Raw genomic sequence first — 101,176 nt, forward strand, 5'->3', positions numbered from 1 at the left:
GGCCAGTTCAGCACCTGGACTCTTATACTACGAAGCCATGCTGTTGTAATGCAGTATGCGGTTTAGCATTGTCTTGCTGAAATATGCAAGCCCTTCCCTGAAAAAGACATAATCTGGATGGAAGCATATGTGGAAGCATACCTTTCAGCATTTATGGTGCCTTGCCAGATGTGCAAGCTGCCCAATCCATAGGCACTAATGCACCCCCATACAATCAGAGATGCAGGCTTTTAAACTCAGTGCTGATATCAATCCGGATGGTCCCTCTCCTCTTTAGTCCATGGCATCCATGGTTTCCAAAAATAATTTAAAATTTCGATTCGTCTGATCACAGAACAGTTTTCTACTTTGCCTCAGTCCATTTTAAATGAGTTTTGGCCCAGAGAAGATTTCTGGACCATGTTCACATATGGCTTTGCATGATAGAGCTTTAACCTGCATTGGTGAATGGCACAGCGAACTGTGTTCACAGACAATGAGTTATGGAGGTGTTTCTGAGTCCATGCAGTGATTTCCATTACAGAATCATGCCTAATTTTAATGCAGTGCCGTCTGAGGGCCCGAAGATCCGGGCATCCAATATTGATTTTTGCCTTTGTCCATTGCGCACAGAGATTTCTACAGATTCTCTGAATCTTTTGATGATATTACTGTAGATGATGAGATATTCAAAGTATTCACAATTTTACGTTGAGGAACATTATTCTGAAATTGTCCCACAATTTGTAGATGCAGTTTTTCACAGATTGGTGAACATCTGCCCATCTTTACTTCTGAGAGACTCTGACTCTCTAAGATACTCTTTTTATACCCAATCATGTTACTGACCTGTTGCCAATTAACATAGTTGTAAAATGTTCCTCCAGCTGTTTCATTTTAGTAACACTTACTTTTCCAGCCTTTTGTTGCCCCCGTCCCAACTTTTTTGAGACACGTTGAGGCCATCAAATTCAAAATTACCTTATTTTTTTCTTAAAATGATAATATTCCTCAGTTTAAACATTTGATATGTTTTCTAAGTTCTATTGTGAATAAAATATGGGTTTATGAGATTTGCAAATCATTGCATTCTGTTTTTATTTACATTTTACATAGCATCCCAACTTTTTTGGAATTGGGGTTGTAATATGGAATTGAGTACACTTGTTTGTGCTGGTCTTCATAAAATTACTTCATTTTACATTTGTTCATGAAAAAGTTTACTTCCTTTCTGGGTTGAGCCTCGTCACATTTGGAGGGTGGCAGGTGCAATTTCACATATAAAATTGCGCATATAAAAAATAAACAACGTTTGTAAAATCACTAGTAGAAAATGCTCTTAACCGCTAAGATTAATAGTTATTAGGAAAAGAGGCCCAGAAATCTATGAATGTGCGTGTCTTGGAGAAGCGATTTCATTGTACACATATCAAATCAGATGTGCAGCAGCAGCATTTCTTTCATCTGTTCTTCAAAATAGAATCACACATATTTCATCATACATGCGTCTTTGTGTCTAATTTCTTGTCATATCATTTCGAGAAGTCAAACAGGTCACCCTCCACAGTGGCTGGTACATCATAAAAATGATGTGCCACTCTGCATGAAAAATTTCAAACCTTGTTCACCAGGAGTAGGCTGTATGACAAATTAGGGAGAAAGGAAATCAAAATGGTCATTGACTTCAAGCTTTGCAATCACATCCACACTTATTTTCTGCAGTAAAATAATCACTAGAAAGTTTTAAACAATCATGTGTTGGTGATGAATTGTGAGACACCCTGCGAGCCCTTGATTTTTTTTATCAAAGAGCCAATTGTGGCTCACGAGTCATAGGATCCCAACCACTGTACTAGGGCATTGAGGTGCGAAGTATCTATTATAATGGCACATATATACGGTAATGCTTTATGATAACATTTTTGACTCCCCTTGTTTGAGTCTGGTCAGATACATGACATCAGATACCCTCTACTCAAAATCTAATCACAAAAGAGACACACACAATTCCAGGTAGTGATGCACCATTTTTTCCTCTTCCGTCCGATATCAGAAATCTCATTGTCGGCCAATACTGATCCCAAGCCGATACCAGTGTTGTTTTTTGCATAATCAGTTTAGAATATCTTTACATTATTTTGTGCAACTAATTGGGTGTGCTGTTTAATATGTAAATAAACACAAACCTCTAACTTTACACATTATCTTCAGTAGAAAAGAAAACAGTGTTTTATTTTTGCCTTTTCTTTTTTCTTTTTAACCAACATTTTTTTAACTTGCTCCTGGACATATCTTTTTTGTTCAATTTAGTTAGAAGAATTCAGTCCACTTTTCATTCACACAGTATATTTTTTGGAACCAATTCAACTTAAATATTGTTATATAAACAAATACTAATGATGACAATAATAATAATAAATTGTTATTAATATTATTATTATTGACTTTTAATTTTAAATACAACAGTAATATATTTAAATCGTGCACTTTTTAAACCCTCACGCTTTTATTTTGACATTCTAAACTCTCCAGGAAGTCCTGTAAGTGTGTCTGTTTGTAGGCAAGTTCACAGTAGTTTAATTCGCCTCTTATTGAAATTCTGGTAAAATGCACCTCCGGTGCCGTTCTAAATGCATATTTTGAGAGAACCGAATTATTGATCATCTACATCTGAGATGTTGTTTGTGAGTAGTGCTCAAATATTGCGCACTGCTGTGAAGGCTAAAAATAGTTGAGAGTGCATCACCAGCCTGTGCATAAGTTTGTGTCGACAGAGCAGCACTATTCACTAACGCGTCGGTGCTGCGTATACTATATATTTACTTATTAAACACAGCCTTTTGTGATTCACAGAGCGATCGCACATCTTCAAGTGGCTTTTAATAAGTCATATTAACTGCTTTAATTGTGTTTTTATTGTTGTTTTGTCATTTTTGGAGCTTGACAGTAACAAACATGACTAACACACAGTATAGGATTTGGACAGGGCTCGTCACGCCAATAACCGATCCATCTTAAAGCTTCAGTATCGGAGCCGATAGCGATCCAGGCATCGGATCGGTGCATCCCTAATACCAGATGTAAATGATGATAGTGCCAGTTAATACACATCTAATATGCATATATACCAGGGAATAAACGGGTCAGTTGCACCAGCTATACTTACATTACAACTTAGCCTAGTTGTGACGTAAATGGACACTAAGTCACAATTTGCTCACTACTAAATATGTGAGCGTTGCACTATTAAATTTAGGTAGGACGTAACCCTACGTATAAACTAAATATTTATGGAAGCCTCCGACCAGGAGTAACAGATGGAATAAAAAACAAAGTAATTTAATGACATCAATGAGCTCATATTTTGGTTGACATGCTTCAGTCCTTTTGACATACATGATGATGTTGGCATTTACAGTCGTTTACATTTACGGGAGAGAAAAACTTACATTTAAGCAGCTCTTCAACATGAAACCGATCTAACGATGAAGTTTTCAAGATGCTTCACCCGGTGTCAAGTTTCAACATAAAATAACTCTATTTTTCCAGCCTGTTGTATTTATTTATCACACCTTATTTATTTTAGATAGAGTTACTGAATATTGTTATTTAAGCTAAATATATCATTAATGAAATCTTGCTTTATTACGTATCGTATTTCAATGGGGATATCATTTATAACAGCTGACAGTTAAATGAGCAAACAAGGTTTGAACATCAACCGTAACAAGATAAAACTGAAATCCACTGCTTTTTAACACTTCTGTGTACAAATTTGAAGGCTGCTTATTGGATCAATTAATGACTCATATTATGCGACTACGCATTACGGAGAGCTTACAACCTATTAGTTAAGTCTTGCCTTAAGAGCAGGTGGTGCAACCAAATTAAGCACTGACATAGTAACAAACTAACTAGTAGTTACTAAGCCCTTAGTATGAACTTTACGTCCTAACTTACGTGAGAACTTATGCACAGCTGGTGCAACCCTACTCAGGACACATGCACAGTGGGAATGCGAGGGACAAAGAGTGGTCAAAACTGATGCACTAGGTTAAAATGTTTTTCTTGTTTCTTTTTTATCTGTCAAAATGACAGAGTTGTCAATTATTCGTTAATGATCAGTAAAATAATTGATTGTTAAGTGATTGTGCCCCACACTAAATAATGACCCTGAGACGCCACTGACTTCTCTCATAATGAACACAAAATAAGGCATAAAGAATGTCTTTATTTTTATGTCAATCAAGTGAGAAACTTGTTGTTTTTCTGAACAGCGCAGATGTGTGCTGCAAACGCATCTTCTCTTCCCCAGGGTAGGATTGCATCAGCTGTGCGTAAGGTCTCACTTAAATTGAGATGTCAAGTTCACACAAAGGGCTTAGTAACTAGTTAGTTTGTAACTAAGTCAGGGTTTCATTTGGTTTGCACCACCTGTTCTTAATGCAAGAATTAACTAGTAGGTCATAAGCTCTCCGTAAAGTGACGCGTAGTCGCATAATATGACGTTTACTGGTAACACATTGTAATAATGTTCTGTCATTAATAGGTAATTATGCAGTAATTAATGCAGGATTAATTAGTAATACTACATTAACACTTTATTCACTACTATTATGGAAACACGATTAACCAATCAGTAAGTAATAGCGAACTGATGACTGAGGTTGTTCACTGTTAGGTAATCAATAATTACTGAATTTGATCTTCCTCATTGAGAACTATTAACTTACTATGGCTAATTTAATATAACTACTAATTAATTACTAATCAAAACATTAAAATATGTCTAAAATGTAAATTCAGTAATTATTGATTACACAACAGTGAACTCAGTCATCATTTCACTATTACTTACTGATTGGTTAATCATGTTTCCATATTAGTTAATAGTAGTGACTAAAGTGTTAATGTAGTCCTACTCATATGTCCTGCATTAATTCCTGCATAATTACCTAATGATGGACCATTGATATAAAGTGTAGCTGTATTTATTCAATAAGCTGCCTTGAAATTTGTACACAGAAGTGTTAAACAGCCATGAATTTCAGTTTTATCTAGTTCAAACCTTGTTTGCTCACGTAACTGTCCAATGTAATAAATTATATCCCCACAAAATAAAAAAAGATTTAATTAATGGTAGGCTATATTTAGCCTACGTAAATAACAATATTGGTAGTGATATTTACACCTAATGCATTATTTAGAAGTGTTTTCATAAAGAATATTTGTATAGTGCTTTTCACGATACAGTTTCAAAGCAACTTCATCAGTGTTTAGAGATGTGTGAATAATGGATCTTTGTGCTGTAAACCACATCAGTTATTGAGAGTAAAAACTCCCCTACCCAACTCTTTCTCATCAGAAACTACTGTGCATTTGTTGTGGAGAAGACTGTTTCATTCACTGTTCAGGGTGGAGCAACGCCCTTTGTGAAGGGAGAGTACAACAAGTGTGCCTGGGGTCAGAAATGCCCAGTTCTAAAGTAAGACATTAGCAATTAATAATTGTTTACTCTTAACTCACAATGTTTGTTTAATAGATTTGTACAGTTACACACACTTTTTGATTGAGTTTATTTTGACACCCTGTTTGTTCTCACAGGTATCGCATGTTCTATAAGCCCACGTACAAAGTGGCATATAAGACTCTGACTGAGCTGGAGTGGAAATGTTGTCCTGGGTATGCAGGTGTTGGTTGTACTGCAGTCTATGGAATGAAAGCAAGGCCTACTTTAAAAGGACCAATGCCTGCACAGAAGGGTCCTATGTCATCTTTTAAAGGGTTAATGCCTGCGCAGAAGGGTCCTATGCCATCTTTTAAAGGGTTAATGCCTGCGCAGAAGGGTCCTATGCCTCCTTTCAAAGGACCAATGCCTGTGCAAAAGGGTCCTATGTCTTCTTTTAAAGGGACCATGCCTGTGCATAAGGGTTCTATGCCTCCTTTCAAATGGCCAATGCCTGCACAGAAGGATCCTGTGCCTTCATATAAAGGGCACATACATGCACATAAGGGTCCTAGACCCTCATTTAAAAGTCATAATCCCTCTCAAAAGATTCCAATGCCTTATTTTAAAGGGCAAATTCTCCGACCCAGCTACAGCGGGAACCCCTGGAATGAACCTCAGGCACCATCTAATAGCATGAATGGATACCCAGGCCCCAATGCTGGGCCCACTTTCAGAGACACCTCATTTGAAGCTTATCCGGACCATCAGGGGCCTGAAGTAGATCATCCTGAACCAATGCCAGACCCTGAAGATCCTGGCCATGATCTAATCCCTGAAGAGCCTGAGCCAATCACAGACTACCAGGACCCTCAGCCAGAAAACCATGGCACTATACCAGAACGCAGTAAGACAGAGCCTGTTCCCATGGAAAAGACACCCTCTGGTGGAAGTGAAACAAGCCTAGGTGAGGAAGCTTTAGTTTAAAATGTAGCTAGGTTACAGTTATAAATACACATATTTAAGAAATAAAATACAACTTTTTAGGTATATGATTTTAGTAAAAATAATTAAATAAGTGAGATGTCCAATGAGGATTTTATGATATAAGTAATATAAATAAACGACTATATACCAGTGGCATGCAGTCATCTCCTTCAAACCCTTAAGAGAAGGGGTGACAGAAACGGAGACAGAAACGATTTTCAAATTATAAAATATTTTTTCACCCATTTATGTAACAAAGAATGTGCATTAAATAAATAAATGCATTAAAATACATAAATATACAACCTCAAAAACAACTTAAATGTAATATATACTACCATAATTATTTTTATATTTCCACAACCACGAGGAGGTTACCCCATGTGACTCTACCCTCCCCAGCAAACGGGCCAATTTGGTTGCTTAGGAGACCTGGCTGGAGTCACTCAGCACACCCTGTTAAACTTGTGACTCCAGCGGTGGTAGTCAGCATCAATTCTTGCTGAGCTACCCAGGCCCCCCTATTGCGCTGTATCTTTACATTGCTGTGTCCCTCTTCACAGGAGATTTTGAAGGGTTCCGTAATCAATTTGTGACAGAAAACCTGACCAATCAAATTTATTATTTTCACATTGGGGTTTGGGCATCAGCAGTCTGCACCTTCACAGATCCAAGGAGAAGGAATTACACATTGAACGCAAGTCGGGAAGGTTACCCTTCCTGTAGCCGTGTTTTTGTCTCTACCTGAAGTTACCATGAACAGTGTGACATGTCCAGTGTCAGGCAAAGCAAGCAGTCTTAAATTCATGGATGATTTGCAGGGAAGAATCCAAATTACATTATTTTCTTCAAACAAATGGACTAATTGAAAACTTTCCTGTGCTCAGCACAATTGTAATTTACAAAGTCATGTCAAAGATACTTTGTTCTCGCAATTGCCTCCACTGAGTGTAGCTTCCATGAAAGAAACACAACAGAAAAAGCGTGACTGAAAATAGGGATATTTTGACTAGAACCCTGTCAACACAGGACTGAGTGTTTTGCTCCAAAAGCAAATATTGGAAGCATCTGTTGCGGTGGCGCACTGACAGTAAATGGATGCCCTATTCCATTCTGGCGATTGCGCTACTCCTGCTCACCAGAAAAATAAACAGTTTAGAATGTTCGTTTTGACACGATAATGTAGACAGCCTCAATCCGTCGTGGCACATCGGGGACTGTGAGGTAATATTATGGGGTGTATTTTTGTGTGCGTGGTTGAGGTGGGGGGAGGTTGGGGAGGATTGAAAGGGTTGCCGGTTTGTACTCTGTATGCCACTGCTATATACTGTACATTTACATTTAAATTCTGTATTTAACTTTTTAAATTGCCAAAGCAGACACAGGAGAGATAATAACATTATTTCACTGTCATCCTTTACACTGTATTTTAAAAAGCTCAGTAACTTTTCATAACAACAGTGTATTTATAAATATAAAGAATGAATCTTGATTTGTAATGGCAGCTGTGTAGTTCTGTTTTAGAATCAGCATTTGTTCCCCACAAACTGCTTCTTTAAATAAGCTCAGAGTAACAAAATAAATATTTATTCACAGATCATGATGACAACAGAATTGAAGATGAACGGCTGGGTAGGCTAGAGGAGGATGTGCAGAGACTCTCACTTGGTCTTGAGACTCTTCATAGTACAGTGACAGGCCTGGAGGACAGCTTACGTGCTTCCCTCCGTGAAGATGCCAATTGGATGTTGACTGCACTCATTTCTGCTGCTCCCAGCCCTATTGCTGCTCCATCTCTTTCCAGAGACAATTCCGTAGGTTTCGGAGATCTGCCTGGAGGTGCACCGGATATTGAAAGTTCAGATGTGGTGGGGCAGTTCCCAAACCTGGCTGATTTCGCTGAAAAGTTATCAGAGCTGCGTGCAGATCTAGTTGCGAAGACATATGAGCTGGCAGAGTTGAGAGGAGTTGTCTTGGTTCACAATAACACCCTTAAAAGTCTGTCTGATGGGTCAGTGAACCTGACTCAAGCTGACTTTCAAAAAGTCCTGGAGACACTGGTGGCGTCCAAAATGAGTGAGTCTCGGGTAGCCATCCTAGACGGGTTTGAAAAGAGAGTGGAGAGTGCTGAGAAGCGATGTGAAGGTCGGATGACAGAGGTGCGACTCCAGTGCAAGGACGAACTTTTGAATGGATGGGATCAGATTGAACAAGTCCAAGACATAAGGGCAACACAATTGAGGACAGAACTTAAAAAACTCCAAGCTCAGCTTCAGGGCTTGGAGTCTGAAGAGAGTTGCTGCATTGCAGTGTCTGGTCTTACTGAAAGGTTAGTTTATCTGGAGCAATCAGTGGGTGGCTTGAATGAATCCCAAATACACCTTTGTGCTGAACTTGGTGGACACAAGGACCATATAGAGGATATGTTGGAGGGCCGGCTAAGATATTTCGAAGACAAGCTGAAGATTACACCGAACCAAGACAAAGTGAACATCAGCAAAAGAGTATCTAGTAACCTGGCGGCACAACTTGAGGGAAAGCTTCAGGCTCTTGAAAATCGTCTCTTGGCTGCAGTGGAGGAGCTAGGTAATATCACTGCACCAACTTTGCTGGAGGGTCAGGCTGTGCCTATGCTGGAATCTGAAGTAGAATCACTCAGAAAAAAAGTGGAGGACAGTTTGGAGCGTGTTCAGGAGCAGCTCAAATTCATAGAGGTCCACTGTATGTCATTGTGTATTCCACAACCTATTCTTACAGGATATGCAGCTCCTTTGGCAACTGAAGAGAAAAGAAGTGAGGAGATCCACAAGAAACTGGATGGAAAACTTGATTTACAAGCAGAGAGATTGAACCGCCTCAACACCACACTATCCAATCTTCTCATCCAATTAGCGGAGAAACAGGAGGAGGCTAGTCTTCAGGGTGAGGTGACCCTCCTGAAAGTCACTGTAAACTCTGTTAACAGATCTCTCAGTGGATTGCAAGAGTCACTTGGTTCTGTGATCAAAGAAGTGGGCCACACCAACCTCACCTGGCAAGAGAGAGAGAGAGGCTTGCACAGCAGGTAAAGGGTGTGGTACAGCTAGTGGGATGGCAGGCATCTATGTTGGGCACTGGGGAACGAAGGTTGACCCGTCTGAAAGGGGAATTCCAGGATCTACGACGCAGAGTGGCCGGAGAACTCCACGGTTGCCACTCCACTGCCTTGGGTGTCCAGAAGGAGGTGACTGAAGTCGGGGGACGTGTAACCCGTGTGGAGGGTCAATGTGGAGGCCTGGCACACCTGGCTGAAGACCTGGAAAGAATTCGAGGACAGCTCGAGAGACATCCTGATGGGCATCTGTCTCATGTAAATAGCACACTTGTTAACCATTCTGACCAGTTGTCCAAGCTCAGACACAGCCTCCAAAACTGCACTGGACAATCTGGGTTGACCAGGATAGCAGGGGACAATTTGTTAGCTACAACACAACAAAGGGCAGAACACCTCACAACAGAGCCAACCCATCCAAGAGGTGACCAGTTTGCATTCCCCACACAGAACAGAGGTGACTAGAAAATGTTATAATATAAAGACTGTTCTCTAACACATAGTACCACCAACACATAGTAAACAGTCTATACTCATATAAAACATACTGTTTCATAGTATTAGTCACTCAGGAGACACTTCTCTTTTACCAACAACTGTCATGATCAATGTTGTTGAATTTCAGTCCATAGTGCTGCTGTTGTTTTGTATTTTTCTTTGTGTTAAATTGTTTGTTTTTATGTTTCATGTAACTTTTTTTATGGTTGATTGAGACACAATCACAAGGTCAAAACTTGAATTAATTTCTGACTTTTTGTTACCTCTTTTTACATTGTGTTTGTAGCTTTAACAGGAATTTTCTGTAAAATTGTTAAATATATGTATATTTTTGGTTTGCAAAAGCTGGTTCTTAATAAAATGTTACAAAATCTCACTTTATTTTTCAGTTTTTGAGCTGGTCAGACTCATTAATGTGTATATACTGTATGAATCATTCAAATGGAATATGTTGTACAATACACTGATCAGCCACAACATTAAAACCACCTGCCTAATATTGTGTAGGTCCCCCTCATGCTGCCAAAACAGCGACAACCCCCATCTCAGATTAGCATTCTGAAATGCTATTCTTCTCACCACAGAGTTACCATAGACTTTGCCAGTTCTAACCAGTCTGGCCATTCTCTGTTGACCTCTCTCATCAACAAGGCATTTCCGTCCACAGAACGGAGACTGTTGTGAGATTAGGAGATCAGCAGTTACAGAAATACTCAAACCAGCCTGTCTGGCACCAACAATCATCCATGCAATTATTTAATCAGCTAATCGTGTGACAGCAGTGCAGTGCATAACATCATGCAGATATGGGTCAGGAGCATCAGTTAATGTTCACATCATCCATCAGAATTGGGAAAAAATCTGATCTCAGTGATTTGGATGGTGGCTGGTTTGAGTATTTCTATAACTACTGATCTCCTGGGATTTTCACAACAGTGTATAGAATTTACTCCGAATGGTGCCAAAAACAAAAAGCATCCAGTGAGCGGCAGTTCGTTGGATGGAAATGCTTTGATGATGAGAGAGGTCAACAGAGAATGGCCAGACTGGTTTGGACTGTATGCGGTAACTCCGATAACCGCTCTGTACAATTGTGGTGAGAAGAATAGCATCTCAAAATGCTATTCTGAGATGCGGGTTGGTGCTGTTTTGTCGGCACGAGGGGGACTTACACAATATTAGGCAGGTGGTTTTAATGTTGTGGCTGGTCAGTTTTCTTCAGTTTGGCTTCAAGCTCTCCCCTTTACCCCTTACATAATGTAAAGAGGGCTTTACATTATCACCACTAGATCCCCTGGGAAGGAAAACAAGAGATGTGTCACAATCTTTCAGCTTATTTCCTAATATTTTATTTATTTATTTTGTAAAGGGCATTTACTTTTAACAGCTCTTACATATGACTTTGAAGGTGAATAATTAGGTATAGTTGTGCTGATGAATTTTACTTACCGACAGTTTCCTCCTGCTTCAGTGTCTTGATGATTGACATCTGAGGACCTCATCTCCCGGTTTTATTCAATAAATATATTTGTTTGACAGGGAAGCTGTGCACAAACAGGAATATATATATATATATATATATATATATATATATATATATATATATATATATATATATATATAGGCCTATATTTTTTTTTCTTTTTACATATTTGATGTCTATGTGTGCACGTACCTGTTATCTATTAGGCAATATCAAACTCATGTTTCACAAGAGATCTCCCGTTATCTTACAAATGTGTGTGAACGTCATATGGGTCATTCTACGAAAATGTCCATTTTTCTGTCCCTAGCCTTTACAGAAATATTACACTTGAAAAACACTTTAGGGTTACAATTTCTTTATATTTTAAAATGAAACAATATGTTATTTGAACAATTACACCTTCTTGAGGCATCAATGTGGCAATATTTGATTTATATTATTAGAATATTAGAATTCCAACCACCACAGAAGTGCTCGTCCCCTCAGTCACATACAGAGGGAAAATGCTTTATTTTGAGGTCAAATACAGTGTTTTCTTCCATTTAAAATACAATAATGTGTCCATAACTATCAAATATATGATGTAAATTACATAAAAAACAAAATGCTAAATAAATATTATAAAATATATAATGAAAGTAATGGTCCCCTGGAGTTGTGTCACTGGTGTTACCGTTTAACAAAAAAGCTCTTATTTTGGAATTAAAATCACACTGATGACATCATTTGACTTCCTTCTTCCAATTTCCTGGAGATCTATGAAGAGAAGCCCATGGTAAGTCCACTGTCTCTTTTCAGTTATCAGAAATCTTCTCATTTATCTCATGATTTCATATGAAGCTTTTAGTTGAATTCAATGACCTCCTTTATTGTTTGGGGATTGTAAAAACTAGAATACAAATGGATTAAACTAATTCATTTAGTGAGTATACCATGATTGACAACATGTGGTTTGATACCTTGCAGCAGCCATTTTGTAAAATGCAGTTTTCATGAAAATTGTCACTGGTGTCACCATCAGTAACACCAGTGACTCCCTTTTATAGATAAACTTTGTTCTAAGCTATTAATTTAGTTATTTTGCATAAAATAACACTAAAATTGTGTGATTCTAACTTTTCTTTATCATTGTTAATCCTCCTTTGATCAGGTATTTCTAAATTGAGGGTATGGCTAAACTAAGTGCAGCTGAGAAACAGCGACTATACCGAAAGCGTAGGGATGCTGATCCTGAACGCAGAGCAGAGTATTTGCAGAAAAGGAAACAGAGCTATATCAGTGACATTGACACACAAAAAGAAAGAGAATAAGTGATTTGAGTGAAAGGGAGAAAAGATATGAGCGAAAGGCATGGAGGGTCCGTCAGCAAAGATGCAGGCAAAGAGACAGAGCAGGAGCATTGACCCCCCCATCATCACCAGATAGATCACCTAGCGTTTGAAGGTTCTAACTGAACTGCACTGGAGTGCTTTATCTGGCAAACCAGGCCCCCTTGCCCTTCTGCACTATCTCCCCCAGTAGAAGGCATGACCCACCAGCTATATGGGCTCATTTGGATCCTATTCTTAATTTCCTGAAATAGGACCACACTGATGTCCAAAGCCTTCACTTTTTTAGTGATGGCCCTTCCACCCAATACAAAAAACGCTTAAACTTTTACATCATATCCACGGAGCCCCACCAGAGGGGTTTCTCGACTGTGACATGGAACTTCTTTGAGGCAAGTCACGGTAAGGGTTCACGAGATGGAGTGGGGGCTGCACTGAAGAGAACAGCAGACGCATTAGTTTGTCAATGGAAAGATATTCCTGATGCACAGAGCTTTTTCCAGCTGCTGAAGGACACAAGCAAGGTGAAACTCTACTATGTGAGTGAGAAAGAAGCTGAGAAGAAGGATGAAGGTTTAAAGCAAGTACCCCTATTCACCATTAAAGGCACCATGAAAATGCATGAGGTCCTTCACGTTTCTCCTGGCATTCTCAAATACAGGGACATAAGCTGTTTCTGCCAGGCTGCTGAGGGGGTGTTTGAGTGTCCATGCCACAGCCTAGAGGAGGTTACTTTTGTAGCTATGGATGCAATCAATCAAACAGGCAAAGATTTCAGACCCAATGTCATAGAAGTGCATCACACTGGGCAGTGGTGTGTTGTGGGATATGATGATGATGATGATCCCTACACTGGCATCATCCTGCAGGTGGAGGAAAACAATGTGCAAGTCAAATGCATGCACCGCAACGGAGTCAATAAGTTTTTCTGGCCAAGCCCCAGAGATGATGTTAACTGGTACGGTGATGACCAGATCATATGCCTGATTCCAGAGCCCATGGCACTAAATAAGCGTTCAGTTCAGATTGATCAGCGGTTCTGGGAGTTCATTATGGGGCAGTTGGGCAAGTAAAAAAAAAAGCAAAAAGGCACCATGAAATGGAAAATGGGGACAGTTCAAAGTTTTCCCCTCTAAGTCATTGTCTAAACTGCAATTGTCAAATTGTGACTATTTTATGTCATGCTATTGTACTTACTTACTAGATAATGTACTTTGTTGTACATTTTAGTTGTTTTCTAATTAAGTTAAAATGTTGTCTATGATATTTTACTAACTGATTTCAGTTCTTATGAAATGAGGCATGTGTATATGTTATGTATGTCACTGGTGATTTGTTGTGTCACTGGTGTTACTGTGTTTTTTTTTATTTCACATTAAATAAAATCTGTCACATGTGAAATGATGATAATTTTAAATTCTTTGAATTCTGCTACACTTAATAGTTAAGCTTTAAAGGATTGTATCATTGCTTGTTTATAACTGTTTTTCAAATATTTTCATTATTATAGCAAATACATGGTTGCGCAAATGAACTAACATCATTCAGTCACACTTTTAACAAACCTGATTAAAATAAATAAAACATAATCTCCTTATTAGTTAGATTATCATTAATTTTCTGTACCTCTGACTGCATGTACTGAACAAAATTTGAAATAATATTTCATAAACACCTTTAATATTGCTAAAGAAGTAAGGTAACACCAGTGACAAAAAAATGGTGTATGCGGTCTTTAAATACATGCACAAAAAAAATTCAAAATCATTAAGCTGTCATTTATAAGTATTCATAAAGTCAAAGAGTAATCTAATAATGTGGTCTAAGTTTAAATGTTAGAAAATTAAATACATTTTAAGACATCTTGCCATACCAAAAGTGGACGTTTCTGTAGAATGACCCATATAGTGAGAGGAACGATGTGATGATGACCTGACACCATGGTGTGTGTGTCGCAGTAATCTACTAAAACTGAATCTTTCTTTGTTTCAGATTTTATTTTATGGAAATTGAAAATTGAACATGATTTATACAGTTGGGATCACAAAGCCAAAAAAGAGCCAATACTATTTTTGTGGTATTATGTATTGTTGTTATTAAAAACTATTTCTGCATTTCTTAAAAACTATATTTTTAACCACCCGGCAATAAAAAAAGATGGAAACTGCAAGGATGGAATTTATATTTATTACCAACTGCATTCAAATAGCATTCAAGAAAAATATGTATAACAAAACAATTGTCCCACACTCCCACCTCATCAGACAATTTGTAATCAATATTAGTATTAATGATTTTAAGAAACTTAAAAATAAATGTTTCATAAATAGTAGCCAACATTACACAACCCAGTTAAATCTGCAGCATAGTGGCTCTCAGGTGCAACATTTCATCCCTAATGCAGCTTTGTACACAACAAAAACATAAACCACATAACATACTATTACATAGACTCATCTGCATTTGAACCACAATTGCTGACAACACTACATACCATACACAGTAAATGAAAGCAAGTACTCCACAATTCAAACACATTACATTACACAAACATTACAAATTCAGTTTAATTAGCCTGCCATATCCCATTTGTGTATGTACAGTGTAACAATATGCAGTTATCTTTGTATTTTGATTCAAAAGAAAATAACCCACATAGTCTATGTAATGTAGTTCACAATTTATTCACGCTAGCACAATCTTTGATTTTAATGGGAATGACAATGAGACTGTGAGGGATAGACTCACCATTTCTTCACTGGCACATATGGTATAAAGCTTTTTAAAGCTCCTAGAACTCATGTTGTAAGGAGTTTTTGTATACAGAATGTTATCGGACAGATGTTGTGCAGAACAATCCAAAAACACTTTATACAGCCAATTGAAGAGACTGTAAACCTATTCCTCACAGCCTCGTTTTTTTCCCATTAAAAATTAAAGGTGGCACTAGCGTGAATAAGATCTATTGGGTTGGGGAGAATTTTGTCAGCGTTATTTTCTGCCTAGATTTCTGTGTTCCAGAAAGCATTTGAGTCTTGTCAAAAGAAATAACAGGTGTGTTGGGGGGATTGACTAGATTAAAATGATCTAAAACACTATAGATGTTTCAAGGACTATTCGTCAGTTTAAGAACGTGGCGTCTTTTTTCCCTGAACATTTTCTACTAGGGGTGCTTTTTATTTCTGAAATTGTGCATCCTCATTTCCTTTCCTTGCTTGCTTTCCTTGTTTCCTTGTTCCACCTTAATAAGAAACAAGGAAAGGATGAAAGGAAAGGAAACAATACAGAGGAATTGAGGACAAGATGGATTTGTAAAATGCCTGCTTACTCAAGTGTGACTTCGGAGTGCATTAAATGAATGAATTAAAACTGTTCTGTCAGATCTAATCTTTCTAGTAAGTCAGTCCACTGTCGGCCGTCTTTGGCACGCTCTCTGTAGGCTATTTCCAGTCATTCCAGTGCAGCTCCTATCTACTTGAATGGGGAAAGATTGAAATCTCCAAAACGGTTGTTCAAGATTATGATCAAAGAACATATTTCAAATCAGCAATAAAATGTGATAATACTGGAATCATAAATTGTGCTTCTTTACCCCATATTATGCTAAAACATGCAAATTTCCCAGCTTATATAGCTAATACACATTAGTGAGTTGATTGACAGGCAATGTCTGTATCTAAAAGGTGATTGGCTCTTTTATCTGTAAGGCGGGACTTCCTTTCTACATCCGTTGACCGTTGCGGGACTTCCTTTCTACATCCGTTGACCGTTGGGCACTCTTCTTGGTTGGTCGTTCTAATTCCTCCCATTCATTTAAATAGAAGTGTACCAGCTCTGCTACATAGTCTCTGGTGAGATGTGAAGGAGGAGGAGAATTTATTCATGGGTCAGGTGTTCAGCCAAAAAGTCTTCCGCATAGGATGTGTCTGTGCTTCCTCACTCAAGCATCCTCGGTAACACGATGGAAGAAAGATTCCTCAGGTTGTTATTACTGGCAGGGTACTCAGTCTCACAGGCTCCATTTGGTTAGGATTAGGGTGGGGTAGGGTTAGGGCATCTGCTGCCTACCAGGAACAAACAGTTGTACAATGGGCCACTGGTAAGCTTCCTCTGTCCTTGCCTCCTTGTGGTGCATTTAGAGAATTAATTTGTTCTTTGTAATTGCAGACTTTGTTCGGTTTCCATGACATGGGATCGGGGACGGAGGAGAGAAGAATGCAAAATTTTAGAAATGAGAAGTACCCTAGCTGTCAAACTCATTCAAAACAACATCGAGACATGCTTCATTCATAGTGAATTTAACCTGATTACTTGAATGTAATGTATATGTATATTACATAAAATGGCATTATTAAAATGTGGAATTGTTGTTTGGTGGCTGGATGCTCCCTGCATGCCTGGAACTAACAGAAATTAAAGTGTTTAGATCTCTGAAAAAGCAACCACATATAGACGCACGAATGAACTGCTACAGTGAAGCGAGACGGCTGGTTACGTGGAGTACAAACATATGTAGCACACATCTTAACTTTGGTTAGGTGAACAAAATTCATGCCAATTAATTGTACGTTTGAGAGGTAGAGCTCTAAAAGTGACTATAGATCGCTCTATAATGAATGAAGCTGTGCAAGTAATTTACTATTACACAGAGGCGGCGGCAGCCGATTTTGCCGGGGCTTCAGCCCAGAATGTTTTGAGTGTAGCACCGAATGAATTTTGAAAAGTTGACTGACAAATATGAAACCGGACAAAAGCCTATGTAAACCCCCGAAATCATAAGTTGCCTTATTTCATTGTGTTTTGGCTTTGCACATACTGCATACAGCCTGTAAAAACAGACATAGGCATAATCTAGCCTATAGAATAAGTTTCTTTGCTGTCGGTAGCTAGCAGGAAAGACAGCAAAAATTAAGCAAATGAGGCTTCTAAAATTTCCGAAAGAAGTCAGTGGGTAAGAATTCACATTTGTTTTTGTCCTTAAAGTCTAATGATCATCATCTGGCTGGCTTTCACCCACAGTAGGCTAAACCTCAAGACGTCTGCAACCGACTGATATCACATGTTGTAACCTCTTGCCTCGTGGTTAGCGCAACTGCCTCTCACGCTGGAGACCGTGCTTCGAGTCCAGTTTGGAGCATAATTTTCTTGTTTATCAGGTGTTGTTTTCTCTAAGGATAACCAATAAGCATTAGCATAAAATGTATGTGTGACTTGTTTTGTGATATTAGTTTGTAGTAAATATACACTTTGAGGGTAGCAAAGATGTGCCAGAATCAGGCATGGAAACTGGTAACAATTAATCAGTCACTTTACTTTAGAGAAAGTTAAAAGTGAAACATTGTTTATCCCAATGATCCTAATGAAAGGATTTTGACAGACGAACATGGAGAATTATATACAGTTCGATGCCATTGTGTGTCAATGAACTTAGACTAAAGTCATTCATGTATTGCTTTAACTTGGGATCTTATACATCATTTTGACTATTTATGTCAAAAAAATATAAATTATTTATATTAAAAAAAATGTTTTACTTCACTTTACTCACTATAATATAACATGAAAATTCAAGAATCATGATAGATATTAGGGCAATCCCACTGATCTGCTCTTCCCAATACATTTTCTTCAATGGTATTGTCTACAATTTGAAATATGTAGCACTTGATGAATTAGTTGTTTGAAGCTGATTTGCAATAAGTTATGTGCTGTATCTGTTTTTTTGCATCACAGATGATTCAGGGAGGAGAGAGGATGAGTTAGTCGAGGATAGTACTAGAGTGGAAGATTTAGGAACTGTAGAAACAGGCCCAGCCAGAGCAAAACTCAAAGACTACCCTCTCACCAGCTTTGGACTACAGAGAAGTGGTTGCTAGTGTGAAAATAAAATTGTCTGGGCTAAGCCCCGGATGTCCTTCAATGCTGGAAACGCCTCTGCTATTACATTTAGACATTTAGCAGTCACTTTTGTCCAAATCTACTAACAAAGTAGGAACACACAGAAAATAAATCCTTACCTTGTCCATAGGTCTCGCAGACAGCTTCATTGATCGGCTTCATTGATTATAATAGGAGTGATCCATTATTCCCATTCAATCTGTGGAAATAATTATGAGCATCTAAACTATGCTACAATCATTGCCTATCTTGCGTAAACACTCATTATCAACCACACGTCTGGATAATTCACTTCATGTTAAGGTTTGATTTTCTTATTTGTTAACTCAGACACTTTAGTAGAGACGAACACCCAAAGGTCAACAGACGTGGAAATTAAGTCCCGCCTAAATGTTAAAGAGCCAATCACCTTTTAGATACAGACATCGCCTGTCAATCAACTCCAGAATGCGCATGCGCATTAGCTACACATACCAGGACAATTTTGTTTTTTAGCGTGATCTGAGGTAAAGAAGCATTAATTATGATACCAGTGTTGTCAGATTTTACTGCTGATTTGAAATATGTTCTTTGATCGTAATCTTGACCAATCATTTTGGAGATTTCGGTCTTTCCCCATTGGAGCTGCACTGACTTGCTAAAAAGACTGTGGCTAACTCCACCGATATATATTTATAGAACAGGATTGCTGATGCAGCTGTAAACTGCCAGCAGGAAGTGCAGCTACCGGAAGTGTTCAAGCGGCCATCTTGGTGTTCCCCAACTGCCTTCTGCTGCATCTGAATATGGTCAATGGTCTGCACTTATATAGCAACTTTTTTAACCTTAGAGTTTACCAAAACACTTTACAACGTGTCCCATTCACCCATTCACACTCATACACCAAGGTGCTAGACTGCCACTGGGAGCAATTTGGGGTTCAGTGTCTTGCCTAAGGACACTTTGGCATGTGGAGTCATGTGGGCCGGGAATCAAACCGCCAACCCTGCAATTAGCAGCCGACACACTCTACCACCCGAGCCACAGGTGGTAGAGTGTGTCCATCCCATGAACTACTTCTCTACTGTATAGTATGCCAAAAACAGTATGCCAATGGAGTTTTATGTACGAAATCCACAGTTTTCATGAAGCAGTAAATGAAAAGTACCCGGATGACATACTATTTTCAGTGAGATTCTCAAATGTGGATCGACTGTACACTTGACAATTCCATAATCCCTCTGGAGCTGGGGCAATGTCACCTTTAACACACTGGAATTAAAAGAACGGTGGTGAACTGCAAGTCAGACTGCTCTTCCCAACTGTAAGTGATACATATACAAAGATTATTGTTCCTTGTGCTTAAATGGTGCTTGTTTAATATAACAATTCCTACTTAATTGAAAGATGAATATGAGTAATGATGCTGTGATTTATTCAAACTAACTTAAACCCTAGAATGCATATACTACTTTAAAATTCATTTGTAAGTCGAAAAAGACCCTGGTGAAACCTAGATGCTTATTCTTTGTGAAAATAATTATTGCTTTCAAAGAAAAGTAACTGTAATGATGATTTTCATAATAATTAATAATGTTAATGGTTCATATATTCATTCATTATTCAATTCTGCAGAGATTCACACACATTGAAAATGGAGGTGTTGTAGGTGACAGTATAAAAAAGGCTGTATAACAATAATATGGGCAATTTCCATGTTTGGTGGTTACAAATTAAATGTTTGAAATGTCACAAACACATACATAAGTACAATGGACTAGGATTTATTGTTTATATTTTTTTATGAATAGATTTAGATATAACCTAGATATTTAAACAGATGGACAAAGCATCGGCTACATGACAACCTGCTATACTTGCATACAACACATAAATATGAAAATGGTATTTAATGTGTATTACGTAACAAATGAAAAATGAAAACAATCAAAGCATTAGAAATGTAATACCAATTTTAAGCACATTAAATACTATAGTAAACACATACGGGCCAAATATGACCCATTATAGGGTTAGTGGTGTAAACTTAAAAAAGAAATGACACAATATATATATATATATATAATATTATTATTATTATTATTTCAACTAAATGTTAAATTAGTCAGTTGCAGTTCACATGATCAAATATCACATAAAACTTATGTTTTTAGATTTAGATGGCTGGGTGGCATTTGGTTCCACATTTGCATTTTAGGGTTAACGTGTCTTACTTGCACAAGCTTAAGTTGCTACAAAGTGTGTTTATATGTATTAAATAGATTCCTGAGTACTGATGATGAAGATCAAATCTAAGCAACAGAAAACATCCTAAACTTTTATTCCTTTTTTTTTCTTCAACAGGATAACATATTCTTTATTGACTTTTCCTTCACTGATTCCATAGAACAATACAACAGAATTTCTGTATAATTTTGGTGAATGAGTTTTCAGCATAGTCATAATAATTTTCATCAATATCTTCATAAATGCTAAGAATATATTGTACACATTAAATACAGCACAACCCAAAGTCATCGAGAGTTTCACAAGACATATCAAACAACACTAACAATGGAGAAGTTGAGTAGCATATTCAATTGGAAGAGAAGAGTGGACCAGAGCAAAGAGTGGAAGATAAGAGGGAGAGAAAGAGAGAGAGAGAGAGAGGAGTTAGAAAATGAGGAAGAGAGAGACAAATTTATTTAGCAGGCCGATGATATTCTACCTTCACCGGATTTTCCACAAATTTGCAGGCAAATTAATGAGTCCGAAAAAATATAAGTTATACGTTTTGGTAAGCTTGCATTATGAGCATCTTATCATGCAATAATATAAAGAATCTCTTCATAACAACATCTGCTGCATCAGCTCTAAATAAACCTCTAGAAAATGATGATCAAATCTGGTTATCTTACAAGATTAATAATATATTTACTCAGCATCTTTTTATCTCAGCTCTGCTAGACTTTGATATAGTTCATTGTTTGAATACTTTACAAAACAAGAATGTTAAAGGACTTTATTGCACCAGTTAACCTGTCAGAAAAGCTGTTGGAATGATAAATGTGGATTTCATAGCTAATTTAAACAAACCCCAATCATGGAAACTGTTTGCTATTACAGATTTCATATGAGAGGTCTAGCTATCATGTATACCAGATATTTCTGAAATCTGCCTTGTGATTGATCAATGAAGCAGAAACAAATAATTTATACTGGCATTCAAGCAAAGTTTCGATGCAACCAAATCATATATTTACACAACAGCATTTAATGGTTTCGGTTTAAGAATGTGCCGGCGCGTCTCATATATAATATATATTTATATGTACATCTGAAAATATACTTCAATATCACAGGGTTCAATCCTGTAATAGTGTATATGCTTTTGAGAGAGACAAAGGGGAAATTTTGACGAGATTGAAATTGGTACATACTGTATATCTACACTACTGACATCTCAAAACATAGGACTGATTCTCTCTGTCTCAAGCTCATACAATACTAACAAAACCCAGTTCATATACATTTATATCTACTTTTAGCATCCTCTAACTAAAAAGCACTAGATCAACACAGCACTCAAGAGGAGGCATTGGGTTATGAACAACCATGCTAATTCATAACTGAGAATGCATGTGCTTTTCATAATACAGAGATTTGATAAAGACAATGCGAGAGAGAGAGAGAGAGAGAGAGAGAGAGAGAGAGAGAGAGCAAAACAAAGTCAACACTTTTAGTCATGGAATGAGAAATGCTTTAAGATACCCTTAACCGTTTTGCTTGCTGGTTAAAATAATGTGGTTGCTCAATGTGTTTGGGAATGATTCTGCTCACAGTAGCCTTGGACGTCCCTACTCTTCTCAGTCCCAGCGGTGCTCCATCCCAACCGTGAATAAATAAAACCAACAAAATACAAAAAACAAACACCAGGAGAATGTTTAAAATTGATGGGACTTCCAATCTGCACCACACTACGAACCACGAGAGGTACACATTTCAAGGAGTAATTTCTGTGGGGCTTTGTGAAAAGTTTCACATGATTATTATAGTCATTTGAGGGTCTCTAAATTTTGCTTGACAAAAGTGGAATAATCCCATTCATATCTTTAGGAAATATATTGTTTTATAATGATACAGCACAGACAAATACATTCTCCCAAGTGTAGCATTACTATTGTCAACATCTTCCATTCAAAATTCATATAACAATAAGATTTATATACTTTTGCAAATCTTTTTAATATTTTGGTACAGTATTCAAGTGTTTTGAAGTTTGATCGATCCTAACTTTTTTTTTAAATATTTATTTGACTTTTATACATCACAATATTAAACAGCACATTAAAATCCCTCTGCTCTATCCCACTACCATCTATCTGTGATTTTAAATAAGCCCCTCCCCTCCCTCCCACCCCTCATATCGTTCACAGATGTAAGTACAAACGCACAGACAGGGAGAAGTGTGGGTGTGTGGGTAGGGTAGGGTTCAGGCACCACGCTGCTAGAGTTGCACGATCAACTTCTTTCTGTGGAGAGAGAGTGAGAAAAAACTATTTAAGACTGACATTGGCATAATATCTTCTCAATATATTGAGAAAAGAAGAACAGGTCCAAGAAAGTGGTATCAACACCATCATCAATATACATCAATTCACAGATAACCTTGCCTGTGTTTGGAACAGCACTCTACCCAAACTGCTCTTACTATTTCTGTAGAGTAATGTGCATAGTACATAAATGTTGTGTTTGTATGGAATTATTTTTGAAGTATGATGACTTAGTAGTATTTGCCAAAATGTGCAGTATACAACAGAGCACAATACAGCACAATGCTCAGCTTTTATATCCATTAATATCCAGTGTGACAAATAAACCAGAAGTAATTACAACTGCAATATTTAATATCACTATTTTGATGAGACTGCAAAATAATTTTATACAAAACTGATTTAAAACTGCTAAATAATACGATAATAACTGGACATCTATCACATACAATGTGTTAAAGTCATGTATCAACAATGTTGCATACAACTCTTTGAAACTTTTATTGTGTCATGTGTACTATTTAATTTATATATATATATTTCAGGTTTTTTTTATTCAACGTAGTACACTGTATTGTGAAGTGGGCAGTAGTTAGTATTTTGTAAGCTAGCTATGTTTACAATATTTCCTTTCTGAACATAGCATAAACTGAGTTCAGAATGGCATACTACTATACTACTCTTACTATTTCCATTTCTTCTCTTTGTAAGGCAGAGATAGTAAGCATAGTTTGGTAATATGCCATACTGAACTCATCCATACATTTCTAAATATTACCTTCCACTGACCAGTCACCTTCCACTTCCTCTGATTTTACGGCCCTCACATCTGGTTGGAAAAGGAGGTGGGTGCCCCCTGCTGTTCGTAGCCACCCTGGCCATAGTCTCCACCCTGATTGTAGCCTTGCTGGTTGTATTCAGGCTGATAGCCACCCTGAGAGCCGGCGTATGGGTCCTGCTGCCCATAACCTCCCTGCCCGTAGGAATCAGGGGCTGGCTGCTTCTCCTGGGCGGGCTGTTGGCGCATAAATGGTGCAATGATACCAGTCTCCTTGAACACAAACCACAGGTTACCCGTCCACAAGATCAGGTTCAGGAAGCCAAAGACCTGAAGGGAAAAGAAAGAGTGCAGAGGGTTACCAAGACATTGAAAGACATCGAAAGAGCTGCATCTTTTTTTACACCAGGGGTGGTTTTATGGTCAGTTGACATTCAGGGCTTAGCCGAGAACTTTGTGGATACAGAGTTATACCCACCTAGATAAAAAGGACTCATACGTTCGAAAGCTGTTCATAGACTTCAGCTCAGCATTCAACACAATCATTCCTCAGCACCTGATTGGAAACGGGTTTAGAACGGGATTAGAACCTCCCTCTGCAACGGGATCCTGGACTTCCTGACTGGGAGACCTCAGTCAGTCCGGATCGAGAACAGCATATCCACCACCACCACACTGAGCACTGGGGCCCCCCAGGGCTGTGTGCTCAGTCTACTGCTGTTCACTCTGCTGACTCACGATTGTGCAGCAATGCACAGCTCGAACCACATCATCAAGTTCGCCAATGACATGACATGGTCTCATCAGCAAGAACGACGAGTCAGCATACAGAGAGGAGGTGCAGCAGCTAACGGACTGGAGTAGAGCCAACAACCTGTCTCTGAATGTGGACAAAACAAAAGAGATGGTTGTTGACTTCAGGAGAGCACATAGTGAACACTCTCCGCTGAACATCGACGGCTCCTCTGTGGAGATCGTCAAGAGCACCAAATTCCTTGGTGTTCACCTGGCGGAGAACCTCACCTGGTCCCTCAACACCAGCTCTATTACCAAGAAAGCCCTGCAGCATCTCTACTTTCTTCGAAGGCTGAGGAAAGCACATCTCCCACCCCATCCTCACTACATTCTATAGAAGGACTATTGAGAGCATCCCGAGCAGCTGCATCACTGCCTGGTTTGGGACTTGCACCGTTTCAGACCGCAAAGCCCTGCAGAGGATAGTGAGAACAGATGAGAAGATCATAGGGGTCTCTCTTCCCTCCATCAAAGACATTTACATAAAATGCTGCATCCGCAAAGCAACCAGCACCCACACACCCCTCACACAAACTCTTCACCCTCCTGCCGTCCGCAATACCGAAGCATTCGGGCCCTCACGGCCAGACTGTGTAACAACTTCTTCCCCCAAGCCATCAGACACCTCAATACTCAGGGACTGGACTGAGACACACACACACACACACACGCACGCACACACACGCACACACACGCACACACACACACACACACACACACACACACACACGCGCGTGCGCACACACACACACCTGTACACCATCCAACTTTTGCACATGTCCAGAGTTGCACTTTAATTCATTGTCACTTTATACCTGGCTGCTATCTCAATAACTGCGATAGAACACTATCTCATAGTATGTTATGTTTACATTTTGCATTTTAGAAAGTGTCATCTTTTTGCACTACTCGATTACAAATGTGTCACTGTGCCTATTGTCCTGTTCCTTTTAGTAAATGATTGTACTGTCTCATACTTTTTGCACACGTTTGCATGTGCACTATATGTACAAATGTTATTTAGTCTGTGTAGTCTCATGTGGTCCTGTGTTTGTCCTATGTTGTTTTATGTAGCACCATGGTCCTAGAGGAACGTTGTCTCGTTTCGCTGTGTACTGTACTAACTGTATATGGTTGAACGACAATAAAAACCACTTGACTTGACTTGACAAGACTACATATCTCATCCTTTGATGAAATATTTAAAAATAATATTTATATATATATATATATATATATATATATATTAATCAGCCACTTATTGACCAAATGAAAACCATCTCAAGTTGGTTAAGCATGTAAATGCAAATATGAAAAAACAATCATTTATTTATAATTAATTAGAAACTAACTTTGTAAAACTCTGTGAATTCAAATGCACATTCCAGAATGAATAACAGCCACAAAAGGGTTGGCCCTTCTAAGAGCTTTGAAACCAGCAGACTTCTGAGCCATCAGCAATACCCATTAATGCAGCATGACTGACTGAATTAAGACTGAAATGACAATATGGCCTTGCAAGTTTACTAAACCTTAAAAGACTATATTTCAAAATATTGTCTGCATTCAGCACTTCAGTCAGCGCAGTGTGCAAACGACGCCCACAAGCGGTTTGGACAGCATTATCAGAAGTGCAAATTTTTTTAAACTTTTTTTGTATTTATCATATTTAGTTATTTTTTTGTATCTTTTTAAATATGTTTATCTTCTTTTATCTTTCATTGTTGGGTTTCTTTCAACATATACAATCCACGTTCAATAGAAACTAGAAACTGTTAGAACAGTAAAAAAAAAAAAAAAGTTTTGTACCTCTTTGTAAATTTTTAAAGCATAAATCCTAAAACAGTGATCTGATGACAAAATAATGTGAGTTGCAAAATATTTTGTTTTGGTTCTTGTTTAAATTGGTATTGTTTCGCTAAAATGTTTTCAAGGAGAATTACTACTTTTTAGCTGGTCATGCTGAGAGACAAGCTAACCTAGCAGCTTAAACCAGCCCTATGACCAGGCTGGACAACCAGCTAAAACCAGTTTAAGCTTGTTTTAACTAGTCTTTTCAGAAGAGGTATTGTCCCATTGGGCTTTCCGTAGTTATTTTAGAAGATAACAGGCTGTAAATAGGCTAAAATAGGCGCTTATGAGAAGAAGAAACAAATTGTTGCTAGTTTTGCCAGAGTTTGCGAGGTTCATGGCATATAGTGTCTTAATAAAACAGTTTTGTAAAAGAAATTATGTCCTGGTTTGTGACTTAAGCTTGCAAATTCCCCAAGCACATCAGTATATATTATCTAACTTTTTTTCAGAGTTATATATCTTAATATTTGGTTGTTACTGCATCTGGACGTACCAATTCAACACAGTTCCTAATATTTCACCATGTAAGGTATCTTTACCAGACACACACTTGTAATCTGATGTCACGAGCACTCGTCTTGCATGAGCGCACATACAGGAGTGCTGGAAAGAGTGTGTGTGTGTGTGTGTGTGTGTGTGTGTGTGTGTGTGTGTGTGTGTGTGTGTGTGTGTGTGTGTGTGTGTGTGTGAGAGTGTATTTATCACTTTGTGGGGACCAAATGTCCCATAAGGACAGTAAAACCTGAAATTTTTGACCTTGTGGGGACATTTTGTCGGTCCCCATGAGGAAAACAGCTTATAAATCATACTAAATGATGTTTTTTGAAAATGTAAAAATGCAGAAAGTTTTCTGTGAGGGTTAGGTTTAGGGGTAGGGTTAGGTTTAGGGGATAGAATATAAAGTTTGTACAGTATAAAAACCATTATGTCTATGGAAAGTCCCCATAAAACATGTAAACACAACATGTGTGTGTGTGTGTGTGTGTGTGTGTGTGTGTGTGTGTGTGTGTGTGTGTGTGTGTGTGTGTGTGTGTGTGTGTATTTTGGTGTTATATCGATTATAGTGTTATTTAGTGTTATGGATACTGTAGATAGAAATGTATCATTAAGGTATTAAAATAAAATATGTTTTAGTGTCAACTAGATACAAGCACTAGTACTTTTATACTTAGTAAAGCATTCAAATAAATATAATTTTAAACATTTGCTTAGATCTTTTTTTTTTACCATAAAGTGGTAATTGTAAGATATAAAGTTGCAAAGTTGTGATTGAACACAGTTGTGAAGAACACACCACATGAGTAATGCATTGCAAATAAGATAACAATGTACCTTCACTATACAACTTAAAAGCTGCAATATGGTATTAGTGCTGGGGAGGGTATAGGAACAGGTAACACTTTTCAACTCTTTGCTTATTTCACATTGTGGAAATAGTCACTGGCACACATTCAAGCACTGTTTGTCTTTCTCTATCAAGTTGATATCTTCAGGGGACTGGCCCCCAATGGTCTGATCCATAATCTGTTCTTGCAGATAAAGACAAAATGACAGTCAAGCTAAACAGAATTGACTTACCACAGAAGTATTGAGACCAGACATTACAGGGTCGTAAACTTCACGACAACGGTTATCCTCATGTTTACAGGCAGGGATCAGACCAATGACTTTCTCAGGGTCTGTAGCAGTCTTCACATCTGATAAGCCCTTTGCCCACGCTGATGAGCTCACCAGCCACATGAAGGTGAAAACACACGTCACGCCAAAATCCTGTATTGATGGATATATAAACGTAGGCCATGGGTTGTACAAAATCTCAATCTCTGCTTCAATAATTAAATATTTTTATCTTAGTTTACACGTACTCAAATGCACCTCAGCAACAAAACCATCTGCTGATTTTCTACATTAATGAACTACTATGTTAAATAACCTTTGAAATCAATATTGGAGTTTTGTGGCTTTTAGTCTTTTTAGTTTTTTTTAGCATTGAAGCTAACTATATGCTGGTGTAGTTAGCCTGGCAAAATTAAAAGTTTATTTTTAAATGTACAGTGTTTCTTTACAGGAAAATGGACCAAAAATATTAATACCCATCTTGCACTACACAGAATTTGGTTTTGTAAAATCTCTAGAATGAGACTGTTCCTCGCCCTATACCACCTGCAACCAACAATCAAGTTGAAAATCATGGTTCATGGCACTGGCGTAACTAAAGTAAGCAATTAAAAAAAAAAAAGAACCCTTCAAGTGTCAGACCCAAACTTCCTATTTCAATAGGTAATACCTCAACAGGAGACAAAACTGCTTGTCAAGGGAATTCATGGGATCCTTAACTCTTTAAAGTATCATGAAGGAAAACTCACAATCATTGGTCCTTTATTATTCTCACGGTACTTCTCAAAGGCAAAGACGTAGATACTAAGAGCTGCCATGGAATACAGGAATGCAAAAACGGCAATGGTGACGAAGAACTCTGCTGAGGACGAGTAATCCCCAACCAAGAAGAAATGTTCGGAACCGCTACTCTTGCAGGTGGGGGCATCGAAATACACTTGATGGAGCCTGGAAGAAATACAGTGGAGGAGAATGGTGGATTAGGGCTTTTGAGAGACCAATAACATGTTAATTGAACAAGTGTATGTGGATAAATGTTATGGTTGTAGGAGTACTGAATTTAGAAGACAGTCTTATCTGTGACTTACAAGAGCATTTGTTTCAATACGAATACTACACTGCTTTTGGCTAGAGGAAAGGTATGGTTTAGGTTTAGAAAAGGATGGACCCTTTTCACATTTATGGGTTTGGAACGCAGAAGTAAACCTAAGTGGGTTTTAGTTCTATTGAGACCACAGCTAATATTATTTTTTAGTTCCCATTTGCTCCAATGACTTTCCATAACTTCCAAAAGAGAGAGAGATGCACTACGACAGTCAAAAGAAATTATGAAGAAAGAAAGATGCCAAATTTTCTCACTCACTCAACAGCTGTCAATGGGCTGTGAAACCCCATTGCGGAAGTGTTTTATAAAAGTTTTTTTATTAATACCATAGTAATATAACAAAAAGAATGCTGTTTTAAATGTATACTAAATAATAATAAAGATAAAAATAATATATATATATATATATATATATATATATATATATATATATATATATATATATATATATATATATATATATATATAAAATTGAAAAAGAAAATTACATATCTGTGACTACTTAGGACTGTAGCAGACAAGCAATAAGATTCAGTAAAATTAAATAAAATCACATAAATTTACAAAACAATAAATAGTCATTTTAGATTCAGTGACTTAAAGTAAATAACCACGACAATGCAACACAGCTCTTAAGGTCAGGTGTACCTGAAGGGATATTCAAAATCCACGTCTATTTTCAGGTCACTCTGTGATATGTTCTTGCACTCCACACTCATCCTGAATGAACCTGAGTAACTCCCACATGTGGAGAATGCAAAGATGGCGAACACCTAGAAAAGAGCAGGAACTTTTACATGTAACTTTATTCATAGCAGACAAAACATCCTAAGGAGAAAGAAACATGAGAATACCCAAAGACTGCCAGAGAAATATTCTTTAACCAATTTGAAACATTTCATCATTAATTCCATAAAATGTCTGATACATAAAAACTCACAGTTGTACTTCTAGAAGATGACAACACAACCACACTAGCCACCAAATATGTATCTGCCATTAAAATATAAGAATATAGTTAAGTTATTTTGTGTCTTTTCCCCCTGTATGTAATATTTATTAGTATTTACATGTTTCACTCTTCTTTTTTCCACTATTGTATTACTGCATCTTTTTCAGTATACATTTATATGTATTTATTTATTTAAAATCTATATAGAAACAACTTTGTAATGCTTTGGCAATACTGTTTAAATCTGTCATTCCAATGAAGCTGAATTAAAATGGAAAATGTTTAAATTTAAATATGACAAGTGCCACAATACAATGTTCAAAAGTTGCTCAGAAAAGTATGAGCTAGAACAGAGATGTAGGTAAAACAGGACAATATGAGTCAAAGTAGGTGCACTAACAGTTGAGAATCAAATAGTTTATTGAAGATTTGTGTATAGACAAATGATCGAGATTAAGAGTTAATAGTCTGCTTTTATGGGTGCTGCACAGTGATATACAAAATAGCTTAGAGAACAGGTCTTTTGCATCATGGATGTTACTGCATTGTGTATTTTAGCACGACTGATACACTGTATTGTGTGAACAGCATCAGCCTCAGTGACAGAGCAACATTGTTTGGAAAGAGGAATAACATTTGTTAAAATGCTGAAAGATGTGAAAATGTCATATTTTTGGGAGTGTATTAAATAATGTTACTGTTGAATGTGTGTATCAACCTAAAATACATACAAAATCACCAAAAAAAACAAACCAAAAGAGAAGCATCTTTCTCAATGCGAGTCCAGCATCCTGGTGTGGACATAAACACATTATTTTTCCTTTCAGGATATAAATCTGGGAGATTGAGTCACTGGTAGAGATTATATATGTACTGTGGTAGGAGGAGGGACAGGACAGAGGATGAAGCTATTCAATTTAACTGAGATACTCTGCCATCTGTCATATCGCTGAGCTGGGTTGTAGATTATGTTGTGTATAACACACCACAGAAGACAAAGACAATACACACATATAGCTAAGGTAAATCAAACTAAAAAAAGGAAAACCAGATGAGACTAATCAAGTCAAACAAGGCCAAGAAAACAACAACAACAACAGCAACGCAATATTAACAAAGAAAAAAATAACAATTAGTTAATTCAACCATAAAAGTCCTATTAATGCAGTTATTTTTCAACAAGAACAAAAAAGCCTGAACTAATAAAAAAAAAACACTATTTTAAACTAGATAATAATAATTATAATAATAATAATAATAAAAGAAAGTCTACCAGGTCATAAAAGAACTGACTAGAAAGACACACCAGTAACAACCAGACCAGATACAATCAAATCACATTAAAACCAAAATTACAACAGATGACATAAGATCAATTAAAACAAATGGGCCAAATTTAACAAACTCAAAAAATTATCATATGTGAAAAATTATCATTATATATTTGAGTGGCAATTTACATTTCTATCCCAATTAATGCAAAATTAAGACATTTTAATACACAGACCTATTTTTTCTGGTAGTAGATTCTAAGTAAACTGATATGATCACTTTTCATTCCATATTAAATTTTTCATATTACAATGATAAGGATGCCAAGGATATATTTTCCTTTGCATATGTTGTGTTCTTAAATAATATAGATATTAAACACAGTATAGTCCACAATGTTGTGCCCTGGAATGTATGGACAGGATTCGAATGTGAGATCCTACTGTGCCTGTTATTTCATGTAATTTTCTGCCCCAGTGGAGAGTGAAGGTGCATTGTGTAACCACTAGATGGCACCATTACTCTGAAATTGTTAGAGTTTTTTCCACGTGCACCGTCATAACTGTCACCCTCAGTGTATGAGAGCTTGATGTTCACAATCGGATCCAGACACTGATGAGTATTAAGTCTGACACTCCAGTGGCAGTGAATGCTTGTATATGCATTTGTGGTCAACAAAATACACATCATTCCATGCTGAAAATGACACGGCATTATGATAAAATAATTGAGGGACAGTAATAATTGCCCATTGTACAAAGGTACCACAGTTTGTTCTTGGCAAGCAGCAGATGCCCTAACCCCGCCCCCAGCCTGATACTAACCAACTGCAGCCAGCAAGGCAGAGTAGCCTGCCAGGAACACTGGATGGCACCTTTCTCCCATTGCAGTAATTATCGGTTCTTGACCAAGCTCAAACCTCTGGTTTCAGTTTTTAAAGGTGCATGAAGGCTCCAGTCATATCAGTAAGCTTATCCACCTTTTTGATGAACGTGGAAGTGTTCCACGATTCAACGGTTTTCAATTTCCGGTCTCCAGTGTTATCACTCACATCGGCATATATTCTTAGTGGTAATGTAATGTTTAATGTTTACATTTGTAAAAATGGTCAAAAAATATGTGTATGTATAGTGCCGACAATTTACAGAGTTGAGATGACCAATTTTTATAGACAGTGCCTCACCTCAGTGTGTAGATTTCATGAAGCGGTGGTCCAAGGTTAGTTACGTTGATACCATTATCTACTTTGAGTTGTAATGAAAACCAAAAACAGCACAAATACATTTGTTCTCCAATAAACTTAAAGGTGCACTCAGCGATTTCTAAGAAACATTGTTGATATTCGAACTCAACTGCCAAATCAAACACACCCCTCCCTTCAGTGCTCCTTTGGAAGCTCTGCCCCCCAAAATCATGCACGCAGATTAATTATTTTACCTCTTGGAGGTCTCTAACGCTGAAAAGCCTCTCCAATATTGACGCGGCTCCTAGCCTTCAATATATCATGACACGACCGTGGTGGGTCTCATCAGCAAGAACGACTAGTCAGCATACAGAGAGGAGGTGCAGCGGCTAACGGACTGGTGTAGAGCCAACAACCTGTCTCAGAATGTGGACAAAACAAAAGAGATGGTTGTTGACTTTAGGAGCGCACAAGGTGAACACTCTCCGCTGAACATCGACGGCTCCTCTGTGGAGATCGTCAAGAGCACCAAATTCCTTGGTGTTCACCTGGCGGAGAACCTCACCTGGTCCCACAACACCAGCTCTATTACCAAGAAAGCCCAGCAGCGTCTCTACTTTCTTTGAAGGCTGAGGAAAGCACATCTCCCACCCCCCATCCTCACTACATTCTATAGAGGGACTATTGAGAGCATCCTGAGCAGCTGCATCACTGCCTGGTTTGGGACTTGCACTGTTTCGGACCGCAAAGCCCTGCAGAGGATAGTGAGGACAGCTGAGAAGATCGTCTGGGTCTCTCTTCCCTCCATCAAAGACATTTACATAAAACACTGCATTCGCAAAGCAACCAGCATTGTGGACAACCCCACACACTCCTCACACAAACTCTTTACCCTCCTGCTGTTTGGCAAGAGGTACCGAAGCATTCGGGCCCTCACGGCCAGACTGTGTAACAGCTTCTTCCCCCAAGCCATCAGACTCCTCAATACTCAGAGACTGGTTTGACACACACACACACACACGCACACACACACACACGTGTCCTGAGTTGCACTTTAATTACTGTCACTTTATAACTGTCTGCTACCTCAATAACTGCTATGTGCATAGAACACTATCTCATAGTATGTTATGTTTACATTTTTAGAAACTGTCATCTTTTTGCACTACTGGTTGGCGCTGCACTGTCTCTCACTGTGCCTATTGTCCTGTCCATTGTCAGAAATTTCTTGTACTGTCCCTTACTTTTTGCACATGTTTGCACGTGCACTTTATATAGGTACACATAGGTATTTTATTTAGTTGTATAGTCTCATGTGGTTCTGTGTTTGTCCTATGTTGTTTTTATGTAGCACCATGGTCCTGGAGGAACGTTGTCTCGTTTCGCTGTGTACTGTACTAACTGTTTATGGTTGAAACGACAATAAAAACCACTTGACTTGATATCATAATCCTTCTTTTTTAGTTTAAATTCGTTTGACCTTTTTCTCTTGGTCTGTTTCTGATCCATTTGTCCTCCTTAGAGTTAAGAAAGTTTGCATTAGCCAGATTTGCTGTTGCTCTTTTCATGAATTTCCCTCTCACTCTGCCCTCACCCCCCATCCTGTGCACACACAAGAACCACCCCCTGTTGCTGATTGGCTGGAGTAGTGTTGTGTGGATCGGTCTGATCCATTTAGTTTTTGTCCCATTTACAGAGCCAGGTCTGTGTACAAATTACAGATTTTTTTTCAGCCCACCTCAGAACGGACAGCTAGCAGACTGTGAAGAGATATTTGCAGAATTTGACAAAAAACATTTTGGATTAGAATTACTGAGTGCACCTTTAAATGGTTGTTGCTTTCCATCTGGATCGCTTGTTTTTAAGACCAGAAATGGAAAACAGGCAACTAGAATCATCATGTCACAGCCCAGTGATTGCTCAGGAAAAAGGTGGATAAAAGCTCTTTTTTTCTACAAGGAGAGGGTCCCCTCATGGAGGCTGCCATGTTGGGATCAGATTACCTGTTGAGAACTACACATTTAATCTCAGTAAATGCCCTGTTATTGGACAAGTTCACTTTGAATTACATTAATGAATAGCTGACTGTGAATAGCTAATTTCTACAATGGCATCTGTAATTTAAAATTATTGATTTTGAATGATGCTGCATCCACGCAGCTAGGTGTCACTGTAAGTCCAAGATGACACAAACAAAAAAAGTTACTGGGTGCACATTTAAGGAAAAAAATAAATAAAATAAAAAATAAATGGTTGGAATTAATTTATGAACCAAATATTGCTAACAATCCACCATAGTCTAATAATAAAAAGAGAACTTACCCATTCTAAGGCTTTGATGAAGCCCAATGGGACTTTCAGCACTCTGAATTGCCCATTGGCAACCAACTGTACAAAAAAAAATAAATAAAAAAAATACATGAGAGGAAATGTTAAAGATAGGCTATACAAAAGAAGATTAACATGTATTATTGTTATTAGTATGGCGATGATTTCTCTTCGCCAAGATGACTCATTGTACACACAGGCCTCTACAACTCCAGTTTATTAAGAGAAGGATGCTGTGCGAAACCTGCGCGCGCAGCATCTGCTTCTGTAACGCATCATCCATCGGGAGATGGAGATTTTCATTACAGAAACAAAACCAAAACATATTATTTCATATCATAAATTCTTTATATCACCCACGCACATCTATGTGTATGTCACCAAACGGCTCTGAAAGGCAGACGACGGTGTGTGGGGACTGGGAGGACCTTAAACCGAGGCCATAGTGCGTGTCACGCGCCCGTCACTTGCGTCTCTATCCCAAAGAGAGGTGTTGAACAGCATGCAATAGAGACCAGATTTGTATCTTTTAAGAAATAATTTTAGAAACCCAATTCTATATGAGGTGCTTCTCTCTAGCAATATGGAGAATGAAACATGGCCCTTTGCTGAGTGCCAATTATACAGGTCTGCTTCATACATACATGATAAGATATTTAAAAAAATATTTGCTTAGCAGTCCGGCAGTATTTGATAAGATTTATTCGGGCAGAGTGACGTGCAAAGGTGCGGTTTCACGAGACACCGTTGTTTGCCTGCGCGGACAGTCCTCCTTTACGCACCATCCAAAAAAGAAGAAAAAAAAACAATATCGATTCAGAACTCCTCTTTATGATATTAATTATTCATTGACATATATAATATTTGCTTACACATGAATTCAGCTTGGATCACCTTGCGGATATGTCTGTCCGATGATGCATTATCAATATTATCATCAAAAACTGTTTTACCAATGACTGATTGTGTGCCATATTCAGTGTTGGCACATATTTCACGATCAATGTCTTATATAGCCTAACATACATTTAGAAGTATAAAGACTGGCCTCGGTTCGGAGCTGAAAGTCATACAATCGCAGTGTTGGAATGAAAGTCAGCTGCCATTTTAAAGAGCCTCTCCACATGCGCATCTGCATGTGATAAACGGCCTCTTGCAGTCGCTGTGGATGGATGTTACGCTTTTCCACACAACAAAATATAAGATTACTACAAAACGTCATATTACTTATAGTAAACAGTAGCCTACCCATGAATATGCGTTTAGTCTTTTATTTGTGCGTCAACTGTTTCTCTCAGCCCACCCAAAATGCGTTTAATCTAGCGCTTCGTCAGATTTGCATTAAATACCATTCAGAAATCATAACGTCAGTGATGTCTTAATAATGAAAATGAAGGATGTCACCAACGAAAGGCCCTTTGAAAATAGTATCACTTAACAGACGGACAGCATCAGCGGGACACTTCTCCCCTAAACGAATTTTCCACCACAATTTCAAAGAGCATCATCATCATCGCATACAATGAACCTCTGGCCGAAAGACAAACCATTCACATAATAAACATAACATTGATATCCAAAATAATATCCGTCGATTCAATTGCACCCCAAACGACCTACCTGATTTACAATATCCATGTTAGTCGTCTGCTCGAAATTGGAGAAACAGCTACAATCGGGGGGAGGAGAGCAATAGAAACGGAACAGCCCGCGGAGAGGGGAGGGAAAGATAAACGGAACAGCTTCAGTTGCGTCACGCACCCAGCGAAGGCGTTTTTGGTACCAGAAGGATGAGTAGACCGACGCGGATCACTGTGCGGTGAGATTGCTTACTTGCCACAATTTATATCACTGTGTGAACGTCAGTGATGCTTTGTCTGAAGGAATGCTGTCGAATATTAAATTTTCCCCTCAACAACGAGTTGGCAGCGCGCTGCACGTGCTGCGGAGGCCGTAAATTATGAATGTGGTTTACGCTCGGTTCACACACGATCTGTATATGCAGTGTGTATTTTTTAGTGCCCATGTTAACAAGTTAGAGTATTCAGACACGTTAGAGGATACAGCAGGGCAATGCGTAGCAAGAGCGGTGCTGAAACAGCAGTGCAGCAATGTTTCCTCACCAAATCTATTTTTGCTGTGCTGCACGCTGAATTAAAGTGATAGCGCATTGTTCGTGGTCAAAACGAGTATGGACTGATACGAAAATGTAGCAATTTCACCATAAATGCATATAATTCTAGGCTACTATGTTTCGCAGTCACCATATGACTTTCAGCCCTGGGTAACGCAAAGAAAACCAAAACACAATATTACCAGGAGTTGTAAAAATAACAAATGCGATCGGTATGCTATATCTAAAGTATCAGAAAAATATAATTATAAAAAATATATAATTAATAATTTTCATGTAAAATACACTTCAGTTATTTTTAATAGTTTACATTTTCGTTGAACAACATGCCCATTGAATAGGCCACTGTGCCCTCTTGTTGAATAGGTCACAATTGCTATTGCTGATCTACAGGTATTTTGATTGAGAACAGACCCATTCATTAATAAAAAGACACTGACAAGACTAAGGGTGTCTAGGCATATCAGCAAATACACTCACATCTAAACAGAAAGCGGCAATCATGTGACAGGCTGGTGGTGACCTTACCTGACATTTGGAAAAACAAAACATAATGAATGACACTTGTCTCATTGTGGAGATGGAAAAAACATCAAGTTCTCTGTGACCCACAGGATTTCTTGTATAAAGATTTAAATGCAAAAGAAAAGGCATGGGAGGCAATTTCCTCTGCTGTTTGTGTGGATGGTAAGTTTGAATTTCAAATGTTTGTGAGACTACCTTTTCACATAAGAGAAGTAACATGTTTAAAATACAAATAATGCAAACTACTTACCCATTGTTGTATTTGTGGTATATAGAAGCCACGGATCAGTTGCGCACTGCAAACGCGTCTTATGTGAAAGCACAATCAAGTGCATGCTGCTTCTGCACCGCATACACACCGCATACTGTAATATACATTTTAATACTATATACCAAGTAATGTGTAATCACGATCATACATTAAATCTTAAATGAATATATTCATATACTGTTTTTCTGTGTTCCTCTGTGTGTGTGACTGAATACTCACTGCATTTCTGAGAACAGAGTGGCCTCACACCACCGCCTCCTTCTTATCTAACAAATAACTCATACAGATAGTGTTGTCAAGGTTGAAACTGTCACGAGAGGTAAGGAGGATCTGGAGCAAGGAATTGTCTCTTTGCCACTGGCATGGGCGGCTGACCACAGCTGTGGCTGTCTACTTCAATCCTTATCAGAAATGCAGAGTGAAGGCATCCTATTGCCCATATATGCTAGAGAATTTGAAGGATTCATTGCTCACTACGAATCAGAGTTAATAGTCTCTGTATGGTTTTGAGTCCACCTTCCAAGCGTGTTCATTAAATAATTATTAGAAAGGCACTGTAGTCTTTGAGTCTTTTATTACAGAATTTCCACCACACATATGTACTGCATACGGATCATGTGTGAAACAGGCGTTATTGATCACTCACACCAAAAGAGTCAAGTGGCCTCTCACTACTGAGATTGAATTAGATGGGTGTCAATTTGCACTGGTGCAGTTGAACCCCCAGTTATCATTTGAGGAATGATAGCTATTCCCGAGAGTTATCAACAACAACAACACAATTATGAACAACTATTAATTGAGGTGGCCAAAAGTGTTGGCAGTGACATTTTGTGTTTTGCAAAATGTGCTGCTTCAGTATTCGTAGATAATTGTTTAACATGTTTCTATACTGGAAAATATTGATAAGGTTCATAGGTTTTAAAGGCTTTTATTGGCAAAAACATTAAATTCATGCAGAGTCAATTTTTACAGTGTTTACCCTTGTTCTTCATAACCTCTGCAATTCACTCTGGTATGCTGGATATCAGCGTCTGGGCCAAATCCTGACGGATGCCGATCCATTCTTGAATTATTAGTGCTCTTGATTTGATCACAAATTGTGGGCTTCTGTTTATCCACTCACCTTTTGAGGATTGACCACAGGTTCTCTATGGGATTAAGATCCGGGGAGTTGCATGGCCATGGATCCAAAATTTAAATGTAATGATCACAGAGCCATTTCATTATCACTCTTGCCTTGTGACCTGGTGCTCCATCATGCTGGAAAATGCACAGATCATCACCAAATTGCCCCTGGATCATTGGGAGAAGTTGCTCTTGCAGGACGTTTTGATACTATTCTTTATTCATGGCAGTGTTTTTGGGCAGAATTTTGAGAGAGCCCACTCCCTTGGATGAAAAGCAACCCCACACATGGATGGTCTCAGTATGCTTCACTGTTGGGACGACACAGGACTCATGGTAGAGTTCACCTTTTCTTCTCCGGACTATCGATTTTCTAGATGTCCCAAACTGTCAGAAGGGGGCTTCATCAGAGAAAATAAAATTTGTACCAGTCTTCTGCTGTCCAATCCTTGTACTTACTGCAGAATTTTAGTCTGTCCTTGATGTTTTTCTTGGAGAGAAGTGGCTTCTTTGCTGCCCTTCTTGACACCAGGCCATTGTCCAAAAGTCTTCGCCTCACTGTGCGTGCAGATTTACTCACACCATCCTACTGCCAATATTGAGCAAGCTCTGCACTGGTGGTGATACGATTCTGTAGCTGACTCCTCAGGAGGAGATGGTCATGGCGCTTGCTGGACACTCTGGGACGTCCTGAAGCATTCTTCACTGCAGTTAAACATCTCTCCTTGAAGTTCTTGATGATCCGGTAAATTGTTCTTTTAGGTGCAATTTTCTTTGCAGCAATTTCCTTGCATGTGAGGCCATTTTAATGCAAAGCGATGATAACTGCACATCTTTCTTTAGAGGTAACCATTGCTAACAAGAACATAATGATTGGAAGCACTTCTTCTCTCCTTTTATAGAAATCAGTCAGCTCTTATAATCCAATCAGAATGATAGCGATTTCACCTGACTAGTTCTCTTTCACACTTTCCCAGGTGTTGCTGATATGATTAGTGAAATGATGTTGGCTGGGCATTTTGTGCCAGGACCAAAAAACAGAGGCTGTTATTGTCCATTGTATTTCCAAAAAATATTATTTAAATTCCATAAATAAATCAATGCTGATCTTTCATAGAGCCCAAAGAAGAGGTTGAAAGTGAATGTTCTCATTGTGGGAAGTAACATACAGAGAATGACTGCTAATGATGACTCAAACACTATTTTTAAAGAAAAAAAACACATATTTGATAAAGAGAAATGCTATAAACCATGAAAATATTTCTGAAATGAAGAAATGGCTAAAGGCTTATAATCCCATAATAAGGACAAACAGGACTACAACGGTATTCATAGTCAATGAATGGTTGATCCCCAACAATTTAAAACATTTCATCGATAATGTCACATAGCACAGATATAAATGCATTATTAAAGTAAACTGTTTTTTGTTATGAGAAATAATGGTAAATGTCTTCACTAGTATTTTAGACAGGTACAAAAGAACAAAACTGAATAAAAATGTACATCATTTCACGTTCCCTCTCTTATCCTTCTTCCTCCACTGTTTCCAAGTCATCTTCTCACTGCTAATAAAAACTATAATTAGAGACCCTTTTTGTATTCTATGAGGACATTGCAGTGGCAAAATCTTAAGCACTTTGGCTTATCTTGCTGTTTGTAAGTAAGGTTGAGTAATGCTTTTGCGGGACATTTTTCATAGATGCTATTGTTAGACTTCTAACAGCTGGGCTTTGCTAAGACAATCTGGAGGAAGGGACGGGGCAGTAGGGCTAAAGCAAGTGTCCTCCCCCACAATGCAACACTGTATAATCAAAGCAATTATAAGACTTGACAAGGGGATCAGAGTGTAGACTTCCACCAACACATTGTGATGCATCTGTATAACATACAGTATACTCCACAGAAAGCTCTTAAAGTCACACAGGCTGTCACTCAAGCCATAGCAGTGAATAAAAAGCCTGTTGCTACCCATGTAGAATCTTTACGTAATGTACCTGTATATCTAACATATTTTATTCTTTCTGGTAAGAGTGACATCTGGCTTTCTTGTGCCAGTCTTTCAATTTAAATATCTTTCCAACTGAGAGAAAGCAATGTTGGTAAATTTGGCTCCTTTGCCCAAACAATTTGGGCACATGTCAGGTATGTTCAACAGAGCAACCCAGGTGGGACTTGAACACACACTCACCAGCTCTGGAGGCTGATGCCTTTTCCATTAGGCCACACACAAAATCGGGCCAGTGTCTGATCTGGATTCCCAAGGTTGTCAGAATAAAAGATGGCATATTTTATGTTTAAGGTGATAATTATTGTGTTCTATTCACCTGTACAAATGCCTTTGCTGAAAACAACAACAAAATAATAAAATTACGGCATACCAGCCCATGATTCACAAGACATTAAAAAGAAAGACAAATGGCAGAGTGGAAATATTTAATCCTTATATATTACTTTACAAACAGAATTCTGAATTTAATAAATAAACTCTCATTCAATCTCAATGTATAAATCTGATCTTTAGTTACCATGATATTTCATGAAAAGTCATTTCACTAATAATGTGCTAAATATTTACATGAATGGACCAAAATATATGTTGTAAGGGGCACACAGCAGTGGTTACAAGTTGATGTGATGTAGTACAGTAGTTAGAGATTCAACATCTGCTATGATGTTAAGTATTTTAAGCAAATCATTTTTAATAGTTTACATTTTCGTTGAACAACATGCCCATTGAATAAGCCACTGTGTCCTCTTGTTGAATAGGTCACAATTGCTATTGCTGATCTACAGGTATTTTGATTGAGAACAGACCCATTCATTAATAAAAAGACACTGACAAGACTAAGGGTGACTAGGCATATCAGCAAAATTATAGTCAACCACATCTATGAAAACAAAATGAAAAAAAAAAAAAAAAAAAAGAATTAAATAAAAAATAAATACAAAATTATACAAGTCATTTAAAAAAAGAATAATCTTTTTTCTTTGCTTTTGCTGTTCTAAAAAAACTCTAGCCAGGCTCTGTAAAACCCAACACAAATAGGACTCATTGCTCTGTTCATTGAACAAAAGGATGTCTTCAAAGTGAACACCACAAAACCCTCTTACTGCACACTTAACGCAATAATAGTACACTCGGTCAATATACCAATGAAGATTAATCAATACATAATTATGGAAAACAGTGAAAAATAAAATGCAATACACACAATGCAAGACAAAAAAACAAAAAACATAATGGTTATTTGTTTTGAAATTGATGAATTCAAAGAGATATTTCCATATGAATAATTTAAAATACAGTGTTAGTAAGTCTGAAGACAGGAGTTTTCCTTTGTAAAAGGAGTTTAAAAACAAAAGACAGACATAAACAAGAATGATGGAGTAAAAACACATTTACAGATATAAAACATGTTCAACATGATAACCTGATTATAAAAAGTCCTCTCAGAATTTAAAAGTGTCATATTTACAGAGCAAACTGGTGCTGGGCTCTGTCTTAGACTCTGTATGAACCAGTCACAATGTTTCTGAGCAAATCCACCTCCTGTCATCACAGAATCCTCGCACATGTGTCCTCTTTCCAGAGTCATTCTCTGACTCTGTGGAGCATGAACAATTTGATTCGCCTGTCAGACTTTCTGGTGCCCCTCCCACTCATGTCCCAATTGGCTCTCTTTATCTGTTACTCAAAAAGATGTAACGCATGTCATCTCATCAGCCAGCTCCTCTTCCTCATGGCTCCTGATCGGCTCTTCGTCACTGTATATGGGGCCCATGTCTGTATGGTTCCGGAAACCCTGGCTCTCCCCAGATCCCCCCCGGCTCAGGAGATCGCTTGCAGCACTTTCCATCTCATCTATGGTCATTTGACAGGCATCTGCAATCTCACGCTTGGCAAAGGCTACAAATTTCGGGTCCTTGGCATACAAGCCTAAACCCTCAGAGATCAAGACCTAAGAAGAAGAAAAGGCGAAAGATCTATAGTATTGATGGTACTAGACATATCCAACCAGATGTATATTATATTTCATAGTTTATGTATGTTAAAGGTGCACAGTAATATTTTACACATTGAAGTTTGAAAGAGAAATTAATAGTACTTTTAAAACATGTTTAAAATAATGTACACTCAAAGGAAATGGTTTAATTAATTTTAGTGTTCTAAAGAAAGCCGTTTAATTCTACATGTGCAGGTCATCTCATGGGGACCAACAAATATATCATATCATATGATCAGCCGAATACCACTCATTTTATCTCAGAAACCTCCATGTTATTCAACACTTTCATCATGGTTGACTTTGAATAAGGCATTTCTATCGTATTAATGAAAAGCTTTTGCTTTTATATGTTGCAGCATACAAGCCTATAGGTGTTATTATAAAACTCAAGACTACGTCATAGCCATAGAAACATGAACAAAAAATTGTGCACCTTTACAGTAATATATATTCAGAAAGGTTTATCTGCCTGTTTACTGTGTTTGTAGTTATTTTAATGTAGTTTTAGTTATTATGTTACTGATATGTTGATATATTTAGGGTATAATGTGTCTATAATGTTATTTTAACTCTCTAATGTTTCTGCACTCATACCGCTTCGACCAGACTGTCAGCGCTGCCTCTCTTCTCGTTGTAGTGAGGACTAAGTTGGGTGGGGACTCTGAGGGTGGTGTAGGCTCTGTACGGCTGCCCCCCTCCACCAGCAGAGGGCCCAGTGTACCATCCTTGATGAACTGACCCAGGCATTTCGGCAGTACCTGATGTGCCCTCTTCCTCTACTAGTATGAGTGGAGCATAAAGGAGACGACCCCGTCGAGGGCTGGTGTTTGCCCAAGATGCTGTTGAACCCGTGGACGATCGAACGCTGCTGCGGCGAGAATCATAACTACCGTATGCCTGAGAGGGAGAAAAAGACAACATATAGTAGACTGATGAAATCCAAAGAGATGAAAATTGAAAGAGAGTGGACAGGGGAAGAGAGTGAGACAGTATCATATGCAACATTCTACAGAGGACTGATTATTTTATACAGAATATATTTCATTTATATTATATTTATTAGTAATTATAAGTAATTGATATTTAATTATCCAACTCACTTACCTAGTCATCGTGCAATGATATGTAATACATAACATATGTAATAAATAAAATTACATAATAAATATAATCCATGTTTGCACAAAACAAATTTAAATACACATAATTTTAGAAATGATCTAAATGTAACAGAACAGAAGACATCAATATACAAAGGACATTTTTGGTAGTATTTCAAGGCCTAGTTTCCCCATCCCAGTAAGGAAATCTGTCTGTTTAAAGTATATGGTGGTGTTACCTGTGAACGTGTTCTGCATGGAGGAGAGTTCTGATGGTACGTTCCTGGGATGGGCAGATCATCACTGCTACCTTGCCTTTTTAAACACTGTATATTAAATGAAGCCTTTCTCCCTTAGAGAAGAGAAGGAGAAGAAGGGGTAAAGTGATTTGTTTGTGATCCAGTCATGTTGTTGTTTTAAATAAAATAACCTTTATTTACGGTGATGTGTGTAATTATTCAATGTTAAAGGGATAGTTCACTCAAAAATGAAAATTCTGTCATCATTTACACATGTTGTTTTAAACCTTTATGACTTTCCTTCTTTCGTGGAATACAACATGTGATATTAGGCAGTATGTTTGACACTATTTACATTCATTTAATTTTCTTCCATACAATATAAGTGAATGGTGACTGAGGCTGTCATTCTGCCTTACATCCCCTTTTGTATTTCACAGAAGACAGAAAATCATATGGGTTTGGAACAACATAAGGGCAAGTAAATAATGACAGAATTATCTTTAGTCTGTGAACTAAAGCTACTGGAATGGAAATTACACTTTTAAATCACAATAGAAAATAAGCAAAATAGAGCAGATAGTAATAAGATATACTTTAAGCAATAACAAACAATATTATTGCTGTTTTCTCAGTCATTTTACCTGTAGGTGTTGCTGGCAACAGGCGTCTCCTTGCTGTCCTCCTGCCCTCTCCGTAATTGTTTGCATAGTGATTACCGTAGATTGGGTGTCTTGTAGAATGTCTGTCATACATGTCTCTATGTCCAGGGTATGTTGGACTCTCATCCAGATAACCATGCCTGAGGAGATTGTTTTTTTTTTGTTTGTTTGTTTTTTGTGTGCTAATGCTTAAAGAGAGAATTTACTCTAAAATAAAAATCCTGAAATAATTTTCTCATCCTCATGTTGTTCCAAACCCAAATGTCTAACATGAAACATAAAAGGAGTGTTCTGGCTAGATGTTAGTGATTTAAAGCCTCAGTCATCATTCACTTACATTGTATCTTTTTCCATATAATAAAAGTGAATAGTGACTGAAATGATCAGACTGCCCTACATCTCCTTTTGTGTTCCATCACAAGGGTTTGTAACAATGTGAGGGTGAGTAAATGATGACATAATTTTCATTTTTGGGTGAAATTAATTACTCTGTGATTCACTATTCATAGATTTTTTTCATTTAGTAACAATTTGAGTACCTCTCTCTGGAGATGATACTCTCGCTGTCCTCATCTTTTCCATAGAAGCGCTGCTCTCCAGGGTACTCACCACCTTCCTCTCTTCGTGACAGAGGAGAGGAGAACCTGTCCCTGGAGTCTCTCCTAAGGGATAAACCAGCAGTCAGGTGGTGACAGAGAGAATAGTACACAGGAACAGAAAGGGGAACAGAGAGACCAGTAAACAGAATGAAAAAAAGACCAGCAGGCTGAGTGCTGAGTGCTTACCTTGGATATTTGTTATATGATGGTAAAAAAAAACAGTGTGTAAATAAATTAACGTATGTAATGCAATTAAAACATATCATGAAATCAAACTCATTTATGACATGGACTCTAAAATAACTTGACTGACCTCTTGGGCAGCTGATCAATCACACCGTTCTTGTGTTGGTAATGAAGGGAAGAACGCGTGCTGTCTCTTCTCCTGAAGTTCTCGTGCTCCAGAGTACCATTCCCATTCTGTGTTTTTGCTAGGGAGCTCCTGCGTCCCAATCCGCCATTCAAGATTCCATCTCCTGGGACTGGAACAGGAGCACTGGTGGGAGTGGTGGCCAAAGAGGAGCGGCGGCTTTTGCTTGAGGGCTCGACGTGTCCTGCATAACCATTTTCATTCTAAGAGGTCAACAATATTAAAGAGAAAAGGACCAGAATGTTTCATTAGAACATACAGCATTGGTAATTCATTACATCACAGAAGAGCGGTCTAAAATGCTCCTCTGCATGACATTAACTGCAAGAGAATTAAGGATCAAAATGCCAAAACACAATACTTAAAATTATTATATTAAAATAATAATCATAATTTGGAACCATCTGAATTGGTTCCTGATATCCTTAAAGAAAAATTATGTATTCAGTATATTTAATATAGTTCTATTACATTAAATAGCCAGCCATAAAAAGGCCTAATAGAAAAAGCATCAGCTTCAGGAGCTGTAGATTGTGGGATCAATTCCCATATGGGTCACTCAAATGTTCAATGAGTGATGACAAAAAATAAAAACTAGTAGCTTCTTGTCTTAATAGCTAAGTTTTACAGTAGGATTTTGGTAAAACGTACATTTCCCAGGGCAGTTTATACAAAATGGTTAAGGATTTGGGTTGCAAACATTGTGGGTTTGAGTCCCACCTGGGTCGGCAAATGTTCAGTGAGTGCTGTCAATAATCAAATCTAGTAGTTTCTTCTTGAAAAGTTAAGATGTACAGTGTGATTCTGGTCAAATTAAAATTAACCAGGGCCGTTTAGGCAACATAGTTTTGGATTTGGGCTGCAAACACAGGCATGACACACCAAAAGGAGAGAGTTTCAGAGGAAGAACAAGTAACTTCAGTTTCAAAGAGTTTATCTCTTAAAATCACAGTCATGTGCAGGCCCAGTGGTCTAATGGATAAAACACCAGCCTTCAGTACCCTGTTGCATGAAGCTGGTTTCAGTGGCTACCCAGGCAAGTTTGAGTTTAGTTTGAGCAAACACTGTTTTTTCAGGCTCAAAAAGGTGGGTCGATTTTTACTAGTGTTTGTCACCATAGCAACTTAAACTACATGGCTAACCTGCTCCAGAGCAGGTTTTATTCTGGGTTACAGATCACAAACTGATGCTGAACAAATCAGCTGTGAGTAAAGTGACATCTCTGACACAATGAAGTCACTCCCCCTGTATCTCGATCCAAATGAAACACTTTACAGGGGAATGTATATATTTCATAAATTTATATTTCAATATTAAGATTTTATATATTATTATTTATTTATTTAAATTAATGTATTAAAAGATGGTTTATTTCAATGATTGGGGAACCTTTTTTCTTTTGAGATGCACATGAACAATGTATTATTTAGTTTCTTTACATTTCTTTACTTACTGTACCTGTATGCAGGCGTGATGTTGCGAAACTCGGGAAAAAAAATACTGCTTGCAGAAGTGTTTATGAGGTGATTCCCACACTTTAAAGACAAATTGTGTGACAAGCTTGCACATGAACAAATATACTGGTTAAAATGATATTGTAGACAATCACACAAAGCCTTATTACTTGTACTTAATTAAATTATATTGGGCTTTTAATTTAAATTAATATAAAATCTTTTACATTTTAGATAAAAGAATAGATTTTTATGCTTTAAAAAAAAAAAAAGCCTATATGTTCTTATTGTGAACATTTATACTGCAAATTAATTGCACATTATATTCAGGTTTTTTCATTCCACAGTAGCAGCAGTGTTTCTTCATGCTTTATGCTTTTTTCCATAATGATATCTTCAGCGGAGACGTAAACCATACTAAATTTCTCAAGAGAAGTAAATCATAAATAGTAAAAAAAAACATCTCTCCAAACTTCACCAATTGGATGTTTGTGCTGAGTGAGGTGAACTGTGTTGTTGAGCAAATGCCTCATATAGCCAAAAAATTTAGCAAAAGTTTTTTATACACTTTCTGACTGACAAGTAAATACATTATAAATCTAGATGTAAAGATGAACTCAAGCCACAACACCTACACCAAAAGTTCCAAAACCTCTCAGCCCAAACCCCTATTCATTACCTGACATCTCCTGTAGTTCTGGCTCTCAAAATACCATCTGTCTCAATTCTGCAGGTGCCTCATTACTCTGAATAATGATGCAATCCTTCTGCCTGTGACTATTAGGTTATAACAGATTATTTTCCACTCAGCAAACCTTGAAGATGAATTAATTGTGTTAGACAAATTTAGCTAATTGATTGAAGAATCTGCAGATTACCTGAATGATCTGAAATACCCCAAATCTATCTAAAGGGCATATGACACTAAAAACGAAAAGTAAAAACATTGCTGCCCTTAGTGATGAGCACCTTATAATGGGGGTCATCCTCTTCTTGCTCCTCTTCCAGACTCTCCTCTTCCACTTCTATATCTTCATTCAAGGCCAGTCTCATTTCTGGCCCCAAGTCTTGCAGAGTTCGCAGCCCGGCCTGACACAGATGCACGCGGAAAGAGAGAGAGGTACTACAGTATATATGCAGCTCAAAGTACAGTTACACAATAAACACTATCAGAGCTCAGTCATTCCACCAGAATAAAACCACTCAAGGAATTTAGATGTTTAGAAAGCAAACCCACTCTAAGCTTCTTGGGGGAACAGCACCAGTTCAGGTGACATGCCTAAACAAACTTACCAAAATAGCCAGACCTGTCACTGGGAGTTCAGAATGAGAGGAGTGACAGGAATGGCTTTAGTCAGCTTTACACAGCCAACTGGAGACCTAGTGATCTTTTGGATAAGGCATCAGCCTCTGGAGCTGGTTCTTCCTGAGTTGTATTCAAAAACTGTGAGTTCAAAAGGGGATGATTAAGGCTGCTATATAAAGCTGATATATAAGCTGCTCATTTGACAACAAGGAGTGGCAAAGGAGAGGTTGTGAAATTGCAGAAGGGAGATTGATCTGTTGGCATAGTCTTTGATTGATGTTGTAACTTCTGAAGGCAGAGTCAGGGGCAAAGCATTGAATGATGGCTTAAGTTTTGTATTATTGACTAAGACCAATTGCAAAAAAATCCAATTGCAAGTAGGCTCAATGGTCTTATGTATAAGGCATCAGCCTCTGGATCTGGGGATTGTGATTTTTAGTCACACCTGGGTTGAATTCAATAACTCAGGCTTAAAATAGGATAGATTAGGGTTGTAAATAGTAAGGTTTCTTCTTTGATACCGAGTAGGACTGGCTCAGGTTAAGTTGTGAATTTGCAATCCTACTTTGTCAGGAAGAACCTGTAAGATATCTTGTATTTAGTATTATTAATGAGACTACAAGAAATAGGACAACCAAAGTAAGACCCAGAGGCCAAATGGATGAGCCAGCAGCCCACAGAGCTGGGGATTGTGGGTTCAAATCACACTTGGGTTGTATCCAATAACTGAGGCTTCAAGTAGGGAAGATTACAGTAGAAAACATAGAGCTTTCTCTTTTGACACCAAGTAGGACTGGTGCACAATAAGTTGTGAAACAGCAATCCTGCTTTTGTTGAAAAATACAACAAAAGAAAGGCCCAGTGGCCTCATGGATAAGGCATCAGCCTCTGGAGCTGTATGATGCAGGTTCAAGTGAAACATGGGTTGTATTCAGTAACTTTAAGACTTAAGACGGCAAATGTAATGCTTTCTCTTTTGACACCAAGTAGGACTGGCTCAGGATAAGTTGTTTGAGGAAAGTTGTTTCTTCAGAGCACAGTCAGGGAGACACTCAATGATGGCCTTCAGTTAGTAGTATTAACTGAGCCTAGATGGTATACAACAGCAACAGGAAGGCCCTAATGAATATTGCATTAGCCTCTAGAGCTGGGAATTGTGGGTTCAAGGCCCACCTTGTATTCAACAACTGTCATTGCTGGAGTGAAAGCTTCAGGCAGTAAACATAAAGTGTTTTCCTTTAACACCAAGTAGGACTGGCTCAGCATTCGTTGTTAAATTACAACCTTGCTTTTGAAAAAAGTTATATCTTCAGAGCAATGTCAAGGAGAGACTTGTTGATGGCCTGTGTTTAGCATTATTGACTGCGACAACATGGAAAAAGATTCAAAGTGAGGCCCAGTAGACAAATGTTTAATGCATCAGCATCTGAAGCTTGGGATTTGGGGTTCAAGTCCAACCAAATTCATAATTAAGATCATATGTTGCAAGATTTAGGCTTTAAACAAAAAGCTTGTATTGAGTATTATTAACAAAAAGCCTGTATTGAGTATTATTAACTAGTCTAAATGGAATGAAACATCAGAAGCAAGGCCCAGAGGCTTAATAGATAAGGCACAGTCTGTAGAGCTGGGGACTGTGAGTTTAAGTCCCACCTGGATTGTATGAATGAAGGCTTTAAAAAGCTGAAATTTAGGCAGCGAACATAATGCTTTCTCCTTTGACACCAAGTAGTACTCAGGGGCGGGTTTACTTCTGAGGCCCCAAGCAACCGACCAAGCTGTGGCCCCATTTTGAAAATTTGTGCTTAAATTACATAAGATTTATTGTAAATAATAATTTAAATTCATCCTATCAGCCATTGTAGTCAAGTGCATTCAAAATGTTTAATGAAATAAAAATTGAGTTAAAGATAATTTATGCATGTTTTCCTGTTTTTCCACAATACAGTAATAATAAAAAAGCAATATTTACCTATATTAAATTATAAAAAATTTTTTAACAGGGTGAGCAAAACCTACTATTTCTCACACTAACATTTTAGAATTCATTTGTTATTTATTCATTTCATAACCCAACAGTTATTTATTGTTGTCCTGTTTGCCATTATAATATGATACAGTATTTGTATTACTTTGAGGATTTGTTGTATACAATAGTAATATATTCCTGTCTTATTTACTTTACTTTCACCTGGAGCTTATATTCTGATGCTGAGGCTGTAGCTAGACACAGTGCAACGACTGATACAGAACGCAAGTGTCTCTGCATGCATTTTTGAAACCTGAAGCTCTTATTATATTGACACTGTGTCTAAAAATGAGCCAGTCCTCCGTGAGACACTGAAGAAACAGCGAGAGGTGGTGCAGCAGGTATGGACATTCGTCCAGCGTGTGTTTACACAGGAAAACAATGGCAAAACAGAGAAGATGCAGGCAAAAACACATTTGGTGTGAACAGCCCCTAACTGATTTGTTCGTGGGTACTGCGTAACTGTGAGTGAGAGCGCGTATGTGAAACAAGTTAAAACGGCCTATATATTTTTTCATAAATTACAAACCAGAACCCTACTTTAAAAAAAACTCACCTGTCCCGACCCCAGTGTCTTCTCACGTGAACCGCTCTAAGAGTGCTGACAACAGCGTATTCGCGCGTGTACCCAGAACATCATGTCACCCCTCAAGCATTTTTTGCAGAGCTTTCCTACCGGGGCGGGGGCCCCCCGACGTCCGGGGCCCCACGCAATTGCATGGTTTGCGTGGTGGTTAAAACCACTACTGGTAGTACTGGCACAGAATGAGTTGGGGAATTCCAATCTTGCTTTTGAAGAAAGTTGTTTTTCTGGGCACATTCAGGGAGATACTGTGTGTTGGCCTGTATTTAGTATCACTGACTTAGACTAGCTGGAAGAAGACATGATTGTAAGGCCCAGTGGCCTAATGGAAAAAACATAAGCTTCTGGAGCTGGGGATAGAGTGTTCAGGTCCCACTTGGGTCAATTTCAGTATCTGTCATTGCTGGTATGAAAGATTTAGGCAAGAAAGGTAAAGCTTTCTCCTTTAACACCAAGTAGGACTGGCACAGCATAAAATGTTTAATTATAATCCTGCTTTTGAAAAAAAAAATTGTTTCTTCAGAGCAATGTCAGGAGATAGATCCTCAATGATAGCCTGTATTTAGAATTATTAACTGAGACTAGATGGAATAAGACATGCATGTGAAAAGTGGCTTAATGGATAAATTATCAACCACTGGGGATTGTGGGTTCAAGTCCCACCTGGGCCATGTTCATTAACTGTCATTGCAAATATTCAAGTTTTAGATAGTAAATATAAAGCTTTCTCCTTTAACACCAAGATGTTCTATATGCACCATAGACAGACTTATCCGTTAAATTACAAAATCAGAATGTGATCTCTGTTGTGCCTAGGATGATGGAACCATGTTCTGGTCCTTTATGTTTATCCACGATGGATCCATCAAGGCATTTATGAACAACCTCAAAGTATACAGGCAATGGTATAATGCAAATGAAATGCAGATGCTGGAATAGAGATCTACCTGTAGAGCTGAGGGGTTACCAGACTCTGGATCCCCCAGACCCACATTCTCCTTCCTTTTTCGGAACTTCCTGAAGTAGTCCTGGATTAGGAAGGTTGCATAGAATTTACCCACTGTCACTTCTTCCTCTGCAACAGAGAAAGAACCAAGAACAAACAAACAGAAATGAGAAAAAAAAGGATAGCTTTAAAATGGTAATATGTGATGTTTGTAAATGTTCATGACTGTGTTTGGGGTTATGTGAATGATTTGAGTGACTACAGACTAAATATGAACCAGAAAGTATTGAGCTCTCTCACCAGCAGGGGGTGGAATAACCTCATCCAGGATTTTGGGTTTTGTTCTCTTCCAGATCTTCTTAATGATGATTCTCAACTCCTTGTTTTCTTGATCAGGGTTCCCTGAAAACAGTACATTACAGTCATATTACCTTACACAGATAAAACAGTTAGACAGTGTCACCTGTACTTATTATATACAACAGTAACAGTAAAAAGTTGTACTGCATATTAAAATCTTCTAGATAATAATTAAAATTGATGTATGTGGTTGAATTCAGTGGTGCATATTAATTTACAATGAATGCCCATAATGACAGAAATAGGGTTCCAGTATTTATATGCTAGGCACAGCTTAGATGAATCATCATCTGTAGCTCAAACAGAGTGCATTAGTTTGTGGTGAAACGTGTGTGTGTGTGTGTGTGTGTGTGTGTGTGTGTAGGCCTGTACTGACCATCAGTTTTGATTTTCAGGGCAGTTCTGACCAGGGCAAACAGGGTGGCATTGAAGGTCACCGTACCGTCACTGTTAAGGGGCATGTTCATAGCAACCAGCCTCTGCCAGGGAGAGAGAGAGAGAGAGAGAGAGAGAGAGAGAGAGAGAGAGAGAGAGAAGACAAACAAATGAGAGAGACAGAAAGGGGAGAGAACACACCAAATCAGATTTTAGACAGATTTTGACTTTATTGGTGGCCAAAATTTCTCTACATTGAGAGTAAAACCTGAAATCCGCTGAAATCATGGGGTCCAGCCAATGGCCTAAAAAACATACTAAATAATGTTTAAAAAAATAAATTAAAAAAATATCAAATGTCTGCGAGGTTTGTCTCAATATTAAAACAATAAATGTATATGTAAGGTCCACACCATGATAGACAAACAAGTGTGTTTGTGTGTTTGCGCCCGCATGCTGCGCGTGTGTGTGTGTGTGTTTACCTTGCAGGCCACACGGTGAGGACAGAGTTTCCCAAATCCGAGTGGAGGCTGGATCCTTCTTAGCAAAGCAACTACATCTAAGTGCTTAATACGACCTCTGAATATCAAATACATTCAATCAGAAACGAATTGTCTTTCATGTTCAAATTAGAGCATTAGAGAGATAGACAGAGAGAGAAGTGGTCTTACTTGGCTTCAGGATCATATTCTGACCAAATTCTTTTGAACTCATCCAGGTGATGTGGTCCAAGGATTGACCAATCACGTGTCAGATAGTCAAAATTGTCCATAATGACAGCAACAAACAAATTAATAATCTAAAGGAAAAAAACAAACAAACAAAACTCAAGCAAAAGAAAGACAAAATCTTACAACCAACTGTGCAAATCATATTGAAGTGAGATTAAAGAAAAATCTGTTATGATCAGTGTGTTTACCATGTTTAATTAATTAATTAAACTAATATTTATGTACAAAGGGGCTAAAGACACCTAAAATCAATTTGGTTAACACAGTATCACCATTAACACAGCTCGATCGTTTAGCAAGTTACCAAAAATAGCCTTAGACTTATTTAAAGATCATTAAAAAAGTTAGGCGGCGTTACCAGGAAGGCACAGAGCATGAAGAAGCTGATGAAATAGACAATGGCAAAGTTGCTGCCACAGGTGAACTCTTCACCAGGCTCATAGTCTGACTCCGGGTCACAGCGCTTCCCCGGGAGACTGGCCAACATGATCTCCTGCCATGCCTCACCTGTGGCACACCTACACACACAGGGCATAGACAATCAAACTACTGCCAGGAGAATGCTAGCATGCTATTTCTCACTCTCTCAGTGAGAGTCTCTGTCTCTCTCACCTGAAAAGGAGCAACACAGCCTGCGGAAAGGTCTGAAAGTTGTTGTTCCTGTTGATCTGCGTATGGTCCTGCATGGCGATCTTCCCGAATGTCTGAAATAAAGATCAAACATCACATTAATGATTAATTGATTAGTAATTCATCAGAAGCTCTCCATGTCTTTCTCTAAAATGAAAGGAAACAGAAGACATTTTTCCTGCTATGACTTACCTGCATACCAATCACAGCATAGATAAAGAATATCATGGCAATCAGAAGAGCTACGTAGGGCAGGGCCTGTAGGACAAAAAAAAATAAAAACGATACAGAAAATATAAACTAATACGTATGCATAAAAATATGAAAAAGATTGGGCATTTTTTTATTGTCCTCTGACCTGGAGGGATTTGACGAAAGTCCAGAGCAGAGTACGAATGCCCTCCCCTTTGCTAAGCAGTTTGACCAATCGCATGACACGAAACAGGCGGAAGAAAGTAATGGACACGCGAGAGCTGTCCTCTGAGCTCTGAGGAGAAAGGAGGGAGGAGTTAAATTCCCAATTACAATAATAGAAACATTTAATGTTTATAACATAATTTTCAAAATGTGCTTTACAGAAAAAATACAATGAGATCCTGTATCGCATACTAACTGTAGATTAGCTAATGTCTGGATTAAACATGGAACCTCTCGAAAATGATCATCCTTAGACTCTAACCAGGCTTAAATGATACAAATGATAATTAAGACAAAATTTTTTATCTTAAACAAATTGCCATTTAATATATTGAGTACTCCACCACATGGCAAGTAATTATTACCATATTTTGTGAGTTTTATGCATCTTTCAGTTCAGGGAACAAGATAGTTTAGCCAATATGGAATCACATCTATTTCAGTCCAGTTGATGGCAGAAGGAAAACAGGGACTCACGCTAAACTCTGTAACCACGATGTCCACCACACTTCCCACCACAATTAGTGCATCAAAGGAATTCCATGCATCAACAAAGTAATGCTAGAGAGGGGATAATGTGTTCAGTTCAACCACACATCAAAAATGACACAGTTCAAAAAGATTCATATTAAGATTAAGAAAATTGCTCAAAACATCCCAGAATGTCGTTACACTCTCCATCGTGTAACATCGGTTACATTTTCCACTGAACCACACTAGCAGGCCATAGAAAAATATGGGGACTGACCCGAAGTCTGAGGGCCAGCAGTTTGATGATCATCTCAAAGGTGAAAAGGCCAGTGAAAACCATGTTGAGGATGTCCATCACGTAACTAAAGAACTTTGACTGGTTATAATGCTGTGGATGCAACCAGAAACAGTGTGATTCTTCTTTCTGCATTCTGACACAATCAAAACACTCTGCCTCAAACCTTTTTAGATTTTTCTTCTTCATAGACTTTATAATTTATTCTGTTGTGGCCTACTTTAAATGAATCTGTGCCACCTAAAAACATTTTAAGTTAATAAAGGCTAGCTTAGTGGTTTATTAGCTTTAAAGGTGCAGTATGTAATTTTTCAAATTCTAAAATACTCAACAACCCTATAAGTTGTTCCAAACCCATATGACTTTCTTCCATGGAACACAAAAGGAGATCTAAGTCAGCAAGCCTCAGTGACAATGTCTGATTCAATCTTTTTCCATACAATGAAAGTGTATGGAGACTGAGACATAACATTTTGCCTAACATCTCAGTTTGTGTTCCATTGAGGGCGAGTAATTTATGACAGAATTGTCTTTTTTGGGTAAACTATCCCTTTAGTCTGTATTTTTTATTTATTGGGCTACACGCTGTGATTAAAAATAAAACAAATCACAAAAAAAAAACTATCTGTCTGTAGTTCTACATGCTGATTATGCAGCTATTGTAGGAGTTGTCAGACATAGTTGTTTACCTGCACAGCCAGAGTAACAGTGTTGAGAAGAATCAGCACAAACATGATGTATTCGAACCCTGTGGAATTGATTATAGACCAGAACTTGTACTGCACTGGGTTTTTGGGGATGTAGAGCTTCAACGGCTGGGCCTTCAGAGCAAATTCAACACATTGTCTCTGTGTGTGACCGACAGAAAGAAACAGGAACATTTACTTTTAAAGGGGATCATATAATAACATAGGTACGTTTGTACCCCCCACCCCCATGCAGAATTTGCAAGATGTTTATCTTTAAAATTATTAAATAAGAGAGATCATAAACATTGCAAAAAAAATTTGTTTTCATTTATTACAATCTGATTAAGCTATTTGACATAACAGACACATTCCGCTGTATCTAAATATGGTGTGTTGTTTCCTTGATGATCAATGAAATTTGTGCATGAGTCCCTGCTTTGTCCTGAGCAGTAAATATGCTCAGAGTTCATAAGAAAATCCCTTCATGTACTGCACATTCTTTGGTTTTCCTGCATCTTTTGCACATTTGCACAGTGGCTATATGACGTTGACATCCATGTTCTGACATTTAGGACAACTGAAGGACTCATACACAACTATTACTAAAGGTGCAAACATTTTTTGCTGCTAAAATAAGGCAACACACTGTAATAAGTACCATGGGGATGTACACATTTGAACAGGATGAATTATGTAAAGTGTTCATATAAATATCTGTTATGTAGCATTTGAAGGGCATTACTAAATAATTAAAATAAGATCTTCTGTCTGTATAAATTCTGCAAGGAGTACATAGAGAAAAGATGTATGCAAACTTATGCACAGCTGCATAATGTTAGTGAAGGTTTTCTGCATCAAAACAATCATAATTCAGTTTTTCATGACGATATTCCATCCTTAGAATTAAACTGACAGTTTTTTGCCACTGCGCCTTTAAGACTAGCCTAAGCACTCTCTTTGCATGTGAAATAGGCAACAGTGCTATGTGATCATGTGATAATGTGTTAATGTGTTCACGTGTCTGACATCAGAAAGCCAAGGATTTTAGTATGAGACATTGTTGCAGTTTCAACATTTGGTCTTTTATGAATGGAGAGGAACCTGACATTACAATAACGTTACAGTAAATTGTCAACAACACATCAAGCTGTTTTATATTTCATAATGTATACAGTATTTATATGTATTTTTATAGCTCTTTTACATTTTTATATTGATATTTTTTAGGATCAAGAAAAAACTCAATTTCTCAAAGTATGACCCCTTTTAATGTTCTTTGAAAGCCTTTCCTCCAACCTGATTTTTGTCCAGCTCACAGTTCTTGAACTCAGCCTCTCCCTGCTCACGGAACGTGATGATGACAAAACCCACGAAGATATTCATCATGAAGAAGGCAATGATGATGATGTATACGATGAAGAATATGGAGATTTCAATGCGGTAGTTGTAGATTGGGCCGTGATTCTCTGCGTTGGCATCTATGGCTTTGTAGAGCAGCCTGAATAAAAAAAAAAATGTACGTTTACAATCCCCACTGTGTAGCCAGTTGTATGAACATGGTCAAGGTGACTTTCAATGACCTATTAGGAATGGGGACACACTCACGCTGGCCAGCCCTCGAAAGTGGAGACAGTGAATAAGGCCATCATTCCCATTAGTACATTATCAAAGTTGAAGTCACTGTTGAGCCAGATTCTCTCTCTCACCATTGGGTGACTCACATCCCCGTCTTTATATACCACAAATGTGCCCCTGTGTCAAACACACACATAGAAACACATATGGAAATGTATAGGCACATATGGCTATACAGTACACATACACCACAAACACTCAACACACATACAGTATGTAAATGCACATTGCCCAAAGGGACACACATATGGTTAATATGAGAACAAAGTCAAGCGGTAATGCTGGAATAGGACTTACTTGCACTGTTCTGGATTGTTTTTGGCTTCATCTGTGCAACGATAAAATTTACCCTGTAAAATACAGCAACATAATTACATTTTATTAATCAATCATATATACGGCACACCACAACTATACAACAAATCAGAAAGTTAATTTAATAAGCACACATTTTTTTAAATATGACTTGGACTACCATCACAATTGCAGTTGACAAATATGATTAATGTTTATATGAAGTGCACAATGTTTATCTATGTGTGTATGTGTGATTGCTGATACCTTGAAAAGCTGAACGCCGATGCAGGCGAACATGAACTGCAGCAGAGTAGTGACAATCATAATGTTCCCGATGGTCTTTATAGCCACAAACACACACTGCACCACATGCTGGAGACACACACATAAGCACACATCCGTTATCAGAGAGAAAAGTAAACACTGCACTTACTGTATACATTGCACATACAATTACACAGACATTCTATGAGTATGACATATCATTTCATATGCCCCTATAATGGCAACATAATTATATAGAACTACCCTTATTTTTGTAATTGCTAAATTACACAAGCAAACTCCACTCAAAGTTTTGTTTAGAATTCCTTTTACAGATCCAGCACACACATACACACACACATACATACATGCAGAGCTGTACCTTGAGTCCTTTGGCTCTGTTAATGGCTCGGAGAGGTCTGAGCACTCTGAGCACTCTCAGAATCTTTACTACAGAGATGGCACTCGAACTGAGAGACAGAGAGAAAGAGGGAGACATGCTTTACACGTGAACTCAAAAAGATCTGAAGGAAAGAACAAAGTGATCGTCATCTCTTTGAACATCTCTCAACAGTTTGAAAGAAGTCAAACTCATATTTTGCCATTTTCACAACATCAGAGTAAATTCACAATGCAATCTACTTCACCACTTTTGTACAATTATGCACTTATGTAAACCATATTTCTGTAGTTCACATGTTAATGTAATCCTTGAATAGAAGTAAAGGTAAATGGATTTGGCTCACTGTCCAGATTTTATTCTAGTAGTATAGTAGTAAATAGACAAAAGGTGAAGTTAGGGTGGAGGAGGGATGCTGGAAGAATTGTTGCAGCAACGAGGTAAGCAGCATTTTATATATGCTTATTTTGGCATTGCAATTGGTTGGATTAAATGAACAATTTCCTCCCATAAAACTCAATTTACAGTATATGTATCAATTCCACATTACAAAGGCTTAACATTAGATTAAAACAGTGTCCTCTGACACATTGTTAAACCCAATGAAAAACACACAGGCCCATGTACTGGAAAGTCCTCATTCACTCTCATGTGTTTATTGTGACAGAGACTTATAATGCAATTGTTCTTTTAGGGGAATTACATGGAGGGATACACGTATTATGACTTCATTTATCTTAGTCCAAATAAATAATTAAAATGTCATGCTAAAGTTAGCATTTCTAAAGGGACAGTAATCCAAACATTATCTCACCCTCGTCAATTAAAACCTTTATTACTTTCTTTCTTCCATGGAACACAAGAAGAGAACATTTTGAATTATACTGATGCTGCCCTTTTTCCAACAATGAAAGTGAATGGTGACTGAGGCAACCAGTATCCCTAGCACTCTGCACAACATATTTCTTTAAGTAAAATTGCAGCAAAAAGTCATAAAGTTTTCAATTTTCATTTTTGAGTGCTTCAAAAATACTAGTGGGACAGGCACTATCTCTGTAGGTCCACCAGAGGGCGATGCATTCACTTCATCAGATGTTAACGCTGACATTAATCTTACCAGCTCACACTAATCACAAATAAACAGTGATGTTTTGATGCGAGTGTGAATGCACCGAACTTACTGTAAGAAGAAGGAGACCAGAGACACACTGACCACCAAAAGATCCAAAAGATTAAACCAGTTTCTACAGAAGGAACCCTCATGGAGGAACGCTCCATGCACTGTCATCTACAGAGCAAGACAGAGAGAGAGGCCAATAGAGTTATTCTGAGAAATTTGAGGGCATTTAAGTGAAACAACATTTCTGTTGATGTTATCAGTGTGGGATTATTAATCTCCAAAATCAAGTGAAATAAGAATTGGCTGATTGATTGACAGGAAGGAGGCGGTACCTTCAGTAGGATCTCCACAGTGAATATGGAAGTAAAAGCATAATCAGCATAACCCAGCACCTATGTTGAGAGAGAAAGAAAGAAAGAAAGAAAGAAAAAGGGTTAGACAGAAATCAGTGCTTTTGATCCGAGAAATGTGCAGAATGGTGACTATTTTGTATACAGTATGTGTTTACATGTGTGGCACTTGACGATTTAACCAAGCAGGACATGCTACGAGATCATTAACTTCTGTTATTGAACAATAAAAAAATCATGGTCCTAACCATAATCTATCCTTAAAATTAAAATGAGGAATGTTGTCTCAGCCTTTAACCTCTAACCTTAGCCCCAACGCTGCATTCCATTCAACTTGGAAAGTCGGATTTTCCAATTTCCTCCTAAGTGCAATGGAACACAACTTGAAGTATAGTGTCTAGTCTAGTCTTTGCAGAGATGTAGATGCGGGACTTCACACAAATATGTTGACTTGGCACCCAAGGAGATATACAAAGAAAGTGATAAACATTCACTTTTATTAAAAAACATCGATCAATGAGTCAAAGTTCGTATATTACATAATATTAAAACTTGTTTAACAAACCCCTGCAGAAACAGGTGTATAAAATATGGTTAATCATACTCTCTTTTGATAATTGTATTGCAGCATTGTTTATCAAATGGGTTGCTAGGAGAAGTCTTTGATGACAGACAAACCCCTGCTAAACTAACGGTTGAGTTGTGGTTTTGTTTCCTTACATGTCATCTTCCGAGCATCTGGCAATAGAATGTCTTTATGTTCAGAGATCGGAGGTATCAAATAGGACTATCCCACATCCGACTTGAATAGAATGCAGAATAAGCCGAACCATAAATCTATCCTGCACTCTGACTGGTTGATAGAAATGGTGTTTCTGGATCAACAAGGATGTTGATCCAAGAACATTTTGTACTATAGTAAATCATGTTAAGCTATGTGTGTGTGTGTGTGTGTGTGTGTGTGTGTGTGGGTTTGGGTGGTTTACAGGGAAATGTTTTTAGGTTACAAACTGGTAATTACAATGGTATTATGCTGTAAATGTGGTTTATGAGGAAATTTCTAGTGTCCCCATAATTCAAATCACTTAAAAAACATACTAAACGATGTGTTTTGAAAATGTAAATATACAGTTAGGTTTAGGAGCAGGGTTAGGTGATAGAATATATCGTTCGTACAGTATAAAAATGTTTATGTCATAAGGATAGCTGCACCAACATGAGTGAGGTGTGTGTGTGTGTGTGTGTGTGTGTGTGTGTGTGTGTGTGTGTGTGTGTGTGTGTGTGTGTGTGTGTGAAAGAAAGTGAGAGAGAGAGAGAGAGAGAGAGAGAGAGAGAGAGAGAGAGAGAGAGCAGTAAAGTCACATTGTTCCTGAAGGAGTGAGCTCTGATAGGATCCTCTGCAGCCAGAGATATGCTACTGAGAATGATGAAGAGCAGAATCAGATTAGTGAAGATATGATGATGGATCAGTGTATGGCAGCCCACTCTTATCCTGCAAAGAGACAGAGACAGAGAGAAAAAAGCACAGAAAACAATAGTCAACACAGAGATTTGTGCTGCCTATATTTGATTCTCATAGCTGATTATTCAATGTTTAAAGGGAGAGTTCACCCCAAAATTAAATTGCTCATCCGTATTATGTTCCAAACCCATATTACTTTTTTCTTTGGAACACAAAAAGAGATGGAGAATGTTAGCAGCCTCAGTCATCCTTCACTTAAATTTGATATTTTTTCCATACAATAAAAGTGAATGATGACTGATTCTGGCTAACACCTCCTTTTAGAATCCACAGAAGAGAAGAACTTGTATGGATATTGAAACAACATGAGGATGAGTAAATGATGAAAGACTTTTGGTGAACTATCCCTTTAAAAAGAATTTAGAAGAAATAAAATAGGAAGAAAGATAAAAAGAGAACAATTAATGTATATATAGTATATTTGATGTATCATTTCTGTAACAATTCATTAAAAGGGGCCATTCATAGAGACATGATGTTTCTGCTCTTTTGAAATAAAAGCGTTTGAAGTTATATGTCCATGCAGATTATTTATGGAAACTAAGATGTACACACAACTGTGACATCATTCACATTTGACGGCCACATTTACATATCAATTGCTATTAATTATTCATCAACTTGGTCCGCCCTGATGACCAAGCCTACACCACAACAGTAAACAAAGATTAGACATTCATAATTCTAAAAGATACAGTAGCAAAATCACCAAAAATGTAGAGAAAAGCCATGCATTTGCAAAAATATTTTGCAAATGAGTTATTTATTAAAATCATATGGGCATTAAAGTCTATGGGAGCTCTTAAAGGGAGAGTTCACCCAAAAATAATTCACTCACCCTCATGCCAACCCAGATGTGTATGACTTTCTTTGTTCTGCTGAGCACAAATAAAGATTTTTTAAATAATATCTCAGCTCTGTAGATCCATACAATGCAAGTGAATGGTGGCCAGACGTTTAAAGTTCCAAAAAGGACATAAAGGCAGCATAAAAGTAATCCACAAAACTTAAGTGGTTTAATCAAATCTAAATTAAATGTGTGGGTGAGAAATAGATCAATATTCAAGAGATAAATAAAGTCCTTTTTTACTGTAAATTATACTCCCTGCCCAGGAGGTGGCGATATACAAACATAATGCAAATTGCCAAAAACAAAAGTAGAAGAATGTGAAAGTGAAGACTTATATTAAATAAAATGTATTGATCTTTTTCTTACCCACACCTATTATATTGCTTCAGAAGATGTGAATTTAACCACTGGATTCATATGGATTACTTTTGTGCTGCCTTTATATGTTTTTTGGACCTTTAAAGTTCTGGCCACTATTCACTTGCATTGAATGGACCTACAGAGCTGACATTTTCTGAAAATCTACATTTGTGTTTAGCAGAAGAACAAAAGTCATACACATCTGGGATGCATGAGGGTGAGTAAATAATCAGAGAATTTATATTGTTGGGTGAACTATTACTTTAAGGTGTGTGGTTCTTCATTTACTTTCACAGTAACAATATTAGCCTGTTTTATTATAAGATCAGAGAGAGGGTGGCAAATGGTCGTGTAAAATTAATTTACAAGCAACAACTTAACAGTATTTGGAGGAAGAAGTCTTGACTAACATTACAAATGGATTCAAAATAAGGGTATTTAAGACTTATGGAAGAATAAATGGTCAATTATTAAGTAGTGTGTGTGTGTGTGTGTGTGTGTGTGTGTGTGTGTGTGTGTGTGTGTGTGTGTGTGTGTGTGTGTGTGTGGTCAGATTGTAAACTCACGGATTGGTTTTGCTGAGGCAGAAGAACGCACTGCCCTCTGGGATTGGTAGAACTTTCTCTTTAGGAGGAGCAAAGTCAGCAACATTTAGCTGAGCGCTACCTTCTTTTGGCAGAGAATGACAGAAAGAAAGAGAGAAACAGAATGATAGACAGAGGGAGACCGAGGAGTTACTGAGATCACTGTCTAACTCTACCACCACTGTACCCATAAGAAAGGCTTTTAACTGCAGGACATGCCTGAGGGGCTGTTAGTGCAGTGAGTGTGACTCAAAGTTCAATAATTACATCCAAAAGGTCTGCTAAATAACTGAAAACATTTTGGTTCAGAATACAACACAGTAGAGGAGTAAAGGGAAAGTAGGTTTTTATGTACAGATGTCTGAGATCACATTGAAAATCTGGGATTTTTTTAAGTAAGTTTTAGGTTTTTTAAAAAGTGTAATAAATAAATAAGTAAAATATGTCTATATATCCACAGGAGATTTGTTTAAAGACACACTTCTCATGTTATGTGGTTGAATGATTTATACCTAGGTACAGTACACAACAATATGACTAGTAGACACAACATAGCCTTGTTTTAATTTAATATCCCATCTTCTCTGACTTTACCTCCATCATCTCCATCCCCTCCCTCCTCTGGCTCCTCCTCCTCCTCCTCATATTCATCCATGTCCACCTGCAGAAAACAAAATAAGTCAAACTTCACACTGTTATTCGACAAAAACAAAGACAGAAGAGTTTGATCTTCATACCTTCACCTCTTCATTCTCTCCTTCGCCTTCACCCTGTCCACTCTCTTCCTCTTTCTTTTCTCTGTAAGGATCAACAAACTTCATGTCAAACTCTTCTTATGTTTATTGTACGGTATGTTATATTTGTAGTTGTTAGATAACGAATGTTTGGTATGATGTGAGATGTCTCTAAAACACACTTGTTCTTTTTATCATCTCCATCACCTCCTGCTAAGTTGTCAACAGCAATAGCCAAGAAGACATTCAGAAGGATATCTGAGCGAGCAGTGGTTAAGATCCAAGCAGATGCACATAGATACATAAAACAACAAAATACCAGTTGCAAAACTCACAGAGGAGAATTCACTAAGAATGAATCGTTCTGCTGGTAGCATAAATTTATTTGCATGCTGCGCTGCACTGGTATATGATTCACCAAAAAAACAAACAAAATCAAATGCATATAAGTTAATGGCACAAACACAGCCAGAAATGTGGTGCTGAACACAATGTAAAACCCACTGTGAGAAGAGAAAATGCACAATTGCTATTTTTAACCTAATCAGACCATTAAAATTTTTAAATAGAGTCAGGTATATTCAGCCAGATTACTGTAAAACATTTTTTTATATTAATAAAAGTGGAGTGGTGGTAGCGTAGTGGGCTAATGCACACAACTGTTAATCAGAAGGTCATTGGTTCGATCCCCACAGCCACCACCTTGAGCAAGGCACTTCACTCCAGGTTGCTCCGGGGGGATTGCCCCTGTCCCCATTGTGCACTGTAAGTCGCTTTGGATAAAAGCGTCTGTCAAATGCATAAATGTAAATGTAATAAAATCATTTCAATTAGAGTTTACCACATGCAGTGCATTTTTAGGCGACCTGGCAAAACAATTTTATAATATCAGGATCTGCAGCAAGGATGCTGGCCTTTAGGTGAAATATTCATTTTTTTATTCAAGTCAATAACATTATTTGTTGTCAGGACTATGTTCAGCTGTCAACTGGATAATACATGTTGTTGTTAAATTGATTATGTTAGCTGAGTAAACAAAAAATATGACATACATTTACTAGCAATTGCATAATCAGTAAAACTATGTTCATATGGAAAGGATACAATTACCACAGATGAACAAAATCACAAAATAAAGACAGACGATCATTCCAGGAAAAACTGGGCCACCGTATGCCATAATACCATCATACATCACTACATTCCAGTCTTCACCCGTTAATATCTGTAAGAGCAGAGGCAGTTAAGCTGAACTGTACTTCAGCAGTACAGCAACATTCAATGGAAAGATTTATCAATAATAATTAAAATCTATGTTCTATTTTCTGCCATACATAGTTATCATTTGAATTTAGATGGCTTGGAATCTAGCTCACAAGACATATGGGCTACTTTTAGGTTATTTGTAGTACTTTTTGGACCTTGACAGCCACTAGTCACTGTTTATTTCACTGTATGGAAAAGAGCATGATGAAAATTATGCTAAATAACTCTTTAAATTTACTTTTAACTATAAAGTGTAAATATAAATATGCAATACCTCTTTAAACTTTTATTAAGCAGTACCTTCAATGTTTCCTTAAATATATTATATATGTTATATATTGGATTTCACGGTAGAACTTTTTAGGAACATGTTTATACAACAGGTACAACAGGGCTAAAGGCATTTTTGATTTTATTAAAGACACTTTTTGGTTCGATTTAATCCCAAAACACTAAATAGCAACAAAAACTACCACAGTACTTTCCTTAACACCTGTTTGTCACTATGCACAGCAAAATGTTCCTGATTCGTGAGATCATCGCATGCATTGTCTAAAGTCTGATTCTGAGGTGATTTTATCTAATCATTTAAAAATCTTGCAAATGTATGTAACTAGAAGTGTAGTGTAGCCCTGATAGTATCACATTTATTTTGAGACAAAATACTTATTTGTCATTTTCAGTTTTGTCAAGGTGATTAAATATATATATATTTTTTATGACAGTTTTAATAACTGTCTAATAAATTAAAGGATAGTATTTGGGGTAAAAAGCCCCCAGTTGTAGGGGCTAAAGACCCCCATAAGACACGGTTTTCATTCTGGGGGTGAATGGATTTGATATGAAAAATGTTCAAAGTGGGCTCATATTGACTGATCCAATCACAATGGAGATTCCTTTGTATATAAAAATATTTTAGTTGTTATGAAATGCTAAATGTGATGGAAATGAACAAGAAATGGTTAACCCTTTTCTGAAGTAGTTATTTTGAAAACGCTTTATCTTAATTAGTTACTCAAAAAGCAACCTGCTGTCTCAAAAGTATTTGCCTAAGTTGACAAACTTTGCCCTATAACTATATATCCCCTGCATCTACACGATATCACTATAACCTCCCTCCCTTTTTCACCGTTGTACCCTACAAGGTAGCTTAATGTCTTGAGGCCGAACATCGCAAGCTGAAATTTACAATTTCTTCTTTGAAAGTTCTCTTAATGCATTATATGATGAAATTGCTTTATGATTTTTGTACATAAATTTTTTTCTATGAAAATATTTATATTTTTGTTTACTTTGTGTCTGTGTGTAAAATGAGATTACGACCGTTTCTACTTTTTAAATGACAGTATTTCATTACATTTTCACTGTCCTCACTTGGGTGAGCTGAGTCTATTACCTGAAAACAGGTGAGCAGGGCCTGAGGGAAGGTATCAAAGGTGCTCCTTTTGGTCTGTGTCTCGTCGAAGTTGAACTTCCCTCCGAAGAGCTGCATGCCAAGCAGAGCGAAGATGATGAGGAAGAGGAAGAGCAGCAGCAGCAGGGATGCAATGGAGTTCATTGAATTCAGCAGTGAAGCTACCAGATTGGACAGAGCTGTCCAATGGCTGAGGAGGACAAGTGGGGCAACAAGCCACAGGGCAGGAAAGAGATGAAGTCAGAGACGAACAGCAAGCAAATAAATTTAATAAAAAATAATCACAGAAAAGAAAGAAGAAAATAACAGATAGTCCAAGGAAACTCTCAAATTTTGAATTCATCTATTTACTTGCCCTCATGTCATTCCAACCCCAAATGCTTTATCTTTTCAGAGCATCTTTATGTCTTTAATCTTTATGCAGCATAAAACAGTTCATAGTGACACGACTGTCAAGCTCCATGGATGAATGGAAACTCAAAGTAAACACAATAAAAATAATCATTATGACTCGTGCACTATTCCAGGTATTCCAGAAGCACTGGATAGTTTTGTGTGTTTTGTGCTAACGCCTAGCCTGTTCTTGTACAGAGAAAAAAAATAAAAAATAAATCCATAACATTCAGTTACTACACCCGCGAGTTTACTGTGTAAACAACGTTAAGGTTCGGCTCAAACACAGGCTACTCACAAGCTAGCAGCAATTTCCAGCACACGGTTTTGGAACAACATGAGAATGAGTAAATAATTACAGTTTTTTTTTTCGTGAACTATTCCTTTAAAGCTTATTAGGACATTAAATACAGATTTTTACTTATCAAAAATTACATTGAACCACATCCTTAAAATGTTCAAGCTGCCAGAGAACAGTCTATCTTTCTGTAAAGATGTCATTAGAGAGGCCTGAGAGTACCGTGTGACTTTGAAGATCCGTAGCAGACGGACACAGCGCAGCACTGAGATACCCAGAGGTGGCATAATCTCCATTTCCACCAGAACCGTTTCCAGAATCCCGCCACACACCACGAAACAGTCAAAACGGTTGAAAAATGCCACAAAGTAAACCCATAGCCCCAGACTGTACATTTTCAACAACATTTCCACCGTGAACAACGATAGGAGCACTTTATTGGCAATGTCTATGAGACAGACAGAAAGAGAAGAAGAGAGCAAATATGGAAAAGTGATCTTTTTGCCAACATATAGATTAATGCTTCTTTAATTCTTCTAAATTCATCCAAAACACAACATATGCTGGTCTTCAGTAATTGTTTTGTTAATAAGGTGATGTTTGATTTCTCAACTGACAACTGAATCAAAAAGGCCAGAACAGCTACATCTATATACCCTGAACATCAGTGAGCCAGTCTGGTTGGTTGTAGTGTTCCGAGGCACTGAGAGCTGTGTTGAGGAAGACCAAGATCAGAACCACCCAATAGAACGTCACTGATTTTACTGCTGTACGACAGTTTCTACGAATGCACCGATTCCAGCGATGCAGTGTACGGCTAAGGACAAAAGTACACAAATAACAAACAAAACAGCACTAATCAATATACAAATCAAGCAACTTGTGATCAAAGCATTTTACAGGGCATGAAGTAACATTTCTACTAGGAGGAAGTCATTATGTTTTGTGAGTTTATGCTCACAAAAACTCACCAGCAAGGGATCTTCATTATGCGAGCGCTGAAGTCAATGAATTAAAACAGAACAAAGCAAAAGAAAAAACAATGAGCTCAAAGACAAAGACAACAAAGACCAATCAGCTCAGTGTGCACTCTGGTAAGTGCACTCCAGAGAAGTGCACTTGACAAAGATGCCATTAAGTCGCCGAAAACAAAGACGGACAAAGAAGCTCAAAGTAATGAAATAACTTGGAAGTAAGCACAGAAATAAATGTAACAAATATAGTTCACTCAAAAATAACAATTTCGAGACACAAAAAGAGGAATTTTAAATGATGTCCCGTTTGCTGATTTCAATACAATGGCAGTCAATAATGATTCAATTTAAAGCTAAAAATAGAAAAAGCTCAAAAGTGTCACATAAATCGTCCATGCAACTAGTGCACTGTTATCCAATTTTTCTAAAGGCAAACAATTTTGATGAGAAACAACCCAAAATTTTAGTTATGTTACTGTGAAAAACTTTTGGATGTTAATGAGGGAAAGCAAAAGCACTATATGTTTTGTTTTTTGCTTTTTTTACTCAAGATTTGCGCAGTTAAATTACTTTTACTTTTTTTTATAGATTTGCCTTGATGCCCACCAAAACCTATCAATTCATTTTGATTCTCACCAAAACATAACAAATGCCTTCAGAACATTTGGAATATGATGCATGCTAGTTGGAATGGGACAACTTTTTGTTTGCTGTATTGAAATGTTCCTGTGAATGGAACACCTACTTTTGTGTTCTGCAGAAGAAAGAAATACATACTAGTTTGGAATGGTATTTATGTAAATTATGATTTATATATATTATATTATATATATGATATATTTTTGGGTGAACTATACATTTAACATAATAAGCTGCAACTGAAGAATTTAAGGGTTGAGAACGCATGACGAGCATTGTGTTGTTTGTGTATGTGTATTACCAGCAAGCAGCACAGCAATCTGTATGCTCTTCATCTATGTTCTCAGTGTTTTCAGATGCTGTTTCACTGGCTGGAAGACTTGCTATTGTGAGTGCAAGACAGAGAGAAAGGAAAAGACACAGAAAATGAGCATGAAAAGCCAAAAAAAGAAAGAAAGTTATGAAGAAAAGGACAATGTCGGCCACACATTGACACAGTTTTGGAGAAAAGCGATCTCTCTGAAACAGGGTCAAACCACTTAATATGAGTCTAACCAAGTGATGTGGTTTGTAACCCCAGATGTAAATTGTACAATTAGACCAGACAAAGTTGAGAGGAGCTATTAATAGAACAGCGGGGAAGTAAAGGGGTCACAAAACATTCTGACTGGCTGTACCGTGGGTTTCGTTTGAGTGGCTGAACCAGCCGAATTTTCCCCTCTTCTTATCAGCAAGGTCACGCAAGGTCACACCTGAGGGAGATTGAAAGAAGAAGAGGGGGAAGACATAGAATTGAACATAACGAGGAGCCATTGATGTAAAGTAAAACAGATGGAAAAGCAGGTTATCGGGATAAAAGGTATGAACGGTTACAATGTATGAAGGTGTTTGGTAAACAATTTGTGCAACATCTTACATCATAAACATGTTGAGGGTAATGTCCTTGCTATAAACATCAATGTTGAGATGAGATGCTTCTTGCATTACCAGTATATCAGTAGGCCTACTCAAATTGGTTGGACCAACCGATAGTTCCACCCCAAACTTACACCACTGGTTGGGCTAATGTTGCTGTGTCAGGCTGGTCAGTATTCTCAAACAAACAGAGCAATGTTTTTAAAGCACCACAGAGATGCAGTGTTTACACCTTTTGGGGACATTAACCTACAAATGGCTTCCTTATAGTTGTCCAAGCATATTAAACTGAAACAAGAGAAAGTATTTAAACTATCAAAAATAGCACACTTCACTTTTAAACAAGTCTGTTTTTGTTTCTTAACATAAACACCGTCTTTTGAGCATGCTATTACAATAAACAGGTGAGATCAAGGAAAAAGGGGGCTAGAAGGTTGACCAGGGTTGGGGGAGGGGTGAATATCAGGTATGATCTCACGTCTGTTTCCATCTTCATCAAATTCATCGATGTCCTCAGCCTGAGTGATCCAGTCCATATATCCACACAGATCTTCCTCCATCTGCTGCTTCTCACGGAGCTTCTGGAAATCTCCGCGAGCCTTCGCCTTCTCTCTCTCCTTAGAGAATTCTCTACACACAAGTACAGCCTGTTAGACAAGCAAGCCAACACACACACACACACACACACACACACACACACACACACACTGTGGACTTTCACACTCTGTTTAACGGAGAGTAAGCAGTATGAAGCAGAATCTCTGGGGAATACCGTGATTTTTGGAACAATCTGCAGGAAATAAGACTCCACAAATCTGCTGTACTCAGCATCTGGGGATCATGCCATTGAGGTGAGTACAATAATTAACATCTGATATCTGCTAAAATCCTGCTTTTCTTTATTAAACAATCACTCAAACCGACATGCAAACAGAAACACAAAATGTTCACACACAAAAAACCCATTCATTTACAAACAAAAATTAAAAATGAACACTTGCTAAGCATAAAATGTTTGATAAATTAGGCTGTTGATTTAACACATTAATTCAGTGAGATTAATTATATAAAATATCATGCATCAGAATTATTGCATTAACTTAATTTACATGCATTAACGGAATGAATCACAGTAAACAATTTTATTACTATCAGAACAATTCAAGCTAGAAGTAATATACCCCTTCATTATGTTTATGAGACTTAGTCAGTAGGGGGCAGTAAGCACAACTGCAGCTGTACAGGCAAGGCAACAAACAAACTACACTGACATCAGACAGCACAAGATGAGGACACGTTCTTGTGTAAACAACACAACTGGATGAAGTGCAACTCCCAATGTAGGGAGAGATGTGATGTGTTTTTCTCAGTTTCAAATTACGTTTAACTTGACACAGCGTCCATAAAACGCTGTTCGTGACACGACTCAACCAAAGTGAGATGCTCCAAAAGCATCCATCTGACCCATCTGTACATAGAAGAGTCCTTAGAAAAGCCCTTATAATTAGTTTACCACAGACAGATTCATGAATTTAAAAATAAATTGGGTTGCTGTAGGCCAATGATAGGGTTCTGTTCAGTGATATGGAAATAAACAATATATTCCCCATTAAAGTCACATTTTGTATTGACTAATCAGTGCTTTAGCGAATTGTCTGCCCCAGTCATGTAACATATTTAAATGATCAGGATTTTTATATTTATTATATATAAAATGATTTAAATATACTGTAAATATTTAATCATTATATTTAGAATAATTGTCTTTTTTTTTTTTTTATAAATTAAAAAATATAGCGATAGACAGCCCTATTAAAAAACTGCCTTTGGCGAGTAAATAAAACATTACTCAACAGCTGGCTGGACTTTTAAAGAACTGCAATATTACAATTGGTTTAAATTGCACTGTCAGGATGATGATGTAAGTTGATTGATTCAAATCAAAGACATAAACCTTCTACTATAGAAAATGTTCACTGCAACTTCAATGTTCATTGTGTGTCTTCTAAAAATGTTTATTTTACTGGAATATGTATCATTATAAGGTTATCTAGGAAGTTTTTTTATTCATGTGCTGACACATGTGGAATACGCCTCACATTAAGCTACCGTAACAAAAATACGAGGAACAAATAATGATGTCTTCACATTTTTGTGAGATGCGTAATTATACCTTGAGATCTTGTAAGCTAAATCATTTGATTGTCATAGGGTCAGAAATATATTTTTTAATAAAAATAATAAGTAAATGTTTTCAATTCACCCACAATTTGCAGGTGAGGCGAAAAGCTGATTTTGGACCCTGTGTAACGGGAGCCAGCTGATATGTGATAGCTACGCGATACGTGTAAAACCTCCCTCCCCTGGCCTCAAGAGGCGCACTAGCCTCTGATGCTAGAGGCTGTAGCCTTTGGCCTCCTTGTTAGTGAGCCCATCTCCCATGCCGGAGACACCGGTTCAGATCCCGTTCGTAGCAGGTCGAGCAGGACACTTGCATACTTAATATTACAAGCACTCACATAGTTCTCTCTCCTATAAACTCACCCACTCAACACACCCAACACAAGGTTGAGAACAAAGAAGGATCCAAAGATGACCAGACTGACGAAGTAAACCCACGGCAGCTCAAAACCAATTGCATCATTCATCTACAGAAATGGATATACACATAAAAACAATACCTTCAGTGTTATACACAGTCACATCCCTAAAAGTGCCCCACAACAGTATGTTTCACAAGTTGAATGGGCAAAAGACGGCTTAGTTACCCAGTAAAGGACATCTGTCCAGCCCTCCATGGTAATACACTGGAACACTGTTAACATGGCAAAGAAGAAGTTATCAAAGTTCGTTATCCCGCCGTTAGGACCATCCCACTTTCCCCTGCACTCAGAGCCATTCACAGTGCATTGGCGTCCGTGACCCACAAAATTACACGGAAGTGGATCATCGTCGGCATAATTATCTGAAGAGAAAGTGATAGACAGACACAGAGACTTGCATGCTAATGTCTTTAAAAATTAAATGTGTGCATGTGTGTGAACTGTGTCTAGTCACCTGTGCCTATAAAATAGCAGGTGCGATGCATTCGTCCAATGAAGAGCTCCAGTCCAATGATGGCATAGATAATGATGACAAAGAGCACAAGCAGAGAGATGTGCAACAGGGGAACCATTGCCTTCATTATGGAGTTTAACACAATCTGCAGACCTGCAAACACACAGGAGAGAAATCATGGACTTCATTTTGGCCTTCATTATAGGTCTGCAATGCAAGAAAAAAAAAACTGACTCTTTATCAGTATTTTAATAATATCTGCCATTTTAGTAGAGCTCACATAATTGTAAAGCTAACTGATTATTTGTTCAACACCAGCTATCATCATACCTCCATATAATGCCAGTCAGAACATGACAGCATTATACACACAGTGAGAAATTTGAGTGCATTTTCTCGTAATATTAATGGGTAAATGAATGAGAGAATGTGTCCTCATCCAATGTCATTTTGCTTCACTGGAAAAGCTGCCAGGATAAATGTGCAGGCGAGCACTTGAGGGGTAGATGCCATGGTACACTAATGGTAGCAAGCAGGAAAGATCCCCACCAGTGCTTCTAATGTTATCGTGGTGAATAACCTATTTGCTAGAGGTGTTCAATGATGTAGTGTGGAAAATATGCCAGAATCTTTCAGGTTTGCTAGCATGAAGTCTTCTGCCATTGCCTCCAACACATCCAGAATGAATAAAGACAACCAGACTCATTTGTTTATGTGCTAAATTGCCAGAGATGTGTTGTAGCAAATGGAATTGCTTTTTCAGGACCACGGACAGCACACTTTGATGTCATTTAGTCTTAAAGGTGAAAAGGGGCAATCTAAAGACCAGAGGAACCAGTGGCGGCTGGTGCATATTAAAAGTGAGGAGGCACAGACTATTGTTTTGGTATCAGCAATGTTGCACCCACAAGCTGCTCAAACTGCTCCTTAAATGTTGAAATTTTTTACTTAAAATAATTAACTAAGCCCAAAGCCGTTTTTGTAACAAAGTAGGCTAATATCTGCATGCGTATTTCTGTGTACAGACTTGTTTGGACATATTCATTTAGAAAAAGGCAGATTAAGTTACTAAAAAGAGTAACAAAGAGCGATATGAAATTGTTATATATTAATTGTACATATAATAACATCGTTGTTGCCAAACTTCTTATTACATTTTAGGGGAAGCCATGATTACAGTATAGTCTTCCCAGCAATCAGCACTAGGAGGAACCTCTCTAGGAACATAGGCCTAATAGTTTTCAACACAGAATTGTACAAATACAATAAATGGCAATGTATATAAAGCAGCATACATCATTGCTTTGCTGCCTCCCAACCTAGACGTCAACTTGTTTCAGAGGTTTACTAGCATGATGAAATGGACCCTACCAAATATTTTCTGTTTTTTTCTAAACTTTTTTCTTCAATTGCAGACAATTTCATAAAATGCGAGCAAGGGGCATGAGCTGGTTAATATTGGAAAACAAAATGAGACATGACAGTTTCCTGAGGCGCCTTTTGGTAAGGTAGTCCATGATCTAGGACACTGATTAACAAGCAGTCTTCAGAACAGGGAGGGTCACAGTGAGGGGAAAAGTAGTGGAGTGTGTGTGAGCAAAAGATCTGAAGTTTGTAATAATGGTAAAACAGCACAGCTTCTAGCTGCAGTTATGAGACAAACTCCTCTGGTAAAGACGGAGAACGGCCTAAAATATCAAGAGAAGTAACGCTATGACAGGACTACTGATTGCTACTCAAATGTCGTAACTATTCAAAACACTTGTGCATCATGCAAGTACATTATTCCACAAAAAAGTGCCATGACTGTAACCTTTGAATTCATTTTGGACAATATTGAATTTTTTGTAGTATTACACTTTTCATACTCCATAGTTTGCAGAAAATTAAAACAATTCAAATCAGACTTTAACAATTTAAACTTTGATTGCTCTCCATGCTAACACATTTGAAATAATATATATTTATTATTTAAAAAAATAATATATATATATATATATTTATTTATTTATTTTTTTTTTTATACAAACGCACCCACCCACACACACACAAACTCACTGGGTACCCCTGACACCAGTCTAAGGGGTCGTAAGACTCTGAAAGCTCGGAGGGCTTTGACGTCCAGACCTCCAGGTTTCCCCGGCATGTGAGAAGTTGTTTCACCTGACTTGTGAGTAACAGTCTCTAGAACCACACTGAACAACCTGCAAAACAAACACACATAGACACACACATTTGTGGAGATTAAATCTATGAATTGTGTAACTGACCGATTGATTAGAAAATGAATGTGTATTATTTACAGTTACATATTTTTTGCAATAGTCAATCATGATCACTTTTAACAGTCACATTGCATAGGATCTGTTTATGAGTTCATTTGCAATTATGAAAATGTCTGCCAAGTCAAGTATTAAAGTACAAAAGTTGGGCCACCCCACATTCAGTGTTAATGCTATTTGTGTAAATTAGTGTTAGGTGCATTAATAAGCTCACTGAGCATTAATAATTAATATAGAAAGTGAATTGTGAACTGTTTCTTCAAGAAAGCTATGAGTTTGAATGGAAGTCTCCAGCTTCTCAGATTTTTCCTCAAGAAAAGACCCCACTGATCTAAAATGTCTCGTCTCGAGTTAATACTACTCACCCCAGTCACTTTAACACTTATTTGCATGCATGCATACTGTATACACACACACACACACACACACACGCACATATGGACGCACGCACGCACACAAACACACTGAAATACTTGTAGGACAGAATGAGCAGTTATGTGATGTGTAATACTTTGTGTTTGGAATGGAAGCAGTTCAGCAGTTCAGACTGTGAGCTTAATGAAATCAATACTCCTATCAAAACGATACAAAAAAAGCTCCTCCCAATTCAATACTCAAAAAGACACTAAATTCTTGGCATGATCATCTTCCTTTAGATAATTAACCATCCATAATGTAGGACTAGCCATTACTGACCCCAGAAGAGCTGTTTAGTCCATCTTAGCAAGCCAGATAGAGCTCAGGAGATTGACTCTCTTTAAGTACACTCTATAGTGCATGCGGGGTTCCAGCACAGAGATAGATCAACCAAAAATTTCAATTCTGTCATTATTTACTCGCCCTCATGTTGTTCAAAAAACATGTATGACTTTCTTTCTTCCATGGAATACAAGAAGAAATGTTAGGCAGAATTTAAGGAACTGAAAGCTTCAGTCATCTTTTACTTCCATTGTAAAGAATGTTGTCTTTAACATTTGTCCTTTTTGGAACGACACAAGGATGAGTAAATTAATGTCAACAATTTAATTTTGGGGTGAACTAACCCTTATATGTTTTAATAACCATGAGAGCTCAATTCTTTTTAGAATCTACTTTTAGACAGGCATTCACCAAAGAATTGTAATGCCATGTGTATTACTGTCAATTCTGGGGAGCTCCGAGTCTCTAAAGGTCAGATTAAGAGAGAGAGACAGAGAGAAAGAGGATTGACTGATTGATATGTCCAGATAATCCAAAAGAGATAGAGTAACACACAGAGAGAGATAGAGAGAGAGCAAAAGAGAGAGGTGGAGGAAGAGAGAAATGAGGGTAAAAAACAGCAAAGGGGAAACAAGAACAGCAGGACAGGAGGAGAACTGAATCAGAGAGCTGCTGTTGGCCATTACACAACCTGAATAAAAATCAACAGCGCAAATTAATATGCATGTGAATCATGGGAGAAAAGGCTGTGATTTCACTCAGGATTACAGTGACTAAATTTTAAATATAAAAGAAGGTTGATAAATGAGTGGGGATGGAAGAGTGGTAAGGATGGTGTCGTACCCCACAATAACGATGACAAAGTCCAGTAAATTCCAGCCGTTGCGGATGTAAGAACTCGGGTGCATGACGAGGCCGTATGCCAGGATCTTCAGAAATGTTTCAATGGTGAAGATAATCAGAAACACATATTCAACCTGTTCCTGAAGACACAGAGTGGAAGGAGACAGGATCAACACACACATATACGTACATAGAAGATGCACATATTGAAATCTTTGCATTTTTCCCCATTCATTCATTTAATAAAATCCTTCATAATTGAGTTGTAAGCCATTAATCAAACCAGCCAGGTCTAAGGTGAGTCACATGACAAACTTTGATTTGAGGCAAAAAAAAGTACTTGAAAATCAGACAAAAAGACAAAGGTACAAGACTGTGTATTTGACAGTATAAATACTATATATATATATATATACATACAAACACATCATTCTGTTCCTTGTCCAAAACAAGCATCAGTACAATGCAAACACAGTGGATCTGCAAACATTGTACTCAGAATGACTATTTCTGAAAGATTAAGATGTTTTTTTTGTGAACTAAACATATTTCAGAATAGATGCACAGGTGGATTGGTGTTAATGAAGAATGTATTAGTACACTCCTCTGTCCATCCCATTTCAACTCATTTCAAAAGTGCTCCATGCAATGGAAACATTACAACATCTCCTGAGGCACTCAAAACAGTCAAGATTTTTTATTTTGTTTTATTTACCCATTTATTTACCCAAATAGGATTGAATCATTTTTAAAATGTTGTCAAAAAAAAAAAAAAAAATAGAGAGAGACAAATGTTTTTGAGCAAATATGTATGCAAAAGCCTTTATGCATATGTGTGCAGAGGCTAGTGTGTGTTGTCATGTTTATGGGTGCATGTAAGTGTGGATGTTGGTATAACCCCATGACCTGTCCGAATCACAAAATAATGAGTGAGAGAGGCAAAATGAGATGCAGAGTGAGCATGCCAGCCAGTCATGAGCTGGACCACTGGACTTTAAAATGGGGAATTTGTTTTAGTTTCAAAGGATTACTAATCTGTTATCCTCTCTCTCTCTCCATTACCGGTGTACAACAGCAGCCACACACACACACACACACACACACACTCCCTCCATATAAACAAACATATACAAAGAAACAGCACACCAAACCTCAAACAACCCAACACCATCTGTGTAAGTTCATAGAATGTGACTGTGAGGTGGATGGACAATACCATATGGGCAATAATAACCAGACACACACTGCAATATTTGATGTCATACAGCATTATCTTCCATTTTCAAAAGGATTTTGCCCAATGAGAGGAACAGAAAAGAACATCCATGAACTATTTCTGAAGCTCTCAATTGCTCATTTTTAGTGTTAACAATCATACGGAATATAAAGATTATCATTCAAATTACAATTCTGCTTAATGTTTTATGTCCATTAATGGTGCACTCAGTAATTTTTTCCTCATTTAATATATATATATATATATATATATATATATATATATATATATATATATATATATATATATTATTTTTTTTTTTCATTCACATGAAATTAATTATCCAGTCATATCAGTACCCTTATAAAAGGTTTTTTATTCTACATGGAGAGGGTCCCCTCATGGGGGTTGCCATGTTGGGATCACAAGACCAGCTGAATATCACATGATTAATCTCAGTAACCGCACTGTTATTGGACACTTTCACTCTTGGATTAAAGTAATCATGACTGACTGTGAATAATTAATTTGTACTATGTCATCAGTAACTGAAATTTTATGTGATTGAATGATGCTGCATCCACACACACTAGGTGTCAGTATAAGTAAAAAATGACAAATTTAAACATTATTAAGTACACCTTTAATAATTCCATTAATGATACTTTTGATAAAGGATTCCTCCCTATAGTAATTTGTCCTATAATACCCTAAAAAACAAAACCTAAACAAACACAGTTACAAATCTCAGGTTGGACACACACACACAAAAAAAGAGTATGGTTCAATGAATAACTGCTCTGACAAATTCAGAGAGTGAGTGAGTCATTAGATGGATTTATAACAATAATTTAAGTAAACCAATTGTTTTGGCTTACCTTTTTTATTGAATCATTCGGAATTATACTGGTTTCAAATCTTACTCAATACCAATAAATCATAAATCATATAAATCTATAAGTCATGGCAACATTCAATAGATATCTATTTAATCACTATGAAACTGAATGATTGATGTCATTAGACATAAATGCACAGAGTGCTGAATGTCTTGAAGTAATGAACCAAAGATAAATGAAACCAAGATGATGAACTGTAAAATACAGCAAATAATATGGCAGAGGGAAAGACCAACTGGCTCTATGACAGGACAGACTGAAAGCAAATATACATACTCATTAAATACATGCCCTCTCTTTTGCACCTGGACTCCAGGATGTGGCTTTAAGCATTTGAACTAAGATGGAGAGCATGAGAGAGGAGGGAAAGAGAGAGATAGATGGGGTAAATGGGGGAGGGTGATGAGAGACAGGGGAGGAAGAGTAAGCTGCTTATCAGGACCAAGAGCATTTAGAGCAGCCAAACGAACAGGCAGCTACAATCTCCCCTGACCACCACTTTTTCTTTCTCTATATAACCCTACCTCTCTCTTTATCTTTCAAATCATTTTATTTTCTTGTTATCTTCCAAACAAGCCCAACAGCAAGAAACAGTAAAGTTGGATTTAACCAGGTTTGCATTGTAAGACCATCTGAATATTAATCTCAAAACAATGCCATGATTAATTAAAATTATGCATTAGTTTTCTCAGTTTTAACAAATTTAATGCAAATATTTTATAGCAGAAATGCCTTTTGTAATCTTTCATTTTATACATTTAATATATACCATATGAGTGTTCCTGTCTCTTAACTGGCACTAGCTATGGCAAAGTCAAGGGTTACATATCCAAAGGAACACACATATTGATGAATGCACTGCTAACCCTAAATGCACAGCAGTTTACTTTCAGTAAAAATATCTGCCAGATGCATACATTTAAATACACTAATAAATATTGTGTTTAATTTTTAAATCTCAGGAGGAGAACACTATGGACCTTCATCAGGGCAGATGCCATTTTTTATTTTACATGAATGAAAACTATGAGGTTTAGAAGCACTATTGTGTACACTGGTTAAAGCTGTCTTGTGTAACTTTGTGTAGATTGTAATTCAATTGCAACACTAAATATGTGACCTGTGCCATCATTTTGAGTCACATTGGCTCAGAATCACATTTTGAGATGTATGCGCTATTTTAAAAAGAAATGTCTATTTTATGTTTTAATCCCAGACCGGTTGCCAAAAGTATAATTTAAAGGATGGCTGTCATAAAACCTTATTTTTGATAAAACAGCCTCTAAAGAGTTGAAACATTATTCAGACATTATTCAACAGAATTGGAAGATTTGTTCAAGCATACATTACTAAGACATAAATAACAGTTTAAATTAGTGTTGCCAAAAGTAGCAGTACTTTGGTACCAAGTTGATACTAAAATAAAAAAGATGTAATGATACCAGTGTTTCTTCAGTACCGGTAGTTCCTAGCACCTACTGAACTGGACAGAGAGAGAGTTACAGACAGCTGTCCGACACCTGTGTGTGTATTTGTCTTTTTGTTTAAGTTTATAATTAAACTATCATTTATATTGTCAAGTTTGTTTTCTCCTCCTCCTTTCCATTGAACTGTGTTACAGTATAAATCCGACCACTCAAACACTGGAAACACAAAAGACATTGAGAATAATTTGCGTTGTAGGTGATGACAGAGCAGAGCACTCATCCACTGTGAACCACACAGCATATGTAAACTACATATTTAAATCCCAGCATTTGCACTCTAATCTCAACTCAAACTTTATTTATATAGCATTTAAAACAACAGAGTTGACCAAAGTACTTCACAGTAATAAACAGCAATGTTAAAACATAACTTTTCAAAATGACCACAAACACCAGTAATCTAAAATCCAAACACTCCAAAACCGTGTCCTACATTTCATTTGTCAAAGGCCAGTGTAAAGAGATAAGATTTCAGACGTGACTTCAGAAAAGTCTTCAAAGATCTCACTGGCCCTCATAAATGTCACTCTGTTTTATGGACTCGGATGAACATCACTACTTACGTTGCGTGGGTGTTCACTATTGGCAGAAGACGTGCAATAGATTTATCTGGAACACCCTTAACCCTTGATCACTTGAAGGATGTCAGTTTGTGGAATTATTTAATGATTTTTGCACCTGAGAAAACAATGTTTTCAGAGATTGATTTCAGAGGCTTATGTATAAATCTTGCATGTAAAATTATTTTTTCATTAGAATGAATGGTTAGAAAGGATTGATCAAGATTTACACAAACTAAAATGTTAACATAACAATGAACACAGGCTATAACTGTCTGATAAACAGTTTAAGGTAGCTACAAGTATTATGCTGTTAAATCTCAATGTAACTTTTCTAAACTGCTTCGCAGTTTTCTAAATTTCGCTCACTTAATAAAGAGGAACGGACTCCCAAAATGGCAGTGGGGATTCCCCCGAGGGGAAGTGCTTAGGGAAGATAGCGAGTGGATGTTAAAATTGAAGTGGAATGCAGCCTGAGCCTTGTCGCAAACTGTTTATCTGGTAAAGTGAAGCTTCCGGTAAAAAACACACATCATAATAAAAGAACAATTCAAAATAAAAGCTAGATGCTTGAAATTTAAGAAATTGTGACAGAAATATATATTCACTGTAATAATAATAATAATAATAATAATAATAAGAAGAAGAAGAAGAAGAAGAAGAAGAAGAAGAAGAAGAAGAATTAAGCAATATATCACAAGCAAGACTGCTGTTGAATAAATGTTTGAAAAGTAACATTTTCACTTGTTTTAAATGTTTTTAAGAATTAATTGATTAGACACATTTTGATTATGAAATAAAATGAAACTTTAAAAATGAGTTCTGGAAATTATTAAAAATAACTAAACTGGTGTGTTCGGTAGCACATTATCATATTAGCATATTTTTGCTGTGGTATCGAAATTCGTATCGAGAGCAGTGAAATTTAATTTTGGTAACAGTGCTACTGAAATTTTGGTACTAAGACAACACTAGTTTAAGTAAAAAAATAATAATGCAGGGACACAGCTTTTGCATGTTCAGTGCTCACATGCATATTGCTGTAATAATGTGTAACTGTATAAAACAGTTTGTCTATATAACATCAATACAGCCTCACAAAACGTGCTTAGAACATCTCCATGTTTTTACACTTAGGCATGCACCAACACATACACACATCTTGGAGCTAGATGGAGTTCGCGCATCCAAGAGAAGATTGTGCATCCACGTGGAGATTTCACTTCCTCAGGCTTAAATAGTCTGAACTGAGTTGTAACCACTCCAATTGACAGTGATGGTATTAAAACATTTTTATTGTCTTCTCTAAAATTAAATATTCACGCTAATTAACTGTGGACATGAACGGGGAGTGCTGTTAAGAGGAGAAACACTATATGCAGCGCATCCATTTAAATTAAAAGCAGCTGAAGCGATCTGACACCACATTTAAAAACAATAATACCACTGACATAATTTGAAAGCTGAGACTTTGTTTTATCAAAAACAAAACCCAAAACAGTCAAAAAAAATGTTTTGACCAAATTTCATATTTTTCAAAAAACGAACCATTGCGACTTACGACTCATTTTGATGGAGCATGTCACATATGTCTTTCCCCAAAATGTTCGACTAATAACTGGAAAATGTACATCAAGTCTACATTTTGAGACGTCATTTCAGTCTCGATGAGTGAAGTAAGCATGTAAAAATCAATGTTTTTCAGATGAAAACATACTGTATTAGTGTGAGTATGGCCTGAGATTAGGCCATACATCCTATTGAACAGGCTGTTTGTCAATCCCAACCACCCTTGTTTTATTCCTGTAAATCAAATATGGCATCTGCTCTGACTAAGGTCTACACCAATGACTCTAATTCGGCATTTCATTTACACAGAATCTAAACTTTACACCTAAAAATTAAATAAATAAAAAAAAACATAAGAAGTTACAGAAACACTTGCTTTGCAAGTAGTGGTATTTTCTTCTGGAAATACAAATCTAGTTCTGTATGTAATCCAGCAGATGATTATTATAACTATTTTGTGTATGAATAAACAGAACAAGCGATGTTCTTGGCTGTGATGTTTTTTTAAGGAAATAGTTAAAAACAAACAAATTAATTGACAATTTTCTTTTCTTTTTTTTTAATTTGTGGGTAAAATATTCTACATTAATTCATCAATTAGTCTTCCATACACTATAACCCTCTTTTGTGCAGCACATTATACTCAGCTGTGGTGCACATTATACTCGGCTGTGCAGAGTTTCTCTTTTGTTTGTAAGCAAATTCTTCTTCAATAAAAAGAAAATGACATTCTGATGGGATAGGCAGGAGGCAATGCCTGAGGGCGTCGTGTCCAGGGTCCTGATCACATACAACTTGATTGGTCTCCTCTCTCATGTCCTGTCTTTCTCTCAAAAGCCTTAGGGAAGATCCCCTTCACTATACAGAACTTAACAACACGTCCTGCTTGGTTTCAACAAGCATTTGAGTACAAATGGGCCACTGTCACACATGCTCATACACTTGAAATGACAGCGGGACAAATTCCAAGATCACATGGACTGATCCATAGCGCTATGAAAGCACTAGTGTGCAAACTGAGATGCAAAGAAAGAATTTCTGGACTAGAGCCTGTTTAAATGAAAGGTGTCGAATTCTGTGCAACCCCCACTGAGAACCAATAGCTAGGGGCACCTCTCTTTCGTTTAAGATTTCTCTTTCTACTCAGTGACCTTTGCATGTTGAGGTAAAACTGTGGTGTGCACAAGCTCATGCAGCCTCACATTGTTGCATGCCTCACTGCAGCTGCGGAGAAAACCGTAATTTAGTTTCCTTGATCCAGCCTTGCCACAAACATTCAAAAGGAACATCTTCAAGCAAATTAAAGCCCTGTTGTTTTAGACATAGGTGCCGAGATGACTTGTAGTCTGATGCTTACTGTTTATAAGAGTTCATGTGGACATAAGGATAACGATTGGGGAAGTATTTTATAGTTCAAAGTATTAAGATATTTTACCCTACAATAAATATTACTATTATAATGCAATCATTTTATTTCTATTTTACCAATATGCATACTTGGAACAAGCTGAGAAAATAAGTCTATAACTTAAAAGAATGTCTGTATAGATCCTCTGTACAGCTAGACTTTTCGATTTAATGTAAAGAGAAACACGCTGAAACCAAACTACTGTATTCCCTCAAATTATATTTTTTTCCTGACACTGATATTCCCATGCTTTATGCAACTTTTATGCCTCTGTGATGAAGTCAAGCAGGAAGTTCAGCGCTTGTTGTGCAAAGCACTGAAGTCCAGTGAATAGATTGCAATATATCAAATTGCAATAATATCAGGGTCACAATACAATAATATTGCATTCTATTTATATTGAGATATATTATCATATTCCCAGGTCCTTGCTGATTTCCACCCCAAATTGTAATGCAGGGATTCTGTATGCTGTTGAGTGAATCACATGTGAGGGGACGAATGGAATCAGAGGTTGTAGGAGGTGAGAGTATTTGTGAGGGCCGGACAACAGGATTAAAGAGTAATACCGCATCATCAAACAGCAAAAGAGGAATGTTCACATCAACATGGCTACCTGATGTTCAAAATCTATATTTAAAGTACAAAGCCAGAAATTTGACATTGGGTGAACTGTAGCACTTAAAATAGCATTTTGGCCGCAATGAGTCACATGCCAAACACTTTTGCTTAAAGGGATAGTTCACCCAAAAATTTAAATTCTCTCATTATTTATTCACCCTCAACATATCCCAGGTATGTATGAATTTCTTTCTTCACCAGAATCCATTTGAAGAAAAATAGAAAAATATCTTAGCTCAGTAGGTCTTTAAAATGCAAGTGAATAGAGATTTCTCTTCTAAAACTCCAAAAATCACAGACAGTCAGCATAAAAGTCATCCATACAATACCAGCTGTTAAATTAATGTCTTCTAAAGCGACATGATTGCTTTTGGTGCAGAAAAGATAAATATTTATGTACTTTTATTTTAAATAGCTGCACTGTTTACAAGAGAGAAGGAGGAACAGTGTACAGTTGCTTGGTTGGTTTTGGTTTAGATCTGTTTTATCTGTTTCTTTACTCACAATGGTGCATTTGTGTGCTCATCCTGGATGTCTCAACCAAGTGGAGAATGTGAGATTACGTCAGTAACATGGCAACTCGAATACGTCACCCGCAGTGGCGGCTGCTGGTCTTTCAAAGAGGGGAAGCTCATTTTCGGCCTACATTATAAACTTATTTACCCTATTTTTTGCACTAAATCAATCTTAGGTGTTGATCTGCCCTGCTGTTTAATTCTAATTTTTTCCTCGTAAGGAAGACTTTCAAATGGCTTCGCCAAAATCAGGTCGACAATATTAGCACCGTCTGCCATCGTGCGCAGTTTCACCCGTACGACGCTAGCCTAGCCTACTGTATGAATGAATGAATGAATGAACGAACGAACGAACGAACGAACGAACGAACGAACGTACGAACGCTCTAAAACATAATATATTAAACTTGGTAAAACTGAAACAAGGAATGTGGTGTATAATTGTGTGAAATGTATTATGCAAATTGACTAGCAATTTCGCCAAACAAATATAAAGAAATAGGTTGCAGCAGTTTGTCTTTTGACTACACTTGAGAAATCCGCGATGGGACTGAGCGCGAAATAGCTTCAGTGACTTCTTATAGTACAGATTCGCTGTCAATCAAAAGGAGATGCAGTCTTTCAACAGATCCTCCAATCATCATGCGGAAGCCCGGAGTCCGGGCCAGCCCACTCCTCATTCACCCCCAGAGACGCTGAGCGTCCGTGGGCGGGACATAATCGCAGCACTTATACAATGACCGTCTATTTTCGGAGCACTGAAAAAAACTGTTCATAGCAGCCCCATTGAAGTCAATGGACGCTCGGCTTCAACAGGGAAATGCACTGACGCTACGGGAATGTATGAGAAGTAAATCGAGTCAGCTGACCTGCTATATGTAATGTAGCTGATTCTGAACGAACTCGTCTTCGAGATGAACGTGTTCTAACGCATTTTTAGTCAATAAATTGTTTACACAATAGTACATTTTTGACCATTATTTTTTTGACATTATAGGGGAAGCTGAGCTTCCCTTGCAGTCTTAAAGAAATCCCCACTGGTCACCCGTGAGTCAGCTTGGACTCCATCCTCTCGTGAAGCACTGGATTATAGATGAAAATGACTTAAATATTGATATTTCCGCACCATAATCATGTGACCGCTTTAGAAGACAATAATTTAACCACTGGAGTCGGTTCGATGACATTTATGCTGACTGTCTGATTTTTGGAGCTTCAAAAGAGAAACCTCCATTCACTTGCATTTTAAAGAACTACTGAGCTAAGATATTTTTCTGTTTTTCTTCAAATGTGTTCAGGTGAATAAAGAAAGTCATCCACTCCTGGGACATCATGTGGGTGGGTAAATAATGAAAGAATTTTCATTTTTGATTTAACTATTCCTTTAGGGGCCAACACCACTTTTAGCAAACCACTTTTTTTTTTTGCAGTTTTTCATGTGTTTGCTTCTTTGTTTGTGTGTATATTCAGAGGCACAATATAAATGTACATTCTAAATAAAATAATTATATGCTTAGGGATTTAACTTCTGATGTCTATACAAGTCCCAAACTGAACTGACAGCAAACAAATTAATGAAATGACTAACCAAAAGGCTTAGATGGAATCTGCTTTTTCTTTTTTTTTTTTTATGCGTTTTTTTTCTCTTTTTGTTGGCCTACTGTTTGAATGGGATTTGGGTATCCCATGGGTGAAAGATGGAATCAACGATCTGAAAAACCTATCGAGAGGGATAGAAAGACTTGAAGAATCAAAAAAGTCACATATTATCTACAATAAAGCTAAAACTCTTTGGTAAAGTTAGAATTGACGAGGCCTTCATTAAAGATGCTGCATTGTCGGTGAAACATCATGACCAAGTAACAAAAACCGTGACATCTTCAGAAAACTGATGGATACTGATATTGAATATATCTTGGAACACAGGAGCTCTCTTTTCAAGGAAATAATGAGTCTGACTCACTAATGACATTTTTCAGAACTTGTTAATTTGTTGGCAGAAATTGACAATGCTCTGGCAGACCATTTGGGCAGTGCAACTGTGTTCCAAGGTATTGAAGTCAAACTAAAATGAAGTAGACACCAAGTCAAATGCTACTCCTTTCCTTGATGTTCAGGTTGATGTCACCACTGACATTTCTTGTAGGTGTCCATCAGTTAACCATCATACTAAGATATGTAAATGGACAAGGATGAATTTGCAAGCGATTTATTGGATTTTTTTATGTGAGATTGGATAGGACTGCAGAATCCATTACTGCCATAGTTATGAGGGCCATACAACAGTACAGTCCGAATAGCAAATCAATATGCCAGACTTACAATGGGGCGAGATGTATGAGTGGACAGCACAGTGGTGTTTGTGCTCGTGTGCAGTCCCAGTGCCCCAATGCACTGTTCATTCACTGTTATGCCCACAAAATAAATCTGGTTTTATCACAAGGAACAAGGGGTCTCCAGTATGCAAATTGTTTTGCTACTTTAGAAAGTTTCCATAACTTTTTACCTCGCTCCGCAAAAGGAACGGCCTTGCTCGCCAAAGTTGATGAATTCGTTACTGTGCCTGGAAACTCAGCCATAAGGTGGAATTTCAAGAGCCGAACCATTAATGCAATATGTGAGGGCTGAAGGTCACTGGAAATTGCATTTAACAGAATTATAAGTTAACCTGGCTGGAACAATAACTCAGTTGCGCAAATCATTTGTCTAAAATGCAGTCTACACGATATTAAGCTTATGTTTTAGTTCCTTTAGTCAGAATCCCTAGACCTGAGATGGCCATTTAACTGAATTGAGGCCATCCTGAATTCTCTGAGAGGCCTAAGAACTGAGACAAAATTTCTGGTCTTTTAATAAAGGTAATATGGACTCTTCAGGACATGGAGACAACAAACGCAAGAGATTCCAACACAGTCGGGATGATTTTGAGCAATGATTTTCTCATTTTTATATTCTTGCACACTTAACAGAATTTCCATAGTCAAAAAGTTTTCTGCTGAGATCAAGGCTTTAATTAAAATGTATCAGTTTTTTGATGAGTCAAGGCTAAAAAATTAGCTGCAAGTTGTGTACACTGACCCTACCCTCTATAAAAGCACCCAAGGAACTTCTGCAACTGCAGGTGAGGGATGACCACTGCAATACTTTATCTGAAGTTTGCAAGCTATTACATATGATGCTTACCAACCCAGTAACAAGTGTTTCTGCTGAGAGGTCATTTTCTTGCCTTTAAAGGCTGAAAACATACTTAAGAAACACAAGTGAAGAGAGACTTTGGCCAAAATATTAATGGAATCCAGATTATTGAAAGACCTCAAAGCGAGTGGACGTTTGAACGGCATTTATAAGTTTGCGATTTGGAGGATGGAGTTTGGAGGGTCTACAAATAGGTAAGATGGGGCCCCGCATTCATTTACAAATAGTTGTGTTCGTCATAGTCTGTAAATGGCACTCTGTGATTTGTTCTATAAATTTCCTACATTGACAGTGTTGATATCGGAAAGATAAACATGTTGGCAATTATCAAGCCAATTACTAAGTCAATTTGAATATATTAGGGATTAGGGATATTATCTGTGTAGCTATAGGAGCCTATGATAAACCAAAATATTATATTTTTATATTAATATTTAAATATAATATGTATTACTCTTAGAAGACTAGATACTAGGTTTGATCAACATCAATTTACAGACCAGCTTCCTTAGAAAATTATCCCATGAACCACCACAGCTATTTGAATTGTTTTTCAAAATTACATCGACATGCAGGGGGCTGAAAAACATTAAACCCATTTAGGGACCATGGTTGTGCAAGATTATATAACAGTCAGATTGAAAACAAATTAAACAGAGCGGACTTCCCTATTCAGCGACAAAAAAAAAGGTCATTTTGTGGCTCTCAGTGCTGTAATACCAACAAATTATAATTCTGCCATCATTTACTCGCCCTATTGTAGATCCTATATAACCTATATCGTTTTGTTTTTTCTTTATGGAAAACAACAACATAAAAATATATTTAGCAGAAAGTCTAAGTTGTTATTTTCTGGGGCTGATTACCATACAATCAGTCCATATGGCTCATGCTTTACTGCAAGTATTCTGAAGCCATACAAAATATTTTTGCACAGAATAGACCAATAGTTGATATTCCCTGAAAATCTTTGTCATTTTTGTAGCATGACAGCCTCAGTCTCCATTCACTTTTGTTGTAGCAGATACCAGTCAGGGCATTCTGCCAAATAATTCCATAGAAGAAAGAAAGAAAATCAAACAGGTTTGAAATATGTAAATTATGACAGAATTTTCATTTTGGTTAGAACTATTCCAAGACGTTTGTCTTTAATTTGGACATAAATTACTGTGACATGATACATTTGTAAGAGGCAACAATAATTCATTTATTTTATTAGTTTTGTTGAGAGGGGAAGCAAATCTCAGATTCAGGACAACAGAAAACAGAAAATGGGCACCTTAACTAGTGACCTACAGCATCAAGAGGCACACCAGACTGAGACCAGAAAAAGACCAGAAGCAGCAAGCTATTGAATATTATTAACATTCCATAAACACAGACACATACATGATTCTGGCTGCACCTGAGATCCATTATACTCCTCTCAAATGGGTCAGCTTGAATTCGGTAATCGCTCTGTTCTGGGCAACATCCCAATATATTTGATTATGAAACAACACCTGGGAAGGGAAACACCTTTCCCTGTCCCTCTGACTCTTCTCTCTCTCTCTTGATGCTGTTGCACACTCTTATGCTTCAATATAGAACTTTACAATACAAACATGATTTTAGATGTCCAGAGCCAATACAATATAGCCAATTCAAACTGATGGATGCTACAAAGAAAGACCCACAAGATAATCAAACTCTCTCGAGGGAAAGCAATACTTACTAGGTCATGGTTGGTGGCGTTTGAGTCGTCTTCAGGAAAAGGCTTGGAGACCCCCAAAGCAACACAATTAGCGAAGATGGCCAGAAGAATGAAGATATCAAATGGTCTGGAGTCAGATGTTAAGTTTAAATGCTATTTTACAACTCTAACCTATTTTAGTGTCATTAGGTTCATATAGGTACAATTATTGGTGTCTTATTCATGAAACACTAGCAGAAAGATTTTCCATGTAAATCATTTGTAAAACTTGTTCTTCACATTGCAGTGAATGCGACAGTTTACATTTTTGTTTTTAAAGGAAAATTCCGGGTTCAATACATGTTAAGCTCAATCAACAGCATTTGTGGCGTGAACATTTTTTAATTTTGACTTGTCCCTCCTTTTCTTTAAAAGAGCAAAAAATCAAGGTTCTTGTAAGGCACTTACAATGGAAGTGAATGTTGCCAATTTTTGGAGGGTTTAAAGGCAGAACATTTTATAATTTTTTAAAAGCAATTATATTGACTCTTCTGTTAAAACTTGTGTAATATTTGAGCTGTAAAGATGTTTAAATGTAATTTTTACAGTCATTTTAGCATTTAAGGATTTGTTGATGTTACATCGTCATGGAAACGAAGTTGTAAAATTGGCTATATCTTTACACAGAAAAGGTAAGTAAGTGATTTTATCACACTAAATTCATGTTTACATGCATATTGTCTTGTGGCTATACTTTTGAAAGAGCAAATATTTTAACGTTCAGGAATGGGCCCCCATTCACTTCTATTTTAAGTGCCTCACTATAACCCAGATATTGTTTTTTTTTAAAGAAAAGGAGGGGCAAGTCAAAACTAATTTTGTGGTAATCAACATTATGTCACAAATGCTGTTGATTAAGCTTAACTTCCATGGACCCCAGAATATTCCTTAAAGAACACAGAAATTCGTTCAACTCATATTTGATAAGGCATATTATTATTAGAACAATTGTTTTCTGTCATAGGCTGAGTTGTAAATGGATACTTCCATTCCACAAGGTGGAGAGCAGCTCTGCGGATGGGGTTGTTCAGTTTAAGGCAGAAAAGAGCTCTGGGGGCACGTTGGACCTGGTTTGAGCCCTGAACCTGCTTCTTCAAATGCTGACTCTTCTTCTTCTGCGTTCCAGTGGAGCTGGTGGTGGACTGGAGCGTTTCCGTACGGTTCATCTTCGGCAGCCCATTCTCCTCCCATTCATCCTTCTCTTCCTCGTCACATTCGTCACCCTCTCCTCCTCCTCCTCCTCCCTCCTCCTCCTCCTCTTCCGCTTCGCCACCACCCTCCTCATCCTCACTGGAGTACCCTTTCCCTATAATTAGAGGTTTAGACACTTAATGAAGGGTCAAATGTGATGATGACACAGCAAACAACCAGTCTCAGAGGTCTCAGAGCTACATTTATCAAATGTGTTTTAAAAAGCATGTTCAATGAGTGACGCTGGAGCTATTATTGGATGCATGTGGCATAAAGATACATAAAATATGTTCATGCATGTGACAAAATAATCTGTAAAATTTGTTCATGATTTGATTTTTATTTTATATATCTGTCTATCTGACATTCTGGATTCTCCTGATATTTTAGCAGCATAAAAAATTTGCAATCTTAGTATGAAGAATTAAGTAAAGTATCAGTGATGTATTGGGACATGTTTTTAGCTGCTTGGATTCTATTATTGTCACATTGTGCTAGTTAGCTTTACCCACAGTGAAATCTCATTGTTCCAAAGTATCGCTTCACATAACTCTATATTAAACATCAAATATGTTCTGATTGGCTGTGATTGTGTTGTATTTTATATTTCAGTGTGGACAGATACATTCCTTACACCTAGTTAAGACATGGTTATGGTGTAAGGAGTAAGAAGAAAGTTTGTTGGAGTATTCTGCATTCTATTCTATTCAATTCTTTTTATTTATTTATTATTATTGATAGTGTAATCCAGTGGTTCTCATCTTGAGTGTCAAAGGTTTGTTCTGATAAGGTCACAGAAAGCAGGGAAAAAACAATTCTAAACACAAATAATAAAATGCAACTTATCCTTTAATTGTACATATTTATGATTGCAAGAAAAAAAGAAAGAGGCTATAAAAAGTGAGAAAAAAAATGGCTCCCTAACAGTATCTTTTGCTTTTGATGTCAAAGGCCTTAAATACCATGTTATTTATGAATTACAGAATTTAAAATTGTCCTAAATCATGTAGAGGTTTGCATATTGTTGGTAGTTCATATGTTTGATTTTATAGATATTTTATTTACTTTTGTACGACAAACCCTTTTGAAACTGTTTTGGGTCACCACTTGATGGCCAATGTAAAATCTGGAGCCTGAAACAAAACCAGCTGAAATCACTGGTCTAATCAAGGTGGTTGGTACATCATTTATTCCTCATTATCTGGACACATTGATGGAGAGCCAGAGACTTAAGTAACTAAAAACTATGGAAAGACTAATTACTCTGGTCATAATAAAGAGGGTAAGGGAGAGGGAGATAAAGAAGACAAAGCTCTGTAATCTGCCACAGTTTCTAATGACAGGAGGGCTCTGCACTAGGTGAAGAGGACCACACAGTAACAGCTGTGACCTACTTCACACTGTGAGCAAAATGAGAGGGGGTGCAGAATGGGATTCTGGGCCAGCGGTTTTATATGTGAGTACCTGTGGACTCGTGATGATGTTAGCCTCTAGCACAGCTAGCTGTCAGCTAACAGAAATTGTTGGTGTGGGGGAAGGGGAAAGGTATTTTTTATCATTATTATTATTCTCATTCTCCTTTTACATTTACATTTAAATTCTTTAAATTATTTTTTCCCTCTTTCCCATTTAAGTATGTTGCTTTGTTGTTTTATTTGCATGCAAAATCTTTGGCAATACAAATGAAATGTACAAATATTTGTCAAGCCAATAAAGCACCTTAAAACTGAAACTGAGATAGAGAGGGAATAAGCATAAGACCTGAGTGAGACCGAAGGGAATCCTATCAGCCCGAGATAACAACCGTCAGTACTTTCACTGAACATTTGAAATGGGTAGGCAGGAGACAGAAATAAACTCCTGTCTGAGGTTTGTAATGTGAGTTATCAGAACTGCTGCTGTTCACTGATAAAGGCCCCATTCTAAATGGAAATTGAGGGGCCAATCTAGCGTGTCATTAAAAGAATACATTATGGGGAACAATAAGATTTTTGTTTAGAGTACAGCTCTGGATGTCCCTGACTGTAATGGCTAAAGCAGGCAGACAGGCAAGTCCTGGTAAGCATATCTGATGTTCAGTATGTGTCCAAATTTCACACAGGGATGAATTTGAATGTTACATTTATGAAACTTAAGTTTTCAAAAGGAGATAAAATAATAGAACAATCCATTTTTTTTATCAGTGTCTTCTTCTGAATATTACAAATAAAAATAAAACTGCTGTCAAAGTAGAAACTTTTTAAACACCCTCATGTGTTTCAAAACATCATGTGGGACTTTCTCTGTGGTACTGAAAAGCAGATTTTTTTAAAGAATATCCTGGCCACCCTTTTTAATGAAAGTGAATGGAGACTAGGTCAAGCTCCAAAATGACATTAGAGCACCATGAATATGTCATAAAAATAGTCCATATGACACTATATGGCACTATATTCCAAGTCTTTTGAAGATAAACACTAGCATTGTATGAGCAACAGACCGAAAGGTAGATTATTATCCACTGGAAATCTTTGCAAATATGGTGCCATAAATGGCAATAAGGTTTGGTCACAAAACACACAAGAACCAGTGGCTCTTGGTGTCAGTTGTGTCAAATAAAATATTTGACACACCACTTTTGTAGTCTATACAACTTTTGCAGTCCATTTAGGAACTTCAACAGTTGGACATTTTGACTTAAATTTTGGTCTGTTCCTCAGGCAAAGCGGTCACATGGCTTTAAAAGAATGGGATATATGCAGAAGTCGTATGAACTACTTTTACAATAAATCTATAATGCTGTGGTGTTTTTTTTATTTTTTTACTTTGGAGCTTGACAGACCCATTATCTTAATAGGGAGAAGAGGGCCCAGGATAAAACTCACCTTTTGTGTTGTTACATGGAATAAAGAAAGTCATTCGGATTTGGAGCAACATTCAGGTAAAGCAAATTATGACAAATACATTTTTTGTAAGAATAATTTGTTTAATTTTCATCCCTAAATCACCCACCACCATCATACTACCCATGATTAATGCCAACATGAACTACCACTGCTGTTGTACGGTATGTCTTAAAGTACTGCATAAATCGATGCTCTCTCGCTCGCTCTCTCTCTCTCTCTCTCTCTCTCTCTCTCTCTCTCTCTCTCTCTCTCTCTCTATATATATATATACACACATACATAAAATATATATTTTTATTTACCTTATGAAAATGACCTCAGAGTACTCACTGGATTGTGTCTAAACCTGGCTAAACTGTTTTCCATGTAAGCTTAATTCCTATGACTGTGACCTTACATTGCAATAATACTGTCATGATAAAATGACAATGCAATTACACAGTGCTTAATGTGCATTAGGTAAATTTGGGCGTACAAACTGATGGTGCCATAAATAGTTAGAATTCATTATTGTCATATTGTTAACTCATTCAGTTACCATCAGATTTTGTTGTTATTTAATGATGGATGATTGAATGATTATGATTAATGACATCAAATATAAGCAGAATCAGAGGTGTCTCCTTTTCTCATTTAAGAGCAAAGATACTTTTAACTGAGCTCACGTGTGGTTTCTAAAGCTGAAGGATTTGGCTCTTGGTCTAGTTAGGGATCAAAGATTAGGGCCTCATTTAATCAAACCTACTACAAGCTGAACATTAATTTGCTGTCTCAAGAGGCCAAAGGGAAGCCCAGCATTACACTGTGTTCATTAACCTGCACTGCTTGCACTGTTATATCATAGAAATTTCACCAAAAATATCTGTGATTTCAGTTTGTGAGTCATCAGAAAGCACATGTGCTATTTGTGCTCTAAAAATGACCCTGCAGCAGAGAAACATCTGTTACAGCGAACTAGAAAAATAAATGGGAAAAATAAAATCAGAATTTAATCAAAGCACACTTCGAGGCTCAAATCCTTCATATTATTTAAAAGAACATTGTTTTTGTTCCTGTAATTAGTACAGTTCTCAATTGCCTGAGATTCAGTTACATATGTCAAGCACTATTTTAATACATTTCAAGTTTATAAGACAAACTTGTAATATATATATATATATATATATATATACACAGCTCTGGAAAAAATTAAGAGATGTTAGGGTTAGTCAAACACCCCCAGATTATCACCGATCCTCTATGGCTTTAAGGCCACTCCACATCTCCGTCAACCATTAGACGACCAGGTGGAGAATCGGTGATGATCTGGGGGTGCTTCAGCAAGGCTGGAATCGGGTAGATTCGTTGTTGTGAAGGATGCACGAATCAAGCCATTTACAAGGTTATCCTGGAAGAAAACTTGCTTCCCTTCTGCTCTGACAACTCTGAGGATTGTTTTTTTTTCCAGCAGGACAATGCTCCATGCCACACAGCCAGGTCAATCAAGGTGAGAATGGAGGACCACTGGATCTAGAACCTGCCATGACCAACCCAATATCCAGACCTGAACCCCATTGAAAACCTCTGGAATGTGATCAAGAGGAAGATGGATGGTCACAAGCCATCAAACTAAGCTGAACTGCCAGGAGTGGCATAATGTCACCCAACAGCAATGTGAAAGACTTGTAGAGATTGAAAATCAGGGTTATTCCACCAAATATTGATCTCTGAAAGAGTTTCCTAAGTTAAAACACTAGTATTGTGTTTTTTAAAAATGAATGTGAACATGTTTTCTTTGCATTACTCGAAGTCTGAAAACACTGTATCTTTTTTTGTTATTTTGACCAGTTGTCATTTTATGAAAAGAAATGTTCTAAATAAAAATTGTTTTATTTGGAATAGGTGTACTCATACACATACCTATAAATAGATTTTTTACAGTGGTCTATTAAGTGGTCTCTAAATTGTGTGTATATATATATATATATATATATATATATATATATATATATATATATATATATATATATATATATACACACACACACACACAAAGCAGACAACCTATGGGTAGGCCTATATGAAAACTAATAAACTTGAATTAATAAATTACCAAAAAAACTTACTTTTTCGGTTCTCCTTATACATGCCGGAGATTGTCACTTTTGCTTCTTTGGAACAGTATGCATGATCCTCGTGACAGTTTCCTCAGTCACATTTATGAGACTATATTTCCAAATGTGCTTTTCTACAAAAGCGACAAGTTTTCCAGTATTATCCTGGGTGGTATCCAAAGGTGAATGCTTGTCATACTGAATCAACGGAGTTACATCCAGATGCTTCAAAAAATCGGAAATGTCAATTTATTTCCCGTCTCCCAAGAAGAGGAACTTTGAGATCGTTAGGGGAAAAACAAACAAATAAAATATTGCCGTTGATAAATATAGAGCATCCTATGTTCTGTATCTATCTCCACATTTAAGCCATCATTTCAGGATTAAAGAAAAAAAAAGAGAGTCATTTAAAGGGAAAGGCATCCTAGAAACTTATTAAAGGCAGGGATATTGGGCAAACGAATTTATGTAATGTCGACAGAAAATGTGGGCGGGTCTTTGCTCATTTGCTAACTCATAGAAATGTACAAGCGCGCACGAGCGCTGCCTATTTTGCCTACGTCCTCGCACACTTGTTCACTGTTGCACATATAAGCTACATCAAAAATCACTTGTATCCATTCCTATATTTTATGTGTAGGCTAATATTTATATATGTTTGATAGCCTATTTATATTTATCTATCATTTAATGTGATGTATTGGCAAAATATAATATAGGCTAAAGCTTGAACAATAGAGTAACAAGGTTCTTAATCATAAAGTTATGCTGGGTAGAAAAAAAACATAGCAAAGGGATTTTTTTTTTAAATCAATATGAGCTGGTTCAGCACACCATGAATGCTGCTAGACCAGGAGTTGGATTTAAATATGGTAAAAGACAAGGAAACAGAGCATGACAATCTGAACTTTCTTTACTAAAGCCTAAACACATCTGGAGGTGTTTGATTGACATTTAAAAACAAATAGAACACAATAAAAACCATACTAGAACCTGTATGCCTTGCAAAGACAAGTGGAAAAGTGATAATCTAGTTATCGAAGAGGTTACCTGCTCTTGATGTAGGCTATACATTAAAATCAGCTTGGAGCTTTTGTCTGCAAATGAATTCCTCCTGACATTCCCATGACTCTAAGTCAAAGCATTAAGTCACTGTAATCCCTGCACAACCCTGAACACATTTTCTGCTGTGAAAATGTCAGATCAAGCACCTTTTGAAAACATACATTTTCATTTTAAAATCAACTCAAAGGGGCCACTCTTACCATAGGGGATAGTTTTATATCAATCCATGTACACAGGAGATTAGTTATTTATTTATTGCATCATTTCCAATAGAGCAGCTTATCTATTTAACATGTTTTTCCTAAAGCTAGTGTCTGTAATGAAGAGATTTATGCTCATGAAGAGAACAGAACCTTCATGATGGAAAGCATTGCTGTTCCTGCAAATATATACTGTATGAATAAAGACATTCAAGCAACTACGACGGCAGCCAACAATTACATATTCCCCATTTCAAGAGTGCAGACCAGCAAACTGTTATAATGTTTTCCATTTTAACTTGTTGTTTAATGATGATTTATATCTGCAAATTATTCACTATTCAGCAGACACTTGTCACCCGAAAGGGACATACAGTATACTAATTGCTCAATGTTTCTCTGGAGTAACAGGGCTTAAGTGCACTGCACTAGGGCAATGCCCCTATTTGAACACATATACACATATGATGTCCTTTTGCTTCGTTGCTATTAACGTGAAAGAGTAAATTATCTTATATAACCAAGTCTTAAATCTAATATGCAAGTCAGAGTTACTCTTATATTACACAATAGCCATGTACATCTGAACTGTAAATGAAAAGATGTTTCTTAAAATATATCTGATTATCAGTGAAGTGTTTAACCTAAACTTTTGAAATAATTTTAGGTTATTGTACACAAATACATTGCAAAACACTAAAATCTAGTTTGATCTAGATTTAAAACTGATTTAAAACAGACCAATATACGTAATACGTATAATGCTATAGTAAGTGAATTAATTACTGTAAATAAATCTGCAGCACATAAAAATGGACACTAATGCCCTCTAGTGGTTACATTGAGAACATTCCATCGCTCTGTTGGATGACATCATCGAATATGCTAATTAGACACGTAGATTGCGTTTGAAAAGAGATCATCTGTCTCTCTATCTCAACATGTTTTTATTGATTATTATTATTTAATAATTCTTGTAATGTTCAAACGTCTGGTTCGGAAAAGATGTGTTTTCATTTTCCTCATTTACAGTATCTCATTTGAAAACCCCCTTCACAGTCTCTTTATCTGCATGTCGTTTTTCTTTCTTTCTTTCTTTCTTTCTTTCTTTCTTTCTTTCTTTCTTTCTTTCTTTCTTTCTTTCTCTCTCATTGGCAGTACCATGGTGTGCTCTGTTAGATTAAAGATTAGTTGAGATTAATGTGTGCCACATTTGTATAAAACCAAGGGGGTTTGATTTAGCATTTTAATCTGACACTCAGGGATTTCATCTGCTAATTTTAACATGTTCTTTCAAACACACCACGTCCACATCTAACAAGTTGTGTGGTTTTGTATATTTTGGATCCAGGTAAAAAGAATACCAAAGTGATGGTGGATTCACTGACCTAGACAAGTAATTATTAACATCTAGCTTAACTTATCTTTGTCCAGTGAAGGAGATGAATTAAATTGTAGTTGTATATTAGCAGCTATAATATTAGCCTATGGCACGAAACAAGTGACAGTTTTGATTCAAACTGTGCCTCGATTGTCTGTTGAAATTTGAGTGATGTGTTTGTGAAAGTGTATACCTGTCTCTGTTTCTCTGGCGTGCACTGGGAATGCAGTCAGCAGGCACATCTTTGCTAAAACGGAGGCATAGTCAGCACTTTATTATGCACCTCATTGACTTTAACCCCCAGCCAAACACATGCACACTCTCACACAACTGTGGGACTGCAACAGGCATTCCATCATCCCCTCTGTAATGAGGAGAATGTATTAATTGCCCCATTTTATTTATGATACGGAAGGGATATGCTATATGCATTATTAAAGAAACACTATGTTGTTTTGCTCCGAACAGCACGATGCCTATTGCGTCTGACTGTGAACTCCAATTGTTATTTTATAATCTATTTTATGAGGCAATTGTATGTATTGAAACATTATCTAGTAAAAGATGAAGTCTTGCTTGGGGTGGGTAGTGCTTGCGGGTTGCATGCTCTACTGGCACTGTATCCAAGATACCCACAGTTTCCTTGGCAACGTGAGAGAGCACATGGATAAAGTGTGTGCATTAGTTAATGACCCTTACGCGTGGCACTTCTTCCTTTTTCTCCAAAATATTAGTGTAATAACACAGCATGAATCTTGAGAATTGCAAAAACCTAATATGTCTACAGCATTCTATAATTTACGTCATAATCCAATGCTGTATCGCAGCATTGTTATCTACTGTAGCAGAAAGGAAGCTTGCATGATACACTGTAAGGGGTCGTTCACGCCAAACGCGCTATTGTTCATGTTCTATTCTTTCTTGTTTTCTCAACGTATCGTGCAGGCGTTTCTCAAATTATCAAAATAATTAAAAAAAAATAACTACAACTGTTAAAAATACGCCTCTCAAAACACTTTCGTTCTGCTCGTGACGCTGCGTCAAGCTTTTCTTTTTTTTTTTAGCCCAAGGACGTGTTATGTGTGAACGGACCCTAAAGTGGATCTGGAACTGTAAGAGATGCGAATCTCTTTGGTAAGAGTCTTCACCGACGTCATAGCGAACCGTAAACGGTGAACGTATTTCGCTGATGTCAGCTTATATGGACCCATCAGATAAACGAGGGTCTGCTGCAGCGCGCAGACCACCCAGAGTCACCCACCTACTGCTAATAGACTCAAATTGACCAAGGGAACAGTTTTTATTTGAGAGAACTACTTTGATTTACACTAATGTGGTAATTTTATGTCGGTCCTGAGGGAAATCCCTATTTTGAAGTTGGGTTCTCATGACTATAAACCACGAAAGACACGGACATTTCGATTTTACACACACACACACACACACACACACACACACACACACACACACACACACACACACACACACACACACACACATACACATATGTATCCTACTGTTTGTTGAAAAGTTACCTTCATTTTGAGTCTTCCAAAGAGTAAATATACTTAATGATGACTTCATATTTCACACAATTGACTTTATTTAGCGCGTTTGGCGATGTGAGAAATTACCAATTAACCAGCACATTCGCTTACTTGATCAGAACCATGCAGTCCTAGTCATTATCAATTCATCTGTGTCTTCTTGATTGAAGTATTTGGGTAAGGAGTCACAGCGCGTTCATGTATTCCCAGTCTCACGCGGCGCTGTCCAATCACTTCCAAACATAGGCGGTCCGTTCCGTCCC

General features: G+C 37.3%; 3 protein-coding genes across 4 annotated transcripts in view; 1 reads left to right on the forward strand and 2 right to left on the reverse strand.

Annotated features, from left to right (window-relative positions):
• Positions 1–10,223, forward strand: part of LOC127631296 (EMILIN-3-like) — a 13,474-nt gene extending 3,251 nt beyond the window's left edge. The window contains 4 exon segments of the mRNA XM_052109380.1: positions 5,345–5,464; positions 5,584–6,392; positions 8,009–9,454; positions 9,457–10,223. Of these exon segments, the coding sequence (XP_051965340.1) occupies positions 5,345–5,464; positions 5,584–6,392; positions 8,009–9,454; positions 9,457–9,968 (2,887 nt within the window). The 3' untranslated portion in view covers positions 9,969–10,223.
• A 10,303-nt stretch (positions 10,224–20,526) lies between these two features.
• On the reverse strand, positions 20,527–36,851 carry LOC127630524 (synaptophysin-like). 2 transcript variants are annotated; one of them, XM_052108110.1, is made up of 7 exons: positions 36,750–36,851; positions 35,124–35,189; positions 30,043–30,167; positions 29,039–29,237; positions 28,251–28,442; positions 24,035–24,353; positions 20,527–23,224 (listed from the first exon to the last, which is right to left on the reverse strand). In XM_052108110.1, exons 1-6 carry the CDS (start codon positions 36,765–36,767, stop codon positions 24,069–24,071), a joined length of 885 nt encoding a protein of 294 aa, XP_051964070.1. In that variant the 5' UTR covers positions 36,768–36,851; the 3' UTR covers positions 20,527–23,224; positions 24,035–24,068. The 2 variants fall into 2 exon arrangements, with proteins under 2 accessions (XP_051964070.1, XP_051964069.1); XM_052108109.1 differs by lacking the exon at positions 20,527–23,224 and having other exon boundaries at positions 24,024–24,353.
• Positions 36,852–41,613: 4,762 nt separating this feature from the next.
• On the reverse strand, positions 41,614–96,754 carry LOC127630523 (voltage-dependent L-type calcium channel subunit alpha-1D-like). The gene is made up of 48 exons (XM_052108108.1): positions 96,733–96,754; positions 91,536–91,857; positions 90,534–90,639; positions 77,350–77,489; positions 75,584–75,729; positions 73,526–73,678; positions 73,237–73,433; positions 73,013–73,116; positions 70,947–71,098; positions 70,231–70,305; positions 69,855–69,936; positions 68,912–68,938; positions 68,597–68,757; positions 68,163–68,388; positions 67,232–67,439; positions 65,674–65,794; positions 64,752–64,827; positions 64,573–64,633; positions 64,430–64,496; positions 63,818–63,920; positions 61,882–62,011; positions 60,502–60,561; positions 60,231–60,337; positions 59,032–59,119; positions 58,650–58,757; positions 58,386–58,438; positions 58,059–58,205; positions 57,750–57,951; positions 56,454–56,612; positions 55,747–55,857; positions 55,476–55,559; positions 54,940–55,068; positions 54,774–54,839; positions 54,564–54,655; positions 54,310–54,469; positions 53,892–54,019; positions 53,703–53,799; positions 53,222–53,324; positions 52,786–52,887; positions 52,487–52,614; positions 48,591–48,710; positions 46,111–46,370; positions 45,984–46,007; positions 45,738–45,860; positions 45,181–45,338; positions 44,537–44,649; positions 43,792–44,094; positions 41,614–43,149 (listed from the first exon to the last, which is right to left on the reverse strand). Exons 1-48 carry the CDS (start codon positions 96,752–96,754, stop codon positions 42,883–42,885), a joined length of 6,171 nt encoding a protein of 2,056 aa, XP_051964068.1. The 3' UTR covers positions 41,614–42,882.
• Between the last annotated feature and the right edge of the window lie 4,422 nt (positions 96,755–101,176).

Source organism: Xyrauchen texanus, chromosome 37, assembly GCF_025860055.1.
Source record: "Xyrauchen texanus isolate HMW12.3.18 chromosome 37, RBS_HiC_50CHRs, whole genome shotgun sequence".
In the NCBI taxonomy this organism is placed as follows: Eukaryota; Metazoa; Chordata; class Actinopteri; order Cypriniformes; family Catostomidae; genus Xyrauchen; species Xyrauchen texanus.

Coding starts and splice junctions, on each gene's coding strand:
- LOC127630524 (XM_052108110.1), bottom strand. Junction 28,443..29,038: donor ATAATAAAGGACCAATGATT/GTGAGTTTTCCT, acceptor CCATCAATACAG/GATTTTGGCGTGACGTGTGT. Junction 24,354..28,250: donor CTGGTCTCAATACTTCTGTG/GTAAGTCAATTC, acceptor TTTTCCCTTCAG/GTCTTTGGCTTCCTGAACCT.
- LOC127630523 (XM_052108108.1), bottom strand. CDS start 96,754: ATGTATAAGGAGAACCGAAAAA. Junction 75,730..77,349: donor TTTGTCATCGTTATTGTGGG/GTACGACACCAT, acceptor TTTGTTTTGCAG/GTTGTTCAGTGTGGTTCTAG. Junction 44,650..45,180: donor GTTGCCAGCAACACCTACAG/GTAAAATGACTG, acceptor CTCTTCTCTAAG/GGAGAAAGGCTTCATTTAAT.